The sequence below is a fragment of the Anopheles nili genome, chromosome 2 (assembly GCF_943737925.1).
Source record: "Anopheles nili chromosome 2, idAnoNiliSN_F5_01, whole genome shotgun sequence".
NCBI lineage: Eukaryota > Metazoa > Arthropoda > Insecta > Diptera > Culicidae > Anopheles > Anopheles nili.
This window is the reverse complement of record NC_071291.1, coordinates 7,726,490-7,870,668: the sequence shown is the minus strand read 5'-3', so window position 1 is coordinate 7,870,668 and position 144,179 is coordinate 7,726,490. Positions and strand designations below refer to the sequence as shown.

The 144,179-nt window shown below is 47.8% G+C and overlaps 2 protein-coding genes across 2 annotated transcripts; one reads left to right on the top strand and one right to left on the bottom strand.

Moving 5' to 3' along the window:
* The first annotated feature begins 32,005 nt into the window (after positions 1–32,005).
* On the top strand, positions 32,006–55,415 carry LOC128730475 (galactokinase-like). Its single transcript, XM_053823522.1, has 8 exons — positions 32,006–32,076; positions 43,542–43,725; positions 45,953–46,095; positions 49,380–49,550; positions 49,650–49,775; positions 53,771–53,952; positions 54,050–54,159; positions 54,990–55,415. The coding sequence occupies exons 2-8, from the start codon at positions 43,564–43,566 to the stop codon at positions 55,293–55,295; spliced, it is 1,200 nt and encodes a 399-aa protein (XP_053679497.1). The 5' UTR covers positions 32,006–32,076; positions 43,542–43,563; the 3' UTR covers positions 55,296–55,415.
* Positions 55,416–58,386: 2,971 nt separating this feature from the next.
* On the bottom strand, positions 58,387–141,691 carry LOC128721819 (furin-like protease 2). Its single transcript, XM_053815615.1, has 15 exons — positions 141,167–141,691; positions 103,841–103,945; positions 103,568–103,759; positions 95,729–95,863; positions 79,822–79,981; positions 76,340–76,643; positions 75,078–76,259; positions 74,791–74,978; positions 72,136–72,292; positions 65,420–65,694; positions 62,609–62,885; positions 62,331–62,530; positions 61,873–62,151; positions 61,530–61,789; positions 58,387–58,818 (listed from the first exon to the last, which is right to left on the bottom strand). Exons 1-15 carry the CDS (start codon positions 141,689–141,691, stop codon positions 58,387–58,389), a joined length of 4,671 nt encoding a protein of 1,556 aa, XP_053671590.1.
* Positions 141,692–144,179: the final 2,488 nt, after the last annotated feature.

The following is a 144,179-nucleotide window of genomic DNA, read 5'->3' as shown; positions in this document are numbered from 1 at the left end:
GCAACGATGCGCACGAGCTAGTAATTTTTTTTTGAGGACCACCACCAAAGAAAGCGATTCTGACCCGTTGAAAAAGAGGCTGCAGCTGCTTGGGTAAGGGGTAAAGTTTTTCCCTCCAGCTATTCATCATGCACACATTGCCGCACAGCTTTTTTTTGGGTGTGTGCGCGCGGGTGTTGCTGAAAATCCTCCGTCCGGAACCACAGATTCTAGCCATGCCGCGGCTCGTTTAAAATAAAGCACCGACCGTTTACTACGGTTACATATGCGGAAAAGGTGTACAGCGGCTGTTGGTAAATGAATAGGAAAAACATCTGCTCCGGAACGGGCCGCGCGAGACGGAGGTCGAAGAGGCACGGATGTTTGTGGGTTAATGGGTAGTGTTTTCATTAAATTTTCCCCGTACGTCACTGGCACACAGGTGAGGCTGAAATTGCCCGACGTCTTACACCGAATTCACCCTCCCGAGGTCTACCGAGTGGGAGCTTCCGGTGTCGGGTTTTAGTTGGAATGTTAGTGTATGCTGGAAGCGAAAATAGCCACCGTTTGACGGGAAAGCGTCGGCGTGGCTTGACGAACCGGTGGCAAACTACCTTCACGAGCAGTAGCTCGGTTTGACCTTTCTGGAGTTTCCACAAGATGTGGCTCGTCTTCGGGGGAAATTTACAAAGTATATCGAAGTTCTTCGGTCGGAGCGGTTGCTTGAAGAATGGTTTCGTCTGAGCGTTAGAAGTGAAGACATGTCGGTTGGTCGAAAGAGGAAAAAAAAACATGGAAACAATTGTCGTGGGAATAGGGTTTGTGCCGCTGAAAGGTAAGACACGGGTCTGTCCCGCCGTCAACGAGGGATAATCGACAACCGACTTATTAGTTGGCAAACTTGCTAGCCCTGCTGCATCACCGGACGAAAAGGACGTCGGTTTATTGACTTCGCTTTGTGTGGATGGTGTTGATAGCGCGCGAAGACCCCATTTCACGTCGGCAGAAGATAGTGAAACAGAAGATTTGCTCAAATTACTGACCCGCTGACAAGCTGCCACTCATCACGGACGTCCAGTTCACGTGAAAGGAGACGATCGTTGCTTGTAGAATAGCAAAATTGCATAAACGAGCCGTAAATGACCTCGAACTGCTTGCTGCGGATCGGCGGTTGAACTTCTCGCAAAAGGGGATGAGGCTTCTCCGTGCCACAGTGCATCTTTCTTGATCACGATCGATAGTGTTCCGACTGATAAGGCTGCCTGTTGCTTCCCCGTGCGATTGCTACACAGATTAATCTGTCGCATGATTGCATTCCCAGCGAACTGTAGGCCTTGGTTTTCGTACGAAAACAAGCAACCTCTGTAGCACGCTTATTATATTAAAAGAGCTTTCGAAATAGATCGCCTTTCGTGGCGAGGTGGCAATTAAATTTGTCCACCGCGTTTTGCGATAAAAATTGGAGCTATCTCATTTTTGAGCTAGATTACGTTAAATTTATTCCCTATCGCGCAATTTATTGGCCGGCTCGATTACGTGTGGCTTAAGGAGAACCGCCTAAGGTTTCCCGCCTATGGGTGAACTATCACTCATGGATAGTAATCGCCACCTGACGGTTCAGAGATTTGGTGTTTTAAGCCTCAAGATAAAACATAAATCAATAGCTTAACTCGGGACTCGAACGGTTGTGGGCTACCGGTGCACTGACTCAACCACCAAAGCTCGATCCGCAAATCAATCATCGAGTATTACGAGCTGCGACGTAGAAGATCCGTGACCGGCTTCGTGAGATAACGTCCAGTAATCGCAAGGGTGACATTCATCCGAGGTAGTCGAAGTGGTTGTAACTCAATTATTTATTGCTTTTAGACACGTCGCATCGATCGTTGCAGTAAATGCAACGTGGTTATAAATTAAACCTATTTACCAGTGCGGGCGTATGCAATGCTGATACTACATCTATTACACCATTCCCTTTCGCATTGAAATCAAAAGCAACAGGAAACCAAATTGTGATCATTGATCGAAAACAACATCGCTGAACTGAATTTGGCCGCAAATAAACATACGTGTCCATTGTCGTAACAGTAACATATAACTTTATCCCATTCAGGCGATAAGCGAAACATTGGCGACATATTGTGCGGCACGGATCTACGGGCCGCTTTTATCGTGCCTCTTTGAAATTTGATACGGTTGCTGATTACCAGGTTTCGTGTTGCGTTTTATCTCCAGACAACACAACACTTCACCAGTTGGTTCCGCTAACTCTTGCTTACCCCTAGGACGTGGTGTTCCCTCGTTTAAACAACAAGCGTTTGAATGAAGCCCGAATGGAACGTATTTATCACGACGTTGTTGCGTTTTTTTTTGCAGATTAACCTTTGATTTAAGCCCGGAACAAACTGCTACCGTGAAACAAACGACCATTGAACGTGTTTTAACGCACTCCACTCCGCTTTCGCTTCCGACAACGACTCGGCCGTTTGACCCATATTTTTTAGGCTTCCCTAGATTTCCCACCAACACCCGGGCCACGTTCGTCGTCCCCAAAAGTGACACCACTTCGCTTAATAAATGCGCTCCCCATCCAGGCCGATTGCGCAGCCGATTGCGAAGCCGGTACCGCTTTTTTTTTCATTTCCCGCTCCACCGAAAGCTTCCCGGACGGAGTGACATTCAATTATGAGTCTGAAAGTTACGCTTTACCTGAAAACCTGCGAAACACCGGTGATGCCACATCCCAGGTTACGGGAGGCTATCGCGGACAGATGAGCTGGGGTTGGTAAGATTTTTCCCACCGGTAGCGACCGTCACCGGCGGCGTAATGCTTTTTTCCAGGTCAGGTTGGGGCCATGTTTGCGGTCGAGCGTTTTCCAGACGTAATCGTTCGCTTAATTTCGTACGTCTGCCGCAACGCAAGGTGTAAAAGTGCCGCACATCACCGCCATTCTCTCGTTTGATCGTTGGCTGGACTCATTTTTGTTGTTGTGTGTGCGTTAATTTCCGTTCTTTTTCTACGGTGCGTCCCACCCGCGGTCTGGTGTGCTTGTTGTTTTCAATTTTCGGCCCCATTGCTTCGTTAATCGGGCACGGGCGCAGGTATCTTGTGCGACAGCCCTTAGTATTCGGGCGCCGGTTTGGAGCACGATTCGCGTGGGCCACTTTTGGTGCCCTCGCGTGGCCGCCCGGAAGAGAATGGGTCGTTTTTCATGGTGTGGTTTTTCTAAAAAATGAAAAACCGTCCCTCATTCGTTGGTCACCTTGTCGGGTGCGAAAAGAAAAGCCGTCCGTTAGTCGTTTGCGCACACGCACAGAGCACAAGATGCCTCTCGCGTGGCCGGTCTCATTATCACCGTTTTCATCAAGGCTGAGAGGGCCGCCGGTTGCAATCAGCATCTTTCAACGCCTTCGGGGTTCCGACGCGTGACCCCGAAATTGGAAATAGAACAGGTGCATAAACGATGCTCAAACCAAAACACAAAACCACACAAGTGTAGCGTGATCTTTTTGTGATCTAACGAGGCCGATGCGTACCTAAACAATGCCAACATTACCGTGCTTAAGGCCGGAATCGCCGGGAAATGAATGAGAATGAGAATTCAGGTGGACGGGTCTGCGAGAAAACAAGAGTGACGAAAGTCGCGGAGAGAAAACGCCTCTTTCCCGCTGATGTAAAGTGCGAAATCGACCCAATTATTCCGTCATAATCGCCGTTCGTTGGGTGTGTACCCATTTTTTTTTGCCGAAAAGGCCACTGAAGAAAGTTCGAAGAAAAGCATATCTTTCTCGACGCTCGATCTCGCAGGCACCTGCGATAATTTGTGACCTTATGTGTGGTGGAAAAATAAATTCACGCGAAAATGATAGACGAAGCGAAATGTGCGAGGAAAAAAAACCCACCAGACAGACAGCCACAACACACCAACACCTGATACGGTGGTGGATAATGTGTGCGAAAGAGAGTGCATGGCTCTCCGAAAACGATTTTTCACGTGGAAAATCGAGCGTGGCGCAAATGAAAAAGAAATTTATCTCGAAGCTAGAAAACAAAATGCGTACACACGGAGGGAAAAAGGGAAACGTGGAAAGCTTAGCGAGCGCCTAGGAATGGACGGGAAATTCGCCAAACTCTCCCTCCGGACCCCGAGCCGCCAGCAAATGGGATGGGAGAAAGCGAAACTGCCAACCGGCACGCAAACGGGAACAAAAGGGCCCAGAGAAAAATGTTTCCGATCGGCGCAATGCAATAACGGGCACTGAGGAAATATATTGTCGAATCGAGACACATGAAACCTTGCGATCAAGACGAATGCGAAAACGATGTCGATTGCCGCCCCACCGGATGCGTCCGCGGGGTGACGGTTTCAGTTGGAAATGGAAAAGAAAATCGGGTCCATGAAAAGTGAACCGCGGCAGACAGGAAAAACCCATCGAATGTAGGCGGTGCTGGGTTCAGAAAACGGCACTTCGTATCAGACGGGGAGAGCAATTGGGAGACTGTTTTTACGCCACTTAGCTCGTGGCCAAGGGCACGATAGAAGAAGAAGCGAACTAGCAGATGCTCTTTGCAACGGTTGAAAGCTCCCGAACCGAGTCGAATTGGTTGCGAGACAAACAGACACGTTCCATACAGCGGACGGTGGTTAGAGATTCAGAAACTCGGTCGTTGTGTTATTTTAATTTTCATACTTTCATAGTGAAAGTTGCATTGAATAATGTTCTAGGTCACTAAACATTCGCAATAGTGATCATCTAGAAAAATATCTATCTAAACGATATTATCCTCGGTCTTTGAAGGGATGCTAAAATAAAACATTGCAAAGAGCAAATAATCCACTGGATATAAGTTTACTTTACTGCATACATGCAGGCGTAAGGACTTAACAACCTTTAATCTCCTATATCCGTAACCTAAATCTGACATACACATCTTTAAATGCAAAAACTATTCTTCATTGTTTCCAAGAGCCTTCTAAACTGTCCATAATTGAAAATGAATATTTCGTCGTTGAAATACCGACACTAGTGGTCGAATTGCATCGGGTTTCCTCGCTGGGTTGCGTGCTCGTCTTTTCCTTCCAAACACCGATCGTGGTAAAGCAAAAGAGTTGCATCCACGCAACATGGCAGTTTAGATTACACTCCGGCTGAAGCCGAAAAATAAACGACAAGCTCAGCTGTCGTCATTCATGTTTGCTTTTGTGCGCTGATGCATTTTTCATGCACGCTCGGCTGTCTTGCGGGCGTTTTCCCGCCCGCTTGCTTTTCTTTCCACGACCAACACGTAGAATTTGCCGCATTGTATAAGCGCGGGGTGCGAATTTGATAGTCTGTACCCGCCGGCGCCATGCTATCCCCGTATGGAGTGTGTTTGTTTGGAGAGAAGAAAAGCTGCAAAGTGCAAACGACAAAAAAAAGAACAAAACTGCTCGGTTTCATAAATCAATCAACCGCCAACCGAACGGATTTATGGGGGCTGTCAAGGTGAAGGCCTCGTCCGTACGTTCGCCGGTTCCCAATAACCCATTTGCCATCCAATACTCTCGGTTTCGTTCTTGGTGTCGTCTCTGTCTCGCGTAGAGGCCGACACTAAATGACGGCCAAGTGTTAGCCCTGGTCGCATCGTCCAACTCTACCCGCAGTCATCTCGAACGTCTTCTCGGCTTCTCTAGAGCCCAGACCGGCTTTCACTATCGACGTGTTTTACAACTGCTCCCGTGCGTCCTTCGCCATTCGGCGTGTGGGTTTTCCATGTGTCCGTCTATTGTTTCCAATCTGCCGTTTTTTTTTGTTTCGTTTTACACTGGTGGAATAATGGAAAAGTCCATGAGATAGCGGAGAGGAGGCTGTTTGTCACCTAACCTGAAATATGCTTTCCGCCATCATCCCTGCATCAACGGTTGACGTGGAAGGTCCGATGCAACACAGTGCAAACAGTGCAATTGCACGTCAATTCAAGCCTTTTTTTTTTGAATGACTCTCTGGCAATGACCCGCGAGCTAACAAAATATGGATAAATGTTTGATTTTTGTGCTGTGGTTTGAGCAGATTTGCAATTTTATCACAACTCGTAGCGCGCGGTTTTCGCGGAAATATTGACGCACCACTTCGAGCGGCTGGTGTTCCGGTCATTTTTTTTAAATTCTCCCGCTTTCCGTGCATCGGACGTTTTTGTGGGTTATGCGCTGGGGTTGGTGAACGCTTTGCTGATGCACAACAAAAATGTTGAAAGCAAATAAATTTTATATTTATTTTCAAACTCTTCGAAATCGGCGGCGGTTGTTTATTGGTTAGCGCAAATTTCAATATACATCGCTGCACGCATGCGCTCACGAGATTATTCGTGATCGAAATGTGGTGCATTTGATTTCGTTGGCTTTTTAGCTCGATGAAAAGCACCTGGCTGCTTCTAAAACATGTATTGCAATGCGCGATAGGTGCCAAGAGAAGAGCGAAACCTTCGCTTTATTTTTTCCACCATATATTAATACCCTACGATCCTAGTGCTACTATAAAATTGCTCGAAAAAACATTGATTGTAATTGATTTTTCGCGTTTTACGCTATGCTAGAATTTCGAGATTAGAATAGGGGCCTCGGTTGCGCATATTTGGTTTTGTGTTCGATCGCTTTTTGATTAATTTTTCTCTTTTATTAGTTCAGTCGGGTTTAGTTTCAAGGGCTTGTTGGATTGGTAAAAAAATCTAACTAACTCATGGATAAAAATAAAAAAAACGCTTGCGTTCCTAGCTGAGTGTTATAGACGTATGCATAATATTTCTAATATAAAGTCCATGTACATGATGTGTATGTTCTATCAAACGAGACAAGCTAATCCAATGAAAATTTGCAATTTGCAAATTTATTTCAGCCTTGTGTATTCCTCACATTGCAACATTTCTGCACGCCTTAAATCAAACATAACGCAATTAGCGTTCAAAGAAACCCCATTGAAACTCGCTCAACCCAAATGGGTGCTAGAAAAGTTTAAAGTACTCTCGAAAACCATAACATCCTACAGCCGGTCGAGCAACAGGGGCATCTGGGCGATCAGAAGTATCAAGCACCCTCATACCCATTGCACCCGAAGAGGACAAAGCGAAACGTATCGATGCGAAACATAAACAATCGCAGTACTTTGCGCCAAATCTTCGATGGAAAATGGGCGAAAAGTGCACGAAAGCGACCGCTGGGGCGCGATGTTGAAAGCATGAAACGTCGAAGTTTGGAGTTTATCTCTCGAAAACTCATCGTGCTGCAACCGAGCCGCAGCACCGCCGAGGCTGTAATTAAAAACAAATCTTAGAAGGAAAACGTTTTTGGTGGTGGATCTGTGGAAAGCGTTAAGCCCACTTACGGCCGTTTGCGCTGAACCTTTTTCGAGATACAATTGTCTACAGTTCGCAAAACAAACCACTTAGAAAGCTCCATCCAAGCCGGTCTGCAATACGCATCTCCCACAAGCGAGAGAAAGACGACAAAACAAAAGCAGCCCATTCGGCCCCAAACGGAACAGAAAGGCAACACTTTGCAGGGTGGTTACGAAAGAAATCGCAGCCGGAAATCGGTTGTTTCCGATCGCGAGTAAGGGGAGGGACTGGATTGTTGTATTTCGCCCAGTTTCGATCGACATCGGCCCAAAAAAAAAGAAAGAAACAAGGCGGAAGAAACGATCAACTGCTTCTAAAAGTCGCTCCCGTTGTTTAGTGCTGCGGAGCGAAATCAAGGGTGGGAAGATCAACACCGCTTCGTATCATGCATCTCATTATGCGATCGCGTTACATCTTACGATGTCTGCTGCGAGTGAGAGTAGGGAGTGAAATGTGTCTAGCGAATCGTATCGTCGAAGGGAGGATGCCTTCTTTTTGTTCCGAATCTGTTAAATTAAGATAGAAGGAAGAAATTAAACATCGCCCTTCGAACGTCCACGAAGATGCTGTGGGGAGAAGCCAAAGAGATGGATTCCTTGACCGAACCCCTTCGAAATCGAGGAAGAGAAACCGCCCAGAGTCGGCACGGATGTTTACAAACGGGTTTTCCCGTGCTGATTTGCTGGAGGCTTACAGGCTGTTGTTTAGCGGCTTTGAGGACCCTTACACCCTGGTGGCAAGCCGTCCATTAGCGGCTAGGGCTAGATAACCCATCCAACGAGCTAACCGCGGACGATTTCGATACGAAAAAGCCTTAGTCGATTACACTTACGTAATGTATCGCTTAACTCTTGCACCGACGTCAAACGAGGGAAGAAAAGCGGTGGCTTAATGGTTCAATTACGAATTGTTTTCCAACACCGCCGGCGGCGGCTTCTTCCCGAGAAGAGCCTCTTCCTTTATGTAACGATTATAACTTCATAAACAGAGCGGCACCGGCCACGATTGCAGCGGACGCCGCAAGATGCCGATCATCATTTGTGTGGTGTTGGGAGCGTGTGGTTTTTGGGATGAAACATACCCTCGAGGTCGAGTGGATGAAACATACCCCCAGGGTCCACTCGCTCTAGAATGGCAGAATTTGTTCTCATAGACAACTGCGTATAGCCGCGGCGAAACAACAAAGCGAGACCTTGTTTGATCGTTCATTCGCGAAAATGTTCTTTGTCTTCCTACCGCAAGAAGACAGCGATGGTTACTTTCCGTTCTTCTCCCACACTGCCACCAGTGAACCACGGTTTCGCCATTTTGAGTGGTAAATGTGCCGTTAACTATGAAGTAGTCATTTGTTATACGGCTTTGTATGGCTTTGTTTAATATTCTAGTAGGTTCTATTTCAATATTATTTGCATGCGACTAATGGCAAACCAGCAACATTTTCGTTTGTTCTACGTTTTCTCATTGAATTCATTAGAATTGTTGCAATTTGTTTAGCAAATTTTCTCCGTTTATCTTTTTTGAACTCCGTTATTTCTAAAATCAATTAGTATTTCAAAGTTTTCCAAAAGGAGCATTTTTATAATGACAAGAAAGCACGAAGCCCGGATTGGATAAGACACATTACAGACATTGTGAACAATTTGTCGTGCCTTGTCGTCGTAACACTTTTTTTTGCGCAGTGGTTGTTATTTTACAAATAATGCAACCTTCGCTCGACGATAACGTTCCACACGCTTGTCGTGGGATAATAACCCAGCAGAGATTGTGACATTATCGTTACTAACAGGCCTGCTGTGTGCCTAATAAAGAAACGCCAATAGCCGAATCCACAAACATGCGACCGAGGTTCGAATTTTACAAATTTCGAACCTGCCTCTGTCCCTTCCATCCGCGAGCGTTATGGGGCTAAAAAGCTACAGCACAACAAAAAAAAAATGGAATGTAAATGGTAAACCAACGCCGAATGTACCGGGTGCGGTTTATTACGCCGAAAAACCGCAACATTCGGCCCCCGATTAGGCGGTTAGCGAGAGAACCTCTATGGCTACGTGCGCTCGTCGAACAACGCCGAAATGGCCACAAAAACATCATTCGCGGTTGGAGGGATTTGAAAATTTGATCAATTAATTGAACACTTTTCTCCGGTGTTGCACGGTGGGGCGCGAAAATTGGAATACCCGGCCGTGGCATCATTTCGCGGTGGTAGTTTTTGTTGTTTGTGTTTTGCGTGCGTGCAGCTGGCGGCACAGGGAAATGGGGTTGTTTTTCGCGGATCGTGCGTGCGTCACCGGAAAAAGCACCTTTGCCACGGTGATCGGGTTTTGAGCGATCTAATATCCGCCGCCGATGCCGACCTTGAGGAATTGAGGTTCGCATACAAGGGCATTTATTGACGGCCTTCTTAATATGGATCATGGGAAGAAAGCATACACAGCTTCTGCCCACAAAGCAAAACAGATGCTGTAAAGGCTCAACCATTTGCCAAAAAAAGGCTTTAATTGCTTCTACGGGTTTTCTCAGCTAAGTTTACTCACATGCGTTTTCATGTCAGTTAGATTTGTGTCGCTCAAACAAACAACCAACATAAAACCCCGATGTTCAGACACTTTTAGGGACGTCAGAAACAATTTCACGCACACTTTATTCTCCTTTAGGGGAGGCTTCCGGGCGATGCATACCACACGTGTGGCTCCAGTGGAGGAAAACAATCCCCACAAAACCACGACCAGGGCCGAAAATTAGGTTCACGTGTGCTGGCAAGCGTATCTCGCTAGCGCCGCACCATCTCTCGCACCCGGGGGTACCTGTTCGCAGCGGGAAATGATGGTCCGGTTCGATCGCGTGTCGTCTTTCCTAAGCTAACTAATAAACGGTACCCCTCTGCCGGTTCCAGACCGAGGGCTTCTTTGCATCCGCGCGTTTCTGGTGCGCTTTCCCTCGTGACACGTGACATGTGCCCGTGCGCTCTGTTTCATTTGATAGAATTGTGTGGTACGGGGCCCGGGCGAGCAAACCAGGCGTTCCGAATCGAACAGTTCAAGGTTACCGCGTCACGCACGATGTCACATCTCGGTGAAGCACGCCTTCCAGCACTGACATCGACAATGGATGCCGCTGATAAAAGTTGCCCGCTACAGCCACAAAACGCTTTGGGTTATTTTTTTTTCGCCTCCTCTGATGGAGCGTTTTTATGTTGAGGAGATTTTTGGTTGGTTTTTTTTTTGCTTGAGTCGCTCTCTCATCCCGGGGCTGGGGATGCAGAGAAGCAACGTGTTTGAGCTTACGTCAGTGTCAAATGGTGCGTAACGTGGCTCGCCCGTCCACCGAGTGACACTCTGCCGTCAATGTAAACAGCGCCCGTGCAGCACGTAATCGGATGATGCATTGGGGTTGAGTGGATTGAATCGTGTTTGTGACGTTTCGTTTGAATGCATGCACCACCTCCTCCATATTGGCGACATTTGCGAAGCCATACTTGGGGAATTCGAGGTGGCAATGGACATACTTACAACTCTCCGGTGTTGGGTGTTGGAAAAAGCAGCATCCGTGGGGAAATTTGAGCAGCGTCTAAAAACAACGACAACAAAAAAAGACAAACATTTTAATGCGCGGAATAAGATAATTCAACGCAAGGCGTTTCCACGCTAGGCGGCTTTTTCTGTCCTATAAAAGTTTAACACTCTTCCCGGCCGAGCTAACTCACTACGCTCATTGAAGGGACGCGCCTCCAGACGACGTTTGTTAATTGGGGAGCACTTTGTCTTGATGTCAATGGTGCCCATGACAGCGGTCTCAAGTGCTTAATGGTCGCACTGTAGCTGCTGCTGAACACCCTCTAGCATCGTCTCGGTTAACTAACCTAGCAGACGAATAATTACGTTACATATGTACCGTCGGTGGTCGAACCCAAAAAAGGAGCGAAAAATAAAATAGCCTTTCCAATCTGGCGAACATTATTCTTGCAGGGGTGGGGTTTTACTTGCATATCCTGCCCAAAGGGCGTCCGGGATCCCGAACCACACTAATTGAATCCTTGCGTGACGCAGTCAATTGCGCACGGTTTGTTGCGCCTCAAGCGCCTCAAATCAAATACACCTTCCCGCTCACGTCTGGTCTGGGCACAATCAAATTTACTTCCGAATCTATCGCACCCGCAGAACAGTGGTGGCCACAAATTTCGCGAGTTAGATGCCAATATTGACACAATCAACCCCGTCAGTGCGCTCGGTGGTTCCTCTTCCGGAATCTGCACGCCTTCCCGCGTCCGCACCGGTTGCCACTTCCGCTCCGGAATGTCATTAGCGTCCGTTGGGGACACACTAGGACGTTCTCGGCTGCCGAATAAACAATAACGCGTCCCTCGGCGGCCACAATTCTCCCATTGGTTCGTCCGCAGGGTTTGTCAGGAGACAAGGGCCAGAAATCCGCGAGCGGTATGGTTGAATAATCAATCCCCGCGGTTCGATTCGCTCGCCACGGCTCACGGCACAACCGGATTCTCATGTCCACACGTCCCGGTGGAGCCAATTCCGGTGGCTTGGAGGCCCTATCTGACCCGGTGGAGGCATGACGAACGTGATGATCGCGACGATGCGACCAGCGGTCACGATGGGGGGGGGGGGGGGATGGGGCGCGGGTGTGGTAGCATCAAATCCTCTCGAGATCCCAAATCCTCGCAACCATCGCTCGGTCACGCACGGCACGCCGGGACCAATGCGCCCGGGCTCGGTGTCAACCGCGGAAGTGCTACACCGGAAACGGCTAATTAAGAGCTAGTTGAAGCAGAGATTGGCCTGCTCCCGTGTGCGCTGCGCTGGTCGCTGGTCAGTTCGCTTGCCGTTGATTGCATTAGCTGGTTCCCGTGAGCCTGGGGGTGGATTGTTGGGTGGGTTTGGGTGAGTTTGGGAGTCGCTTCAACATCATAACACGCCAAAGCTGACCCCAAACATCCATAACTAGGGGATAGGATTGCGATTTGTTTGCAGTTCGTTTGCTAACTTTATCATACCTCCTCTCTCGTTCGCTCTTTTTCTCTCGCTCACGCTGACACGTTCGCCCACAAAAACCAAGCCTCTGTTTCATTCAGCCCGCCTAGAATAGAGTCAGGCTTTGCGAGGCCCTAGCCCGAGCGCATGGTGCGGAATATTTTTCCGCTAATTCGCGTATCGTTCGCGCATCGCTCTGGGGAAGTTTTCGCGAGCGAACGCCATGATATGGGGGTTGCTTGCACGGGAAAGAAGTCATTTCCCGATTCGGAGCTGGCAAAATAATTGGATTTTCATGATTGATTGAGTTGGGCACACGGGTAGGAGAGGTCTGCCGGTGGCGGTTCATGGGGCCCGTTTTTGTGCTGACGTACGTGTGACGCTTGTTCCTGGCTCGAGAGCAATACCAACCGGCCCCCGGGTCTACAATGTACACCATTATTTGGAGCGAACGGGTTTTTAACGTCGAATAGCTCGCTGACCGCAAAATGATTTTCCCTCAAAATGTTGCAGTTAAAGTAGCACTTGCATTAACATGTGTTGCAAATCGTTAAAAGTAGTTGAAAGTTTGTTTAATATTTAAGTTTTACCTTTGAGTGTACCTCTCGTTTTGAAGTTTCGTTTCGTTTCATTTGCTTGCTGAACAATACTGTGACAACAAAGCACCAATAAAAGTGAAGAAATACAAACGAATAATTTAAATGTTTCTGAACTAGACTCCGACTTCGACGCTATGCATAATGGGAAAAGCTAAGCTAAAACAGCACGATCTTGTGCACACAAGAAAGCGATAAACAGAACCGTCTCGTGGGCAATGCAATAGAAACGAACGAACGGATGATGCCGGATGAAGAAAACTACGCAAAAACGCATGCAAACCCCACCCCACCATCCGAAGGACGCACTCGTAAGACGATTCGCGCACGAGATATGTTCTCCACTCGCGGAAGTGGGTCGCGGTTCGTCGAAGATTTTTATTGCAACCACTTGCTACCGACCGAACAATACAGCTGCATGGTACTGGCCTGCATTTGCATTCCGGTGCCGTACGCTCGCGCTCTACCCTTCAGCGGACTATTTTTAACCGGCACACGCCCTAGGTCGCCCGAGTCAGACGTCAAATGTGTATCGTTACAAGCGCGTTTACCTAGCGCTGGGGTGGTTGTTTTGCGCTTGTGTTTACCGTGCATAGAGATAAACAAACAGCGCAACGAGTAGTTCCAGTTCCGGTTTGCTGGGCTGGGACTGTGTGCGTGATCCTCTGTTGAAGGTGTTGGTGGTGTTGACCGATCGCGAACTCTCCCAGCGAAATACAAGCAACCAAGCCGGCCCTAAATGATATGCAAACGATTTTTATTCATTGCAACCGGTTTCTAATATTTCCTGCTGCACTTTGCGTCCTTTGTGGCTGTTTCTCGTCGGCCCGTGTTTGGGAATGATATTTAAAAAATGCAGTAATCGTGGAGGGGATGAGGGTTATTGCTTCGTCCCTAAGGTGATAAGTATACTCGATTCCACCCGCTTGGTTGAGTAAATCCAACTGGTTATCATTAAATACGGCTGGTTGCTTGTGTTTGGTTTCAACCACACGAGTTTTGTAACCGCATGCAAATATGCGCTCTTAATAAATCGGTTTCGTGTTATGATCAATTCAGCAAATTCCCAACCCACGCTCAGGCACGGTGTTGCTAAGGAACCGATACTGCCAGCGGAAAGAATATCATTTTCCCAATGTCACCTGTGCTAAAGGAATTATTCACGTCAATCGGTATGGCGCACTTATTCTTCTGGTGTCGTTTGTATCGTTCTCATCTCCGTCTCATGGCTCTTCTGTTTTTTTTTTCGTGAATATTTTACTCTATTCACCTAAGCGCCCCCATCTTGGCGGCATTGACTTAAATCACACTCTCAAATCGGTGCGACGTGACTGGATTGGAATAGTAATAAATCGGCCCCAGAGAGCGGGAAGTGACCGCCCGACAGTGCGGCGGCGGTGGCATAAATCGTCCCAAATGTCGATCATGTCGATTTGTTCCCAGGCAGCAACGTGAAAAAAACACATAAAGACGCTGCTGGTGAATATGCAAACGCCGATAGGAATTGCTGATGCGCGACCATATGGTAGCGAACTCAAATAAAATGCAAACTCACGACCAGCCCAGCCGGATAATCCGCGCGAGGAATTCGGGCATCGAATCGTTCGATTGTTAGCAGGCCATTTAGCGTGGCTGGCAGCTGGGAGACATCGCACGTCTTCCTTACCGGGACACTTACCAGAAGCAGAACAAAAAAGGGCTCTTCTCCGTCGCTCAGTGAGATGGAACGGGCGCACACTAATGAGACAGCAAAATGGCCGAATGGTAGAATGGAATGTCCCATTCCAGAATGCACTTCCGGTCACGGCCCTTTGATTGCATTAATGAACCTTCACTCCGGGTAACGCTTGCGCTTTGTTACAATTTCAACATCTCCCTCCGGGTGAGCGTTCTATCGCGAAAGCAAACGTTCGCGTTCGCTGGTTCGGGAATTGAATTGAAACTCTCCCACCACCGGTGGCCTCCTTCCACCAAGGCCACATCCTAAAGTGCGTGAGAAAGGTCTTAAATTAGATTAAAGCGATCTCGTGTTACGCCCGGCCCCCCAGCGGTGACAACACTTTCGCTCGAATTCAATAAGCTTCTAAGGGCGAACGATGGAAGCGCCTGACGCAACAATGGTTCAGCTTCGCTTCCTGCCGATGGTGGTCGCGCGGGCATCCTCCTAAGGGCTTGCCACAATTAATTACCTCCCACACGCGCGGTGGAGGGCTTTTCGAAAAACTATCGTTCAATTTCACTCCGGTCAGGCCCATGGGGTAGCGGTGACGTCTGCGGTTGCCGAGCTCTTGCGCCATCCTCATTTGCACCGTGCCATTAAGAAGCATTGGCAATTAATCAAACGCCGACAATTACGCCGGTGTGTGTGTGTGGCGCACCACATTGGAGCGTTCGCTCCAGGGCTAATTAAGGCGTCCTCCCCTTTGATTCCGCGACCCATCGAGGGTGGCAGTTAAGCGCGGCCCGTTAAACTGCGCAACCATTCGCTTAATGCATGGCTTCCGACGCGTCCCGGGAGCTTGGATTGCTTCGAATTATTAAAACACACATCGTTTGTGCTGCACGGGAATGCCGGGTAGAGCCACCGGTCATCCATATTTCATGTTTGGCCGCAATTGAAAGGAACCCGTGGGAAAGAGCCCATCCAGAGCACCCCCATGGCGGCCCCAATCATTTAGCGTTCGATAGCCACGAGCCGTTCGGGAGGGCCTTCTTATTCACCTTAGCTGAATTTAGAAGAGCCTAGCGTGGCGTGGCGGACACTGATGAACTCCCGAATGGATCGCGGGGCTCTTGTTTGACTTCGAATCATCATTTCCCGTGTTTCGATTACAGTGTAAAGCGCAACGGGAATTTTCCACCAGCACTCCACCGGATCGGGCAGATTTTGTGCCGGCTTGCTGAAGCTGTTTCCGCTTCCCACCGGTGGGAGGTGTTCGTTGAGCGTTGACCATTGTTAGGGGGGCTTGGAATCGAATTTACCGCTTGCTTAAATATATGCAATCAAAACCCGAACTTGCCACCCACGGCAGCAAAGCCTCTCCGTGTCATTTTGCACGCCCGGTTCCGGTTTCATAGAAACGGCTCCCACGTCCGAAAACCGTGTGGTCCGGTAGCGCAAAGTTCTGCTTCAAACACCACCCCAAGTCGTTACGTAAAGCACAGTGACAGCCACAACCTTGTCACCAACAGGACGTTCTGTTCGGCAATTGAGCTGATTTGCATGCTGCACGCGACACAGTGGCGGTGCATCGCAGTGCACCGCGTGGAAGATACACGATTAGGCGGCGGATGAATTGGGCTGCGTTTGTTCGTTATGGTTATTAAGCCGTATCAGTTCGGTCCGGCAGACCAGTCGCACGCAAACACTCACACACGCACACACTCGAAGGCGTGCTCGTGCGTCAATGCTTGTTCCATCCGAGTGGCCGGTAACGTGACGTGCGACGCATTTTCCGGCGTGGAAATGATCGGACGACGCGATGGGACGCATCCTTCTATCGACGCTCCATCCGGCTGCTGGAGCGGTGTTAGATGGATTGCGCAGCATGAGTTCCGGTCTGGTTGTGGCACAATTTTCCAACGAAAATCCCCACGACTCGGGCCCAAAGGGCGGTTCCCAGGAGTCCGCATTTTCACACCCACACACGCTCAAAGTTGAGCAAAGCGCGGGAGGTCGGCGTCCATGCTGAAACTCGCCTGCCAGCGACGGCTACTGATTTGCTGTAATAATAAACATATTTATTTTCGCCAACTCTCGCCGGAACCGCCGGAACACGGTGCAACACGAGCGTCCCTTAAGGGAAGGCATAGTTTCCTTCGCTCACCACCGTTCGCTAATATGTTTCGCGCACACAGCTGTGTGTGGATGATGATAAGGCAAACTCGCTCCCACCGACGAGCTGGCAAAAGGAGCGCCTTTCTCCCGGCCTTCCGTGTGGGGAATGGGTGATGCGGACGAACAAAGTGCATTATGATGGACATTTTATCTATCGCGCTGCAGATTGCAGCGCAGTGGTGGCATTGGCGTTGGTTGCCGGGACCACCGTATGCGTGTTCGCTCGGGCTGATTAATTATATCGTTGTTGTAGTAACATTGCACCATGTAACACGCTCCCGGCTGGACGCGTCATTAAGGAGCGGGGATAGAGGGCGTAAATCCGGCCCTCAGTGCACGTCCTTTTGCTCAGGACGAAACTCAAAACCACGCCACTGGAAGGTGGCATGATAAGGGCCATTTTTCACGCGCCAATGTAACAGTCAGCGAAAGGCGGCATTTCTGGTGGGCATGCGGCACTGTCCGACGCCTGGTGTTTGCTGCTGTAATGCGAGAACGTTGAGAATTCCATTCGGGGGTCTTAGAAGGGACGACAAGTTCTATCAAGAGCACCACTTAAAACTGCGCCTTAATAACGAGCGCCCGTAGGCTAGCAGATTGGTGTCCTCTTGAAATGGTAGGAAAACAGCAGCAAAAAAGAACGTTGCCAGTCGAGTGCACGCCTCAGTGCCGATCTCGATACGTATCAGCGATAGAACTCGCCACTCCGGCTAATGACCGTTCCGTGTTGAGCGGTGACTCGATTTCGGTTCGCCCTGGGCCACGATGGGCACGGAAACTAGAAAAATCCTACCCCACGTAGAACGTTATCTCTCACAGACGATTGTGATGAAATCGCGCCCAGAGCGATTGAAATCGGAACGCCAACTGGCGGTCTGCGTTTTTTTTAACGTTGTCATTGCAAAGTGCACAAAAAAAAATTGCGCTAACCCAAACGAAAAAGATTTTCCCACCCCTTGTCCGTGGGATTAGTGGTAAAGGGAGGCGCACGGTCCTCTCGAATGGGCAGCCAGTGTCGATTCAATTGAAATATTGGGTAAATTCAAATCAACCCTCGTCCCTCGCTCTCTCTCTCAGTCCCACCCGACTGGGGAATATCAATTTGCCACGGGTTGAAGAAAAGTGCTGTCCCTCGTCCTCCCTTGGCTAACGATTCGAGTAGACGGTTCTGGGTTGTTGCTTTGGATTTTTGCAATGACACGGATTTTAGGTGCCTCCGGCGTTCTGACATCGGATCACGGGCGTTCGTGCTCGTTCCGTTGCGTCGGGAGGGTTTTGGGATCGATGTTCGAAAAGAACACCCCGAGGGGCACCAACGTCTGTTCACCGCCGAGCAAAACGCGTCTTGATTTCAATGATTTCGATTTGTTCTGTTTAACTTTTTTTTTCTACTGTCAGTGCAAATCATAGTCCTTGGGGGGTAAAATGTACGCGTGGCGTTTCAGGGATCAGATGGTTTCGGATAGCTCTTTTCTGTGGCACGTTTAACCGCGTTCTTGAATTAGGGTAATGTGACAGAAAGGAAAGAAATAAAGTGGCTAGAAAATGGTTCAAGGAAACATATTGCCGCTGGCGTTAGCGAGAATGTATGGCTTGAATATTTCGCGATGCAGAATAATGGACAATAAAATAGCTATTTTGAAAGTGATCATTTTATTTTGGATCTAAAATATAGTATTACATCAATATCACGCAATCAAATGTTGCATGTGAAGCTTAAATTCAGTATTTAAATCCCTGCCCTTCAAAAAAAAGCTTATTTTTAAAAGCCTGCCCGAAAGTTTGCGAAGATCTTCCGGTGGTGCCACTTGAAATCCAACACAACTCGAAAGCACCTCAGCCCGATAGCGAGATACAGCGCACCAGCGTGTACCATTTATTGACTCTGATTTTGGGGCAAAAATCAGACAAAACCCCCCTTTCGAGCGCGGAACAGGTTTTTGGAGGCTAATTTACATCAGGCAGCAAAAAATAAATACACACACTTGCATGGCTTCGTTTGGGTCTTTTCTCGTCAACATTAACATCTTGTGGCGACCGTCCTCGAAGGTCTATCTTCACGCGAATCGAGATAGTGCGATCGAGTGAGAGGCAGAAAAACCCCCGCGCGATGGCAAACACAAATCCGAATGAATCCCAAACATCGCGCACCATTCGTTTTGCGATTGGATGTCTTCCGTCCAGCGCACTCATGGGACACCGCTGCGAACAGGCTGGCGCGATCGTGAATGTAGTTTTCGAACCTCTTCGAAACGCGAAACCACGGCCTGCCTAGGGGGAGAGATCAGGCGGATCATTCAATTTTCATATCGCGAGCAAGGCCTCACCACCGACACCCGACACGCGCTTCATGGTGGTGGGCCAGATCGAACGAAGGAAAGCAGCAATGCTCCACATTACTTTATCCGTCCATCTGTTGCAATTGTTGCTCGCGTACACACGCGTGCCAGAGGCAGGCGAGCGCGCGGGTTAAAAGATCCCATTTTGTGTTTTGTTCGCTTCGGATGCACGCGGCGAAAGAAAACCTTGCCCCCGTCTCGGCATCATCACGCGGTGAGGCCAAGCGCCGAAACCGCACCAGGCAAAACGTGTGCGTGATGTGTTTTTTTCCATCCCCTTGCGTCCGACCGGCGTCCGTACGCGTGGGCAATAAATCACAAAAATTCACATCGCCATCGGCATGATGTTGGGAAAGTTTGTGAAGGCGTTTGTGGACGGCGGCGGGAAATCGATCGCGTCGCCAGCGTTATAAATATGTCGGGGGCCACAGTGAGTGAGAGGGAGGCATAAAAAAAAGCGATGCTTTAAATTATCGCACAAGCCGCAAACGTGGTGTTTGAGAAGACTCATGCAGGCAGAGAGAGGTACTGTAGCTGGCACACACTAGCGAGGGATAGTAAATTCTATGGCTCTTCGCCGTGCAAAGATAGTTTGGACGTAATCTGTAGTTTGTGTGCGGAGAAGAGCATTATGTTTTAGTACTATTTTCCAGCGACGGGCATTACTTTTTTTTACTCCCAACTCGTCATGGTTGCATCAGGTTTATTTTGACCCATCATTTCTTACACAAACGCGGCTTTCTGCAAGACAAAATGTGAGCAAACATGGCAAAGATCAATATTAAGGTTTCGGGTTTTGAAGTTTGAAACCAATCATCGAAAACAATCATCAAAATCGCTGCTAATGCACCCGTTGGGTGTAAAATTCTTATCCCATTGTGTTTGGATGGAAATAAAAAGGGTTTTCATGGTGGCGATCTTAATTAGGCGATTTTAATGGGGTTCTTCATAATCCTTCATCGAGACCCCAAAAAAGGCAACCAATACATTTTCCCGTCTTAAACCCCAATGCCACCCAAATGGATGGGGCGCCATCTTCGGCTGGGGGTCAAGAGCCGATCGGCACCCAAAAGCTTCTTCTCCCTGCCTTCTTTCAACCCTCTTTCATCGCGCCTAGAGAGAGTGGGGGAGTGCGCCGAAAATCTCTACCAGGTAGCCGCCCCATAAAACCCATGACGTAAAAGTAAAAGTGATGAAGAAGGGGCATCGTAAAACGAAGAAGCCGAATAAAACTCCACCGCTGGTAGCGCAAAGGCCAACCGCGGCGGTGATGGGCTTCGCTCATGGGCAGCATGGAATTATGGCAGTTTGAAAAATGTTCGGAATCAAGCTGGTAAAAAAAGGCACGACGGAAGTGCCGTCATGAGGAGGTATTCCGAGGGGCACGTTCAGGTGGGCAAAAATGCTCTTTTCAACCGAGGCCGATTAGGCGGTTCAGCTGGCGACGTTACTCGCGTGAGGAGTAGCAGAAGCAGGAGTTCATTGGCAAGAAGAAAGAAAGTGCACCACGAGCGCGGTGGTACGTAAAATAATGAATCCCAAATCTGAATCCCGAGAGCCACACGGTGCGGGCCGAAACTTCTTTACGATGATGACGCACATTCTGCTTTTTCTTCCAAAACGGCCTTATCGCGCTTCACGAAAATATATATATATATGTTGCGGAAGCGGCAAGAAGTTTGTGAAAAACTGTACACTTAAGCCGAAATTAAAAGTGCAGAGCATTAGGGAGCGCGTGCAGGCGGTCGTAAAATCGCATCGTTCGCTTTAGGATGCAAATCCGCTAGGCATTCGCGCTGATACTGGATTAAAAGTTGGTTTTCACCATTACTGGCACGCCCGTGTTGGCACCTATGAGAGAGGCATTATGAAAATTTATGCTAGCTCGATTCGAAAAATATGTTCCGCAGCGCAGGGAAAGGGTCTTAAAGTTAAGGGGTTTCAGTGTAAACGGAAATCTTACAGAAATGTACATCGTACGTTAAAGCGTTGCCACGAAGACAAAGTCACGTATTTGGAGCATGATATGAACTTGATAGCTTCTGGGTTTACCTACGGGTCGATGATATTTTCCTGTGTTATCGATTGGTAGCAAGGGCAACTGCCACGAAATAACATTAATCAAGATGTATTTAATACATCGACCCGCTTTTCGATTACGATGGTGTGTGTGTTTATGGTATTCGCCAACGTTAAACTGATAAAGCAAAATCTGAAGTAATAGCGATACTCCGAAAATATGTCATTCCTTTCGCCTTCTCGTGAATCGTACGATCTTTCGATTGTACTTTTTATTTCTCACCATAAATAGTGCTTCCATTCCATGCATTCCACTTTAAAGTTTCTTTACCTTGCAGAAACTATTAATGAATTATCGGCAGGCTAGTCAGAAGACCCGTCACGCGATATTGGTTCTCTGGCATTTGTATGCGGCCGAACGAATGAAACGTTGGCAAAAGTCAGCTACAAACCGTGCTTCATCCACTTCGACGAGCAGCCAGGGAGTGTACTTCATGAATATTAGCGCCGACTGCTTAGCGAAAAAAAAAAAAGGAGGACGCATAGCAAATCAAACAATCGATTCTCAAGAACGTTTCGAGCCGGGAAATCGTGCCTCACCGGCATTAGTAGCGGCAATCGTTTCTGTTTCTATCAGGCCGGCTCGGTTCGTTGGGAAAACTGGAAAACCCTTCGCATCCGATTGACTTGGGGTTTCCACGGGATTCAGGGGGAGAGCGACACCCCTTGAAATGCATCGAGCCAAGTAAGAAAAAAAAACAACAAATCAGGCATGGAAAAAATGCCGCTTAGTGAGTGCATCGCAGTTCGTGGCGAAGAGATCGGTTTTGTTTTTGTTTTGGATCATTTTTCCACCCTTTTAGCCCGCTAGCTGCCGCCAATGGTAGACAACCCCTGTCGCTCAACGTAACCACTTTGCTCGCCACCATTCCCTCCCAACCCTCAAACCATTTGTTTCTGACGGACCTCACGGACACTGACCGCGATCGCGCTCGAATGCACATGAATGCACTTTTCACGCTATTCTCGGTGCCGCAGCGCGCGCACATGAATGCACATGGTGTGGGAGCTTTTTCGAGCGGTGAATCGCAGCTGCCAAGTTGCAGGTCGCGCTTTTCGGGGACTGTGGGTCAGTGGGTTTCGTTTGATGCGGCTCACGAGCAGGCGATGCACTTTACAGCCCAGGGTCTGGCCCGTGCCGACCAAAGGGAGGTCAGTCACGAGGCGGCCGATGCGCATCTAGCCAGAGGAAAAAAGCAAACCGTCTGCGATGTCGACGTTGACAATGGTTAGGAAATGGTTGCATTCCTTTTGCGCTGGCCTACTTTCATCTGCGGTTTTTTATCCGCTGCATCTTTTGCTGCAACAGTTATCCTCGTGAACATGAAGAGATGAGAAAGTGAACTAGCCAGTTGGGTTGGGACGAAGAAAACCGATCGATCATCCCGATTGGAAGTGGGCATCTTGCTTGCGAGACAATTGAAGCGCGATCGATGTCACTCAACACAATCAATGTAAATTGAAGTAAATTTAGACCGGGATGTCAAACGTCAGCGTACAAGTCGGCGCCAGGCGATCACAGCATCGTTTTGGGGTGTTTAGGGGTCAGCAAATGTGATGCAGCCGGCAGCTAAACTGAGTTGCATGGTGCATTTGGATTTTCCTTTTCGAGACGTTCGCTTTCGCGTGTCAGCGTAGATCTGGGCGAGCTGGCACGAGGTTGTAAAAGTTTTCACATCTCACTCGGTGCAGCTCACCAGCGTTGCTTTCTCTCGGTGTCTGGCTTGTCTAGGCAAATGGAGCTCTGTTAATTCATAGCACAATGCAACGGCGGGTTCGATTCGAGTCGGAATGTGCTGCATGCCGGCGCACCGGAACGGAACGGTGGGACGATTGGAAGGCAGCACAAACAAAAAGTGAAAAGGTTTGCCCATAAGTCTCACATGCCAGTGAGAAGCACATCTTCTCACTGAGAACCGGATTTCAGCTCACTATCGCAGCTTCCCTGTCGGCTGTGATGCTGGGCGAAATCACATTTTGCTCTCACTTCTCACGCAGACAAACAGGTTTCCGTGCGATGGCACGGGCCGTGAGATGAGATAGCGATAGCGGGCGCATGGCTTTGGTGCCTGAGCGAGAGAGCAGGCGCCATTAGTGAGCTGCTCGTGAGATGTGGTGTTAATGATGCGCTCGCCATACTCGCACGGTGGGCTGATGCATGGATCAAATGTTTTGCTTATTAACGAACAGCGATGTGAGTGGCATCACTCGAATTCAGTCATTTTTGTGCGGCATTCGTTACACAATATATGCTTCAAAAGGTCGCTTTGCAACGAAGAACTAAAGTATGGTGAAAAAAACGATGTTTGCTACAAAACACAAATGTCCACCGATGCTCGTACTGTGCGCGGTGTACCGTTGTTTCGAAATGACACAAAATCGATAAACCTGCTCACCTTTTCCTCCTCAGCCAGCAAACCCGTACACTGATGCGCGTTGTATATGAATGAAACTTTTCCCTTCTTGCACGTTTTCCAGCACCGGGCGCATCGGCAAGGGTTTCGCCGTCACGCCACACGAAGAAAATACGCCTCCGCGCCGCCGTTTGTGACCCCAAAAACGTACGACCTTCCCGGGAGATTCCCAGAACACTTCCGACGAGACGACGGTTTCGATTTTCGCGTCGCGAGTAAACGTCAAAACAATGCGCACCCGCTACCAACACAACAATGGAGCTCTCTCACGGACGGGCCTGTGGGATGATGCGATCTGCAGCGGGTGTTGATAGTGAATTTCTTAAACAAATCACTGTTTCACGGCGCCAAGCTGGATTGGCGCTGAAATAAGAAGGAACCAACCGCAACGTGCACTGCGTCGTGCGCACACCGTGCCCGAATGACGTGCGACCGCGGGGTGGGTTGTTTACATCGGAATTTTCTGCCCGACACCAGCAGTAGTAGGCACTGACAGCGGTTCGATCGCCGTGGGTCGGGAATATATTCACTGGAATGTTATGCGTAGCAGCGGCATGATGGTGGCCGTTGAATGGCACCACAACTTCTCACATGAAGATGCACCATCGAGGCCACTGTTAGCGCAGGGTGATAACACACACAGCACGCACTACGACTGATAGCTGGCCAGCCAGAAGCACGTACATACACTCACGCTTTCGGGTGGATTTGCGCACGCCAAGCGACTGTTGTCGGTCCACTGGGAACACAGCAATTGGTCGAGTATGAATTTGGGGTTGTACGCACAGTAACGGGGACACAAATTCGCGTTTTATGACGTTTTAATGGGACAAAAACACACACGGATCTCGTCTGCGGGGCGCAGCACGGTCAACAAAACAAACGAGTGAAACAACGGTTCTCCGCGTAAGGCCCGTACCGCGCACGCATGTAGCGGATGACGGGGCAAAATACATCTCTCGCGTAGGTTTGAATCTATGTCTCTCTCGAAAATACGATTTGAATATACCAAGGATATTCCATGTTCGCATTTACGTGTTTAAGATCCTTGTTTGATATACTCGTCGATATGAGTAATAAAAATTTAGATCCTTTTGCAATCATTTATAATAAATTTAGACATTAATATTGCTGATATTGATTAAAAAAGCACCTTAAAAACTACGATAAAGGCGTTGTTGAACTATAATGCCTTTCGACATACACAGTATATTGTTGGGAATGCCCAAAAACTGTATAAACAATGAACTATATGTACGTTTTCTTGATCAATAGTCTTGTGAACAGCGAACGAGCGTATAAGGCCCCTGAATCCCTTATGCTCGTAGTGCCCGCCTGCACGAGAGTGAGTGAGCGAGAACAAGTCACGACTCTCACGCGTGAGAGAGCAACTCCTCGCTTACTCGTACGAGTGAAAAGGATAGTAGTAGTGATCTTATGAGAGCGCCTCTCTCATCGAAGCGCACTGGAAAGCGATGTGAACAGAGAAGGGATGTTTGAATGTTTGAAATCGTGCACTTAACTTTTACGTTTTCTGATGCTTAAAAATGCATTAAAAACCTTTGGGTCCGCGCGAAATTTCTTGCACGGCTTCGCGGTGACAGCCGTTCCACCATGCTGGGGGATTCTGCTCGGCAAACGGTCCAGACTTGGGCTAAATGTCAACGAGATGCAAAACGGCTGTCGATAATAGTGCGGGTTTAATGACGGGATGACCCGCGCAACCAATCATCTGTTTAGTGCCGCCGTTGTATAACGGGGAGAAATGCGCCTTAACGATGATGGGGAAGACGAACGAAAGAAGTACGAGCTGCAGCTAGTTGGATGATGGTAAACTCCAACTTTTGCACTCCTTCCGGCACGTGGAACATTGCACGATACCGCTGGAAAAGTTTCTCACCCTCTATGCCATAACGGGCACTTCATGGCGTTCTGATACGTGGGAAGTAATGATCTTACTCCACGCAGTTTCTGGTTCTATTCCGCTTTTTGCCGGAGCTCTGCTATGCAGCTGCATCTTTAATAATGAAGCCAGATCGTGACTACGCTTTTTCTCTCCTTTTGTCCGGAAAATACCTCTTCCGGGCCCGAGAACGTCGACGATAAGCTTTTTTTTTCTTCCTTTTACGCTCTACGCGAGGTGTATGCAAATAGCGAATCCCGGTGGCAAGAAGATAATGCACCTGTCACTCTTAGTTCTTCTGTCGGACGCCAGGAGAGCAAAGCAAACTCCGATCCAGCGGGAAGAACCGTCACGCTCAGCCGGTGGAAGGTGCTTCAGCAAAATACGCCTTTTTTCCTGGAAAAGCACCTCATTTTCTTGCCGGTTGGGTTCTTGAAGCTCCTTCGGATGCACTATTTTCTTCCTGTCATGGCACACGAATCCGGCAGATTGTTGTGGGTCGCTAAGAAGCTGAACGTTCTGCCCACTATCCTCTTCTAGCTTCTTCTCGTCCTACCTCGCTTGACATCTTCACCTTTCATCTTGTGGAGTAGTAGTTTCAATCATGGCACTTCTTCCATCTACTACAGTCTTCTTTGTGTTTTTTCCCCTTCTGACGACGACGACAACGACGATGACTTAACTCATCTCGCTCAATTGCTGCACATCAAGTTCTTCTTCTCGCGATGTCCAGTGCTAGTGCCTGTCCAGACAGGCCTCAAGATTTGCCGTTGGTGTGAGTGCGAATGGTTCGCGAAATGGACGACGCGCATTCCTCATTGAAGCAATAACAATTTCCTGTGCAAATTTAAATTAAATCGTCCGACCTGCAAGTGGAACGAAGCGTTCAGACGTGCGGCTAGATTGTTTTTTTTTGGAGTCTCGTTTATTTTTGCTCTTTTTCTCCCAGGGACCAGTCGTGCAAGTTACATGCTTTGATCATGCCGCCGGTGATCAACGTTAGTTTGTGCAGCCGTTTTCAAGGGTTTCCCCTGAAATCTTGAACCGAATAGGCACTAGTAGCGATGCAGGAAGTAATGAACGTGAGCTGGACACATTCTTTATGAAATTCTCGTAAACTAACGATGATAAAGACGGACGAAAGCTCGCGCACAACGGAGAGTAGTTGTGAGAATTATGTTCAAAATCTCGACGAAGTATCTCCTTACATTCCTGGAACTTTCATCTAACATTGTCATTCTCTAGATCGCCGTCTAGATAATCTTAATTTGGAATAAAGTTTCAATTAATTAGTCGTAATTATGCTTCATCATTTTGACGAAAGCATAATAAATCAAAGCTTATGGTAAAGAATTACCTAATTTTTTTACGTCATATGATCCACATTAAATATAATGTAAAGAGCATGTTTTCCCATGATAGTCGTAATATTTTGCCGAATTGGTTTCTTCACGTGTTTCCCAAACCAGGCAGTTTTCTCTCGATAGTCACGCATCACCGCTCAGCGAGCTATCGAACTAGCGTGCATACATTACTGCAACACTCATCACATTCACTCGAGCTGAATAATCCTTCTCGCGAGTGAAATGTATTCGCGTTTAAAAATTCATCTTGAAATCGAATCGTAGAGCGCCGATCAATTTGCGCGGAATTTATTACTATCGCTGAGGGGGTTGTGAAGCGTTAAATTTTTCCTCTTTTCAATTTTTTGCCCCCTCTCGCACGATAGATATCCACACGCACAAAACACGAACGCTTTGCGATCGTGGCAGTGAAAGCTCACCTCCAAAGTGACCCAAATTGCAAGGCATTCCCCCACAGAACCCATGTGGAAATGTGTCAGGTTTTCCCCATTTTCATGCACCGCGATCTGAAACGATCACTTTCTGTTCGCTAGCAGCGCATCGAACCAAGGGATGCCTTGTGCCTGTTTTTGCACAACAAATTATGGTAAAATATTGGCCCTTTTATTCGTCACGTCATCAGCCGCCAGCACGTGTACGATCGCTATCTCAAAGCGGTGCGCTGCCTGCGTGTGTTTGGAAGCTCCCGCTGGGATGGAGAAAAATGTTTCTCTCGCCATAAGCGGTGATTCTTTTTGTCGAGCTTTAGCTAAATGATCGCTTTTGAGCAAATTAAATTAACATTTACTTTGCACGCCTTTGCATCCGGTGTTCGAATATGTCTTCTTTGTGTATGTACGTTTTGTTTTCGCATAAATTTAAAACTAGAGGGTGGATATAATCGTTGGCTATGAATGCAATATATTATCTGTTAATTTGGTTTTGCTCTAATTTAAGTTGTTGCTAGATTTTTTTTAATAGCACAGAATGGAACATCCTTGTGATGTTTGTATTGCTATCATAATTCTGCATAATTTCACTAACGAATTGCCTGTGCTTATACCAATATCTAAACGACGAGAGCACCAATTATCACGTCGCTGATAGCTGGCATCTGAAAATGAAGGGCTCTGCCAATTAACAACCCCCGACACCATCTGACACGGGTGTTTGCCGGCTAGAATGCGGCTTCTCTCAAGGAATCGGTCTAGGACGGTGGCGATGAACGAGTGCTAACCCTGGCACTCTGGTGCCCGTTCGCGAAATGCTGCATTAGCTTCGCTGCCACAAAACCGACACTCCTGCTAGCCGCCGGTCGGTTGCTTATTATTTTCTCGCAGCCGTACCGCGGTGTGCGTTGTGCGGTGTCTTCGAAATTATGCATCTTGCGAAACAATTCACCTTTCGTGTGCGCCTTCACAGGCCCCTCGCGATCTCGCGGGGCCAGACCGCCTGAGCGGCGCTGCGGGACATGCTGCGCGAAAATGGGCGATCTTCCTTCACCGAGGCCCACCCTGCTGCCGTGGTCTCTCGTAAGATGAAGGCACAACACGACCCAACACCAGCGCGACGGTCGGGTCAAACAGTGTAGCGAACAGAACGGAGCATAAAATTGTGGGAACGTTGCATAAGCCGTGCGGGTTTTCCTCCCCATCCGAAGGAGAAGGGAGATCGTTGGAACAATTCGTGCACTCGTTTGGGCCCCTAGCGCACGGGGTGGTGGGAAGCTTTGCTCTTGTTCGCGTGCTACGCCAACCAACCACCAATACCAGCAACAGCAGCATTGGTTTGGGGTTCGTGAATCTCCCGAAAACCACCCCACCAGCCAACGGTCGTTTCGCGAGAGTGACCAAAAGCGCAAAGTTCAGCGGGCATGCGGTGGCGATGGGAGATGAATCAAATGGCTGAGGCTGAGAACAGCGAAGGGTGTGACTGCTGGTGGAGAGGAGTTAAAAAAAAGGGTGTTCGGATGGTTGGTTAAATTTAATTAGAAACCGGCAACACCCCGGGCGAACGATATGGTCTCACGCAGAAATCTTCTCTCGCTCGATCGTCCTGAGAAGCGCAGGGGACGTTTGATGCCGGTCGGGGTTTTGAGCTTCTCCTGTCTCAGGTGATCGTGCTGGAAGCGGGCAGATCTGTGAACTACGCTTTCGATTTCAGCTAGTCGGCTGTTGGAAGCATAACACTCATTGTTTTACGCGTTACGATGTGACACGCGATCTTATGGGAGCTTGATTTTTTATGCGGATAAAATGGCTATATTGCCCCACTGTTTGGCTACTGACGCAATGGAGTAGTTTTTTTTCCCTCATTTAATGTGAAAACGTTCGCAAGACGAAGACGCTTTTGTGTTTGACGATTTTACTGGGTCGATAGAACGAGCGGTTTTTTTACTGCACTTATTGGGGGGTATGGAATATGGTATGAAATATTGGGTTTTTTCAAACAACTGATTCCTGTCCTTCCTTAAATTTTTTTCAAAAAACACCTTATTTGTACCAATGTAATGTTGTGAATAACGGTGAATCAAATGTGGTCGTTCATTTAAATAGAATCCAATTTAATAAGCCATTTTGGATGAGAACATTGTTTGTGAGCATTTTATCCGTTGCATGTGGTGCATCTATTGCACACAAAGAACGTGCTCGTATCGATAAATGTGCATTGAAAATCATCGAATGTAAGTAACAGTTACAAATTGTAAATAAAGCATCACAAAAGCATCACTGATGCATAGTTACACCTATCTCGTTACAGCATGTGACTAGAAATGCGTGTGGACGCAAACGATTTTTTGCTGCTTAGCACAAATTTATGACAAACTTCCATAATTGTCCATCAATATGTCGACCATCATGGCGACCATTCACGTGGCCCTCGCCGCTGTGATTGATGTTTCCAATCAATAAGGGCGCCCGTTTGTTTGCGCTTTTTGTTTTCCCTTTTGTAAAATGTAACTTTTTCGTTGGATTGAATGCCGTTCTGACAATCGATCAACCAAATGGCCAGCTGCATGGGATGCTCGAACCAATCTAAATTCCGTCAAATCGCTGCCGCTATAGCGGATAGTGCAACCGGTAAAATCGCTGGTCTATTGCACTCCGCGTTGCACCGTGCAACAGTGGCATTTTATGCACCCCTTGTGCCCACACGGTTTCTGTTGGAAATCCTAGAGTGTGTGGTTTTACGACGAAGCTAAAGTGCTCGGTCGCTCCAGCAAACACCCTTCTGTTTCATTAGGGCAAGTGCAAGCATACGTGCATCATTTCCATTCCTACCTCGCCGGGGTGCTCGATGGCTTGGCATGGCTCACCCTTTCCGTCGGTTGGAGTCTCGTTTATGAAACTGTTCCGTGCACGAGTGTCGAGATTCGAGCAATCAAACCTAATTCCTATTTGTCTCTTCGTGGGTCTCCCCTATGCCCTCTCGTTTTGAGTCCGGAAAGCGTTCCATTCCCAATCGCAACCCAATGCGGTTGTTTCTTGTTGTTCCTGTGTTACATTTTGTCATCGTGTGCTACCGGAAAAGGAAGAGTTTTGATTTTTGGGACACTCATTCCGGTGTGCATTTACTATATTACACTCTCGCTTTGTTTGATAATTACTTCAAAGTGCTTTGCGCCTTATTTTCCGCCACGATTGATAAGTATCTTTTATGGATTAGAACACTGGTGTGAAAAAGGCATGGTTTGATAAAAAAAATCGACAAACATTACATTGCATTTGCGTTCGGCCAGACGAGCCCTTGGTTTGCTTCGTCATTGTCTTAGACCAACTGAAAGCTTCTGATGTCGCTACCCATTGACGTACTCATAGTCTCGCGAATGAAGGAACCGTATCATTCCGTTCGCAAAACAAACAATCCCTCTCGGGGCGGTTGTCGAGTGTCGATGACGAGTGCCTCAACCATGGTGCAGTACGGATTGCGATGCACTTCCGGCAGCAGCGGTTTAGGAGGTGACGCAGACACAAGGGCTTACACAAATTACAGCAGAAATTGACTGGGGAAAGTTTATAATTTAATATGATTAAAAGTCCTGCTATACCAGACGGTAGTCTATCCAAAGCACGCCGCACACATGTTCGCGTTGGAACGCCCGAAAAGTTGTGCTTGAAGTGGCAGCTTTTGTAATGTTGCATTTCAATTTCATGTGTATGCTAGCAGGCATATAGGCAGTTCTTATCTGCTGCTTTGAACTGCGCATGTCGGTCATGTCGCTAGAATTGAGTGCACTTGCAACGGAATTTGTCCCAAAGAAGCATATGGTTAGCTATTTGCATGTCGCTTATATTAGCAAAACATGCAATGCAGATTTATTCGTGAGCTTCGCAATGCAGTTGCTTATCAATCAAGGTATGTGTTTTTGTTTCATAGATTATCGAATAGATCTACAAATTGGCTTTTTGCGGGAATAAGGTCAGCGCAACTACCATCCGAGATGGATCGGATTTATGAACAGCCCTGCCAAGTAATCGTGTGCTTCGAACCGTCGAGCTCGAGGATTGAACTGATAACTTCTGCCCTCGACTCGGCACCATACGGGCAAATAAACAACGCGCAAGCGTCCACGCGCGATCTCTCGGGCGCAGGCCAGTCAGGCAGGCTGGTTTGATAAGAGGATCGAGTACCGGTAATGATGGTGATGATGATGATGATGATGATGGAGGTGGCCATCGATGGTAGCTACTGGAGCCTTATGTCGAGGTCGATCGGTTGGTTTACATTCGCCTCACTGTTTTCCTTTCCATCTTGCTCCCCAACACATGCGCCAGTGAGTTTTGTCTGTCTCTGCCTGGGGCTTTGGCGTCTTGTCTGCCTGCCTGGAGGGACCTTCTACGCTCCGGAGTGTATGCTTGGCGGTGTGTGACATCCGGACGGGCGTACGCAACTATCACCGGCCAATAATCAGTTCAGTTGCGCCCGCGTTACGTTCCGGTGGGTGCGCTTTCGCGTTCGTTTCGGGCACTAGCCGGTGGGTTAAGTGATTGCTTGGTATCCAGAGCACGCGGCCAGGTTCTTCGAAAATTGTGTGACGAATTTTTCGCTCCAGTGACACACCTGGGTGAGCTTTTCCGCGCGTGTGGTGTGGTTGAGTTGGCAGAGCAAACAAACAAAACGGCGAATCAGTGTCATCAATTGCTGTGGAGATAACTGCTGAAACTAGCTGAAATAGAGGTCCCTCGACGGTGCGATTTGTTTGCGCGTTTGACATTATACTTCCAGAGGTGGGCTAAGATTTCTCTTCTTTTCCGTTTCCAACGCGTATGCATGCCATCACCTTCCAATTGGTGTACGAATATCAGTGCGGGAAAGCTCCAAACTATGAGCAATAGTCGTGTATCTTCTCGAGAGGATCTTCGCTTTGCTCCATGGATCATTCCCCATGTCAAACCAAACAAAGGTCGAGAGAAATGGTCGGAGCTTACTTTCCAAACTTTGAACGCATATCGTTCGCAGCGGATTTGGGTGGGCCGGAAGGCTGTTAGTTCAGTACCGTGACCTTTTTTTCTTATTTTGCGCGCACGCGTATGCATCTGAGCTATGGTCCGACGGGTGAAGTCCGACAACAATAAAACAGCCAACCCCATTTATAGCCCACCGCTTGGTGTAATTCAATATTCGAACGAGATGGTGGAGAAAAAAATGTAATACATCTACATAAACGCGGTACGGAAGAAAGGCAACACTCCGGCGGTCGTCCAACCGTGACAGAATAATGTTGGACCGCTTTCTTCGCACGTGGTGGCCCTAAAAGCAACCCCCTGGTGGTGCGTCCGGGAAAAAAAGATGTTCCCTTGGCCGTTCCTTCTTGCTGCCGCGCGTGGAACACGTACCGATTATTGCTTTTGTGTGATTTTTGTTAGAATCGAACCTAACGGCACAGGAAACCGCATCCCGATGCCAGCGCTCGATTTTGGGAGAAGATTTTGGTTTGACGGGTTTGGAAAAAAGTTTTTTTTGTCGGTTGCCGTTGTGTTTGCTCTTCCACACGTAACGGGCTCGATTGAAACGTAATGCAATCAGCATCGTATTGTTTTGCCTGATGATTTACCGTGGGCCAAGTAGTGCTGCTTGCGTTTTGAAGAGTATTTTTTACGATTAGATTGCGGCTATTGGGATCGTAAAAAACATTTCATCGGCCTCACCGTGGCATTAATCAACGCCGTTCCGCAATTCTAGATGGAGTTCTTTGCTCTCCGAGCTCGGTTAGAGTGCGGATACGTAACTATACGCTTTATTGTGTTCTTATTTCCTCGTGATGCTGAAAAATGTGATGCACACTGCGTTTGCACGACGGGTACCATTGGAAACTGTACTCGAGCACGAGCTTAAAAGAACGTCACAAGTTCTGCACCGGGAGACAACGAGTACCGATGTAAAACAAAACAGATGCAAATGAATAATTTACGGAATGGGAAAAATTGAAATTGCTCAGCAAACGGTGGGAACGTCGAGTTGTGTTGAAGTTTTGCGTTACAGAATGCAAAAATAAAACAACAACAAGAAACTATAGAACCCCAAAAGCATCCACTACGAAACTTACGGCCGAGCGCGCGGTACTGTTTGCTGTGCATCCGCCGGGTGCTTGAAAGTAGTGCCAACTGGTTACAAATTAGGAAGAGCAGCGTGCCTAAAGAAGGGCTCGTTTTTATCATGTCGGTAGCTTTTAATTATTCTTCGTCAAGTGCTTTCTGCAAGCTCATTCCGCCCGGTGCAAAGTGCGCCCAATCTCCCGGCGTCCAAGCAGAGTGACATTTTCAGTTACGGATGTTCCGTTCGTATATCATTATTTATTACTATGAATATTCAGCACGCTCTTGTGTCAAGTTGTTGGTGGAAGCTAGGCACCGGTTGGTGGAGTAAAAATGCCAAATGGAATCGTGAGAGTGTGTAGTGGAAAAGACAGGCGCGTCCTGCCTGCGTTATATTATTTAATCTTTTCGGAGATGAGAGCTCTTTTTTTACAATTTCTTTTAGGCTGTTGAGAGCAGGCACAAGTCTCGTAACTGGAATGAATTTGCTTGAATTGAAAAGACTTGAGGGTGAAGTTTTTTTTCCCTGCCTTTGCTTTACCATGTACCGAAGATTTACACGTGAAAAGCTTTTCCAGCCGGTGTCACTAAATCCCTGCCGCTAGCATTCTAGTGACTTGTCGCGATAAGCGGTGGACGGGCGTACAAGAACATGGCATAATATCATAATTACAACAAGACACTAATTAAGTGCTCCCGTCAGCAGGGCACCACGGTGCTGTTGCACTCGTTCGAGACGGGCTTAATTGTGACACGGGTGCGTACTGAAAGAACACACCAACGTGCACCGGCAGCAGCACGCCAGGTTTGCCACGCCAGTAGTGGACGTCAGAGAGGGCGAACGAGCGGTCACCGGTGTTCGGGCATGATGGAAAAAATAAACATTTTAATAATGAAGGTACTTGATGATCCGGGACACATGTTGCCCGGTTCTAATTTCTTTGGCTTAAATTACTGCACGCTGCTTTATGCATCGAAATTAATCAACGTCTCGTTACACGAGCCTCATGTCAGGTGAATGGCGGGTTCTTGAGCCTTCCAAAAGCCTCATTAACGGACCTAAACTTTTCTCGATTTAATCAACTTTATGCTCTTACTCAAACGTGCCGGTCGGTTTTTTTCCTTTTCTGAAGAATCATGCTCGAAGCTGCTGGTCCACTTTGGAGAAGAAATTCGCAGTGATTGCTACTTTACTCAACCGCTTAAATGCTTTTCGTCTGTACTTGATATTTTTTCTCTCCTACCTTCGCCATTACAACCCCAATCATCAATGGGGCACATAGCACAAAGGACTGGCAATCACTCGAGAATCGAACGCCTAATGGAGTACACGTGCAATGGCGATCGCTTAGCAACAAATGAACCTAAATTCGCTTCCTACTTCTCATCCTCAGCGTCGCCGGGCCACCGATTAACGTCCTTAATGGGTTTATCTGTTTTACCTGCCCCACCATCGATGGGATTGGAAGAAGCAAGAGATCCGATCGGGCCACCCATTCCCGGGGCGAAATATCGAAGGCGAAATCAGCAATCGCTTCTGCTTCTTTTTTTATATATCGCCCAACCGACAGCTAATTGATATCTATTGACAATCAACAAAAAAGCTCGCCTGGCGCGGTCGGTTCGCGTGAATGGAATTACTTGGCCCTTCCGCGAGCCCTTCGGACGACCATGCTATTACATCTTTTTTCCCTCCACAACATGACGTAGTTCGGTAGAAATGCTGAAGATGCCGCGCTAGGACGCTCTGGTAGCGAGCTTGCGCTTCCGAGCATGCATGATGGGTCCCATGGCGGTCCCGCTTAATGGATTAATAATAGCAATAAAGCTAATTCGCGCTGATTGTATGTTTTCGGCCGCGCCCACCACCGATCGCGGTGGGTGTTTATGTTCCCGCTTCTGCGTTTAGCGTACGCGTGTGTGTGTGTGTTTTTTTTCATTTTCGCCCTCTCCTTTGAAGAGGTCCCTTACGGAGTTCTTAGGTTCTCGAACCACGCAATCTCTGGACGCAACCCGTGCTATGCAAAATGAGACTTCACACTCCTCGTCGCAACAGATTGATAGTGGCGGGTTTATCATTACGTTGTTATGATCGGTTGCCCACTTTAGGGGTGTTAATGGGACAGTTTTTGGGGCGCTCATGAAAACACTCAATCCGATTAGGTTGAATTGGGGAGACGTTGTTGAAAACATAATCATATTGGCATGATAATTTGCACTTCGAAACGAAGAATTTAAACTTGGTAGCGTGGATAGACTTTGAATGATTATTTGTTTTGGAAAATTATTATTGTGTATATTCACAGTGTGCTCTGTATATCGTGTGGGAAAAAATGCTGCTTCTAAATCTAAAAAATAAACATCAGATAACTGTTTTCTTTTAAATTGATAAAATTAAATTAAACTTGGGTTTCCTTCTTTGCAAGATTCATGCACCCAAAGAGCTGCGTGCCGAACGAGAACATGCGTCACCGTGGTTAGGCAGCCAATTTATATTCTGCTGACTCACTAGAATACGTTCCACCATAGTTTCGTCTTTCGGTGAAACTATCTCTCCCCGCTTGGCCGATCCGGTGGGAAAGAATACCGAACAACTGGGGGTTGAACTAACCCCTGCGACCCAATCCTACCCATCGTGCTGCTTTTCCGTTGCACTTGACCGCAAGATTAGTGCTTGCGAAATTCTAAAAACAAAACGGTAAGAAAATAATTTACACCACTCCGCTGCACGCGTGGTGTCGCAATGTTTTGTGCGGCGTGTTTAAAATACCTCACCACGGTGGTGGGGTTATAAACGCTTCTAACGGATGTTCGTTTTTCCCCATCGCTGGGTGAAATGAGCTCTCTCTCTCCCAACCCCAGTTGCACCTGCACCGGGAAATGGTTTGGCGCGTTGCACCGTTGCACCTTGGCAGCGGAACTTCACCGACGTAACGGCAGGTCAATCTCAAAACCCCACTGGCCAACCACTCCACAATGCCCTTTCCACAGTACTCACCCGTGCCCGTGGGGATGCGTTCAACGTGCGTTAATGTGCCGGTGCGATTAAAGTCCACCTTTCGAGCAAGACACGCTGGAGGCAACGTCCAAGTTCTACCGGCGGGGCCTTTCAACACGTTTCGCGGCTTGGCTAGAATTTCCGCCCATCTAGCTCGCTTTTCACTCGCTTTTCACCGACGTGCCGATAAGGGGTGCGCTTCCTTTGTTTGCACGTTTGGCACGTAAGCGCCTCACGGTATACGCGCGCTCGGTTCCACCGAAAGGGAATGATGCGCTTTCCGGCGAACAGGGCAAGATTTCAATTAAGAAATCTCCCAGCGCCTTCTGAGAGCCGTGCGTTCGTGTATGGCGGTTTTCCCGGCACGTCAGGAATCGCTTTGGGAAATGCGTCGGTTGCGTTCCGACGTGGTACGCACGCGTAGCTTTAGCTGCTGCTTTTTGCAGCGATTCACTTGCACTTCATCACGGATTCAGCGGTGAAGACACGTGTTAACAGCACATTGTTTTTTTTTGCCTCCAACGTCCCACTGTCAACTGACAACCGGTTGGCAGATCGGTGAGAGGATGCTTAGATACCACCGGGTCTTGACCGATCACTGGCCTGGGTTGGTACCGCGCTAGACGATCGCGGCTCGCACGGATCGTGATGAATTTACGCAAACTCTCGCATCACGCACACCTCAGCAGTCACAGCTGACGGACGCACACCATGCTTTCGATTGCAGCCCGCCACACGAAGTTTTGTGTCATTTGATCTGACTGACTGCACGCGCCGGTTTGTGTAACGATAAACTCACTACTGTGCACAGCCACGGGAAGCATATTGGCACGGCAACTTTTCCACCGCAAAATTCACACGGTTCGGCACCATTTGCGCACACCGTGTGGGTGATGTGTGCCGACGAAAGGCTCGCGAATTGCCAACTTGCGGCCAAGGAGATGATGAGAAGATAAAACTGTCGGCTTCGCTAGGGGTGTGGGTCGCGAAAATAGTGAAAACGACACCCAACTGCCACGGGGGAGGGCCGTAAATTAATAAGGAAGACGTTACGTGAGAGTGCCGTGCCCCACGTGCACCGAAGCGTGGCGCATTTCGGGTGAGATGGAACGGCGAGTATGTGTGTTGCAAGCTATAATGCCGTGGGATAGCTGCATGCGCAAACGCATCTACGAAAACCGGTAGCAAAAATCACTCCACCTTCTACGAGGTCGCATTAGAATTGCAAGGACAATTGATCCTAAATCGCTGTTACTGTGGTTGAGCATCGTTGTCCTTAATCGAATTCAATCACATTAATTTATGAGCTACATAGGGTGATAAACTGCACCAGCGAAGATTAGATTTTATTGTCAGCTTTCAAGATCACCTGCAATGGCCTTGTGAGGGTGCATCGGATGCATCGCGACCCGCGCACCATTGTTATGCGCGAACATTCATCGCCATCGCACGTGCGACGACTTGAGTGTCTTGTATTAGAGCTAGAATCACTTAATTCGCATTCCATGGAGCGCGATGGTCGTTACTGTCCGAGAAATGACGGCTGGAAACGTGTCCGTGGTGTCGCATATAATTCCTTGATGTTCGGGCAACAGGTTTATATCGAACGGCGAAACGTCCGTTTCGGGACGCTTGATCTTACTTTCGTAGACGGAAGTTGAGAGATGAAAAAATTGACCCCGAATCGCCCAAACGGTGTAGATCGTTGACTTATCTGCCATTTTGAGCGGCGTTGACAAACCCACAATGACAGGCTCGACCCAAGCGGTTGAGGTCATCTAGAGGTCGATGGAAAGTGAGCGAAAAAAAAAACACGGCCACCATCTACTCCGTCACGAGACGCGTCAACAGGCTCGATGATTCCGTTGACAGGTCAAAGATGCGGCGCCATATTGCGATTAAAAATTGCCACCATCGTACCATTATTGTGGTGCCCCATACGCGGTGCAACGTCAACCTCTACTCGCCGATCGCGTACGAGCACGTGGTGAGACCAACCCCTAACATCGCGGATGGGGTGGAGCCACCCGCGAAGGGGTTGTTTTTGACGTTACGCGTGGAAAAGCCGGTCACACGGCCAGTGGCACAGAACGAGAGAAGGCTGACGTGCATATAACGAAGCAGCCGCAGCAGCAGCAGCATTGCATTTGCGTGTGGTAGGACTAGCTTGGTCCAGCAGGGCCCAGTCGAGGTCCAGTTTACCAACACCAGCGTTAGCGCGTGCCCTTGAAGCGGTTGGCTTCCTTCTCTGGGCGGGTGTGGTCCGGTCCGGCCTTTTTATCCCCCTTCTTGAGCGAGTACCGAAGGTTCCAGTGGTACGTCATCATCGCCATTGCCAATGCCAGTGTGGAACGCCGGACCGTGCGGTAGGCATGTTGCTGGTCCGCTTCATTCCGGTACTGGTTTAACCTGTTCCGAGGCGTAACGAATCGGTTCGGCGGAATCGATGCAACCCGTTCGGGTAGTGGGGCGATTGACTAGACACGCTTCTACCATTGCGCGGAACCGGTATTGAACTTCGCCCTAGCGTCAAGGATCAAGCAGTAGAGGTCGTTCGCGGTTCCGGTATCGCTTTCGCCGTCGACGGTCCAGTATTCCTTCCGGTGATAGACGAATGGAGCTCCAGTTTGTCCGCCAAAGTGCCGTTGATGCGTCGTTAGCGGCGCGTCCCTGGAAGGTGGGGTGCATTTTTGGTCTACACACGGATAGTTCCCTTCCCAAGTTGCGGCTAAGTGAAAGGTGATGTGTACTACGGAAGCGGCTAATAGCTTTCGAGCTGCTTGATGGGTTGTTGATTATGGTAGTCAACCATACGCTGCAACGAGGACTAGGGCTCTTATCATCGCTGTTATTATCCTCGTGAATCCATCTTAGTACGAGGTTGGCTCCGGGAATCGTACCGCAGACCACGTTTCTACGCACGTTGGAGAGGTTGTGCTGGTTGATCGTTAAGCACCGGGTGGATTCATTACCTTTAATTTTGTTTTCGACCTTTCCAGTTGGAAAAAGGATATTCAGCGTACTGCTGCTACTACTGATCAATTACTGGGTATTATTGGATTGAAGGAAAAGGACAGCAAAAAGATTACGCAATCTTTGCTTTAATTGGTATGAAAATAACAGAAGCCACTAATGTCAGAGCCATTTGTGTTTAGCTTGTTTAAATAAGATAAAAACATGAAACATAATGCGAAAAGGATTGAATAATTTATATCGCTTTAATTCAAGTTCAAGAACATCCTTCGATTAATCGTACGTGCTGGTAATGCCAGAGTAATTCTATCTACACCGCAATATGTTTGCGTGCTATTGCAAAGCGCGCACGACTGCGATAAGAGGCAAACAGCTTTAGTCACATTCATCTTACCTGTTTGGATGAAACGTACGCGAAGGTAAACAGCATCTCGACCGGAGTGTGCCATCCAGGCGTGCTGTTTTCCGCTGATAAACCCATGGCTAGTTCTCGGAAGTCGCCACTGTGAAAAAGATTAGATAAAAATGATCCTAATGCGAAACAAAGCGGGCAAATATTGTCGAATAATAAATAAATGCCAGCATCAGGCTGTGGCTGCATCGCGTTATTTGCTTCCATTTAGGAAATGTAGGCGTATCACGCGTAGACGATATTTTTCGCCAACAAAAGGTCAAGAGACGTTTCGGAGAAACAAGTTGAGTGCGATGGAAAATTGCATTCATAAGAACACTTTGTAATATGTGCGTGGAACGTGTTTCGTTTGGTGGTTGACAATGAAACAATTCTACCTTTGAAACATCCTTTTGCCGAGCGGCATAATAACTGTCGGCTGGTTGAAAAGTCACGGTTTGCGTTGTCTGGCCTGCCTATCGCTTCCACTGAGCTCAGGCAGTGATCCTTTGATGTAATAACAACCGTGCAATAACCACTGGGAAGTGGGCTTATTCGTCGGAACCCGGACGGCCTCTTCAGGCCCTCATTTCCAGCTTCCCAGCTCCAGTGGCATCGGAAATATGCTCGCTGTTGTTTCCGTGAATATTTTGCCGCTTTTGCCAATTATGTGCCATCACCCGGGTGACGAAAACCAACGCGACAGCGACAAACGGCTTCAAGAGGTGCCCTTTCAGGGATGCCTCTGCGAAACAACCTAACCGTCTAGGCATTGTCAATACTGTCGCGCTATCGCATCGGCATTAGAGCGCTGCCATGGAAAATAAATAAATCATTTTTATGCCAAATACGCACTGAAAATTGGTCGCCAGAAGACGAATAAAAAAAAAGCAGACGACCGGAGCGGGTCTCTCTACTGTTGATGCAAATGGCAAAGAGGAGGGAAAGTGAACGAGACAAAAAAATCCATTCAGGCGCCTGCTGTCCGAAATTGTGGAAAACGAAATTGAATATAAATTACAGGATTTACGACCGGCACGAACGCACGAGCTCTCTCGATGCCGGCCGAGCGGAAGATTAGTGCTTTGCCTTCGCCATTCCCTTTCAAGTTCGCGTGGCTTCACCGAAGGATGAAAAAGGATACGATCGCGGCAGCAAGCGGAGTACGCCCGTCGAGGACAATATTTCTATTTCTGAGCCCAGTGCGCGAACTGGGGCGAAGGATGATTGGTTGTGATTGAATATTTGCGCAAGCGGCTGTCCGAGGGTTGGTCCGTTTGGGGAACAGCTGTCCTTTGGGACCTACGAAAGGCCGTGGAAATCGTTCCAACGAGGCGTGAGCGTCGGTAACGTAACCGTAACGTGGCGCACGTTGGAGAGTGGATCGTCCTTGTTCTGGATGTTTTGCGAATTAGTCCGCGGTTTGCGTACTAGGAACCAGCGCTTGTAATAGGATTTCAATCGTTATGCGCCGTTCCGGTTTCATCGCGTTCCGTTTCGCAGGCAACAGTTGGCTCGATTCGATTGGGTGGAACGTTCGGAGTGATGGTTTTCAGCGATCTTCATAAGATGAGATTGATGCTCGTTTAAATATTGGACGGATTTCACAAATTAGAGATTGAATATGCGAATAATTGCTCCGTGCGAACACATTGTGTTCTCTTTGTTCAGTACTCTTTTCATTCCTTTTTTCATGATTTTTAGCTAGTGAATATGGTTTCAATAACTAACATATTATGGGATGAGGTTGCCAGCATCACACGACTGGTTTTAGGAAAACCAGCTAGACTTAATTTTTTTTAATTGGTTAGTTACATGCAAATGAGGGTGTTATTTTCATTAGAAATATACAATTTATTTTGAATGTTGATTTCATGAAATTGACATGTGGGAATTGAAAAACGTGTTAAGAGCCTAAGTATCCAGTTCGAATTGCAACTCAACCACACGTTACTGGGATTGCATACATTTAGGCGTTTCGTACACGGCAACAGGGCTACTCGACCATTTAATGCTCATCCCCCGGTAATGTTTTTTATTACATCTGCTAATTGACTAGATAGCACCGGAAAACGCACTAACCACTGCCAGAATTGCACCAGCACTTCATCGTCGCCCTCAATAAGCACCCATCGTGCGCATCGTGCACGAACATGTAAACCCATCAAACATACCGCCGACCGATAGAAAAGCCCCATAATCAGCTGTACCGATTCCAGTCCTATCGTTGGGGCAATGATAGCTTACGGCCGCCTGTGTATGTGGCGTTTTATCTCCGTCTAATGCTCCGCGCCATCTGCGGGAAACGATGACAGCACGGTGCGCTAATCGCCGCACGACTATCAGCGTGTTTCGGTAGTGGTTTTGCTCTAATCACCCGCGGCAGAAGTGCGTGTGACACTCTTTTCGCTGGTCGGTCGCGTTGGAGCGTGTTGGTGGCCAGCTGAGCCCAACTTACCGGTTGTGGCGACTGCCTCACATCAACTTAAGCGTTATCCGCGTTTGGTACTACCATCAGTTGATATCGGCCCGCCTAGCATCGCAGCCACAGTGGTTTTGTTTGGTCGGTTTGCACGCGACGAGCGCTACCACGACGACCCTGACAGGGAGCAAATCAAAAACAACAACAAAACAATTGAGCGGTTTACTAGCGGCCACTAGCAGCCAGAACATGTACGTAGCAGTGGTACAAAAGGGCACACAAAACTAGCAACCGGCAGGGCAAACAGAGTGCTCCGGGCATCATCTGAGCTGTATTAAATGGAGCATTTTATTGAATCAATCACCTGCCAATCAGCACGGGTGTGCATGGTTGTTGGTGGCGTGTCCGGTAGAGTGGTAGCGCGCAAATCGGTTCATAAATGTGTTCTAGATTCTGAGAAATGTCCCTTCGGTGCGGTACCGTGACCCACCCACCGAAGGCCGGTAATTAAATGGAGCAAAAATTTAGCCTCCCCGTTCGCTTCGTGTTTGGGGACGATGGCGGTAAAGCAAAACAAAAATCCTCTGCACGAAGTGAGCCGCAACGAAGGGAACAAAAAAGGAAAATCAAATTTAAACCGTGTTTACTTGCCTGATTGATTGTTTTCATTTCCACGTGCTGCGTGCTTTCGTCGGTACCCTTTGGAGTTGTGGGTGTTGCGTTCATAAGTTTTATGATCCTTTTTTTTGTCTCGCCCGTTTGTTTCACAAAATTCAATTAGTACTGCTAAATTTGTTTTGCTAGCGCGTGAGTGCATAGCTGAAAAGGTTCTGTCGTCGGTTGGCGTTGGTTCTGAACGTTTCAGGTGACCATTTGGATGCTCCCACGCGCTCAAATCAACTGCGCCGGTTGCATTCGGTGGTTGCCAGGTTGGGATGGTTGCGTTGGTTAGGCGGAAAAATCTGTTGCTGTCTCTCTGTCCTTTTCCGGGCATTTCGATCCATACAAACAACAACACCCAACACTTGGTGACCTCACTAGTTCACCGTTGCCTAAATATTCATTTAATTAATTTGTCGTCTTTCACCCGTTTATTAAAATGGCGTGTGTGTGCGGGGTTTTTCCTGCCTAAAATGTCCCCAAACCAAATGCCATCTACGTGGGGGTGCTCGTTTCAAGCACAGCACGAAATCAAATCGCATCCCATAAAAAGCATACCGAAGGTATGCCCCTTTCACGGTCCACCGGTCGGAACCGGATCATTAGCGCGGTTGTAATGTAGTTTCCCGTGTCATTCAACCCATCTCTCTCTCTCTCTCTTTCTCTCTGTCGGTACACTCCTGACGCCCCCGCCATTGGCATGTATTTCGCAGGAATCCCGAGGACGACATCGAGATGCTGTCGAGAGTAATTAGTTTTGATGAGGTTGTTAAAACATCAATCGAAACATTCCGCAACACGTTCGGTGCCGAACCGGACCTCGCCGCCTGTGCCCCCGGTCGGGTCAACCTGATCGGTGAGCATGTCGACTACAACGATGGTTTCGTCCTGCCGATGGTAAGTGAGAGCGTGTCGGGGGGCTTACGGGGTTTGGGTACGGTGCATCCCTGCTGGAAAATGGGAGTCATTTTAAGGATTTGTTCACCATTCACTCCCTGCTGACACCACCCGCAGGCATGGGAAGGGATGTAAAACACTAGAAAAACCCGTGTTCCTTCCTGTGCAGGATACGAGGAGCGGCAAAAGGTGACCTTTCCTGCGTGCAAAATCGGTGGGGTATTATTTTTTCCTCCTCGCTTGCCTTGTCAAACCCCACCGAATCCTGACCACCTGGTGATGAGTTGAATGTCATTCGGAATCGGACAGATGCTGACAGTGCGTCAGGAATGGGAGGCGGGCTTTGTGGTGTAGAGGGCTTGGATTGGAGGGGGGGGAAAGCAGAATTTCCGGCCGTACAGGAGATCACGTTTTGTGAATCCAAGTGAAGCTCTAGATTGGTTTTTGCGGCTCAATTATTCGAGCTGGGAGTATCGGGCTCGGGGGTTGGTGCATGATTAAACGCAAATTGGCACCAATCAGCTTAGCGAAAGCAATTATTAGGGTCCTGCCGAGTGGCTGGCTTTTGCTTGGTGACTGTCCCACCATGATTGGAGCTGATTTCCCACGTGGTTGGGAGCATCGTGCGTCAGATGCAAATGGAAGAAAAGAAATGGTGGGTCGCATTAAATATGAGCTTTTTTATCCCTTGTTAGGTGATGTAATTTTAGTCAGGATACCACCTTTTTTCGAATGGTTTATTGTGGAATGTTATTTCAACCTCCACATTAGCTTGAGAAGCTGGTTAAACACAATCGCATCAATATTAACGCTTTCGTTCGACAATCCTGTTCGCAATGGCTTGCTTCCTCACCACCGACAACCCGTCATTTAATCAACCAGCCGCTTGTGTGGCCAAGTCATCAGCCAACACGGTCAGGTGTCAATAAATTTTCCAACTCTCCACCCACGGTGCACCAACCGAGGAAGGCCCCGATGACACGACAACGGCTCGAAAGCCGGAAGTTCTGTCAACAGCGCGAAAACAAACTCAACGCATTGCCACCCACACACGGGGAGGAAAAGTGTGGAAACGAATGAAAATTGAATACACAGCGGCAATAAAACATTCTCCCCCTCCCCCCACAGCCCTGGGCAAATGCAAAGGCCAGCTGGTGGGATGGGGATGGAATGGAATGCGATACGCGAAATGGTGCGAACCATGGCCAAAGGTGCTATTAATGGAGCACTTCATCGCAATCGATTTATCAGCTCAATCCAGTCGCCGGACAGGCACTGGGCGTTATCAGCATGGGTGCCGGGTATTTATCTGCCGCACCAGGCCTCGTTGGTGCGTTTGATGAAAGAATAACACTTGTTGGCATTTTTATCACTAGCGGTACAGGCGCCACTTGCACGGAGAATGGCAGCACCCAGCGGGGCAGCTGTTTCACTCATTCACCAGGTTTCGCTGAACTGGCATTAAAACATAAGCCGTACTCTTAAACCACCCACCCGGGGAGGTTTCGAAACCCTTCGAAAACCAGGCTACAGATTTTATTCTCATCACATTCATCTCTGCACAAGCCCTACAAGCATCTTGATATGGAGTGTTTTGTATCGACGAGAGCTTCGAGGACTCCTGGACTCTCAAGCTCAGCTTTGGGATGGAAATCATTCCTGGAACATCTCCTGCTGAATTGTGTCCTTTTTTCAGCTTGCCCAACCATGGACTGGGGCTTGCGAACGAGAGTCGTTTCTCTAATCGATGCGAGATCATGATCAGTGTTTGCCAATTACTCGACGATCCGAGATGTTGTCGCATGTTGATGTTTCTGGGAACGAGTTAAAACTGTGACCAGCAAAGCCTGACTAAATTCCAATAAGGATAATTTAGATTAAATCCTTTCCAGCTGTACCTTTTGTTGCTTGCGAAGTGGCCATAAACGACGCTCGCTGTTATTGCTAATGTTTGTTTGATTTTAATGTGCTCACATTGCGCAACATTACATCCAGCTTCCTACGTAATGTGTGACTCACGTAAAATTAGCCCACCAATCAAATTTACACGGCTCGAGTCGGTTTTGGAAGCGGATCGTGTAAAAATAAACCACCCCCCAGAACCCCAACCATGGAGCGATGGTAGCGTCCGCTGTGCTAATTGTTTACTCTCATTAATTTCTTCCCGAACGCAACGCCCCCTGGCGGGATGGTGGAAAAACAAAAATGTCCCAACGTCCCACGATAGGCCCTTCAGCTGGGAACGGTGATCGTTGGCCGGCGGAATGGTACCGACTCGACGTGCGACGTGGTCACCTGCTCCGATGGCATCCAGGACGGTTCGAAACGCGCCCAGTTCGACAGCAGCGCCATCACGAAAGGATCGCCCAAGTAAGTCACGGTTCCGGTCACCGCCGGTCGTACCTCGTGGACACGCGGCAGTTAATTAATTAGGCGCCGTTTCGCCGGATTGCGGCCTCTCGCACGCATAATTTGCATTTGCACCCTGTGAGCGCTCGGTGGGGCTTTTCCGAACGCGATTCCCGAACGATGCCGCGAAAGTGATAGCGAACGCCATATATAGAGCCAATCGGCACATGCATGGCATGTGGAGAGTGGCCCGAGTGGCGACGAAACAGGCACAAACACTTGCCACCGGTACATGGTCGGTGCGTGAAATTCCGCACTGCAGCAAGCAACCGCGAATCGGTTGGGCTTGAGTTGGGCTGGCCAGCTGGAAAGGGGCTCGCGTGTTTGCCTCGGTGTACGGAACCGGTGCTCGCGAGGATCAACAACAACACCAGCAACACCACCCTCACGAGTAGGTTGTTGTTGAAGTGTTTTTACACCTCGGCCACCCGGATAAGCCCACGTTTGCGGATCCTTGCTTGTGGTCGCGCTCGTTCGGTTTTTTGTGCGATTTGTCCAAACCTACAAAAGCACCATGGGGGCCATGTTTGCGTTTCCTTTTACGCGGCCTTCCTTGCTCGCAACACAACCCACGTGGGGAAGAAAAATGGCGCGTTCATTTTCATATTCATGTATTTAAATTAAATAATACGACATCAAAACTCGCGGAAAATTCGCGCGCATAATGAATGTGCAAACGTGTGCATAATTCATGCAAACTTTCCATCGCATCCACCTCTCGTGCCTGGCGGAGGATGGGCGGATGGGCGGAGGTAAACATAATCGCGCCGCCGAGATCCCGTCCGAGGATCCTGTGTGTGTGTGCGCCTCATCGGTGTCCTTAGACGTGGTGCCGTGGGGAATTTTTTCGCGCAATGTGTTAGGGTTTTTGTTCATGTTGTTGTTGTTTTGCCGGTGCCGCGGTGGATTTTCTGGTGTTGGTTGGAAGGGAAAAATCCAACAGATCGGCACCGGGAAAAAGCATTCCCTTTTTGTTCCACGCTGCGTCGGGGTACGGTGGGTTTTGCTGGGATTTAGCCGAACACGCAAACAGCGTAACACCGAAAATTGATTAATTTCCCACACGTGTACCACGTCGCCGGCGGTGGGTTTGAGGGGCGTGAACATGGTGGTGATGGCTACCGTGAGAACGAGAAAGCACACATTCGAAAAAGCTTTTACGGGGGTACGTTTTTTTTTTGTTTCGTGTGGTCGTCATTCGCCTCCAGCTTGCATCCGATCGGTGCAAGTGCAGTGCCAATGTTATGCACCGTGGCTCGTGTGGCGGGAAGTTTGCCTGTCTGCCTGCGAAAACATGTGTCATTTGGGGTGCACAACGTTGGAAGATAAAATTTGATTAAGTTCCCGTCCCACCCACGTTCTGGCACACGTAATCCTTGCTGGTCGGCAACAGCTGGCGTTGTGTACACCGACCGTCCCACGTTTGTTGCCAAATTAACCGGGAATTATATCACCCACGCATTGGCCCAGAAAACGCACACGAGGTGTGGGTGGAAAATCGGTACCCGTTCCCCCAAACTATACACACGCTGGCACACAGTAATGGGGAGAAAACTGGGCACGAGATCACCATCGGCCAGTTTGGGTCCCGGGTCCCGGGTGGATTATTAGTGGACACCCGCGGGATCTCTGCGCTCGAAGGCTGGCGATTATCTGTGATTAAGTCGGTGATACATCGCTTATGGGATCTGTTTCGCAATGAGGCAAATATTTTAAGCCGCTTCTCAGCCAGCCACTCGCCTTATTGAATGTGGAAATCGCGCGTGGGTCGCGTAGGGTTTGGAAAACGCGGCTGGTGAATATGCGCCCGTTAATATCGATCGCGTTGTGCCGATTATGTGACGCCACCCGTCGCAGAGGGTGGGTTATTTTATCACCCCCACCCGGGGCCAGCTGGGGCGTATTTTTATGCGCGATTGAATTTTCGATGGGTGAAATATTTTAGAATCGGGTGCGAGGGTGCGCCGGCTTAGCGAATGTGGACGTTTTTTGTTTCGTGTCCGTGTTCGTGTTTTTATTTTTGTAAAAGGAATCATCTCGCTTCATTTCAATGGAAGCAAATAACCCATGTTCGTGGAAAAATGTTTTACGGATGAATAGTGTTTCATTTTTTTTTGCATGCTAAAACCTCTCGTTGTCAGCGTTTTGCGCTCTGGTTGAGGTTTCGCAATTAATTTCCACGAATTATAACACTGTGATGGAAAAATATCGGTTGGGTAAATACTCGAGGTTCGAAAACAGTGACAGATTTTGTACAAAAAAAATCATTAAAAAATTGTTATAAATTCCACTGAAAAATATGATTCATGCATTCATTATGCTGCCATTTAAAGCGTATAGTAAAATTGAACCACCCTCTTTTTCCTCTTAGCTACCCCTGGCCAAAAGGACGAGGGACCCATTTGTTGATCCAGTTTCGTTTCTCACCGCTTCCCTGGCCAGCCAGCCACCCCCAGATTGTCCCAGAGAAATCAGTCGGATTGAACTAATTTGGGTGGCTCGAGTTAATTGCATTTATAATTAGCATGCTTCAACCTGTGGCATGCGGCAGCGAACAGCTGCCCCCAACGCGCTTCCAATTTACCCCACAACCCGCACACTATGTAATCAATGCCCGGGTGCCCCGTGCGAGTGAAACATTTTTGCAAACGTAATCATTATAATTGGCGAGTCGAAACAGCGTTGGGTTAATTCGATTTTTTTGTTGTTGTTTTATTTGTCCATCCCCACCCAGGCCCCGAACTCGAGTGAGGCCGGAAGCAATCGGTCATTCGTGGTGCTAGGGAAAAGCAGTAGTCCTCCCTCTCAGCCATTACAACAACCCCAGCGCAGTCCCGTCGCAAGTAATACGGAGCTGCATCGGAAGCAGAACATTGTTTATCGCTACCGAGAAAAGGGATCAAAAGGGTGGTGTGTTGCGTGTTTGTGAACGGGCAACACGGGCAAAGCTAATTTCCGCATCAGAATGTAATTGAAATCGAGTTGTTAGATTGAAATTTGATGCCTTTGTTCTCGCCCGCTGATGAGCGACTTTGCTGACCGCTTGGTTGCGTTTGATTGGAATCAATCTAGCTGTGAAAAATGTGCCGTTTTCATTTGTGATGGTAATGATGATTCGCATTCCGCAAAGGATGATCCTGTCGCCGCCATTTTATGGTTACATTTTCTCTGGTTACCTCACCTCTTTGTCTGTCAATATTACTCGAGTATGATGATCGAAATTTAATCTTTTTCTGTGCCTCCAGATGGCTGAACTATGTGAAGGGTGTGATGTTTCACTTTCGCCAGCCGGTTCCGGGTTTCAATGCGGTCATCCACACGAACGTTCCCGTTGGCAGTGGTCTGTCCAGTTCGGCTGCTCTCGAAGTGGCAACGTTGACGTTTCTCGAGCAGCTTACTGGCAAAAAGGCTGATAGGTAAGTGATGGCAAGTAATATATTGTCTTTAACTTGTAGCAAGCGCTAATAATACAATTTGTTTTTCTTTTCGTACCTCGAACAACCTCGAATGATTAGCTTTGCTGAGGCGGCAAAGCTTTGCCAACGGGCCGAGCATACGTTCGCGAACGTTCCGTGTGGCATCATGGACCAGCTGATTGCCATCGGTGGTAAGGCGGATCACGCTATGCTTATTGATTGTCGGTGAGTGTTGCAACTATAGTTGACCCATGTGATTATAAATCTTTTTTGATCATCCTGCCAATTCGTCAAATATTCAACCACGTCACGGAAGCGATTCATTTGAAAGATGGCGGCTAGTTGTAGGCTGTAACAGAATTATGTATCAAGGATATATGGAACACGTGGCAAATCGAGCCATATGAATTAGATCTCGCTGCTTCAACGGCTCTTGTGAAAGCGTTTTAACTGCTTTACAAATGACCATGTCGAACAGGACTCTGGCTCCAAAACCACACCTTAAAATGTAATCCTTTCCTACGCCACGATGACTTTCAACAAGCTATTACGAGAGGAAACCCTCCGAAGAGTTGCAGTAATCAGGATTAAAGTCATAGAATGGCGCCCGATTGTACGAGCCGGAGGAGATTCTTCCCACCGATGGATCGTGAGGATGCAGCGCAGCACAGAGCGACATAAGCGAGAGCGCTTAGTTTTGCAATATTATTTCTTTCATCGCGGGGATTTATTTTGTGCCACCCGAAGAATCGAGCACCATCGACGAAGGCTTCCGATCTCGAACCCGGGCGTGGCATTGGCTTATGTTTGGCCTTTCCCCATGCATGCTTCGATTACTGACCATCGTTGAGCAACACGTGCCCGTTGGAAAGACATCACGGGAAGGCATGGGGTGAATTTTGTGATTTTAAAGCATTATCCTCGAGCGTGACGTGCTCGAGACGCATGGTGTGTTGTAGAGGATGCACCAGTGTGTGTGTGTTTGTCCGGTTCGGTGTGAAAATGGCGCGTTTTCAGTATCTCATGTCAGAGCACCAGCGAGTTTAATCCTTTCGCTTATGGGTTGCCCAAGGATACGCCCGCAGCTGGTCATTCTGAGCCGTGCACCCGGACAGGGGTTTCCACTTGACATAATGCTATCTCTTGGTACGGTGGAACGCTCTCCATTCGGTCAACGGCAGCCGAGATGAACCATATCGAGTGTACGTGTCCTTAGACAAACACGGCTCCGGATCAGGCGAAGTTGCACGAGGATAATGGTGCACGCTACCGTACCGCTAGGGATGCATATCTCTTTAATTAAGGTGCACAAATGAACCCTGACAGCCATCCGTCTCTAATCCCAAACTTGCCGGTCTACTATAGTGCACCGGGTGTGTGTGTGTGCCCCCCCCCCGGCAGGACGCTGGACGCAACTGGACCGACTTAATTCCAAGCGGGTAATATATTCGTTGTTGTGCGTCCCAAAGATTGTCTTCCAAAAACCGGCACCACCATCACTCTGCGGGCAAAAAGGGCTGCCCTTCCATTTCACCGGATGTGTGCAGGTTTTGTCGGATGTCCACATCGTTTCCGTAAGCTTCCGGCTTGCTGGCACGGATGCGAGTGGACGTCGTGGTTCGAGCTTGTGGCGCTCTCGACGCTTCAGCGCTCTGCTTTGGTCGATGGAACGCAATAAAACTTGAGACGAGACCGACCGAACCGTCGTCCTAATCCTTTCTCTATCAACGGTTGTGTTCAGGAGTCGTCGCCGCTTTTCTTTCGATCGGGTTCAACAACAAACAGCCGGTTGGGTGGGATTAAATGCCTGTTGCACCGTCAACTGTGCTTACCACCGCGAACAGGGCGTGCATTTAGGCGTTTAGCGTGATTTCTGCGATTCGGTAGGGTTTCAATTACGCTTCACTCGTGGTGGAATAAGCCATTGAAACTACCACCCTCGGTTTGCTTACATTTTACACCATGCAAAATGTGTCACATGTAGAATTATTTAATCTAAACTAACGCTCAACTATTTCCTTTTCCGTGACCGTAGAAGATTATCTCGTGCAGCACTGTGTGTGTGTGTGTGTGTGTATTTTTCCCCGGTATGCAACCCGGCCGTCTTGAAACCGTCCCACCTAATCCGACATGTCAAGACACAATTTGTCATATCGGTCTTATCTTTCTTCCGGTGTACCGAGCGTGCCATGAGCGTGCAGTAGTTGCAGCAGCAGCACCAACATCCGTCGACACGAAAAGGTGTCGTCTAGCGAGGTGGGTCCGATTCCAAATGACCCTAAAACCCCCACCCCAGGGAGTGTAGGACATTTGCTTCGGCTTCCGGTCGAAACCCACACGGGAAGCCATTCATTGCGCCCCGTTGCAGGTCCGGTGGTTCGGAACTGTGAATCGAATGCACCGGAAACGCTGGAGCCATTGCTGGAAACCACAATGTCACCGGAAGCAGTGGGTGAACGGTCCACACGAGGCGCAGGATAGCTTGCATGCATGTCAACATGCGGAAAGCGGAAGTTCGAAACATACCCGCTGGCTTCGTGTGCAACATTTACTTTGTTGTTCCGCCTCCGGTCAAAGCCTTGTACAGGAGTGAGAGAGAGATTCAAATGCAGGCCAGGTTCAGTGCCTGGTGGCTAATCAGCCGCGTGTTGCATTTCGACCGGAATGCATCATTATGCAACCGGAGAAAATGGTGCGTACGCAAGGGTCGAGGACTGAAGCAAAAGAACCGTCCTCTGGCACGGATCAGCAACCATCCGAGCTGAAGAAATTACTGCAGCAGCCAGTACTGAACGTGCGGGACAAATTAGAGGGCAAACCGAGTGGCTTTGGTGCATTCGAGCGCGTTCGGTTCCGGTGACGGTTGCGCATGATGGAGGCGCCCGGTACTTGGTACTTTCACGCGCCGTGTCGATTGTCCGATCGAACGAAGCGTCTCATAGCAGGCGGTGGAATGTGGCGTCGTGTCCTTGCTGGAAGTAACTCGAGTAGCACAGCTTTGTAGTGCGAGTTGTAGCTGGGAATGACGGAATGCGATGGAATCCCGGGGGGGACTTCTCTAGCGAGCTAAGAGCACGAACAGGTCGCATAAATAGCGGATGAAACGTGGAATGTAAAACATATCTTGCAGTCATAGTAACAGCCACTCGAGATTGGGTTCGCAAGCGATCATTCGAAGTATTACGGGAGCTAGAATTTTGTGTTAAGAGTAGCAAATAATAACAAAAATGCATCCATCCTCGCTCAGGCTGCGGTTTTACTGCTCTAAATCGCATACTCCAACGTTCAAAAAGGCCACCGGATAGGTGAGAGAGATTAAATGCTCTGTTTTTGTGTTCCCTCGAACAAACCGCGGCTCATAAATTATGCCCCGTAGTTCGAAACCCTTCCCAAGCGCGTCCTTGCCACTCCGATTTACGTTAATTAAGGCAGCTTAGGCGTATTTGGCTGCGGTGCCTTGGCGTTATAATTCCATTCCGTTTGTAATCCCCGGTTCACGATGAGCTGAAATCGGCCTCAATCTTCACGTCGGTGTGTCGATCTCGCGGTATGCTCGGTGGCGGAACACAGAAGCCTGCTAGATGCAGCTATTCGTTGTCTGGGAAACGTCACACACCACGCTGATGGAGGTTCAGAAGCGTAACCGCAGGCAGTTGAAAGCAGCATGCCATGATTTTGTCGAGTGGTTCGAATTGTGCACCTCTGCTCCGGGTGTGGTTGTTGATGAGACGCTTTTTTTATCAGCTTTCAAAGATATAATAAACATTTTATTACAAAACAGGACACGGAAGAGATTCCTGTTGTTTGGTTGTTAATTCGCAAATTTAGCACAATTTTTCTTAACGATCAAATGCAATCAAAACAATATGCCTGATTCTCGCATATGGCTCAGTCAGCTCATTTTCAAAACCTTACTACAGTAGCAATCACAGTTGAAATTCCTTTTTACTTCACTGAATCTTCGCTCGTTCGCGGGTAGAATCCATGTGCGCTTCTTCCGCCGTAAAATGCACCAATCTTCCAGCTGGCATGTAATGAGTGTCGTAAAATTAACAACTTCCATTCAGCTCCGTGAAAAGCGTTTTCTTTCGCGAGTCAAGCCACGTTCGCGGGTGTGAATTGCCTGGATTTATTTCATTGCTTCCAATGAGCACCCACAGCTTTTGGAGCCGCTTTCATTTGCTTTTTTTTCTTCGCTTTCAAATCCCACCCACCCACAGCAACCTCGCCACCGAACCGATCCCATTCGAGGCCCCCGACCTGGCGGTGTTGATCTGCAACTCGAGCGTAAAGCATGAGCTATCATCGAGCGAATACCCGGTCCGGCGGAAGCAATGCCAGCAAGCGCTCGAACTGATGGGGCTCGCGAGCTATCGTGACGCAACGTTAAACCATCTGAAGGGTGAGTGCCATCAACCAACCACAATCGGCAAAAAACCGACCGATCGGCGGTTTAAATCCGATTGCGTCAAACCTAAGCTTCCGTTTCGATTTTGCAGCGCTCGAGAACGCCGGTGAGGTCCTGATACGCCGAGCCCGGCACGTTATCACCGAGATTCAGCGAACGGAGGCTGCGGCCGAGGCGCTCAAAGCGAAGGACTTTGTGAAGGTAAGCCTTCGCCGTGCCGTGCGTTACATTCCGGGACAGGTGCTATTAATTACGGTGCCGGTCGTGTGGTGGAAAGCCTCAATATGGTGATTCGAGCGGCTCAAATTGCTTCAAAGAATGTGGGGATTTATTATGCATGATTTGGGGATTTTTGGGCTTAGGGAGACCTTTTTTGGGCTCGATTAAGGGTAGGGGAATTGATTGGCAAATTGAACTGCGTACGTTTCGGAGTTCGAAGGGGCACGTTTTTGTTCGTTCATAGCAAAGGGTTGACTTTGATTGGATTGGCCCTTTGCGCATGTTTTAGAATAAATTCGTAATCAATTTCACCATATTTATCACCAAGCATTCAATCAAGGTCATGATTTAATTATTGTCTCATTATTCATTATTTTCCAAATTTAATTTAATTAAATCGCACTAAATACACAAATTTCATCAATACGAATGCTTTTGACCTTTCAAGGGTTAACAATTTCGACCAGAAAAAGTGCTCTCGCTCTCACACCATACACCGCGCAGTAGTGAGCGAGTCAACCATAGTGAGCACCGGTCGCTCTCACGCTATCTCACCGCTCACCCATATGCGCACGCTGAGTGATGCGCGCCCACATCCAACTCACGGTAGTGAGAGCGAGACATCGAGATACCAAGCGATCGGTACCAGCTGTGCGCCGGGTTACCTCCTACGAAGCATGCGACCCTATTAAAAATACGCAATCTGAAATCGAGTTTCGGTGCCGCGAAAAAACAATTTTTGTCGGCGCCGATTCGCCGGCGCTCGCTTGACGTTGATTTCTAACCGATTTCTTTCTCGTTTTCGGGACCAGATGGGCCAATTGATGACGGAATCGCATCGATCGTTGAGTGAAGACTTCGACGTGTCCTGCCACGAGGTGGATATGCTGGTTGAGGGGACATTGGGCGCCCGTGGAGTGCTAGGATCGCGCATGACCGGTGGCGGATTCGGCGGATGCACCGTGACTCTGGTGGAACGCGCGTTTCTGGCCGACGTTGTGAAGGAGATGGACACGATCTATTCGCGCAAAACTGGTGGCAAGTACCGGGCACGGTTCTATCTTGCACAGGCTGGCACCGGAGCTCGTACGCTCGAGCTGGCTGAGTACCTCCGGTAGGACCGTAAGACCGGAAAACCGGAAGTCTGCTGCATGCTGCGTTCGTTCGTTTGTTCGTTTGTACAATCGTTAGAGAAGTAGGTTGAATAAATCCATATGAGGCCGTAGAAAGGCCGTGAAAAGCGAACGACAACTGGTTTTTCATTCTATTTTCTTTCATAACCGTGATGACACACACAGGCAGTTGATTGGGTTTGTTTCCGATTTATTTACCACTTTTTTCCATATCGCCCGTTTGATTCGCTTTCCATTTTTCGTCCTTTTGAATCGTTGTTGCACCCCACGCGCTGTACCAACTACCGACGGATATCTCTCTTTTTTAATCATCAATCTCTAACACCCTCGAACAATTTCATCCCCATGCAATTTTTTCCAAATTTAATTTAATTAAATCGCACTAAATACACAAATTTCATCAATACGCTTGTTCTTGACCATGCAAGGGTTAACAATTTCGACCAGAAAAAGTGCTCTCGCCCTCACACCATACACCGCGCAGTAGTGAGCGAGTCAACCATAGTGAGCACCGGTCGCTCTCACGCTATCTCACCGCTCACCCATATGCGCACGCTGAGTGATGCGCGCCCACATCCAACTCACGGTGGTGAGAGCGAGACATCGAGATACCAAGCGATCGGTACCAGCTGTGCGCCGGGTTACCTCCTACAAATCATGCGACCCTATTAAAAATACGCAATCTGAGATCGAGTTTCGGTGCCGCGAAAAAACAATTTTTGTCGACGCGACGACGATTCGATCGAAACGGCGCGCGCTCGTTTGACGTTGATTTCTAACCGATTTCTTTCTAGTTTTCGGGACCAGATGGGCCAATTGATGACGGAATCGCATCGATCGTTGAGTGGAGACTTTGAAGGCATAGAAAGGCCGTGAAAAGCGAACGCCAAACTGGTTTTTCTTTCCATTTTCTTTCATAACCGTGATGACACACACAGGCAGTAGTTGTTTGGGTTTGTTTCCGATTTATTTACCACTTTTTTTTACAAAAACAATTCGAACACCTCGCACACGCACGCATGTTTTCCTTTTTCCATATCGCCCGTTTGATTCGCTTTCCATTTTTCGTCCTTTTGAATCGTTGTTACATCCCACGCGCTGTTCCTCCTACCGAACGGATATCTCCCGCTTTCTTTTTATCATCACTCTCTCCCACACCCTCGAACAATTTCTTCCACCTGCATCTAACTGAGCCAAAAGAAAAGGGAAAACAATGGGCCTTGCTGCTTACTTCATTTCCTTCATTTTGATTTTTGCCACATTTTTGCGGTGTGCGCGTTTGATTTTCCGTTTTTCCAACTGGCCCACCAGCCAGCTCCTTCTCCTGCGTTATGTTATCCTTCGTAATTTTTGTCTTCCAGCTCACGTTTATTTACCGGTTTTAACTTAGAAAATAGTTATATTTTACCTAGTATAACACCATATCACCCCTGTTTTCTTTTTGTTTTTTTTTCTTCGTCCTACCCCTGCCTCTGTCCCGCCCTTACCCCTTACGATCAAGGGTCGGTCTCTTCCCTTTTTCTTTCTCCTCTTGTTCGTCCTTTTGTTCGTGTTCTCCTCCTTAGGGTTGGAGCGCAAGCGTATCCTTGCGCTTATCTTTACAATGGTTTTAATGGTTCTATACACATGCTCAACGTTGTCGGCCTGGCTGGGGGTAAAAAAGGGGATGCTACTTCCTGTGTTTCCTCACCGTGCCGAAGGGATGGGATTTTCCCTTCCTCGCTTCCCTAGAGCTTAGAGGATCCCGCCGTTCCTTTCCCACAGGCAGGACATACGGGACAATCGTCCTTCGTCCTTCGGTGCCGCCGATCTGCTTTCGACGGACAACATAAAAAAATGTATAGTTCAATATATATCTACTTTAAGTGTAAGTGGGCGTGTGTGTGTATATATATAATATTCCCTAGCTTCAACCCTCCCACGAGCCCAACCATTTACGCCCGCTATGTAGCGATCGCGGTGTAAATTTCACTAAGCGTCCTGACACTCACGCATCCATCCTTTCCACAGATGTTGCACGCTCTCAAAGCCATTGTTAACCGTTAGTCACGAAACACACGCAATCAAACATGCACACACACACTCGATCGATCAGGAGTCCAGACGATTAAAATAATCCAGCAGCAGTTAGTGGTTAGTGCCAACAATCAAACAAAGCAAGACCCAAAGGAACATGAACAGTATGAACGTCACCACGCAGGAGACGATAAAAGAGAGATGAAAAGGAGCAAACAGCAAACGAGAGATAGGAAGGATATCTGGGAAAGAAAAGGGAAGGCATCCTTTCACTAGAAACAAACAGATGATAAGAATTCAAGAGATCCATCGGGAGAGCTTGCCAGGGAGTGGATAAGATAATGAAACAGAAAACGTGGGCATTAAATAGAGCTAGCAAGCGCGGTGTGAAGTTGCTAACCAATTGAAAAAGGCAACGGCATTGTGCGTTAAATAGCAAACGCATTGCATCTTAAACGATAGTGCACAAACAAAATACGCAAAATATCCTTTTTTGCGACAGCCTTACACACGGCTCGTTGCCTAGCAGCGAATTAAGCTGTTTCCCGATGCTGGGATGGTGGCGGCAGAATGTCCTGTCAGTGGGCCGTCAGTTAGCAGCCACCCACGCTCGTCCCCAACCACCCACGTAACACCGCAACCAGCGCAAAAGGGACGGGGGCCACAGGTGTTGGAGCTGTTTCGCATGATTAAATGTCCTTCTGCTGCTCCATAAAATGTCCCCTTTCACGGGGAGGGTGGGACAACCACCCCCCCTCCCCCCCCTTCCCCCAATGCAACAACCCCCGAGGATTACACACACACACGCACACACACACTCACTCGCTCACACACACACATACCACAAACAGGGACATATACGCGACTCCACAACATCATCGCAACATTCGAAACGGCACGTGATCCTGGCGGCTGGCGAGGGTGGCCGGCACGAAGGGGAAGTGTAAAATAATGTCCGTCGGCTTTCTAACTGTTCGCCCCCCCCCTACCCCCCGCCTCCCCCTTTCTTTCACTCCCCTCACCACACCGGTTGGATGGCTTGGAAGCTTCCAGCTTCCGCTTAGGTTCGCGTGGCGTTCGCATAGCGGAACGTCCGTTTCCCTCGGGCATTGGTGGGAGTGGAGGTGGTGGTGGTGGTTGCGGTGGTGGGTGCCATTTCCGCGGTTGACCTCCGGCTGTCAAAACGTCCTCCCCGCCGCTGGTAGTTTCCGCTCTTCTTCTTCATCATCCTTTCGTCCGCTGGCACCTCATCATCCTCGTCCACGTCGTCGTCGTCGTCCTCGAAGGACTGCCGCCCGGTTGGGACGCCCGCGTACTCATCCTCTTCCTCGTCCTCCTCGTCGTCCTCCTCGTCGACGTTATTTACAATTGGTGCCAGTAAATCATCGCCATCGGCCGGTATCGATATCCGGGTGGTTCGTCCGCCGCCCGACGGTGGTTTCTTGCCTAATTTATTATACTTAATTCCAGTGTACATCGTTTGGCTACGCTTCTGCGCTCCCGACATTCCGGTGTGGGTTGCGATTGTTAATCGGTGGTTTCGGTAGATTCCGAGTGAGAGGAGTGTGGAAAGAGAAAAAGAAAAAAAAACAAGAAAATGGAAAAAATCAACATAGAGATTAGTGCGGGTTGGCTAACGAGCGCGTGTGGAAATAGCGAAAAAGAATACAAGGGCATAAAGAGTGACAATATCTTTCGATGAATTCGGATCTCTCCGATATAGCGCGAAGATTCGGTTTCGGATGTGTGGCTAATTCGGCTTTTCGTTCTATTTACTCTACAGATCTAAGGACCAAGCTTCCATACAGCATACAGGAAAAGCGAAACATTTCAATGATATAATTCACGACAGAAAGGGTTTGCATTGACGTTTGTCATTCAGCCACATCTAGTAGCCAAAGCTTTGATTCTAATGCCCAGTTGTCCCTGCATCCTAATGCCAAACGGGCTACCATACCCAATATGGTGAAGTGTTGAAAAAAAAGCCCGTGGTCTTTGAAATGCTCGAATGTTTCTGATGGATTTGGCGATGGATCTCATCCCCTCGAGAAAAGCAGATAAGCATCCGCCTACGGCGGCGCCTGAAGACGCTGTTGAAATTTGATAATATACTTGACAGGGATTTTCCAAAACCGAACGTGACGTTACCCAAGCCGGGAAGCTATCTGCGGGCGAAGCATTCACCGTAGCCGGCGGTGGTGGCTATCAACGGCGTTCGATTAGCTGCTGCCGGCGCAGTAGCCACGCCGGGCATTTCAGGGAACGTGAACAACCGAGACAGCGAGTAAACATTTGAAGCTCTTGCCGCCATCGGGGACGGTAACCGTTTCCGTAACCGGAAGTGACGATGTTGGCTTAAGCGACAAATTGATTTGTGGTTCACCGGAAAGGGTGCCAGCCAAGGTGCGTTCGAAGAAAATGGCGCCCGTGCTTTAGCTTTAAGGATGCCATCCAAAACCGACGCGGCTGTTCGAGCGGCGAATTAGGGGGGGGGGGGTGGTTTTTCCTTTTACTCTCGCGCTCCCTACGGTGGGTTCGTTCGCCTCGTGGGGTCGTCGTAAATCAAAGCCGAAAATTGCGGTCGCTCTCAAGCGGAGGCCCTCGAACCGCCACGTTCCATCGCGGTTCTACTGCGCGAATTTACAATCTCACGGGCGGCGGATTGCGCGATTCCGCTACTCAGCCGTGTGTAAAGCCTTCCTTTGCTTTTCGGTTTGCTGGGTGGGGGGGACGAGAGGACCTATCAGATTTAATCATATTTCCGATTAAACAACCCCGTGGCGGGTTCGAAAAGGGACGTATCCTTGGCGGATAATTGGAATCCCTCTCCCTCCCACACTGAGGGCCACTGCCACCCATGCCGGTCGGTCGGGCGAACCGCAAGCACCCTGTGAAAGGATTCAAGAACCTCGGCGGGTAAGGTTTCGATGGCAGCGATAGGGATTTTCAGGGGTGGGTTTCGAGCGATCTCGAAAGATGTCGAAAGCGAGTTTGCAAGGAGACTGATTTATCGCAAGCTCGGTCAAACCAACCAACCCATGGCGATGGCGGGGTGAAAATCGGTCGGGAAATGGAGGCCACCAGGGGGATGTCGGATATCGATAGCACGCGCGTTTACCAATAGGCCGGATTCCCACGCTGCCGGGTCGGTGGGCTCGAACTTTTGGGAGTGCGTCGCTGCTTTTCAAACGATGGAAATCTATCTGAGACGGAAATTTGCCCCGAAAGCTCAATCTTCGATAACCCTGTTCTTGAAGCTGTTTTCATACCCCACTCAGAAAACACACACACACACACATGCTGCCAGGGATACGCAGTAAGACGCGAATGTGACGCATGTTCGAGATAGCAGAAAGGATCAGACCATGATGGGTGGAAAATTCTAGCACCAAGCGCCATGTGGCACCACTCGTCGGGGCGTACAGCAGCGGGAGAGATTAATTACTGGCATGATAAATATGTGGGGTGGTAAATTGGGTTGTGATTACGCGCTCCAAATAGCAGTTGCCGTTTTAATAAGGCAAAGTTTATTGCCTTTCAATTAATTAATGAACAACGCGTGGCAAACGTGCAACCGAATCGAAGTTTGATATGATTAAGTTTGGTAACGATAGTGCCGGGTACAGCTATGGGGACCCTTTTCATGCAAGTTTTCTGGATTATTGGAAGCGGTTAATTTGAATATCCTTTCTACAGTGAGCAAGCAAAACTGCTCAAATTATGAGCATCATTTCGTCCAGAAACAATGTACCAAAATGCTTTCTCTTGGATGTACTAAAATAATCGAGTCAGCCCGGGATAAGGCTCTCTGCGGCTGTTGGGAGGAAATGCCTTTCAGCTCAAAAAAAAATCATTCAAATCTAAATACGGCCAAACCGTTCTTAAACAAATAACAATAACGATACATTCAAATGAATTCTAAATTTCGATATCACAAACAATGCTGTGAAAAGCCGCTTATCCTTCCGAGCTTAAAATGGCGAACACTTCAACGCTCGTAAAGATAGATATTTCCCGCCAATGCTTGTTTCGAATGTCCTAACTTGCAGTCGGCACTCGAACCGCCTTAATGCCACTTAACCCATGCTCGCATCATGGCGGTTTCACAGTTTCAAGCGCGACCGATAGTGAAATTGGTTTGAAATTATCTACGGATTAACGATTTGTGTGAGCGTTAGCGACAATGGGAACCACCAAACTCACCTGTAAAACGGTAAATATCACTACAAACAGGGTAACAATTAGTAGGCAACCGGACACGGCGACCACCATCAGCGTCGAGGTGGACGTGTCGGATAGGAACTGCTGCCAGGCCCGGTGAGACTGGCCACCACCGGTGCCCTCACCAGGGATGTTCGCCGCCCCGGCACCGGCGGCACCGTTGCTCTCGTCGCCAAACTGCAGCATCTGTTGCTCGGCCCCGATACGCCGTTTCCCGGCTGGCGATGCGTTAATGCAGCCACCTGTGAACGTTTGCGGAAACAAAATACCATTTATACCATGAGAAACGGACACTAAGCGCGGCCAGGTACAGGGTTTCGCTTACCGGTCGCTTTGTCGCAGTGGCAGCAGCTCTGATCGTCGGGCGATGCGTCCGCCGCACAACAAGGCACACATTGATGGTTGAGTCGATCGAGGTGCAGCGGGAAGGGGCAGGTCAGGCAGGAGAACTGGCCGGGACCGCTGCACGTGCGACAGGACTCGTGGCACGTTTTGCACGTCTGCGTCGGCGGATCGTAGTACTGCGATGCGAGGCAATCGATACACAGTCCGTTCTGCAGCATGCTGTGGGCTGGACAGGACGTGCAGGCCAAGGGGCCGGCTCCTGTGAAAGAGCGAGAAACAACAACGGTGAGAAATTGTTGAAAATGCACTAATAAATGCATCGCAAACGTGGGACGGAATCGAGATCCAAATGCAGTTTTGCGTATTCGCTTTGCATACTTTTAGGCGTAAATCACGACCAGCCAAATCGCTTGTTTGAAAAGGATCATGCCATCTTACCGTTGCACGTCTTGCAGTAGTGATGACACCGTTGACAGCCGAACTTAGTCTTGAAGAATCCCTCTGGGCACTCGGGGAAACATTCACCACCGGCCAGCTGCCATCCTTCTGGACATTGGACGCACTGGTTCCGGCGAGGTCCGCTGCACGTGTGGCAGCTGAGATAGCACTTGGCACATGTTCCACGATCGCTGTAATATCTGCGAACGGTCCCAAAGAACCATATCCCATTAGAAAGTGCTTGTTTTTTGTGCAACTTCTACTACTGCTGAACTTACCCGTCAGCACAGGTCGTACGGCATTCGCCACTCTGCAGTTGCAATCCCTTCATACAAGCTGTACAGTTCATGCGCGAGACACACTGCGTGCAGGTGTGCAAACATTTGGCACAAACACCGACTTCCATGTAGTAGCCCTCGTCACACACGTTCACGCAACGTTGGCCCTGGAGCAGCAGGTTCGAAGCACACGTCAGGCATTCGTTCTCCGTCGGTCCGGTGCAGGTTTCGCACGTCGAATGACACGGATGACAGTGACCATTTTCATAGTACTCAGCTGGAAAAGAACGAACGAAAAGGGAAAGAAAGAGAGAGAGAGAGTGCGTGAGCGAGAAGTGAATCAAACCAATTAATCAACTCGCTTATCAATAGCCACTTGTTGATTGGAATTTGCACCCGCACTCTTTTCTGATTGATAATTATTGATGCTGCCACCCAGCAGGACGATTGGGAATAATGCACATTTTTGCTTTTACATCCTGCAAATGTACGTTTTTTTTTCCATTGCACAGAGGTATTTAGTACCGTAACACGTCTGCGTTCGTTGATTGTTCGATAGAATTTCCGGGGAAATCAGCTAGCGGTCGGTGCAACGGATGGGAAGATCCACAAAAGGCACCAATTGTCGATAAAATCACTTTGCGAGGTATGTAATTTTTACACGCCACTACAATAACCCCGGAGCGACCTCATTATCACCGGTTTATAATCAACGCGTACCGTAAATACACGTCGCTCAGCACTCTGTGCATGACCGTGGTTACGCATTCCTTTCATTGAATTGATTCTGCCCGTTTCGATAAATTTACCTCTCACTCGCCCAAAGCGGAACCACGGACAAATTTATTGATCCAAAAATGTTCCACTATCGAACGAAAGGGCGAGTAAAGTTTGGGTATGAAGTGTGCAGCTATATATGAATGATAAACGAACCACCTGCAAGCGAATGAGCCTCACGAAGTAGAGTTTCAATCAAAGAAACGTGGACAAAATGTTAGATTAACAGAAGCCATATCTTTCCGCACGGACGCAACCATCGGTTCAAACCAGCACCAATTCCATGCTAACGGTTGAAGTGGAATAGCTTTTGCATTGCAGCTCATCTTGATTGCCGTTTTCGATCCGAAGATCATAAAAACACGGGTCAATGGCAAACCGTTACCATGGCGACACCGCTGCTAGTCGCCTACGCCGAGGGAAGCAAAAGCTCAACGGCGCGTCGCATCGCAAATGACAGTTTTCAATCTGTTTCATGCTTTCTGAGCGCATTTTTGCATTCCCGCTTCGTATTCCCGGTTTGCCAAAGGGGTCACCCATTGGACCGTTTGCAGGATGCGCACCGGTGATGAAGATGCATCGCTTAGGGGAGTTTCTGCAGCCTGGATGGCCAACGCGCTATAACGCTTCAATTACGGTGAAACGCATCGCCGCACCAGGAGCACCGGACGGGCTTGGGTAACGATACGACAATTCGTTTAACAAGCATAAATTTACACTCTGGCGCATTAATCGGAACGCACATTCAAACCCGGCTCCGGTTCGGCTGTTAGCTGTTTGAATCATCATCCCTGGGTGGGTTTTGAGAGCAGTGGTTCAGTGATGATGGGAAAATTAGTAGTTGGTATTAAACAGGGCTGACAGGTTACCGGTAGAGAGAGCCAGAGATAGAGAGAGAGAGATAGAAAAAGAGAGAGAGAGGGAAAGAAGAGTGCAACGATGCATTAGCTGGCCGGTTCCACTGCGGTGTAATGTTATGAATAGGTTCGGGCGCATAATGGAGACGCCTGGTGGCTTATAGCTACCGTGGCTGGAACACGCTTTCATCTGTCATCTGATGCGCATTTACAGCCCTGATCAGCAATGGGTGGGTGGAAAAATCATAAAGCAATTACCGTACGGTTTGCTGCATCCATTCCGTAGGGTAAAGTCGGCATGCGATTATGCTATTGTCTGCTCACAAAATGGCGAAGTAATATGAACAATCTGTATGGGTATTACATCTCAACAAGGCTTTTTGAAAATATGCTCGCATGAATGCGAGAAAGCTGAAAATGTTACATGCAAACTGGCGCTAGCATATGCTACAGTCCGTTACGATAACGATCGTTTGTGTTGATGCGGTTGACGAGTGGATTTGGGAAATAAAACTAATCTTTCTTTTTGCGCATGATAAAACTTTGCATCGGTACGTTTTCGATCAACGACCTTCGTGTGACGATCCTTTTTCTAATTTCTTCTCGTCAAGGCAGTCGGTTCGACCGGTTGTAAAAGAGGACACGGCTCGTTCGCGCTTGATAGAGGCTGCAAAATCTCCCTCGCGCTAAACGAACACTATACGCCAATATGGCAAACGGTGATACCATCACCGGTCTGGATGCAATCGGTTGGTTATGACATTTTCCACCCGAACGAACCGAAGAGATTGCCATTCCGTTTTATCACGTGACATAAAGCGCAATCACACACACCCTGGCCGAGTCTTGTGGGCTTCGATTGGCGTTCCCGATGGGCTTCCATATGCGGGTGGGTTGATGACACCCCCCCCCCCCCCCCCAGGGTGAAAAAGGATTTTTCTCTTAGCCATAAAATCCATTATTGCCTTTCGTTTCGAAGGGCTGCACCGGGGCACGGATTCCATTAGCGATGCATTCCCAGCGCGGAAAGGAAAGTGCGTCATTTCATCGCCTCCATCGGTCTCGCTAAAAAAGGGCCGCCACCGTAACCGTGCAATAATTGCGTAATAATTTGCATCCCAACCAATCGCTTGGGTTGGTTGCGTGCCCGTGCCTCGTCCCACGAGAGTGCACTTACATTCGTCACAGTTGTTGTTGCCATTGGCGATGCATTTCCCCTTCCGGTTCATGGTCCAGTTGTCGTGGCAGGTGAGACAGGCGGCACCGTTGCTGCAGGTGGTGCATCCGTGCGGGCAGGCGATGCACTCGTGGCGCTTTTTGTCCCCATAGTAGCCATCTGGGCAGGCGTTCAGGCAACGTCCTTCATGCGCAAACCGACCCGCTCGGCACAGGATGCACTGGCTCTCGGACGAACCGTTGCACGTGGCGCAGGATGGGTGGCAATCGGCACAGCTGGAACGGAAAAGGGAACAACAGCGATTAGGTGGGAAACGATAATAGGTCAAGAGCGTAGCGGCGAGAATGAATTTTTTGATTGTACGTTCTTTATGTGCGGGCTGGCTGAGCGTATGCATAGGAAGTTATGTTGTTTCATCGTACACGCATGTGGGGTGAAAACGTGCCTGATTCTACCACAATCAGGGAAGGCTTCGTGTAACACATTATTATGCAAAACAACATTCAATTCGTGGCACGCGGAATGCCAATTATGAATCCTAACAAGCGATACCTAATGCACTTTGAAATGATCCTGTGGATCAGTTTGTATGGTAAGCTTTTCTTTCGAACATAATTGGCCATATACATTTCTTTTGTCTTACTCAAACAAATGAATGATAAAAACATCCATTAATCCATGCTTTAATGAACATCCTAAATCAAAAACTTCCACAATCTACGAGGTAATCGATTGATATAAAATACGCTTTCCAACACTTCGACTAAAACGATCATCCTCCTGCCATCACTGGCAATGGTTTGAGTGAACATTTAGCATCACTTCCCGAGAGGGTCGCAAATAGACGCAATACCACGGCCAACAGAAGCATGGAAGCATCGCAGACAGTCGCCAGATGGAGTGGTTGGCGATTTGGACAGCACTTCGGCACTCATCAGGCACTTTTACGATCACCAGATGTGGCAATAAAACTTCACACCGAAACAAAGCACAAATGCACGGGGCGGTAACGCATTTCAGACCACCACAGAGACAGATGCAACGTTCGGGAAAAACCACCCACGAAGGGATGTCTTTTAGCGTTGGTGTAATGCGCTGGCGGCGCGCAAGCAACTAGCCCTGCCGCGAAACCGAGACGAGGACGAAACCGTGCGATGGGAGAAATAAAAACAGTAGGAAGCACTTAAATACAGATAGAATTTTTATGTACACCTCAAGCAGCATAAATTATGCACACACGTTCTCACACACGACGGGTGCATGGAAAAACGACCCGTATGAGTTATGTCTCTGAAAGGCACCAGCACCAGCAGGGGCACCTGAAATTGACTTTTCACCACGCTAGACCACACACGCACACACGCAGGAGCATCGAGTTCCGGCGGAAAGCGTCACACGGAAGGAAACGTGTAGCATGTCTCAGAAAAGTTCCATCGCGCTCTTCGAGCGCTAGCGAGACGCCAACAGAGCTCCTGCTGGTGCTTTCTTCCGTCGACCCATCGGTCCACGTAATTGCCACTTTTGCACCTTTCGCGACATTCGCTTCCTTTTGGGCCGGGGGGCGTTTCGCATGTCACCCGGGATTCCCGGGGTACTCCAGCAACCCACTAGTCGTCGCGCCAAGTTTCGGGCCAAGCATGTGTCATATGATAATGAAATAAGGGAAAATACGAGACCCTAGCCTGTTGGGAGAGCTCGCGAAGAAGGGTTTAGCTGGCGTTGGCGCATTTTATCCGCTCCAAAAGGGAAGGTAGGTGTGTGCGCACCTCCGAAGCCTGACACGTCCGAGCTTCTTGGTGCTTGGGCACAGCATTCAAGCACACGCCCGGTGTGCGCTCGCGACAGCAAATTGCGATAAATAATCGTAAAAAAATATGAAGTGACAGATAATATTTGCGCTGCCACTGTTGCTCTCTGCGCTGCGGTGCTGACCGGAACCGGGTGAGGAGACTCGCTAGCATCAGGCGGAAGACAACGGAAAACCCGGCTGCCGCTGGCTTGGTGGGTGGTGTGAAGCATGAAGCATGAAGCATGAAATTTTATTTTCAATTTTTATGACCCCACGCGTCGCGTGAAGGAGAAGCAACCGAGGCCTGCCTTTCCGGTGACTGCTGGTGGCGTTCCATTAGGAAGCCCCAAGAGCCGAAGGTGCCACAAACCGAGCAAACAAAGCCATGTCCTTTTCTCTCTCTGACTTGGGTGGCATTAGCGACAGCTGCTGCGGTGGTGGAGCATGATTTTAACGAGCGATAGCGTAATGTGCGCAAAAACCACCACCACCACCGAGCGTTAGGGTGCCGGTTGCACATCCGATTTGCACGCCGGGAAGACCCCAACCTGGGCACCAGTAAGTCAGTGGACATTGTTGAGAGCCGCGATGCCGGGTGGCGTGAAGGATGCTGAGTAATGTCGTTACTCCACGACCACGCTCGGTCGGACGATTTTTATCACGATGCAGAGAGTCCATTATATCACTCCACATTCCACATCCAGTGCTCATGCTTTCGTGTCAACCCAGCGCCGGTGGTGAAAACGCATTCATTAAGGCAGCGTATGACCTCGGATGGAGCACCGGCTCATTACACATGGCTTGGCTAACGGAAAGGGGATGCAGTTAAATGAAACCGCTGATCCACGAACCAAACAGGAACGGTCAACGCGAAGACGAGCGGATATTCTGATTGCGTGAGGAGTTTCCCGGGAAGCGCTTCATCCGCCACGACACGACAAGTTGCTCTCGATCGCGCCGGGTCGATTGCTTGCCTTTCCATTTTTTAAATGAAAGCTGCACAAACGAATGCAAACGGATAGACTCACACATACGGTTAACAAAAAAAAAACCTCCCCGATAAAGGTTTCGAACCAGGGGGGTTTCGTTGCAATAATATTGTTTCGTTGGCTTTTATTGCTAGAGGAAGTGGTCTTTTCGGAACCTCGAGCTCCATCGCCAAGGACGATTGGTTATGTGACCGCGGGGGCCTGCAATTGTTTGGACAAACGGAACGGAAGATAAGCGAACCGAAGTGGGAGGAAGTCACAAAAGGGAGATGAAAAAAAAAAAAACCACCCACACAGACATAACAGAAATGCTTCGAATTTTTCCGATGACATTTGGCCCGTTCTGTGGTTCTGCGATCCGGATCGACTAGGGCAAGCGATGCCGCGCAACAATGGTCGGGCAAGGCAGCGAATCAAACGGACAATGGGTTTTGGTGTGCTGGCAAAAGAAAAAGCAAGCGCCCGGAGAAGCAAACCAACAAAAAAAAAACACCCTTGGCACCGTGTCAAGCGCGTTTGGCGTTCGGTTTTTTTTTGTTCGATTTGGTGGCAAAACGCTTTTGTGTCCACTTTGACCCCAGCGATGGACAGATGAAAGACCGTGCGCAGAAGAACCGTGGATCCTGGTGTCTCACTATCTGAGGAAATCGGCTTCGTGGTCGCTTAAGAAAGGAAAAAATCCTTCGCCGATGGTGGTGGTGGAAACGAGTGATAAGAAGAAGAAGAAGAAAACGCGCGAATGGAATTGATCGGCACTACTTACTTTGGCCGGCGCCGGGTGGCCTTCGGGCGACAAATTATGATGGGTTCAATCGGGCACGTAATAATGGAATATCCGAACGGAAATAATCCGCAACCCCTCGGTACGCCTGGAAAACTCGGACGCCCCGATGCAAACGGACCGAAAATGCGAGCCCATGGTGGAAGTGAATGGAATTACGAGAAAAAGGGATCATAATCGAAAATTGGCAGTAAAATGGCTGCTGCCCATTCCGAGCAAGGCGACACGCAATTTAAATACGGCCCGAGCTACGCAACGAAGCCGAGATTCGCTTTTCCAGATCGATGGAATGGATGTAAGCTATTTATCCTTCCGCTTCCATCGCATCTTCGAATAAAGACGCACCAAGACCGCGTGTCCAGCCACAGACAAAGGACACACCGGTGAAGGATGTTTCCGGTGCTGTTCGACGTAAGCCGACGAAGGAGAACGAGTCACCAACACCACCACCGACCGGTGGAGATGAATAAGTAAATTCGGTCCCATCTGCAAAATTACGCAAATCCGTTGCAAAAGGGCAGCGAAATTTTAGGACCAAACACACACACACACACGCACGCATACCTAAAGCTCTCGGTCGGATGCAAACCTCGTCGGGACGTAATCCGATACTGGACAGGATAAGACCGGAGGTTATGGAATTTAAATTAATTTTGTGTTTGCACAAATATACATTTTTTTTGTCGGTTCTAGGAGGTGTGTGAGTGTTTCTCTTCGTGCGATTAGAATTTGATTTTCTCTTCAGCACTTTTTTGCTGTTGGTTTTGGAAAAATCCTTTTCCACCCGCAAAGCCACCCTCCCCCCTCCCATTTCCCGGTCTCTCGACCCGCCCGGCAGCTAATCAATTATGCTCGACGAGAGATTGTTGCCTGTTTTCTTTATTCGTTGTTCTTTCTCGCTTGTTCGAAGCGTTACGCAAATGCATTGGGCGACCGATCTGTCATCGTTCTGGCCACTGTAAAGCAGAGCAGAGAGCGATAGTAACGAAAAGAAAAAAAAACAGCCTCACTTCCGTACGCCTAATCCTACGTCCCGTAGAGAACGACGATCGAAACGAGCATCGATCCTGTGTCGGTAGGACCCACAGTGTTCCTTTTTCTCGTGAAGCGTTTTCGAAAAAAAAAAACGGGCACGTTAAAACGAAACGACGTGCCGTTTATTGTGCTGCATAAGCGTTATTTTTACAATCGTCACTTTAAACCGAGACGACCGTACACGACGCCTCTGGTGGGTGGTATGCTGGGGTGGGGGAGGCGATGGGAGACCCACCGATGGGGACAGGCGGTGAAATGAGGTGCAAAAATACACATACTGGCGTTACACCAGCTCGGGTGCTAGGAAGGACATGGTTTCAGCACGTTTTGTCACTTTCCAGCGAGAACGATGTAATAAAATTTTATTCATAAAATAACCGAAACATTTTCCCCCCAGGACCCATCGATGGGTGAGTGCGTGCGTGCGTGTGTGGGTGTATGTATGTCCTGCCGGTAGTGCCGGTTTTTGCTAGCAAAGAGCGAAAAACACAAGACCAGGAATGGTTCTCTCACGCCCAATGTGGTACACCGATGTGGTAATTCCATGGCATTCCGTTCGAAGGCGGGGCAAAATTTCATCAAAAACAAATTCTCGATTTCATCCCCTCCCCCACCCCACGTGGACGTGGTCTCCCGCTTTCCCGCTTCGGGTCCACGGTTCCTTGAGTGCGCGCCTGCTAATTCTGGCACCAAGGATACGAGTACGCGTGTGTATGGGTGTCTGTCAAGCGACAAGGAGCATCTTAACAAATTCTACTTGTTTTTCCATTTGTGTAGCAAACGCATAAGAAAAAAAGAAAAGAAAAGCAATACAGAAAATGACCCCGGACCCGAGCGCGGTGACGTTCGGGGGCATCTTCAATGGAATATTAAATGATTGCTTATCTTGTTTTCAATTTGCCCATTGCGACGCTGCCCGACGCTGACGACAACGGTACGGATAGTCGGAGAGCGTCCATTGCCAGCACGACACAATGTCGGCCACCTGCCAGAACCGAGCTGGCAGCCGAGCGTGTCCTTCGAGGGCGATTGAAATGTAGATCGACAACTGTCAGCACCAGCAAACCCCCCGGTAAGCGTGTGCAAATTTATAAGAATATCTTTGGTTGCCTTGCCCGTCCGGAAAGCGCTTGCCGCACCGGACTGAAGGAAGCCACTGAGTGCGAGAGTAAGGGCAAGGGAAAGGACAACCTGTTACCGTTTGTTTACAAGAACTTAAGGACCCTGTCCCTTCAGCAGACGATAGAGTGAGTCACACGGCAGGGAAGGAGAAACAATCAATATAGAACGGAATCGATTCCCGTCGAAAAGCTAAGACACAAGCACCTCAAACTGGCGTCGGTGGCAAATCGAATGCTTACTCGAGTAGCACCGGGTGGAAGCAAAATTTGTTGCCCTTTGAAGGAAAGCTGCACCCGGGAAACAAGTGCACCCTGGGAAGTTGGGATTATGGTGGCGTCGGCCGTTTGCCACGTTGCAGCCTGTATTATTCAATCGAGCAACACCGACACGGTGTTGGCTGCGTTTCGTATGCATGTGAACGACACATGGATGCTGGTAATTTTTGTTTACACACAGATAAAGACGTCCCGTTGCGGTCGGCCGGCCGGCAAGCTGCCAGGTGGTCAACACTTCAAGCCACAAGGACGCTCGGTTGGGCATGTTAATGCCCTAAAATAATACTTCTGTATCATAGGTTTTCTTCCCCGGCCGTGGGTGCGTTAGCGCTGGACAGTATGTTTTCCGATGCTTCGTTAAGACCGCTGTCGCCTCGGGCAAAGGGAGTACATACGGCTTGTTCAGAGAGGTACAACCGGGAGGAGAGGCTTAGACGATTACAGCTCTACTTTGGAAGTTCTGCTTTGGGAGGGACTGCCACTCGGACAGGGGGCACTTGGGTTCCGTGCGCTAATATTATCATAGTCACAACGGACCTCTCGGGCACCCGTTGCTTCCACGGTTCGACTCATCCACTTCACAAAGACGGCTTGTTTCCGGAAAGTTTCGCCGACCAGCCGAGCCCAGCGTTGTCCGGTGAACCAACAACATGTGTGTCGCGTGTGATGCCCCGGGCACTGAAGCGAAAGGTGAACCGATGGTGACCAGGAACGATTGTACTTACTTGTAATCCTCCGTTTCGTAGGTGTTTTTCGGGCAGGCGGCGTAGCAGCGGTGCTCATGCATAACTAAATGATGATCACAGCTCGTACAGTAGTCCGGTCGGTCCTGGCAGGATGCACAGTTCGCCTCGCACGGTACACACGTTCGATTATCGTAGTCTAGCCAATGGAAATGAAACAATGGGAGAAAAGGAGAGAGAGTTAAAAAAAAACATAAATAAGTTTGTGGTTGAAATTATTATCTTTTATACAGAAGGATAACAGGGACTGCCTACTTTCAGGCGCAAAGTACGACGCACTGGGCTAGTTAAAGCAAACAGCATTAAATTTAAGTAAATGACTAGCTCCGATCTGTACAGAGCCCATGTCTACAAGTTGAGTTTCGAAAGCGTCGTACGGAATAGGAGCATGAGTTTTGCTTGCGAAAACAAGCAAACAAACATCAGCATGTTTGTTTGGAATTTTTCATCAAAAATATATGCTTACACATCCGGTGTATGGGAATGGCTTGTAATGGAACCGATCACATGGTCCAGGACAGCAGTTTGTGTTTGACCTGGCACGCAATAATGCTACGCGATTGTGACTGAGAGTGGTAGAGACAGAGAGACGACCCGAGAGAGACCGGTTGCTATGTGTACTTAATCTCTACAATCAGATTCTTTCGCAATAGCATCCCCTTCGTACGCAGGTTTGGCAGGACCGGTTAGCAGGGAGATAATTGAATTTGCGTTCGGCCAAACATAAAGGGCTGCAACCATTCGGTGGTACGTTGGACCGGATTTGTTGGTCGGAAACTGGCTTGGCCCACCGCCTCACGCACAGCTCCTGCTCGTTTTGTTGAAAAGGGGCGCCTCTTCTCGCTCAATTTTGGCAAGATCAAAGACAAGTTTCCACAACCCAATTTCCTTCACTGTCATTATCACACATTTGTCAGGTTGTTGGTTGGTTGTGTAATACTGTCTCCCACACGCTGATGTCGTGCAGTTTACCGCAGCAAATTACGGAGGTCGTACAAGGTGGAACGCTCCGTCAGGATTCGCTCACCAATGTGTGCCAGATTAGCGGTATGAAATTGTAGTCGGCGGAAACATTTTCCACCGGAGCACAACATCGCTGACAAACCACACCAAAGCACACCAGGTTCGAGCTTAATGGATATTTGTGGTGGAATTTCGAGGCAAAAACCAGCTCATATTGCCAGCAGTAAATCAAATCAAGATAAAATCTCCAAGGCAGCAATCTGCTTCATTCGAGACCAGTGTCAGGTTTTACAACCGTGGAAGGGAGCGCGCGTTTTCCATTTTTATGTCGCTTCCATACGTGCGGGATTGGACGAGCACGAGGGTAAGGACTGAACATTGGCAGTAATGACCGAACAAAGAGATCAATTAAACTCCCAATCAAGATAGCGGTGCACACCAACGTCGGCTTCTAACAACGCTGAAGCAACAAGTCAAGAAGCGTCGTTTATCGGCAAGAAAAGTAAAGCAAACACAAGCTTTGCAGTCTGCGAGAGGATGTGGTTCCAGCTTTACGCCACATGCCAAACATCCCCGGAGCAATGTTTGTCGAAAGCAATACCTTGAGACTGAACTGGCTTAACACGCTGCTGAGCGGACGAAAATGCGGACGATGCCTCGTGCTGGGGGAGAAGCCAAATGGGGGAGGACAAATAAAAAAAAAAATCTACAAATAACACCGAGCCCGAAAGCATCCTGGGGTGGTCGCGTTCCAATCGACAAACATTGCGAAACGCCGACCAAATAGCCCCCGAAGCCAAACACGGAACGAACAAACAGTATCCGTGGCCGCGACGCAGCAAAACGTGTCCTCCGGTGGGCATTAAAATTAATAATTATAAATGACAAACAAACATAATTAAAACAAATTACAGCAGTGCTCATCCGGGTGATCATCAGCGTCCCGGAATCCGGCGCGCGCGGACGCGATAGTCGTGCGATGGGGAATTACAATTTCACAGCGACACAAGGACTCGTTTGTAATGCCGAACCGCGCGTTGTCCCCCCCAAACGCTCCTCATTCCATTCAATCACGTTCCAGGCGGTAGGCGGCAGGCGAAGAGCATTCTTTACACCACCATCACCCTGCGGACACGGGAATGCCATGGTTCCGAACGACACCGTGGGTCCGGATCCCGGGATCCGAATTGAAAAGCGAAAGATATTGTACCACAAAGTACGGATTAAATTCATACACTCGGTGCGACCTCGAGACGGTCGCCTGAGGCGACAGACTCTCGTGGTGCTGTGTGTGTTTTATGCTAAAACAGCCACACAACCACAAACGGCTAAAGCTTCCGCATGACATTCGAAGCGCGCCTTAGGAAAATGGGAAAATTTGCGAACGCAATGGTCGGGAGCCGGTGGAAACAGCAGCGTGGTTGGAAATTCTTCCGTCACCGCTCTCTCTCTCTCTCTCATGGTGCTGACCCGGTTCCTGCGATTGGTATGCGATTGTTTGGAATCGTTTTCGACACCCGTACTGTCGTAATGCCGAGGGCCCGTTGCGTTGTGGCACATGGGCTCGCGGTAGGAAGCCAAGTTAATAATTAAATCTGTGCCGTGGGAATGGCGGGTTGGATTTGTTGTTTTCGAACTCCTGCAAAGCCACCGCCGGTAGCCGCGCATACTTACTTTCGTAGTATCCTTCGGGGCAGACCTGCATGCACACGGCCAGATCGGTAACGTATAGGTGGGCTGGGGCGCACGTCAGGCAGCTGTCCTGACCGGCGCCGGCACACGTTTCACACGACTCGTGACACGGCCAGCAGACACCGCCCTGGTTCGGGAAGCTCCGTGGTGGACACCGACTAACGCAGGTGCTAGAATGGAGGGAGAAGAAAGCCATGCTCATTAACCACCGTCATCGTCACCAGAAGCATTTCCAGCAGCAGCAGCAGCAACACCACAACAACACTTACTTATCCAATCGGTAGTGTTTGCAGGCGACACACTGCGTGGGGCCCTTGCCATAGCAACCCTGCTGGTCACACTCTGGGTCACAGTCGTGCAGCACCACGAGCTTGTTGTTCGAATCTGCCATTACGTTTTCCCGCTGTGCGGTCGGGATGTTGTGCCCGTTTAGGGTGGCCACCGTTTTGTCGATACCGCTACCGGCCGCACTGAACAGGTTCGGGTAGTTCATGAAGTTGCTGTACAGATCCGACTGATAGAAGCCGGCACCGGCTCCACCGAGCGATCCCGCCTGCTGGTTGATGTCCGTTTCCGTGGGGAAAACGAACGGATTGAGTCCGGAGTAACCGGCTGCGCCCGTACGCGTACCTTCGGACTTTAGCCGGATCGGGTTGGTTTGCGTGCCGTAGAAGATGAGCTGCCATTTGGAGAGAATACCGGCTTGGCTGACGCGCCGTGGCCCACCATTAAGGATCTGCAGTGTCCAGCGACCCTCAGCTCGTTCGCCCCAGAAGTGCACGCTCAAGAACGGCCAATCGTCAAAGTTGGACTTGGTGATGTCACGCGGGCGCTCAAACAACAACGTCGAGGTCGTACCCATCGGTGAGGTGAGAAGAATTCGCAGGTTACCCCGAGGGAAGAATCGCAGCGTGATCTTACACTGCACGTGTTCGAGGAAACGCACCTCATTCACCGTGCCAGCGCATCCATTCACATCCATGTGAGTCTGAAGCGTGTACCCAACGGACACCTCGATCGGACGATCCTCATTGATCTCGCGTGATTTGCAGATATGCTGCGATGGTACAGCGGTCCACTGTTCGGCCAGGCTAACCATCGCTCCTGCATCCATCAGACCGTAGCCAAACTTATGGCTCACCTTGCGCTTGACGCCGTTCAGTATCCAACCCGGTTCCTTTTCGAGGGGTTCCGAGCGTGACGTCAACACCACCAAGTACTGCATATCACGCCAGGTGAGTGCTGGGTTGGCTTCCAGTGCGAGAGCCGCAATACCTGCGGCCAACGGTGCCGACGCTGATGTGCCCGTGTGTTCCACCGTACAGATCCGATCAGGTCGCAACGAACCATCCATATCGACCGTGGCGACGCTCTTATCGTGGCCAGGTGTACCCGAGCTGTACGTCGTTGCCAGAGTCGAAGAGCACTCTTCCAGATACCACGGTTTGTAGCTGTAACGGGATCGGAAAATGGAAAACCACACGTCAATCGAATCGTCAATCGTCAAAGCGACAGCATCACCGTCACTTACCCGCCTTGAGTGGCGCTCGAGATGGACAGCGTGAAGATGGAGTTGGTGTAACCATCGCAGTTGCAGCTGTCCGTGTATCGGCCACCATTACCCGACGCCCAGATGAAGATCGAACCCTTGCCCTGACGTCCGCTCGTGACGCCAAAGATGAAGGCTCGTCGTGCCAGTGGTCCTGGCCCATCCACCGTCGAACCGTCATCTTCCGGACCCCACGAGGCGCTGTAGATGTCGATGTGGTCCGGGTTTAGACCCAGTGCTTTGGCTTCCACCGCGTCATTCACCGTACCATCCAGCATGCGTACTCCTGCGGCAAAGCAACAACAACGAAAAAAAAAGGGATACACAATTTGATAAGACATATTTTGTTCACTTCCCGGAAAACCTTCCCCACAAACACACCACCCACACGTCAATCCTGGGATGGGACGCATTTCTAGAAACGAAGACCCGCGGCGCCAAACCGAACCGAAGTGGATTCTCTTTATCGAACGATCCGGGGGCTAGGCAATGAAGCGATAAAAATAAATTCGTTGCGAGTTATGACATCTTGCTGTCGTCCTGGGTGAGACCTTAGGCAGACCTCAGACCCTGGCGCACCATCATAGTCACACCTTCGCTTCGTCAACAACCCCGGATCGGTGACCGCGCGCGCGTGTGTGTGTGTGTGTGGTGAGGGTTGCACCCTTGGGTTTCATATTTTGGCGACGACGGCGGCAACTGCTGACAAAAGGGAACGATGATAAGATACGGCAGCGTGATCTACGCAGTGAAGGCGGCATTCAAAAGTGGTCCTATCGATGCGCTCGGGAAAGCGAAACCCGTGCACGTTGGTTTGGGACGAATGGCGGTCTCGGTGGGGCGTCGAACAAATTGGAAGAAATATTACGCCCGCTACCGAATGTGGGTGAAAATATGCGCCGCGCTAAAGAGAAATGCGGTACCATAAAATATGTAATCTGCTTCATGGTGAGAGTGGTTCGGTCTTTCAGGGTTCGGTGTAACGTTTTTTATCCCTCTTCCTCTCTCGTTCGTTCGTTTTCCTTCTCGTTTTGATGTCCCTCCCAGAAACGGTGGAACTTTGCACCCTCCTACGCGTTTCCCAAAAGGTTTCCTTGGAATCTGCGTATGCGGTGCCGAAGAGGCGGAGATGGATTTCGTTTTATGAAATGTACCATTCTTTCGGCAGGTGTTGATGGATTTCGGCACAGGCAAAATATTAGTAAGCAATAACGTGCAGCCAAGGGTGGGAAATGGTCGACCGGAGGAGGATAATCTTTTTATGGTTTAATCCCACCTTGGAGAATGATTTTTCTGCACCACCAACGCGGTGAAGCGCCTGGTATTTACGATAAAAATGTAGCCTTCATTTTTATTGTCACTATAATGCGTTACGCACCGAATGGTAATATTTTGTACCACGCCATTGTTTTAATAACAAACTGGGACATTTCAGTTTAAAGGATGCTGTTTCTCTGTTATTGTTTGCACAAAAGAAAAAGAAATATCCAATGATACCTTCCACACCATTGAACAAACTCAAGAGTATAGAAATCCAATCAAATTCATTTAAAATTGATCAATAGTGATTGATACGGTCGATTTGCTGGCCGTATATTTCGGGTTTGTCCTACGGACCGGACGTACAGGTGGTATGGTGGAGAGCAGGAGTGGGTGTGCAGGTTTGGAACCATTTGTTCCAGCTGCTTACATTTAATCTGATCTTAGTGTGATAAATCGTCCGTCCGCTGGGTAACGCAACATTCTTCTCGAACAAATGAGCGAAATTGATAATGGAAAGAAATGAATTGGTGCGGGAGCATTTCATCAAATTTTTTCGTACTACTTCTCTCGTACGCACCGACGTTGACACGTTCCAGGAATGGAGAACAATGGTCCGGTCGCACAATGAGGATGAAACACACACACACGCACGGTTTCCTGCAGAGGTGATTGCGTATCAACAAAAAAGAAACAGAAAAAGAGCAGCTTGCGAACAAAGCAACTGAAAATATTTAATCAAAATGCCGCTTTCAGCGAGGGTTTTCCCGAATAGAAAACAGTCGGACGAATGAAAGGAAACACCTCAACACACGTGTGCCAAAAGTGTACCGAGTAGTCGAGAAAAAAAAAATCACTCAGTCGTGAAAAATAAAGGAACGCAACACTATGCGTTTTTCATCCGAAACGCAGGAGAGGAAATTCTGAGTCAAACTTCCTTATTCAATGATGGATGAGGCGAATGAAAAAAAAAGGCGAATCAGAACGGAAAAAGGGGCTGAATTTTCTCTCCACTTTTACTAGTTAGCTTGCTGCCAGAGCAGACACCGCAGCGATGAAGGCTTAGGACGATCGTCCGCATTGTCGGTGGAACTTGATTATCTACCTTCGTCAAAACTTGGATCATCCTTGCTGTATCGATTTATGTGGCACGATTAGAAAGTGATTGGTTTTTCTTCTTCTTTTTTTCGCCCAAAATTTCGCATGTCCAAATGATGGATGAAAGCTCGATTTGAAGGGAAAAAAAAACTTCAAAAGTCCACCCCTGTGTAATGGCTCAATAAGCACCCTCGACCGGTGCTTCTGTTGATGGATCGATTTCCATTACGTAAACCCGTGCACACACACGCACCTTGAACGAAAGATCAACGAAAGAGAGCTGGTGAGGAGGTGGCGAAACAGATTGAAAATTGTAACGCAACATTGTTTTCCACGTGGGAGTTGTCGGGTAGACATTTTGATCACGTATATCTCTTACACCGAGTGGATTTTCACAGGCGTACATACGTAGGCGAAAATGGGGCAGTTTGGTTTGGCCAGCTGGAGATAGCAGTTGGTTGCTGAACAATGGTTGCTTTAATGCAAACGGCAGACAGCGAGCTGTCAGGTGGCAAAAAAGGTCCGCGCGCGTTACCACGGAAACCATGTTTGATGATGCACACAAATCCCTAACCACTGGCAAGGCGTACCGCTACCAAGGCACCCATCAATTAATCATTAACCGGCGCGCGCGCGCGCGCGTGTGTGTGTGCGTGTCAGGACTCTATCCCATTTATCCTGGTGGGCGCGTTTTCCGGTGGAACGAAAAAAACATGTCAAATTCAGGAAAATCGACCTAGGCCTGGCAAATGGAGCCGGTGCGATACCGCGCACACAAAAGGCTGCCGCGGCGAGGTACGCCATTGTTCCCGCGACAGTTGGCGTGAAAAAGGCCCGATAATGGACAGGGCCATCTGTGGGCCGGACCGGAAGGTGGAAAAAGTGTGTCCTTTTAACCACCTTTTTTGTTACACCCACCTTCTTTTTCCATTAGGCTGTATTTATCGGGAAATTTTACCTTCAACGCAAAATAGAAGCCCCGAGCGATATCTGGGAGGCGTATTATTATTTTTTGCCATTGCGCTGAATGTGGGGCCACCACCTTTTCAGGCCTTAATTTTGAGCAGCAACATCACGAAAACCCATCCCGTTCCACGTAAACTTACCGCCAATGCTCGCGTTGTAGGCCACACCGACTCCGCAGTACTGGTTGAAAGCGACGGCAGCAACCTCGCCGGCACAGCGCGTTCCGTGCTTGTTGTCTCCGTTATCACGTGGCATCGGGTCCGAGTCGTTGCCGTTGATGTCGTACGATGCGTCTGGATCCTGCCGAGTGAGAGGAAACAAACACAAAGCGAATCAAACAGTTAGTTGTAGCCCAAAATGGTCGCCAGGAGGTGCGATAAGTGTTCGACGAACAATTGCTGCGAACTGCGAGAGACAAGCGTTTCGAGCGGGCTGAGATAACAAGACGACACGTGAGGACCGCAACCGAAGTGATTGGCACGAATTGAAGCCACCATCACAATGGCAACACACCCAACAGCAACACAATGGAGGGCTCTCGATCGACCAGCGAAAGGCCCTGGAGAAGGAGCTGCGTGAAATTCAATCGATTGAAATAACAGAACAACAAATCCACGCGCAGATCCTGGGCCTGAATGGAAAGATAACAATCGGATAAGATCTGGGGATTTTCATGGATGAAGCACTTCCCGCTTGAGACCCGTCCAGCAAGGATACCGTGGCGCTGTCTCGCTCACACATCGCATCACGATTTTCGCTCTCTTTTCCCTAGCAGCCATGGGGGGGTTTTTTTCCCCCCCAGCATCAATATGGAATCGCTCAACGGGCGCGTATTGATCAGAAGTCGGAATCATTGGGACAAGCGGCGCAATAGATGTATAGTTAATGCAACGGAATATCAATTCTAGTGATTATTAATGAACACTGGGCGCCCTGGGCGCTGGCGCTGGCGAAAGCGCAGATCGAGAAAGGGATTATGCACGAGAGAAGCAAAGCCGATAAACGAGTTCGCACAGATATGGGCGGAATGTAGCAGAATGGCAAGGATTGCTTTGACTATATCACGTCCAGTATATCGTGTTTCATTTTCCGAGAACTCCGAGTCATGCTTTAAGCTTCGGGGAAGCTTATGGCAACGCTCATACTACGCATACACTTAAATGCTAACAACTTTGCTGAGCAAATATACTTTAACCATGCTGGTTCGGTTTTTTTTTCAACAATCAAACTGTATCTGTGATCATTTTTAATAAAAAAAAGGGTTTTATATTTAACCCAGCATACGGTTGGCTCGATTTGAACGAAGCCGATAACAACAGTGGTACTGGCTTCAAGATAGTTTAAGATAGCTTTCTGATTATACAGTACAGCTTAGGATGGAGTTTCCATTCAGCTACCGCAATGCTAAGTTTTTCCAACTGTATGCCGGAAAGATATCAGCACTACCGGTTCACTATCGAACGATGGTTGCTGACGTCCAAAACAAGTTCCTTGGAAATATGGTTTGAGGTTTCGTGGCTCTTACCTTACCGCGTTCACTCGCTTCTCAGTCGCAAACACCTGCAGGTTCACCTCGAATAGCGATACAAATGACCACCCTTTCCTTGCTTCATGAGGAACGAAAAGCAGGACTTTCTCGCGCCTTGGCCCCTCTCCTCGGTCCTTACGCCGCGGTTCGAGCCTCCGTATCGATAGCTCAACCGAATATTAGTCTCACGAGTGCTATTAATTTTCATAATTACGACCAGCCGGCCGTAAAACGCCCTCAACCTCGGGGATAAGGCCAACACCTACATCTGACCGTGCTGCCCTGGCCTGCGGCCATTTTGTACCGATCTTCCGGTGCTTGATGCGATGATAATAGCGATGTTGGTGCGGTTTCTGAAACATTGTTGGTGAAAATAGCCCTCCCACAAGGGGACCCGGCCGTGGCTGAGAGCTATCGTTTTGTCAATGCTCTGCTTCTCTCCCTACACGGGCCGAACAACGTTCAACGCGACCGACCAGAAGGTGCCTATTAAACGCCATCACTCATCGCCCTGCGACCGATGCCCGGGAACGAACGTCTCGGAAAACCCCGGAAGCCACTGCATCGTTCACATGCGAGTGTTGATTTATGAAACGTAATAATGTATTATTTGATACGCCGTTCGCCAGCGCAACAACACACCCGCGCGGCTCATCAATAGTAAAGTGCATCGGCCGGCAGCAGCAGCTTTCGTTAGCCGTGCCTTGGGAAAGCCGGGAAAACGCCTAAGAATGAAGGCGAGCAACGACGGCTCGTTCCTACGCCCGACCAACGAAACAATATCTAGCGCACAAAGCAATTCAGCCAATTTGTCCCATTCATTTCGGCCTACTTTCAAGCCCTGTGGCTCGGTTTTCGCAAAAGGCAGATTTTCATCCCCAAACCCCAACGAAATCGGAGGATCGGAAAACACGTCCGGTACGGGGAAACGGACGCGATATTGAAAGTGCTCAATATTGCATGTGAATTTTCGTTCACCGAAAGAAGGGGAAAATAAAATTTGCTTCACCGTACGGTCGGAATTCGAAGAAATTCTGTGTCGACGTGCGATGCGGACGAAAGTATGGTGAAAATCTGAATCTTTTCGCCACTGTTGAACCTTCCACCCATCGGCTGCCTCGCGCTTTTACATTGACGCGTTCGTCGTTATGTGTGGGGGAGCAAAAACGAGAGAGAGAAAAAAAAGAAGTTTACACCAATTCGAACGAATCGCGAACGATTGAGCTCGACGACTGATTGTGGGGCTGCGAGAAGACACCAGCGAGCGTGGGTGGTGGTGTTGCTTCAAAATTATATGAACGCGGCCAAAACTTTGCCGCGTGAGGGACGCGTGCAAAAGGTAAGAGAGCCTTTTTTCCGCGTTCCGTCGGGTGGGGTATGTCGATAAAAGCCCAATCACCTGGTGGCCCGCAGCGCGACGGTGAGTGGAAAAATTTGCGCACGATCAAATAACAAAAACCGCGTACCGCTAAAGCTTCAGCTCACGGGCAAACTTTTCACATGTCAAGCGGGATGAATGGGTGTAAATTAAAAAATACTTTTCGTGTTTCGCGCAAATTTCCACCAACATTGTGTGTGTGTGTGTGGTTGTAGCATTTTTTTTGCGCCACCTTTTCCTTGATTTTGTGTGCCTACCCACCAATCGCTTTCATTGATTGTAACGATTGATTTTTATAGTCCACCGTTTCTCGTTTGAATTTCGCGGTAATAAACGGGAACATGATTTGCATACATTTGCGCAAAATTAAACCGTCGAAAGTTGAGCGGTTCGGGAAGGTAAATCGGTGGCGTTTGAGAAGAAAGAAAAAAAAAACCCGAGCGTACTCTGCCGGGGTGAGAAAAGTTGTGAAAAATAAAAATTTAGATTCGACGGCGAATTCCATCAATATTCATCGGAGTTCGTTCCCGCTGGAGTCTGTGAAGCATTCGAATGCAAATACGTCTTGTGAAACCGCGACAAATTATAACAATTACGTTATGTCTCTAGAACTCTTTCTCGCTTAGAGATCAATGCGTTGAAAACCAGTTGCCATCCAATCGCACGGATAGCTTAAGGATGGCGAAGGGGCATGCGAAGGATAATTTATCCAGCAACGCCAGTTGTGATGGCAAAACATGGCATGAAATTATCGCTATATCGAATGTTCCAGGTACTCGTTTGCAACGAAAACATTTGAAAAAGACAGTGTACGACACACAGAGAACGACGTACACTATCCGGGGACCTTATGTTTCCAATAAAAAAGGTAATTAAAATCACGCTCATTCATCAAACAGCGCTCCTTCTGTGGGGCGCAAGAATCGATCGAGAGAAGCGAGAAAAATGAAAACTTTCCGCGCGCGAGCAGCATGGTGGAAAGCTAACGCCAATTTTCACCACCGACAAGGGCCATTGTTTTGCCACTGCAGCTCACCAGCAAAAGGCAGCTGTTGGCAAGTGAACGAAGCAACAAAAAAAGTCCGACTAATAACGACAACTAATAACGGATTGGTTCTAATGCGAATCACTTAGCACACGTCGAGCAGGGTGGTGATGGAAAATGCGACGCTCCGTGACAGGTGAGCCATAGTTCGCGTTTGCCACGGTGAGCTCGGATCAACCCGACGGTGAAGTCTACTACGGGCACATTACACTCCTTCTCTTGGGCGCCATTACGTGCGGCTTATCCTTTCAGCGGAAGGATTACCACCCAGCAGCTGGTCGATCGGAACCGATCCCCCGGATGCAGGATCAAAAGGGCACCGACATCCGGGAGGGAAAAGGAGGTAGAAAAAAAATTGCCCCCGTTAAGTAACGGGGTAAAGGCACACGGACACATGAGGATTGAGCACCGGGCAGTAGTTGTGGAATGAAAAATCCACCAACGCGCCCGGGCGGATGAAACGGCCGCGCGAGTCCGCCGGGGACAGGAAAATAAATTATAAACAATCTATCATACTTTATACACGACACATCCGTTTCAACAAGCGAACCCGGGTCTGTTGCAGGCAAGGACCTCTCTGTGTATGTGTGCCTCCACGCGGACGTTCGTTATTTTTCTCAACCCAGCCGGGCCAGAATGGAAGGAACAAAAAAAAAAAACCCCACGCCAACAACGCAACGGAGAGTCGCAGCCGGTTTTTGCATTTCCAAATGACGGGAACAAATTGAGATGACCAAAAGAGTGCTGTTTGCTTTGCTCGTTACACATACACTCTTTTTCTCGCTCTGTGCTGAGCTGCTGGCCGGACGAAGTGCAGCATTTCCACTGGCTTCTACCGCTGCACCGGCAGGTTGCGAAATTGAAAAGCAAAACCAAAACGCCCGGGCTAAAAAACGAGCAAATTCGCCAGCGCAAGAATATTAATGCTTTTTAAACAAATTATATCGCTCACGTAACTTTGCTCTTCCGGCGAGGTGGATGGTTTTTTTTTCTTGCTGTCTCTCTCCTTCACGACTTTCCACGAGAACACACCCATCGGGCGGTGGTCTGGCAGCAGCAGCATCAGCATCATCACCATCATCACCACCCTTGCACCAGCTGGAGCAAGCATTGTTTCGGACGATGGTCGCTAGCAACATGGAGCGGTGTTGGCAAACGAACAAAAATACCGAAGAAAAAAAAAACGCGAATCTGCTTTTCCACACAACGCCGGAAACGTGGACCGACGGTTCCGTTCCGGTGGCCGATATCGGAATGATAAATCGCACTGCAACAGCCAAACGAAGGTGGCCGTCCTGTGGCCGAATGCTAGGCCGACCCGTGTTTGATGGCGATAGTAATAAAACTGCACCCGGCGGGATGGATGGATTGCTCCAAAAATTAGATACATTGGGCATATTAATTTTCCCAATTAATTTCAATTTGTCCTTCTGGGCAACGGCCATCGCAATGGCGATGGCCAACACATCGTAGACCACACGAGCGACACCGGGCACAACGTGCAACGTCATCTTCAACATTTCGCTGTACAGTTTGAAGCAATCATTTTGCTACCGTTTGCACTTTAATGCCATCGTGTTCCTTTTACCTTTCCCCATTGGGGCCACTGGCGATGGTGGGTGGTGTGGAAAAATATTTTAGAGTACCGTTTAACCCAGTTGAAACCTCTCGGGACGCTCCGGATGTTGCATCATAGCGTGGAAATGTTTTTTCCTCTACACCCAGCGCAAGCACAAAGTGATCCTGCAACGCCTAGGGACGCCTTCCGACTCGTATGCACTCATACAGGCGTACCTGTAGGGCATGTGGGTGGGCGTATGAAGTGAGAGAGAGAAAGAGAGAGAGAGAGCAAGCGCTAGAAAAAAAGCGGAACTGCATGCATTCCGAAGAAAAGGAATGTGCAACCGAGAACCGAGTGGCAGCCCTGGGAAGCCCTGGAGCAAATTTGTAGCCGTGCACGTTGGGTGGAGTTCTTTTGCATAGAATCGACCGTGTGCTGCCATCATCACCGCTACCACCCACCGGAAATGCGGGCCCGAGTACGAGGAAAGTGTTCACACGTCGAAGCACACACAACAGGCACCGGTGCACCGGAACAGGAGGCACCTTAACGCTCGTATTTGATCTTTACGTGCGTCTTAATTCGGTCCCATCGCTTGGGCCGGTAGTAGGTGCGTAGTAGCGAAGGGGCAAGTGTTTAAACTAACCTTATGTTTTCTTCACCGAGAGCAGCACCGAAAGCGAGAGGCACACGGGATCGACTATCTCCACCGAGCGGTAATGATGCTGTGAAGCTACCGCATCTGGCTCGGTTCGGTTTCGAGATGTGCCGGGATGAAATATGCAGCACGATGCAGCTTGCGAGAGAGCACCTCAATAAAAGGTGAATAGGGAGCGCTTTTTTGCGACGGTTGGTTCGTCGGGTTCGTATCATGAGCATGCATCCTCGAGTGTGGGCTAATGGGCGCTTTATAGAGCCAAACCGTGTCTTGTGCAGGTTTGAGGATATGAATCGAATTGACCTTAAATTTGGACGGCTGCTCGGCGGAACACAAGAGGTTGCACTCATGCACAAAAGAAGGATGAACGATGAGAGTTTGGAGCATCACCGGTTTTGGAGCAAACGGTTTCTCGTTTCGTTCCCTTATTCCAGCTTTACCTTAAAATGCAAGCACTCATAACGACATAATTAGAATAACGACAATAACGTCACACTTGGTTGATCCGATAGCACGCCATCTATCGGAAATCATGATTCATGATATGTCACCAATTCCATTCAAGATGGGAATACTTCAAATTCAATGAAAGCAAACGAAGGGCAGCATTTGCATGGGTTATATGCTGTTTTCTTACACTACTCGATCTGCGTTTGCCCGTGCATCGGAACTTACGATGCCAAATTTGGTACTGTTTTCGGAGTTTGTTTGCGAACAACCAGCACAACGCTGGTCGGCTTGCAGTGAGATGCAATTGCTAACGATATGCACCGGCGGGATGCAATTGCCGCACATCGGTGCACTCTAACGAGACGAACCCGAACAAAGAAGTCTGCGGTGCATCCCACACATTGTGTTTTCGGTGAAGGAACGAAAAGGAAAACCCATCCCACTGGGCTCGGGGAAGGCAAACCGATACACTTTATTCGCATCACTGCTAAACGACTCCTCGGGGCAACATTGAGGTTAGATGAGCTTTGCGTCGCCTCGGTGAACCCACCACCAAGTCGGTGTGTAAGCAACGGAAGCAGGCACTTGAATTGAAATAAAACCATGCGAAGAAACGGGAGAGTCGAGAATAAAAAAGAAAAGGTAGGGAAAGCGAACCAAAACCCACCGTAAGGAGTCCTACGTACCACCGCCGCTGCGTGCGTTCGGTTCGAGCTTGTGCCAAAATAACAACAATTCGCAATCAAAGCAAACAAATCCTGCCGCTGATGGGATTCGGTAGGTTCGGGGGCGAGCGAACTAGCTCGAGCTCAACATCCGCTGCATACAGAATCAGGCGAAATCAGTAGCGGCAGTGGGCTACAATAACGTTTCGTTTGCTCACTCGACCCAACCCACGCCATCGGTCGGAATGCGAAGGAGCGGGCCTGAGAAATTGGGTTCAGGCAAATCAAACCCCCCACACCCTGGGATGCGATTCTCACCCGTGGCGCTTCATTTTGGCTAACAATGCAAGGGCATTACCCGGAGGAGTCGAAGAAATTCGTCCTGATTTTCCCCGGGCACTTGCCTTTCGCTCGCGTTCTGTCGGTTGTTGATGATGGATGCCCTTGCGCGATGTACAACTCCGATTGCTACCGATTTGTTGGCAGCAAGCCGGGAAAGGATATCATCATTCGCAGGGTTCCGGTGGAAAACCCGGAAAAGTGCGCCTGTCAACGTGCGCGGCCGGTGGAATAGTTGCTGTTGGGGATGTTTTCACCTCATCTGGATGTGGATAGCCTCTGAATGGCGTAGAACAAGTTTAGGTCAATTTGGGAGCGAGTGCGATCGTTGGAAATAATTTGCCATTGGTTGAAGAGCGAGCGAAAGCTTGATTCGATATGATAAGCAGGCAACGGTGGTACGATAAATCAAACGGATAGGAATTTCAAATATATCCACACTTCTGCGTGAGAGGTTTTTTTCTGTCGTCTCTGAAGTATTCGATGCCGTAAATTATGCCAGTGGATCAGACTTCTGGGGGTTTCTTCAGTAGCGATCGAGAAGAGGGTTTTGTTACTAATGAGCGAGAAAAAAAAATACATGACACATGGCTTTTCCAGCTACAACGGCATGTTAGAATGCATTTCGCATCGACTTGGACTCGCCTCAGCGATTAGCAACACGTGCTGGATGCAGCCAGACCGACGGAAGCAACATTATCGAAACATCGGTCATCGATCATGAGACCACCGGGGCTAGGAACACAGTAGCATTTGAACCAATCGCAGGCAACGACGTTGCGGTTGGCCCGAACTGTCAAACCCACCCGGTGGTAAATGATGAAAGACGGCACGATCCGTATTGTGGTAAAATTTTAGCAAAAACTTTCCCAAAGCCACAGCTCGTGTGCACGTGATCTGGAAAGCCCACAAGCCCGACGGTGCAAGCACATGGTCGACTTGGGCTCGAAAGGACGAAGGAAAGAAAAAGACACGATTGCGTGCATGATTGATACAGGTTAATCGGTTCCCATTGGCCCATCCGGGCTCTGTTCGCAGTCGGAGAGGTTTATTATTCTCCCGGACCCCATCAAACCCATCATAATTCACGAGCTCATCGATGACGGTACGACCAGCTGCGTGTGCGGCCCCGGGAGCATCGTTGTTGACCACATTGTTTTCACCGTTCCAACGAACCGGCGGGCAGCAGGAAATGGATAGATTTAATGAATTCCAAGTATCACTTCGAGCCGTCGACCTTCCGAGCCCTCCAGCGGTTAGGTTGGGTCAAGTGCCGTTCCATCCACCAGTTCGCGCGAGGAATCGTTCCCGCGGGAAAGCACACGGAAAATAGGCAGTACGGGTTTTCTTCACGTTGACCTCCCGTGTGTGCGGTGAAAGACAACCAGCTGCAGCACGTCTGGCAGCTTTTGATGGACCGAGCCTTTCGATGCCGGTTGGCTTGAATTATGATTGATGGTGAGTCGTGTTTTTCCTCCATTTCGTCCGTCAATTCGATTCGTTCGATACGGGATCGGAACCGACCGGAAAATGGATTCAGAAGAAAACACATACACATCTCACCCAGAGGCCGACGGAAAGCGGTGCACAAGGATATGTGAGATATTTCGCAGAAGCGTGGCCAAAGTCGTACGGCAAACAAATAGGACTAACTAGCGCTAACACGTCCGGGCGTCTGCGGGAGGCCCTGTTGAACGTAAAAGCTTGCACGTACGCCGGCAGGCAACTCTCAACCGCGCTCGGTGGTTGGATGGGTAAAGAAAACATCCATCTTGGTCGATCCGAAAACCGGACCCGCTTCTGGCTAACATCCGGCGCGTTCCCAAATGCGTACCCGATCAAAAAAGGTACCCTCGAATCGCTGTCTGTCAAGGTTCGGTTGGCCAGGGGTTTTGCTGAATACGGTACAAGCATACACTTTGGGTGTGTACGTGTGTGTGGGTGTTTTGAAGGAAACAGGCGTGGAGTCGGAAGGATTCCAAGGAGTGCATGATGGCACCGTAGACCCGCGCACATGGACCGCTCATTTCCCAACATGCTTTTGTGCTCAATTTCGTTCCCACCTGGCTTTCCGGCTCTGGGGGTTTTGCCAGGCAGAATCACCGGAAAAGTGCCGGAAAAGCGCCGGAAAAACGTGCGGCCCCGCGAAGGATCGATGGATCGATTGATGGATGGCCATCGGTGGGCCCGTTGGGGGTGAAGCCGGCACAACAGGCTGCTAATTTGATAGTTTCGTTTACAGGACTTTTCGGGCAGTTTCCGTTGATTGGCGTGCACGGGATGATCCGTGGTAATCGAGTGCAGTGCGAGAAGGTGTAAAGGGTCAACCTGCTAACATTCCGAAAGCGGATCCGATCTAGAAGCCATTCGCTAAAAGGGCCAATCACCGTTTGAACGAAGGTTCAAAAGTGCCAAATCAGCAGTTGGCATTAGAACGGATAAGTTCAAAAAGCTTGTTTATGCTGGAAAAGTTGAAACTTTAACTGAAAGTCAACGAGATTCGATGATATGATAACTCATAACTTAGTGGAAACTAATGACCAAAGCGAATTGATGGTCAAAGCTCATTTTTAAATTTACTTATGATTTCATCGCCTAAGCGCTTTTAATGTAAAACTTATGACTATTTGCCTGTCATGAATAGAAAAAAGGAATTTAATTTCAATTTACGACTAAGTGTTGTGTAAAGAAGCTTGAATCTGTTTGACGTGTTTTTGGTTTATATAAACAAAAAACACACAAAACACGAAGAATCGAAAATTCATATGAGATTCCGACTCTACACTTGACACTACACCTGATCAAACAACCATGCAAATGGAAAAAAAAAATCCAAATGAATTCAATATCATCCTTCCTTTGAACCCATCAACGATAACGCTGCGAGATTGCACACTGTACAGGGAGTGGTTTCATTTATCTAAATTTTCATCTACCTTCGGAACTTTCCCCATCGAACGCTCAAGCACGTGTCAACGGCACATTTTCATCATGCTCATGCCACATCGCTTCTCGAGTGGGGGAAAATGTTCATCCACCAACCACGACGTGCGTTTGCGTTCGTTTGCTAACTCATGGTTTTTGCTCACTTTAAATCACCTTGACTTCTTGCAGTAGCAGTCGTGTTCCCTAGCTGCCAACAGCTGTCAACGATGAACAGAAGTAATGAGCACAAATTGAGCGCCCCCTGAATCGATCCTTGTCGTACCTTGTCGCGCGCGTGTGCACGATCCGAAATTAAAGTGGAAGCAAAATCAAACGAAAGCTGTGCGGGATTTTTTGCCTTTCACCGATTCGAAATACGACCCACAGTATGTTTCATCCCGCGGGTTTTGCCATCTCCCTGGCGTGCCAACTTTCTTCGCAAAGTCTTGTAAGCGTCTTTTATCGCCTTTCGTCACACGGTGAAGAAGGTTGCATGGTTTTTAGGAGTTGACGAAGCGTCTACTTTTTTTAGTCTTTTTTTTCTCTCTCGCCATTTTGGCGAACTTCACAACGCCCCGGAATCGAGGTGATGAAGCATGAGGCGAGTATTTTGAAAAGTGAGATTATTTGAGGGAACTTTTCCGTGCGACAAACGGATAAAAGTATCCAATTTCAAAGGAAACCCTTTTCACACAATCGTTGAAAATCGAAAAGAATAGGCTTCTGGTAGCGGGGGATCTCGAGTATCGGTTCATATGCAAAGCGTACGGGGGCGTAGGCTGTAACCCAGAGTTTGGCAAAACCACCGCCGTTTCAGCAGGTGACGGAAAACAACGCCAAAACGAACGGAAGTCGCGTACCGTGTGCTTTCGGCGCAAAAAGCGTGATTTTATTGCCGATGTAATATTTAAAATATCCATGGCGAGTGAGGCTGGCTGCCGTGCGGCTTCTGATAACAATCGTGTGCTTTATTTATCCTTGTTTACTACCTTTGCCACGAGAAACAAAAAAAAACGAGAGTAAAGAACGAAACACAAACACCCATGCCACGTGCTGGAAGCAATGGTGCGATGAGAAGGATATCACAAAACTGCTGCGCTTGTTCGTTCGCTGCTTCTAATCCGATTAGAAGCGGGCCAATAGGTGGGTGGCAGGCAAGCGACGGTCCAATAGGCATTGGAAAACTTTTAGGCAGCAAGATTTTGCTTTTCCACTTGAACTCGTTTGCCGTTTGTGAACGCTGGCTGGTCGATGCGAATTTACATCGCGAAGGTGAAGCATCATCGAAGATATGCTCAACGATGATACCGTAAAAATAGCACAAAGCAGAATTGCGAAGTTTTAAAAGTGCCGTATGCTTTTTAGAGACTGAAATAGGTTAGTAACTAGGACACCAACTGTATGCGCTTGATTGAGATGGATGTAAAAATGCGGCTCTTTTTTGCCAAATTTATGTGAGCAAATGTGAGGCAAAAAAATTACTTACTGATCCCCTCGACGTTGAGCCAAAATAATACGATGGTGAAATAAAAGCAATACTTGCACTATACGCCAAATAGTACTTCTACGACAGCCAAGGTCGGATATTTTGGACTTTACTCCAGGGAGCACTATTGTAGTTTCTAGTGGTGTTGAAATGCGTCCAGTGAAATTTTAAGGCAACGCGTTTCGGTAGTATAATATAGGTAATGAATTTGGCTCATTTTTACCAAGAAAAGGATCATTGAATGTTTGGCCAAATAATGAAATCTATTACTTTTGTAATAAGATTTGATGTTAAGTTTATCAGCAAACCCCTACTTCATCAAAACACTACTAAATTCGAAATGATACACTCGAAGCAAACGCTTCACGAATGAGCTGGCGTAATAAATTATCAGCCTGTTAACGATATCTTCGTAAACTGGTTTCCTCGCGCCATGTGAATCTACCAGTTGCTGCTCGAGTGTCTGCACATCCTTCCCAAACCAAAAATCAATCCGCCCAAAACAAATTCCAAAGTCATTAAAAAGAATTACGACTTAGCGCGGGTGATGCATTACCATCGCACCTAGCCACTGATTTGCACACTGTTACAGCCGCCCCATCGAGCGACAACAAACGGATATCGGCCTTGACAAACAGCGACCATCCGCGGGATCATGCCATTCGCTAATGAAATGGATGCTTCGTTAATCCAATCGATGCCGGTGGTTGTGGTGAGGGAAAGAAGAGAGCCCAACACTCCCCCACGGCACCGAAACCTAAACGTCGATAAATCATCGCTTTATGGGATTTGTTGCGCCGTGCTGAAGTAGAAGGTCTAAATACACGCCTGCGGTGACTTTTCCACTGTCCGCTTTTCCAGCCCACGTTGTTTGAAGCGAACTTTTCAAGACAATTGCCATCGATTTGTTCCCAAAATGGGAGACCAGAAAAAATGGAAGCAAATTTAACGGTGCCAGCTGACGGCACGGTGGCAACGAATGTTGCCGGAGATTTTGTAATTTAATGTCCTTACAAACGACTGGCTTCCACAATCCCGTGGAAATGCTTTCCACCTCTAGCGCCGTTGCTGAGGTGAAGCGAAAGCAAAAACCATTATGAGGCATTGGAATAAATTTCGATTTCGCTGGCGGCTGATTTGACCGATTTGCAGCGTTATCTGTCGGAGCGTACGATTGAGAAGCTGCTACCGCATTCGAGCCTGCCGAAGAAGAGTCGGATGAGTGTCGGTTTTCATCAACTCGAAGTTCGCTTCGAAACGGGCCGCGCGAAAGGCGCGATGTTGGTGCTTTCTCATTTTGAAACCATTTATCCTCGCCCCCAAGCGAATGCCACCTTCCATTGAGGATGACTTCAAAGCGGGTCAAACCCACAGTCACATTCGAACGGGAAATGCCGCCAATACCCGCAACCAGTGGAAAATGAACCATTTCCCAGGGACTTAATGTGACAAGAGCCGAGCGTGAACGTGAAACGCGGCGATGGTCGCATTTCAAACAGGCCACGTTTCAGCGAACGCAAGGGGCTTTAGGGTCTTGTGGTAATGCTGGAAGGTTAATTTGAATAATGAGTTTTAGGGCTTTTATCGAATTTGATGCCTACCCCGGCATTGAGGGAATGGAGTGAATTTGTAACATACTCGGAACCGGAACTGGTAGCTGATCAATGATGTTTGGTATGGTCGTGATTCTCCGGTTCGTGGCATGGTGATTGAGCGGAAAAGGGTCAAAGCATCGAACAGCAATGCGTTCTATGCACAGTGTAATCTGATTAACATCACTCAATAGCGGTGGTCTTATTTTACACCGTAACGTTAATTAGCTAAGTGATATGGTTATAGCGCTCATAACGACGAAGGTCGATTCATTTGAACATTCTAGTCTCTATGCGACGAAAAACACCGACTAAAATATTGTAAAAATAAACAAAATTATAAAATATGTTTGATTCAAATATTATCAACAGTGCGCTGCAAAAGTTATCGACATTGTATCACATCAACATCAAATTTCATCCACACCGCTTTCCATTGTAGAAGGAAAATAAATAAAAGAAAAACGAGAGCTACCGCCACCGCAATAAGCGCCTGTCGGTATGCAGCAAGCGAAGCGGAAATTGATTCGATCTAACGTGTTCATGTTGCCGTGCGCTCGTACCGGTAGCGCGATGCATATCTAATATTGCAGAAACACAATCAATTGAAAACCTGGATGCCTTCCATCCGGTAATACTGATTGCACGATGCGGCGACGAATGAAGGATTGATTAGTATCGATTTCATCATTTTATATGCCAACCTGCTATGCGGTCTGTGTTGAAGCGTTGCTGTACGATTCAACGTACACTGAAAAGCGATGTGAGCGATCTAACGAACGGCACTCGCAGAGCACTCGCAGTTTATCGCACCATTGACCGAGGGCTCGTTCCCGAGGAAGTGCGACTTCCGGTGCGTTTTAATAGAGGCTCCACGCTGACGGAAGCGACCGACCGGTGGTACCGCACAACTAAGGTACTTCATTTTCATAATTAACTCAAACATAGCCAGCGAAACGTCATCGACACACGCGAAGGGCAGAAAGCACAGGATGCAGGACATTCGCATGGATGCATTCCTTTAAATAAACCACACAAGCGAGCGCCTGCCAGGAATAAGGCAATGTGGCTTTCATTCAATGAATCGAGCACGCGGAAGTAGTTCAGGCATTCGTTGTCAGCGAATGCCAGTGTGGCACGATGTTTCCTACGCGAAACACGAGTTCGTTAAGCAAATGGTTTAGTTTTTTTTATGATACACGAATACTATGATATTCGAGAAGAAGTTAAAAACAAGGTGCATGTGTGATGTTTCTCGCTGCAGCCTCGCATCACAGGGGATATCTTTTGCAAAATATTTTCATTCCAACTGACCGAATGGACTTTTGCAATCGAACGGCCTGAAAATAGCGACATGGGAGGCTTCAGCTTTCGCGGATGCGAAATATTCATTGCCATCCCTGGCGTTCAACGCTCGTATCGAGTGATCGAGTGATCCGAGGAATTTGAGAACATTTGTCACAAAATCAGAAGCTTCTCGCTTGGTATTATGGAATACGGGTGGTACAAAAAAAAAACTTTCCTACTCATAACTCGTGCTCCGTCGTTTGTGATCAGGTTCCGCATCATCATTTCATCACGCTAAATGAAACATGTCCTGTCGGATGCTTCGTCACTTACGGGCGGGCAACATGGCGATCATTCCATGCTACACAAAAACCGAGCGAAGCCCCGGATTCCTCGAAATCCCAAAGTCGTGCAGATTCGCCATCCGAGCAATGGCTCGTTGCAGGCGTGTTTTGAATGGTCAGCATCAGGCGCGTAACGGTGACGGCCATTCCGGACCATTCCCCGGTGCAGCTGCACGTGACGATTAACCGAGCGCGAAGCTTTCTGGAGCATATTTGCCAACCCCGCCCATTCGTGAGAGCGAGTATGTGTGCTGATTATGATAGGAATATTGTGCAGGATATGTCCGTCGTGTCGACTGTTTGTTTACGACGCCGGCCTAGTGTGTCTCTATGACGGATATCCGAACGTGCACCGTTGCCCGGAACCAAAACGATGCCACCCACATATCGTGTCCGAAATCGATCTGACAATCAGATCCACGACTTTGCTTTTGGGAATAGGCGCACGAGATTGATTTCACACGGTGGATTTAAAATTCAGTCCCAGCGCAATCTCGCAATGGTGGGCAGAAGTTTGGCTGCAGCGAAACGATGCGTGTTTGGCATTGGAGACGGGTCCGTTTTGGAACCGATCGGTCAAACCGGAAGCCGTACGCCGTTGAAGGGAATATATTACCAGCGTCGCCACGACAGGGCGGAATGTTTTTAACGAGAGCGGCCGTAGCATAAACGGATGATTAAGCCCGAACCCGAACGGTCCGTCGAGGGAAATGTTATTTCGACGCGCTGGAAAGTGAAGCTTGGAAAATGCAAATGCGCCGGGGTAGGGGTGAGAATCGTTTTACTTACGTAGTTGAGGGCCAGATCCGGATGGTTGCGCTGGATGCCATCGTCGAGGATGGACACGACGACGCCCTTGCCCGTGTAGCCCTTCTGCCAGGCCGGTCCAACGTTCATGTCCGGCCCATCCTTGGCGCCACCGTTCTGCAATGTCACGAGGGAGAGAGAGAGAGAGAGAGAAAGAAAAGAAGAGTGTGTATGTAGAAAGCTGTTGACCATCGTCCCGTTGGGGAATTAAGGAGCGTAGCGAGGGTTCACAATCGGACGCTTAAGTTGTCATTAGCTAAAAGAAGCCCGTCCGGAACACAAATTTCCCACTAGCGGCCGGATGGCCAAACAAGCGTCCTAGTGTACCGGGAAGGGGATGAGTTCCGAGGAAAGAAGATGTGGCGAAGCTAGAGGCGGCGTTGAAAAGTGGTCTTGTTGGTATGAATTAACAGTAGAGTAACGGCAGGATATTGAGGACAAAACAATTCCGTACCGTATCCGGTCTCGTAGGCCGGTGGGTTATCTGCATCAGCAGCAGCAGCACTAGCAGCGATTTTCCTAAGCTAGGCTTATCTGAAAGGGTCAACGGGGTGACCGCTCATGTGAATGCGTAATGTGAGGGCCGTTACATTTTAATTTAGTTAAAAAACACACACACACACACGCATGCACATGGGCACATTCACACGCTTACTTCCGGGCTTGGAGGCAAAAGCCCAAGCAAGCTGCTAAAGCGCTTCCGACCCCAGTATCAAAGGCAAGCGTCCACGTTTTGCTGTGGCCGGCGAGGCAAGGAGTGACCGTGGAGACTGAAACCATTGTCTCGGCTTCGTATCCTGATTAAATCTGTCGACAAGTACATGCGCCGGTTGAGGGGTGTCTGGTTGGATGGTTAAATATGTCTACCCCACCATCAAATCAGAACCGAAAAGAAAATGACCCCCTCTCGGTAGGCGAATAATTTACGCAATGAATTTGCATTATCCTTAAGGGCAATCTAATGGAAATTTCATGACGCTGTTCAGCTGCTGCTGGGAGCGAGGATAGTTAAGTGTGCGCAGATACAGCCATGCCGTTATTACTTAAGCGATAAGGATTAGTTTACGGTTCATGGCGACCGGAAGCTTTTCGCTTTCATATCGCCTGTATTATGGGGAAAATAAATAATCTATCACAAGTTTTCAGCCCCAAGTCATATACGACCAATTGAATGGCCGTGTCAATTCGCCGAGACGTTGAAATGCATGGCGCAAACAATATGTCAATAACAAAATAAACAAAGAAAAACAAAACTAGAATCCAAAATTTCGCAACATCTTTGTATAGGAAAAATACTTCAGGCGTATTTCAGCGCATGAAGCTAAAGTATAATTCTCGTTTCACAAACCCTCTGCAAAAAAGGTCATAAAATCCGTCGTATTATTACCATCCTTGTTCACGCTTTGATTGTCAAACGATCGTTTACTGTGAGTGCTTTTTTTTTTCGACCAAAACTGTTTCACATTTAATTCCCACCCACTAGAGTACGATTGCGGCGGCACATCTTCTCACCGCAGCTTAAAATATTAACCAACCGCTGCTCGGCTCGCAATCATTACTGGTAATGGTAGAGAAAACAACGAAAATCTAACTACCGAAGCGTCGCCGTTGACTCGCGCACTGCCTTGGCAAACAAAACACGCCGGTGTCGAGCACACATTGAGTGCCATAATTTTTGTGGTACGTAGACGCCAAAGAACGTCCTTGTTTCGGGACCCCACCACAACTGGATCGAAAATAAGAACGCAGCGACGATTCGGGACGCCGTGGCACGGGCTTATCTGGATGTCGTCATTTTCACCCAACTCCGGATAGGCGTTCCGCAACCCTTTCGTCCATTTCTTCACGACACCACCCCATCCATGTGGGTGGGTTGTGCTTTTCGCTAATCGGCTTTCCACCACTGTTGTTCTTATTTTACTGCAAACAATTTCTCCCGCACGGTACGTGCACACTCGCGGAGCGAACATAAAGTGGCGCATTTTAGTGATGACTTTTCACCGCGATAGTCATCGTCTTGGGCTGGGTTTCGGGATTGTTCGCTGGTGTGTGGCGGAAGCGCCACAAGGCGCGGGAAAGAAAATCCGGTCGGTGGCTCCCGCCGGTTGTTAGCGAATTCCGTATGCAAATGCTGAAGCGCGGAGGGAAGCAAATTCCATTTCGTAGCGCCGGAATCGCACACGAACTCAACCCAAGCTGCTGCTGCTGTGTGTGACAGGAGCAACTTTTTTCTTCTGCCTCCCACGTGCCCGCACGGCACACCGGCAGTGCAAACACAGCGCCAGCAACAGCTTATGAATGTTGCAACGACGCTCGTGTCGGTGCTGATAGTTTGGAAATCAAGTTTATGCTCATGAATGTACAAATTTTCCTTCGCCAGTCACGACCCACGGATGGAAGGCGCGGATGCTGGGACAAAGTTTTACACGGAGCCAACGGGGTTGACACACAGTTGGGAAAACAATTTCACTTATGAATCTTCCGCGCGGAGGTTGGCCACGGGTGGCATGTAAGAGAGAATGTCACTGCTCGCGCGCACCCAGAGTCCGTTTTGTTCGGTTGTGCAATTTATGCGCCGCGCGAGCGATTGCACTGTACATTTTTCATTAGGCTTATGAATTGCATATACACATACACACACACACACTAAAAAAATGGCATCTTATGATGAATTTATTTTCCCCACAGCAAACAGGAGCCAGCGTTGGGAAAGTTATGGGCGAAGTTGCTTAATGAGTTTTCAGGATCACATTTTAAAGCTATAAATCACACCCATTCGGCGTCGAAAACTTCCCTCACTGGACGGGCAAGAGAGAGAGAGAGCAAATAGAAGATGAAAAAGGAAGAAGAAAAAAAACACCAACTAGATAAAATGAACGCATTTTGGCACGGCATTTTCTTCCCCGTGCAAGTTTGCCAATTTTTCCAATTTTTCCAATGCCAGTCGCCCTTTTGCGGTGTTTGGTGCGGTTGTTATAGTTCGCGTAATTATTTTTCACTAGCTGGCGTTTTTTTTTGTTTAACAAAAACCACAATCCTCTCCAGCGGCCAGTTGTTCGTGCGAAAGTCACGTACAAATGTGAGGCGAATGCGCCTTCAAAAAAAAGCAGCATGAAAAGCCCAGCGCCAACCAACGGACGAAAGACCGCCAGCGTACGCCGGCTCTGAGGACGCGACTTCCAGCGTGCGCCCGCACACCACGGAAGCTAATTACCGTTTATGGGTGGGGCGCGAATGAAAAATGAATTAATTGAGAATGTCAGCGAAATGCATGTTTAATAAATTTATTGAGCCACTACACGAAACGCAGAGCGATCATCAACCGCACGCACGACACGCCACACGCGAGCTGGTCGGTGGAAAACGGACGTTTTCCTCACTGCTTCACTACGGAAAAGGACGAAGCCGCATGGCTGTGCGGCTGACACGGATTCTGTGGTTGTGTTGATTTAAGGGAGAACAATTTACCTCTCGCGTCGTACCAACTCGGTCAGGACGATAAATTGAAGGACCTACGGTCGGTGGCAGTGGGTCCTTCCGGTTCAACCCAGGCGATCGATCAACGACCGGAAGAGCACGAACGCGCATCGTTTGATGTTGCAGGTGGCGATGTAGACGGCTTGCACGAGTGCGGAGCCGGAATAAATTTCACATTAATTATGTACGAAATCGAACGAACCACCACTTTCGCCCTCCCCAAAAGGGGTTGACCGGGACATTCTGCGCCATCAGCACCACTTATGAGAGAGCACATTATTTTGCAATTATAACGCAGTTCGTTTGCCATTCAACTGGTATGGGGTAAAGGGATTTTCTTACCACCACCAACACCATTCCCGATGTCCCCGGGGTGCATCTGCAGCGTTGGACAAAACATGCTGCTCGCCCCACGGAACACTCCAACAACGCCCCCGAGCGCCGAGTGGAAATGAAGATAATTTATGTTCCATGTAAATCGATCTTGCAACATTGACTTCGGATTGATGTGCGGGGAATGTCCAGGCAGGCAAAGGACCCATTATGGGTGCTTTTTAATCCCACCAAGCGACCATCAGCAGTTGGTCGACAATGGGTAGCTTGTCACGCGTTGTCGAACAACGACCACCCGGTCGGTTGGAGACATCCTTCCAAACGACAGTTGCCCATGGTTACACCGCACATCTAAGGACACAGAATCCCGTTGATAAATCGTCGGAATTAATGGGTTTATTGTCGGTGCTATTAGATTTGATCCATCTTTCGGTGTGGGAGGGCGAATTGAGGCGCAAATCCCAACCCACACACACACACACACACACACATGCTGCATCGGACTCATGCATCCCCTAAGCTCGTTCCGTTGCCAAGCGGTGGGTAATCGTGTCTTGGTGGTCGCTTGTCGGGTGAGATTTTAATAAATCATCCAACCGAAACCGGCCGATTTGTGTCGCGATTGAATACGCTTGCGGCCACGGACACGGTTACCGCGGTTAATGTATTGCTTTCCGATGATAATTGTCGTCGCTCGAGGGAACCTGGCGCAATGGACGGAGTCGCTCCCTTAAGCAGGCTTTTGGACTGAACGTTAAGTTGTAAATTTCATTGCACATAATTAGTGGCCCGATGGTTCGGTGCGTAAATGTGTTAGCACTCCCCGCAGGCGGTTGTTAAACACAAGCACCGGTTATTTGGCCGAGATTGCAACATCGATATCAACCGCCTCCGAGGCAACACTTGGCCAAATATGATGTATGGAAATCTCTAGGAAACGGCCTTGAAGATACGCTCAAACCAGCTCCATCGTAAGCTGGTGTGAAAAGCATGAAAAACACCATTTTTTTTGTTGAAGCGTTTAAAAGCAACCGGAAGCGCGACGGAAACCGTCGTTTGGCATCAGATATTTAATTCACGATAAATCAAGCTGCCGTCCGGAGAAGCGATCGTAAAGTAGATGAAAATTGCAACGAATATAGTACAAATAGAACCGGAATTGACACCGACGGCTGCTTTTCGGTCCGGTCTTTGACGGGGGTGGCAAAAAAAACATACCCCGAAGCGATGTCTTAATGTAACGTTCTGTAAATTTATTGATGTGTGAATGAGGATGATGACGGTGGCGGCCGAGGCGTTTCCGCGTCGGAAGCAAACGGAAACAGCCACATTCGGTGGCCGCGTAAGGATTGAGAGCCAATGCGCGAGAAAACCGGCGGCATGGTGGCTGGTAAACTGGGTGGAAAATTTATGTTACTTTTTGCTCCCGGTTCATGGTCGGCAATCGCTTTCAAGGAGTTTTTGGGAACGCGCCACGAAACGGGACGCGGGCTGTTGATGACACTTTCGAACAAGCGAGTTATCTCTCGCTGCCAATTTCGCCAGCCAGTCGAATAGCAGCAACAAAAAAAAAAACAGCCACCGGCAGTGAGCTCAACTTTTCTTCGTTTCGTTTTCGGGTGCTAATATTTACGACCCTTCGCCGCACGATTACTTCACCACGCGAGGGTGGCAAGGTGGTGTGAAGAGGCTGGCAAACGGAGGCACGCCACCGGAATGAAGAGCGAGAAGATATTTATGATGTACGACGACGACTGAAATGGGACACCGAAAGAGCTGGCACCACGAGAACGAAGGAAAAAGGATTCCAACGCTTCCGCGAACCGTTTAACGCTTTTCCAACTTCGCACGCGGTGTTGGGAAAGCAGGAAAACAAATAAGGAAAACCTATCGATAACGAGCGGGCCTATTTTTGCTATCTCTGTGTATCTTTGACACCCTCGGGTCGGGTGGAAGAAAGGAATCCACTGCGACACCGGAAGGAACCGAGAAACGAGCCGAAAGCGACGCAAACTGTCGGTGGCATGCAGATGGTGGTGCGTTTGTGTGAGTTGTGTGAATGGGATGATGGTCGGCACCGGTACCGGAAGGCGGCATGTTTGCCGTGGAAAGTTGACTGCGAAAAATCTCGTTTTCGAAAAGTAATTAAATTCAAACCATTCCCACGTCCGCTGCGTGTGGCGAACCGTTGGGTTTACCAACACCCTAACCCATTGCGTTGGGAAGTTGGAAGCGGCTCTTGCTTCGAAATTGCCTGTGACGCAGTGCGAGGAAAAACGCAGCCTGTGGAAAACTGTGGCTAGGAAAAATTATTTTCTCGCATTATGTTCCGAGCCGTCGTACCGAGTGCTCCCGGTCATTAGTCGGTCGAATTTTACCAAACCGTGTATCGTGGTGGATGCTTTGCCCTCGTGAAGTACTGCGCGTATTCCGGATTTCCGCGCAATACATTCACATTTGCGCGTGAACCTCACAAGGCGTTTTCCAGAGCGAGCCGAGCGTAAAGCACAGAACCGGAACGCGAAACATAAAAATCGCACCAGTTAAGTTGCGCAAACGAACGCGGACAAGAAAGGATATCATATTTCCAGCCAGCGTGCTCCTTGTTTCAGGAAAGTCCCGTCACCGTGCCGGCAAGCCGGTGAAAAAGCGAGGGAAAGTGTAGGAAAATACATAAATCAAAAACGCTCTCAAGCAAAAGTCAAACAAGGCTACAATTTCGAAAGGATTAGCGGAGGTCGCTCGAGCGTTCGGCCCACTCTGTCCCGTCGAATCTGACTTTTTTTACGGGCCATTTTCCCGCTGCCAACCAGCCTGTCGGTGTGGAGCGGAGTTTTAGAAACAAAATAAAACGCTAGCACGCCCCGCATTCGTACACTCAACATAACATACACACATACGGGCTCGATTTTGGGATTGGAAGCGCGAACCGATGCAGAACACCCACTCCGACTCTGTCCGGAGGGAGTGCTTTCGTAGGAGAGGGCGCCTTTTTTTTCTCTGTTATGAAAAGCTTTGACGGCGCAAAGCAGCAGCAGCAGCAGAAATTGAAATGTACACAAACACACGAGCGGATGCCGAAAAGCCGAGCACTTCCCCCGTTGCGGGAGGGCGGGTGTGCTTTCAAAAGAACAATATTTGAGGTGAATTTCTATATGATTAAATTTTCGCCCTGTCTGTGAGCCGAGAAACACAAGATACACTGGGGAGAAAAAATGCCATGGAAAAATACGCCATGTGCAAATCGGCACACATGCCAGCGACACGAATAAAACGCGATACGAAACGGTTTTTTTGCGCATTCCAGGGCGCCCTTTTTTTTCGCGGAGGGATTTTCTCAAGCAAGCTTCCTCGTCACCTTCCAGCAACGTTGTTTGTGTGTGTGTTTGTGTTTGCTTTGATACGCACACGGAACCCGTTGCCTTCCGGGTGATGAGGTGGATAATGGGAAAACAAATTATTTCGCAACATGCGCCTATGCGCCGTGGGGATGATAAGGCCCAACCGTTACGAGCGGGAAATTAAATTAGAATTAAAGTTGAGAAATTGATACCGAAACAATGGTGACGTTGCACCTGGGCGAAAAGCAAACGAACGGATTAAATATGCAACAACTCGCTCGCTTTCTTCTCGACGTTACACACACCCACACACATGTTCCTTCGATATGACATCAAACCTTAGATGTTAATATTTTAAACGCTTTTCCAGTTAATGCGAGGCGGGGAACCATTTTAACGACAATCAGTATCAAGCAGCTCCTAACTGTGTTGCTTATAAAATATGAATTGCGCCCCAAAACCCGCTCTCCGTAAAGGTGCATGCATAATTAAATGTCACCAAAAGCGAGCACCAAATGGTGCCGCTACAAGTGGATGAATGAGTGGAAAATCGTAAAGGTAGTGTATTAATCTATGCGCTGCGAAGAAGTCACGCATGCCGCATACGGTGGGTGAGAGTGTAAGCATTGGGATGGGTCAGGAACGTGAACAGATGTAGAAGAACACATACGCTACTCACCAGGTACCACTGTTCCTTGAATAGTGGGTCGGGAAAGATGTTGTGCGTGCTCGTGTCGCGGTAGGCCATCCGGGTGCCGGAAACCAGCGAACGGAAGCCGGGAAATCGTACAAAGTCCTGATCGAACGTGCTGTAGTCTCGCTTGTGGCGAGGCTTTTCGTGCTGCTGCTGCACCCATCGGACCTGTGCGCAGGAGAAACGAACAGAATTTCGACGTTCTGAGGAGATCCGGATCCATGATGAAAGCTGCTAGAAGAAACTTACCTCTGGTTCGGTGTTGAGCGCATTATGATGCACCTCGCTGCGATCGAGCGACCGTTTGCGCACGTGGTTGTGATGGAACAGATAGTATCCTTTTAGGGGACCGATCTGAAACAAAAGAACGGCACATATGAATAACACGCTCACTCGCCCACTCATATTGCTCGTCATTCAAAGTTTCCCGTACCGCAATTGTATGGCTTCGATCGATACATTGTAAGACTAGCTTCCGGTGCCTTGGGGAGAAATGAATTTCCTTTGAGTACGGCTAATGAAATGAAATGATGCTTTTTTTTCGAGCATGAAATTGTTTAACTTCCTGTGGGTTTCGACTTTCAGCCCAGCCAGTTCCTGATAATCTTATAAGTGAAGCATTTCAACCCGTGAAGCACGTACGAGAAACACGTGCCGCAAGCACCGTTCGGAAGCTGACGCCTGCTGCCAAGCCGGGACCATCGTTGACGAAGATGCACCGTGTGAAACTAGTAGCACCAGTGGCAGCATCAGCACGGATAGCCCATGGATGTGAAAGGTTGGTGTTGCTGGGCTGCGGGAACCGAAACCACCCGAGAGGATCAACCACACTTCATGCGTCCTATCGATGCAAGCCACCGAAGGGATACCAATCTCTTGGCGAACACTCAGAGTAGCATCTTGGGAAATAATATACACACACACGCACACGCTACAGTGCAACGGAGCATGGAACCCAAGATGACCGTTGTGTGAAGCGGTTTGCGAACGGATTTTCGCTTGCTCTTGGACCGAGCTGGCGAAAACGCAAAGAGAAGGAAAATAAGACAACCGTGTCGGGGCGGAAATCTCGAGCTATTTGATTTATTTTCCAATATATCAAGTAATTTAAACGATGCACGTCCCTGCATGAACCAATATTTATGGTAGCGGAGAAGATTGCTACAGTTTGCCCGTTCGAATCTTTCCCTTTGGGGAAGGCGTTCGTTTCGTCTTAACCGCACTCTGGATGCAACCGGGCGAGGTTGTGGCCGGTGCTTATTAGCAAATCAAGTGCACTTCCGGGTTCCGTTGATCGGTTCGAAAAGGGTGTGCGGATGTGCTGTGGTAAACGAGCTGAATCCATTCATAACTGACACCTTGGGTGCTGCGTCCAAGAAGTTTGCTGAAGCTAAAAAGGTGACGGAAGAAGGCACGGTGCCCTACCCTGGTGCAGAAGGCCAAAGAACGCGTGTCTCAAGGATGCAGAAATGAATGAAGGAGGTTAAGTTACCGGCCACCGTGGGTGTTGATGAAATAATTGAGCAATGAATGGCCAGAGCGAAAGATGATCTTATGTTCCCGTCCTACTAGCCCCGAGACACTAGAAGGTAACATTAAATGTCTGACTTTGGTCGGGAGAGCTTAAGTAGTTACATTAGCATACAAAAGGTCTAATCAATGTGATAAAAGTACGATAGTATTAAAAGACGAGTCAGAAAAGAAAGTGTTTGTGGCATAATAAATTCTACTTCAAATACGTATGTTACCAATGTTTACTTCGATCGTCTGTTCTATTTGAAGTTTTCACTTTCGGAACCAAACGGTCTGTTTGGTGCAGTTCAAAGGCAATGAATGTCGTGTTGGGTGCAGATTAAACATTTACTAACTATTACTTTAGCTGCCCATGGACGCATACTTTCGTGTGGAGCCAACTCGTTATTTAACACTGCGCCAAGCAGCACACCGGTTCGCATGCGGTGCATTTGGTGCAACCAGCATCGAACGGCCAGATCATGTTCCAGTCGCGCTTGCAGCAACTTTCAGTTTCAAATCGATGAAAAAAACCGGTTCACTAGACGTTCCCCTATCAAGGCAACTCTCTCCGCGCACTGCAAGCGGAGAAAGGAACGCTGCAGAGGAACGAAAAGGTTCGAACACGTGTTATAACGCAGTCTCGTGCACATACGCAAACACGTAATAACGGTCAAAGTAGGTGGAAGTGGACTGGCGAGAATTCATAAGAAAATGGGTTGAAATGTTCTTGAGTTCGATAGTGAAGAATTACCTTAGGTGCGATGTTTGAAAGGATCATTTAGATTTTATCGTACGAATGTTAAGGCAAATGCGGAATCAAATAATTCCAATATTTCTTTTCAATAAGCTGCAGAGAACAATCATATTATCTCTATTTTTTACCAAACCATTATTGTATTGAGCGAATCTTTGCGTTCAACAAATATAATACATAATCAACAGCTTCCGTGGGTTGATTTGATGAATAATCGTTACGACATCAACCACGGATGGCACGATTTACTGAATAGTGGACAATAATGCAACCAGGTTCGAGCAGCGAACAACAGGTCCTACAAGCTTCCTCCAGCATCCGTGATATCTTGCTGCCTGAAGGGCTTCGAAGGAAACCAGTTTTTTGTTTCACTGCGAACAGGTCGCTTCACGGTAGGTTAGCGAAGACAACCTTCAATCGAGTTGCGACTACGAAGGGAACGATAAAGTAAGACAGACAATTAGTTCCGGTGTACCGGCGTGATAGTATGCGTGTGACTTTAAAACGGCCTTGGACCGGAAGCGCATCGAAGCCACCATTCGTTTCAGTTATGGTTGCGGAAGCTGACAAAACAAAAAAAAAACCGGCTACATTCGTCGGTGGAAGTGTAACACCATTTGATAGCGCGATGCCACGGATCACGGAAGTGACGCGCACAGAGGACCCGTTTTCCTATCGCCGTTGCTCTGTGTTCGCATTTCCAACGAGCTAACGATTTTCCTGCATTCGTTTTCTCGCTGTTTACTGGTTTTGTGTGTCAAGACAAAAAAAAACAACTCAACTCTTTCACAACTAGTCTTGGGAAACCGCAACGCCGAAGGGCAAGAACCAAGCATCAGTTCACTCGCGCCGATTATTTATGATTGCGGGAGAAAGGTCGACAATCAAAGTGCAATATTTCAACCGAAGACTTTGGGTGTACTTTGCGCTGTTTTCCAAAGCGGAAAAAAACACGCGAATCTGCTCCACATGATAAATTCGCTAGCGATCTTGCCGGGCAGCAAATTGGGGATATTTTTCGAACCGAAAGGGACACTGGCGGATTATTAATATTTGCGCGCTATTTGCTGAGAGTTTTATGTCATGCTTTAATACCTGCCATGCCACCAAACGATTTGCAGCCTTTCGTGAAACGAAACAACGAACAAAAAGTGGACAGCCTACAGCCAACAGGACAGTGTCCGAAGGGTGAGAAATTGGCACTATCTGCACCGGGTGGCTGTTTGATATTTTTATTCCATAAAAACTTCTATAAATCAGTGCCAGAGTGCGTTTCTCACCGTCCGTTTCATAAATTGGATCTCCAAAACAAAAAGGGAGCAAAAATTGCAAAAAACCACACGGAAAATAAAAAAAAAACGGTACGAACACAGCAAACACGATGGAGCGGCAACTCGAACCGTTCCGACCGAAGCTGTAAAAAAGCTAAAGCGCGAAGCGAAGGAACGTAGGATCAATGCGTTGGGAAGGATGAACGATACAAAAAAAGGACACACTCTCGAAATGGTGGACCTGGAGTTGAAAATACGCAATCGAAGACTCGAAATCGCCCCGATCGGGTGTAAGTGCGAGCGAGGTCTCGGTCGTAAATTGTGGATTAATTTAATGATGGATTGCTCCACGTTTGTGTTTGTGTACCCCAAGGGACGCTGGCTCGAAAAAGGAAGATCAAATAGAGGGAAAAATCCCGAAACATGCTGCACGGTTCGGTCGGAACGTCGAAACTGAAAAAGAACGAGCCCGATGAATACAAGCATGCCAAGCGGCCAATACGATTCACGCACATGCATTCGCCATACGTATCGCCGTTGGAAACCCAACAAATTATTACCAGTCGCGAGTGGTTCGCTGTAATCCGTTGATAAGACGCCATTTTAATCTATTTTTCAGTGAGCTTTCCTGCGTGTTAGTGCGGCAGCAGTATTCAAATGAACTGTAAAAAAAAACTCTCTCCAAAATGAGTTCATTTTTTGCTACGTTAAAAACTACGGTTTTGCCACCGGCACGAGTGATCGTAAATTGTGGAAACAGATTTTTCATCCGGCGGCTTCCTAGGATTAGCTCTGTTGAGAGATTTGCAGTGCTTTTGTGTCGTCGGGTAGAATTTATAGGCGGGATGCAGCGTGCACATCGGACACGATGTCATATTTGCTAAGAGAACTTATCATGAAGTATATCCCTCTCACTAATCTATTGGCATGGCAACCAAAACATCAAACTGAATTTATTTAATACCATGAAAATGTCGAAGAGATTCATCAGAGTGTGATGATATTTGCAAAAAAAAGGTAGACGTTTAGGATAGCATAATGGTTTTGGAGAAAATAACACATGAAAGGAATTTTAATTAGCTCCATAATTTGCCTTATGTCACACGCGTCAACGGAGGAAAGAATATAGACATCACCCGTTTCTTCTATCACAGCCATTAATTGAGGCTCTATCGATAGTTCCATAAACTTAGCTCATCATAACGGTTGGAGTGAAATTCAATTAAAAAGTTTTCCAGCAATGCTAGCGTAAGCGCGATGGCCGCTCTTCGTGAGAAATCCATCCCTTTTCTTTCGCATTTTCTTTGGCTTCAGCAGCAGCCTTGTCCGCCGATTAAAGGGGGTTCTTGGAAGAACAAAAACACCAAACTGTCATGACTGCGATAATATTAAGATATCAATATCTCGGGATCTTCCTACTGATAACCAAGCCGAGAAGACCCTTCAGCGTTGTTGACGGTTTTTTTCACCTTTTTTTCGCTTTGGTCACGGCCGTGGCGTTGAGCAATGCAGGCATAGAAGGTCTCGACTTCACCGTCAGGGCAGCGTCTTCGCGCTAAGTGAACGGCTGAACGCGGTATACAAGAAAATGTAATAACGATCCGACAAAAGAAACCGGATCCATCCGATTGGCCTCGGGTGGTAGAAGGATTCGACCGGGGCGCGCGGCATCTCCGGCAGCCATTTTGCCTCCCAGGCCGCCTACAAACCAGCCAGCAAACAATAAGCAGCAAAAGAGCGATAGCTCATCCTCACCAGCACCGGGTGGTCGGATGGAGCGGTGAAGAAAACGCAAAAAAAGATGGAGCAAACTTTATTGTCTTCGCTCGAGACCAGCGTCAAGCAAGGACGCGGACAATTTTACGCAACTCGCACCAGAGGCCTGGTGCCATCGCTCGCATCCTTTTGCTTGCTGGGCCTTCTCGGGCGTTAGCATGTCAATTCGTGAAGGCTCTGGGGTGGAAAGTGAAAAGCTGCGTGCACCCTAAAGGACGGGGACGCTTAACGGTTGGATGAATTTGAAGAAAATTATTTCCCGCTCATCGTTAGCGATGTCTGGTGCGGCTGCGAATGGCGAATGGTTTGTCGCAACAGTTGTTGCTGACGTATTTCTCCCGTTGCGCGTGGATCCTTTGCCTAGCTTTTCGTTTATTTGCTTCATGCCCGATGGCGGAGTTATTAGACCGTAGTTGATCACGTGCAGCGTTTGCGAAAGCGAAGACCAGGAAGCAGGCATTTTCTTGGCTCGCGGGTTTTTTACCACTTCTGCCAACGGCATTGCAGAAGACGATGTCTAATTTTTCAGCTAGTATTGCGTAGTGCAAAATAAACAGCAGGAATTAAACGATACTCCGCGACTATACCAGGAATCCTGTATCCTATTCAAAATCAAATATCGTGTATTTTGCGCCCGATCGATTCATCTTTAGCGTATTGATAGCTTTATTGTGCTTTAGGACCAACGGAAACAGTCGATAGTACAATAATTACCCACTATACAAATAGATTCGAGAACGATTTCTAACAGCTAATAAGCGATGTTAACTACATGAAACGAGCTTTTCAAAGGGTGAAATTACATACCATAATTCGTGAAACGGTGAATAAAGGCATCAAGAGTGTGTTACTGCTACATCAGAAATTCGCCTCTGGCAGTAATTATAGCTGACATATTCGGAAAGTAGCGCAAACAATGACGCAACGAAATCAATCGAGTCTATTGTTCCTGCAGAAAAGATTACCGCATGGCAGATGATTTGTCATAATCATCCTACAAGTATTGAATCGGCGACAAAATGAGCTATCATCTGCGTTGAAAACAAGCAGGCTACTCGAAACAATTCAAACGAACATCACTATGTCTGTGAGTAAACGATCGAATCGAATTACATTCGTTTCAGAAAATGTAATAGCAAAAAAGGATGTAACGCTGCGAACGCTGTAAATGTTGGAGTGGTATCGTCTCGCTTTCAGAAATCATTAATGAGCACGATAATGTTGATAGAATATCACTAACCTATCATTCATTAGTGAGCGCATAGCAAAGCCAGCCGCCAAGAACGCTAATTACAATCGCAACTGCATTCATGCATTTTCAATAGGTTCAAGCTTCATGCGGTTTGTAAGATTCTGGCGAAACGACACGATTCCGAGCCCATTCGTGTGAAAGCATCTTCTTCGAGGCACCATTTAGAGGCCGGTTCTGTGTTCCACAGCATGATAAAACCCACACGAGCCCTTGCCTGGTACGCCACCCTAACCACGTGGCAAAGGCATTGATAAACTCGACGCAAGATCCTCATCAGCGCATGCACCGCATCAGATTTACGATCATCATTACCACGCTCGTAAAACATCGGTGTATACTGCCTGGAGTGGCACTTTCGCCCGGTGCGCGATGCGAATTATGACTTCTAATTAAAACCGCAAACATTTCCGCGATGTTCAACATCCCATTCAACATCGCCCCCTATACCTGCGGGAACCCGTGCGGCACTCCACGGATCTGCACTCTGTTAGGCATGGAAAAAGCGAAACAAAACAAAATGGAACACATCGTCTAAAATCCTCGAGCCACCGCACCCCGGTACTTGGCGATGGCGGTGACATGGCATTACCGGAGCGTGCTTGCTATATCTCGTCTTAATTATCCGCCGATACGGCGACGAAAACGCAAGACTCGGGAATAAAGACGCCTGGCGGTCGAGCGTGCGTGTGCCCCTCGTTTAGAGCCGCGGCAAACAGCAACAGTCCCGACGATAGTGAACGCAGATCGGAAGGATGTCACAGGGATGTCTATGTAGCCTGTCACAACTAACGTCAAGGTAGCGTCATATAATTAGACGTAATTTCCATCACCCACGCGCGCGGGTGGTCGATGAGAGTCGGATGGTGTAGAGACAAAAACCGAAACACGACACTCGCGTGTAAGAACCGGGACGCGAGTAAACTTTCCACTGGCAAATAGCGTCCTTTGTGCCTGCCGCCTTAATACGGAAGCCCCGCGTGTTGGGCGCCACATATGTTTGCGCGTGTCCTTCATCTGCTTTTCATACCAGGCGAGCACCGTCGGCAACATGAAGTCATGCCACTAGACCACGCGAAGAAGACGCTTTAGTTTTTGCGTGACTCTGCCACTCTCTGCCTTAGCCTCACCAACCGCGCCGGATTGAGCCGTGGTCGGAAGGCAAACTTACAGCCGTCGCGGCATATTGCAGCGCGTCGTCGATGTGTGCCACGGAGCGTAATGATTTGCCGTCGGATTTAAAATGCAAATTAATGTAATACATTTTATCGTCTGTCGGTACGTGGAAGACGACGCTTCGACATGGCAACATGGGGCGAAGAATTTCCCAAGCCCTGTAGCGTGGGCTGAACGCCTCACAAAAGGGCATGAGGTTCTTCGGGAACAACAGTTTTTCCCGCATCCTGTCTCCGGTGGCTGGGAGGTTTTCCGGTACGCCAGCAGCAGCGAATGCAAATCAGAGCTAATTCGCAAACAATTGCCGAGCAGCAAACGGTTGCTCGAAACTGCGATGAATCATAGCTTGTTTCGGTGGTTGACAACAAGCAGCTGATGATGGTGGCTGGGCATTAGATGGTAGAAAATGTGAGCGAAACTAAACGGAAAATGTTCCGTTACATTACATCCTTCTATAATGTGCAAGCGTTGACGGTGCACCGTTCGAGATTTGCAAAGGAAAAAAGGGTGACATAGAAGAAAAATTAGTAATAACGTTTAAAAAGCACGCTCAGCCCTTAACCTGTGACCCACGATTGCGCCAAAACTGGCGCAATTTCACTAAACTGTTCTCTTTGACCAACCTTTTTTTCTCATGACCAGCCTGAAAACGCGTAGAATAGCTCAAAGCGGCGCACCGTGAATTTGCCTCGAAATGTCACCTCGTTTGTGGTCGCTGCTTGGTGCGCCACGAAGGGTGGTTTGCAGCACGTTTCCTCCCCGTTTGGGGGGTGGTTGAAGAAAAGTGCATTCTTGTCGTCCGTGCGCGCACCTGCATGCCATACCCGAGAGAGAGAGAGAGAGAGAGAGGGGGGGTCGCATGCAAAAACGAGTGTAAAAGGATTCCAGCACCGCGAACACCGACCTCAGGATGGCATGCACGGGAGCCACTTAAGTGGGTGGTCGGAGGTTGCGGGATCAGTTGAAAATCTTGAAGAATGTTACGCAGGGACGCTTTTGGTCGAACGGGACGGAAAACATGCTGGTGTAGGAGCGAATTCCTTCCCTTTTCGTACATCCAGTGGAAACATTTTCCCTCCGGGCAAGGTACGAGGTGCCACGGCAGTTTTGCTTCAGTACGGACGGTTGTATCTATACCTGAGCAGGGTGAGTTCCTACAGTGTAACTCTAGCCCCGGGAGGTGGTTTATCCTTCCTCGGTAAACCATTAAAATATGGCAGATAAGAAGTGCATCTTAAGCGAAAGCGCTTACACTCCACGGGCAGTTGCGACTGTTTCGTGAGGGTTCGAAATGGAAGCTGCAAGAGGACGAATGCTGCGGTGCAGGTAGCTTTTTGGAAAACACCCAGAGCTGCTCTAGAGGGCACTAGAATAAATGGAATCTAACTGAAATCTAGCTAACCGAGAGTTGACGTTATTAGAGCATCGTCAAGCGCTCCATGATTCCCAGGTCATTAAGAGAGATTTCATTAGTTTCAACGAAGCCGACTCTTGCCTGTGTATGGGGATCATATACGTCAAGTTACTGAAGTACAGTTCCCCCCGATGGCAAGATAGGAGAAACTCAATATAAAATATCATAATCGGACATATGACTTACAGTTATTATATCAAAATGTTCCGAGAATAAACCAAAGAATGGTATCTTTTAAAATGCAAAACAACATCAAATATTAGAAACCGTATAAGATCCCATCAAAATTACTTTGATTTTTTGATAAATGTGTATTTGTGCTTGACAATATATGCTTAATCTGTTAAGATGGTTCCATTATTCAACTCTGTTGTAGCTGCTAATGGTTCTGAATTTAAACGTCTTATGAATATGTGGCGAAATGCACTGCATTGTACCCTAGCGTTACCTTAACGGTTTGCTTGCGATGATAAATAAATGTGAGTTTTCCGGCTTGGAGCACCCACGGAAGTGGCGACCGACGATGTGCCCTTAATGGGTGGCACGTGGTCGCGTGGTTTCGATTCAACACCCCTCGCTCATTCAAATGGCCGGTTCCGTAGCCCAAGATTAATGTGACTGTCTCGCGAACTCACGCCGTATCTTAAATTGCTGCTCATAATCGTACCACCGATGGTGTGCGAATCTCCATCCGTCTCGGCTATTGTCATTTCGGCCGGAATGCCGGGAGCCTTCGAATTATCCCACCACCGGCACCGTGCACGAGTGATAAATGGTTGTGGCAAGCCGCGAATGATGTTTGATGGACGTGTTTCGGGTAAATGGATGTCGAAGAATGTCAATCGGTGGATCATTTATTATGAATCCAGCGACTGGTAGGTCGCCATTTGCTGCCGGCTGATCTCGCGAGTCGTCCTTGGAAACATACCGAAATAAAAAGAAATCCCAGAAAACAACGAACGAACAACGGAACAAAGAGAGAAATCTTAATCGTCGGCGATAATGCGCATGAGTTTACAACAAACACATTTATTTTTACTGCACGTTCCCGATAAGGCGTGATGTAACTCGAGCACTAAAGGTTATGCTCACGGCAATAAACCATCTTTTCTGTTTCTGTGCGTACCAGATTGACCCATAACGATCAACAACACCCGCTGCGACATCCTGCAAGCCGCTTAAGCGACAACAGAGAAGAGAAACATAGCAACGTCGTCCTGGCGCGCCAGCTCATTCGAGCTGAGCCGCTCATTAGTCTCAATTTGGCCGCTCGTAATCGGTCGTAATGATCGAAACGTCACTTTTTTCCAATTGTCCCACCGAGCGGATCTATTATGGGGCTTCCGGCACATTTAGGGACCCGTCGCTTATTAGCCCAGCGAATAACAACCCCACCCGGCCACTGGGCCACCCTTTTATTGTTGTTTAAACCTCACGTGACCATAATTGCCGGATGTTTTGTTTTGTTTCGGCGCCTCGGGAGAAAGCAATAAGACCCTGGTAGGCTCCGGAAGAAGTGGACCCGACGCAGCCTCGAAAGTAGCCTCGGGAATGATAATCCTATTTGTGGAGGCTCTATGGCCGACCGGGCGCCATCCTTGGTTGCTGTGATCGAGCCCATTTCTAATCCCCACCCAACAAAGGGTCACACACCGGTAGGGGTTTAATATTTTGCCGGCTTTCTCTCGCCAACCGGCAGGAAAGGTCAGCTCGGCGACCGGAAGCGTACGATGCCCTTTGGACACCCGATTCGATCCCTCCGCACCACTCTATACCGAACGCCTGCACGGTCTATCCTTTTCTGTTCATTTCATTATCCCTTTTCGTACAAAAATGCGAACAAACTAGCGCGGCATTAGCGAGGAAAATGTGCCGGCCGATCGGGCGACCGGAAACAGCCGTTAAGATGGTGTCATTGTCGCATCATTCGCCGCGCCCGTGCCCGAGGGCACTGTTCGTGGTCGACATTTTCTTCCTTTGGCTAAATCACGCCACCTCGAAGGATGACGGCAAAGGACAACGTAATCACGAGCGATGAACAGACATTCCTTCTGCTTTCTTCGCCACCGTCCTGGACTTATAATGAGGCAGGCGGAACGTTCGAAGGCGAGCAAAAGCAAGCCAAAGAACCACTTCAATGTCCTCTTTCGATGCCGAGCGAAATGGGCTGATCCTGAGCGGAGAATTGAATTTCTTTTCCCGTTCGAGCCGATGGTGTGCTATGAGCAAAACGGTGCACTTTCCTTCTATGTTTCTTTCCTTTTTGGTCGGGCGATAAAAATGAAATGACAATAGCAACAAAAAATCATATAAACAGGCTGAAAGTCTGCTAGAAAAAATGAAGACGAAAAAAAACATCCGCGACCGAAATGAGTAAGATCCTTCAAGCGCCGTGACCAGCTGGGTATCAAGACCCCACTACCACCGAGGGTGCGGAAGCTTAGCCGGGACATTCCATAAAAGTGAATGCGTAAGATGCAATTTAGCAAGGACATTAGCAAACGGATAATGTTATTAATAAGTGAAAGCAACGGCGTTGGCCGTGCCGATCCAAGAAGGAGGATGGAAACAGGTCAAACCACGACACCGAAAATCCCCGGCTACGAATGGAAGTCTCAAATATGCGAGAGATGAGCATAATAACAATAATGAATATTGCTTTCAAGCTGTTCAAAGCTGCGGGAGCTTCCGTTTGACCCGCTTATTTCTTAGCGACTTCTTGGTATTCGAGAAGCTCGAGAAAAAAGATGAACAGCATAAGACGGGCGAAGTTATTAGCTTTGAGCATTTTTTGTTTCTCGAGCGATGACCATTTTTATTCTGGGATTTGTCCACCCTGCGCGATGTTGTGTTTTGGGAATGTTACAAATTACAAGTCGTTGTGCATTACTTTTCCTAAAAAGTTACTAGACAGATCAAACGCAAATTACGTTTTTGTTAACTTATTATTTCGAATACGACGTGCATGCAAACGGATGGACGGTTGATGCGCATTAGTAAGTGCCTCTGTTCTAGTGCAAAACTATACAAACAGTTTGCCTTTCCGTATTAGAATAACGAATGAAAACCCGTCTGATTGGAGCATAACAAGCCACTTAGATCACAATGGTCATCCGTCGACGTTTCGATCGAAAGCATGATTATCCCAACGTTGCCACGTTCTACCCAAACCACGACCATTCCCTGGCAGCAGCGAACGATTTCGCTAGGCCGTGCACGTGTTTCCACTCAATTGAGGGAATTTCGTTCGACTCGAGCGCCATTCCCAGTTTTCGGGCACTCGCTGCTTGCGAGGGTACGAAATTGACCGAAAAAAGAAAAGAAAGGCGTATGAAAAGAACACCCTTTTCGGTGTTAATAGGATTCTAACGCACCATCAACCGGGCCCGGCCAGGGACGAAATAGGGAAATTGAAAATTGAATGTTCTCTTGCAGGGCTCGGCCCTCGGCACCACCCAGGCCAGGCGTCGCGCATGGCCCCGATTTCCTCAAAATGGCACAATGTGTGAATGTGTGAGTATGTGTGGTTGGCGGATCGGGACGCCGACGGAAGTAGCCAGCCAGGAGGGAAAGGACGATGTGCAAGAGGACGTTGTTCAGTTTCACTAACTCACTTACCGCATATCCTGCAGGCGTCCGGCGGTAGAAATATCCTGCTTAAGGACCTACCGCTCCACTCGATACCCTCACGGCCCCATTCTCACTATTGGATTAGCGAAGGAAAGTGTTGTCACTGGACGAATCAACGGCGACCGCTTTAATGCGCAAACACACTCTCACACACATCGAAAGAGAGCGAGTGTGTGTGTGTGTGTTTCACCCACCGAGGAAAGGATATAATCCACCAAACTAGGACACGGGGAGCTCATGGATGCAAGGACACCGTGAGATTCACGGGCAGAAACAGAGTCTAAAACACGAGCATGAAATGAAAGCGGAACACTATCGCTCGCCATCCCTGTCCAATTCGAGCGCAGTAGTTTTGTGCAAGGACGAAACACTTGGTAGCGGGTCGAAGTGGGCGCAGCACGCGCAGTAGTATCGCCAAATCGTCATCGTATGGCGGTCGAGTTGGGGAAGGGATTTCCACTTCCGCCACACTGTGCCCTTCGAGAGATTCTCGCTCAAAAGCAACCGGCGTCGGTGGCCACCACCATCAACCGATCCAGTGCTGTGCCATCTAAACCCACCCTAAAATCTACCAGGGCGAGATCCAAAGCGAAACCCGCGCGTCGTGTTGCCTAAAACCGGGCGAATCGCTCGCACCCGTTCGCTTCGCTTGAGGGATAATGCGATTTTTGTCGAAATTGGATTTTGGAGAAGTTCTCTTATTATCCTGTTCCTCGCCATCGGCCCGGAGGAAGCCACCACTGCCGCCGCATTACCAGTGGTATCCCTTTTTTTTGTATATGCCGCTGCCTTTTTCCTGGCTCTGCCATGACGGCGGCGGCTACGAGCCCGATGGCTGCGAGATGATGATGATCCGGAAATGAGGAGGTTTGCAGCGAAATTTGTTTCACTTCCTTCCGCCGAACCGCACGCGTTCGTTCGTTCGTTCCGTCCGTGTTCCCGGTCGTGGTGGGTCGGTTTTGCTGTCCTGACTGGTACGACTGGCATGCCAAAGGCGACCGTCCCATCTTGCTTCACCGTGGCTTACCGCGTGTCGTGGGAGGGCTGCCCTTTTCGGCCATCATCCATTTTCACACTTCGTTTGCTGCCAATAGTTTGCTCTGTTCACCCGAGCTTTCCGAAGAAAGAGGTTGCATAAAAATTTAAATGAGGCTAAATAGAGTCTGATCCGCCGGGGTTTGGGTTGAATGGCGTACCCGGTAGCTATGGTTCATTGAATTGTATTTAATCTCATCGACTGTTTACCGAGTCTTGCGAGAGATAAAAAAAAAACCAGGCACGAAAGAAAATGGCTCGAGGACACCCGGCAGTCTGGTCCTACACACTTTGTGCCTGAAGCGAAATGCCACAGCAAGCTATTCCGCCTCGAAGGTGGCCCGAAATTGCAAAGGAGCCAATAATCGATGGAATGGATTTACTCTGCTTGCCGGGGGACTTTTCAACCACCGTTGGATCCTTCCTGCTTCGTCTGCGTGATGTTTTGGGGACTTCTCTTTTTTTTTTGAAGCTCAAATGCGTTCGATTACGACCCAAAGTAACCGAGAAAAAGCAGCAATGAGCAGTTTAATTTGATTGTTGACACTGATTAAAGCTTTACATGACCACAAAACGTAATGACCGTAAAAGGAAGTGGCAGCAAACCGATGCCGTTACGGTTAGAGGTTTGCCTTTGAATCGGATTAGGGAAAGTATCCATGTTAGTTAGATGATAGTCAGTGTAAAAAATGGCTTTTTGTAAAGATATGCTAAGATTATAGGCATACGAAGAAAAAGCTTTAAAGTTTATATTAATGTGAATGAATAACGATCCAAGCTTAAAGCAATGATTGATATATAGCCTTATTCAATTTTTTATTGTTCAAATGTATTTTTTGGTTTGATGAAAGCAACAGAAGATTATTTGCCAAATTCACGCAAATTCCACACTCCAAACGATGAGATATTTGATGATGGGAGCTGCCGCTTCCCAAACAAGGGCAATAGAAAGCTGTGTTTTTCGTTGCTCACAGCCTGCGACTCAGGAAGTGCAGAAATATCGCACCACTAACGACACCCGATTCGGGTGTGTATGTGAGTAATTACGAGACGACAGTGTCTACATAGTTCGCTTTGCTTCCACAATCTGCTGTCCTTTGGGGCGAACATTTATTCTTCCCTTTTACCCCGACGTGTAGCCGTAGACAGCATTTAAATCATCTTTATCGCACTGCCCCTTTTTTTAGGAGAGGTTCGCACAGAAGGTTAGATAGTTTGTCGTTTTTCCTTGCACCCGTTCGGTGTTGAAGCACCACGCCGCACAATAGCCACGTGGCTCGTTATACCACAGCGAGGATCTTGGAATCGCTCCACGGTTGGCGCTTCCGGTAGTGCCTTTCCAGCGCCCATTAATCAAGCGGCAACATTAATGTTTCATGGCCCTAGTACGCTAATACACACTGGCGCAACTTTGCCTATGGAAGCTTCGGCTTGGGCGATGAACCGAAGACCGACGGAACGGTTGGGAAAGTTCGAGGCAAATTGTTGCTTCCCGTTGGCGCTGGGTAATGCGCTAATTAATTCATTAGTTTGCTCGTTCTGCCACCATAAGGTTCGCGTTTGTTTTTTTTTTCATGGCTTTCATGCCTTTCATGCCGTACAGCTTCTGAACAGTGTCAGGTGCACATTAAAGTACGCTAAGTTTTTTTTGAAATTCCAGTTGTTAAAAAGTTTGATAATACTAGCTTAGATAAAGTTAAAATGTGGTTGACTAATCTGTATTATTTTATAAACCCTCAAAGCAAACATTTTACCAAGCTCTCTAGGGGTTCTCTACAACATTTGAGAGTCTTCGATAATCATCCCTCACGAAACGCTTCGAGAGCAGTGACTTCATTAGTGTCAGCTAGTGGCGTTTATTGAGATTTACTTGCAGTGCCCGTTCGAGTATCAAACGTAGGCACTGAGTTGCCAAAGTATACTAACGATTGCATTACTCAGCCCTTGTCAGTCTCCTTACAGGTCTCCCATGCGCCGAAACGAAAACTGATTGGATATCCATCTACCGACACTTCCGTCACGATTGTTTTTATGACATTACGGCGGCATTGGGTTAAATCTAATCATGAAACTGCAATCAATGGAAAAACGCTTACATCGGCGGTAAGTGAGAATGCATCCCCGCACACCGCCCGAATACTCGAAGAGACAAAATCGTAGTACTACGATGATTGCCAACGCTAGTGCAACTTGCAGCAAACAACTTCTTACTCACACGAACGCACACCACGTCGAAGGTGCTTCTTTCGCGCTGCGGTAACGCAATCAGGAAGCGCTCGTCGCAAACCACATTACGGCGAATTGGGAGTGGCGCGAAAAAATTCTGCTTACCCGGTGCATTTTCTATGCCACTCTTTTCCAGCTCCGTGTGCTGGAGGCTTCTGGGATTTTCCCGCCATGATCCCAACTACCCGCAACCTCGGCAACGCGCCAGCTTCAAACCCATCGATTGCGAATAATTTTCTCTGCTTGCTTTGTTTATCACTTTTTTGGTCTCGTATTTCACGCGCCCGTGGCGGTATATCGAAGCCCCAGTGGGGACACACCTACACTGGAGTATCGCAACACAACGGAAGTCCCCCCCAAGGGTTGTCTGTCGCCAACGCGCTTCGATGCTCGAAGGGGGTTTTTGCGAGAGAGAGAGCCGGGAAAAGCTGCGAAAATGGCTTTGTCTCAAGAATGCCGAGCATGTGCCTCGGGCCTGCTTTCATCGCCTTATCCCGGAAGCCTTTCCGGTGAGCGAGCGCGCGAGTGAGATGAACGATGCCATTTCCCGAAGTCGTCACATGCTGTTATGATTATAGGGAATACCAAGATAAACCTCATCCTGTTTGCCGGTCGTATTTTTCTGGCCCCCAAACCACGCTTCCTTGCTGACGGCGTGCGGAAACGCTGCCTTCCGAGCGGTGACTTGTGACGGGTGTAGCAAGTGGCACATTTGCTTGTGGCACAAACCGGCGGTGGTAGTGGTTGAGTTTGTTCGCAACTTTCTTCGCTCGCCTCTTGGCGGTATGCGACGTTGCCACCGTAACTGACTGGGAAGACTACCGACCCGGTAACCGAACCGGAAACCATCGACGGGAAGCCGTCGAAAATCATTGCACCGAAGACGGTCTGATGCTTTTCCGGCATGGAACCAACCAGCGGTGGGAGAGAGTCCTCGTTGTGGATCGAAACTAAACGAGTAACAAGCACGACAGCTCTTGCTCGCCTTGTGTGTTCTCTTTCGCTCGCACTGCTGCTAATTTCATCGTCTCGCGTCGTCACACCCTTCAAATATTGTGAGAATTGGGAAGAACGAATGGAACAAGAGGATAACACGGTATGGCATGGCAAAAGAAAAGGATGCGCGTAAGAACGAACGGAATGGGGCTAAATTGCTGAGGGTATAAAATTCCGATCACGTTTTTATTGTCTTCGCATTTTCGTATGACCTAAACTATTAGGAGCGAAGAGATTTTCTCACCCCACGAAGGCGAGAGCTAAGATAGAAAAATCTACGCCGAAGATTTGCGGTCATGCGATCGGCACCGGTGCCATTCCTGCTATACTAACCAGCCAGCTAGCTGGGAGATGGGAGGCCAATCTCGTTTCTTATATCGCTTCGGTTTGTCTACCCTTCGAGCGAGGGCGTTATTGGTTGCATAACAGCCCGTTATGCCATCGTGCGATCGTTCAACTGGCCAGCGCGTACGGACGAATGTCACATTCACACTCGCCTGTGTTCACCGCTTCTGTTTTTTTGCGCTCGTTTCCTGGTTTTGTCATCGAAAAAAAATATTACCGAGAGGAAGGAAACTAGCATCCACCGGGGCAATGAAACGGTCCAATGAATAGCTCATTTCGGTAAATGAAGATATAAATAATAAACATAGGGAACCGGGTAGGGCTCTCATCTCGAAACCAACGGTTCGGTGGTGGGCCTCATAATGTCGCGAATGGATAAAATCATTACTTTCTGCCTCATTGGCCTTTAAAGCAGCAGCTGTACGAAAAACATGATGCTGCGAAGCATGTACTATTAAAGGCGTTAACCGAAAAATCGATAGGGCACCATAACCTAAAAGCATTTTTATGACTTTAAATTATCACTCATAATGATAAGAAAATAGATATTAAACCGTGCTCATTTTCTGGCAACCTATTAAGATTTCTGTGCAAAGAAGAGCGTTTTATTATTACCAACAAAATTTACATTGACGATGGCATTCAACCAAACATTGTTCTAAATAATGTTTTGGTTAGTGGAGAAAACTTTCTCTAATAACATAAATTAAACATATTGAAATGAAAAAAAATAAACGCAATAATAATTCACTTATATAACAAGTAACCTATATTGCAAGGAATTGTCAATGCATACATTTGTAAACTTTTTTTTCTCACGGGTATTTAGACCTAGTATTTTGATCTCTCTTTTTGTTCTCATATTCTTTTATGAACTTATTTTCCTTTCCTACAAGCCTACTTCAACTTGTATGATATCAACGAAAAGAACAGGAGGATTAATATGGTTTTCTTTTTTCCGAATGGAGACGCCTGGTCATTTGTACCGATGGAGGCGCCTGGTGCTTCACGCGTTATCGTATGAAGACCAGCGAGTCTATTGGCAAAATGAACTGTGCCTATTCATTCACTGTCAAAGATCGTTCACATTTAGCTCAAACAACTGCAATAGATATTCTCACGACTCACTGTTTTTTTTTCGATTCAAGAATACTCATAAAACTCTTCGTTGAATGACATTTACGAATTGTTGTTGTTTATTTTCTAATTGTTGCAAAAAAACCTCCTTGACCACTAATTTACATCTACCAATACAAATTTAAATGCTATATGTATGTTTCATAGCATATATTTAAAAATACTTTGATGCTTGTAATGTTTTCATATTCAACAAAAACCAACATTCAACTTTCCATACTTGATACGAACACGATTCATCTAACAATAATGTTTTGTTGAATAAAATGATCAACTTTATTACATTGTGTTGAATTCAATAAATTTTAATCAATCTATTGAAAATGTATTGAGATAGAGAGTGATACATAATTCGTACGATAAATCACGATTCTCGTGCTACTATATAATTCAGTTGTGCTAATAGAGCAGTGCAAAAGTAATGTGCAAGTGACACAATGCAGAAGCAAACTTAATTATACTTCACATGACGATTTTTTCCATACCTCCAGGGCGATTGTACGTGACAAAATATATACCAGCAACTACGTATCGATACAAATATGGTGATTAATTTACGAGCTTCATTCCGGAAATTGAACATGATCAAAGAATTTAACTGTTCACTCCGACCTCTGCATACCCGTGATTCTTTCTGTTCAGTCTACTCAGGCGAATTTTATAAATAGTATACGCAATATGGATTGATGCACTGAGCATAAAAATGATTATTCAAAGTACCACCTTTGCAGCAAAAGTTGATAATTGGTCCAGCATGTAACTCATTTAAACACAAGTGGGGTTTTTGTGAAAAATCAGTGCTAAAAATAAACCGGTGAAATAGACGGACTTCCGGTTCAAATACAAATTTAACTCTGATTTGATAAAAAGAGAAACAACAAAAATCGAAAGCGAGAAAAATGCAAAAAGATGGATGATTCGCAATTGAAAAAAAGATTACGAGATGAAAATGTTAAATCTTTGACACCTTTTTCGCACCCACGCGTGCTGAATCTGACCACCGGGCGTCATGCTTTGTCGCTCACGGTAGCCATGCGAACATTGGGCTTTGGTGAACTTTAATGTTGGAAATGACGTAGGCAATACGTGGAACGCCCGCATGATTCTGATAAGTTTTTTGTTTCCAAAAGGGAAACTCATGTTATCCTTCTTATTTTTTTAATTCAACATTCATTGTTCTCTTTCAATCAGGGAATATATAGGGAATTTTATATAGGAGAACATACTCTAGGGGACCCAATGAAACCATTCGGGTTCTATTTTTAAAATAAATAATAAACGGAATGAAGAAACAAAAACGTATCATTTAGAATACAATTCTTGCTAAAACGTATCGGATTTAAATTTAAGCGAAAGTATATACTTAGCTGAGCTTTTTTACGGAAATAATTGTTTGATGTAACGTTTGTTATTTACCTGTAATGAGAAAAAAAAAAACAAAATATACATTACTTTACAATAAACAAAAGTTTTAAAAAGTATGCAATAAAAGAATAACTCGAAGACAGCTATAAATATACCTTCTTGTACAATGCTATCTGTATCTTAAATCTTTCGAACCATTGTTTAAACGTTCCAAATAGGTATAAACCTAAAGTAACATAAAATAATCATTAAATACACTAACCCGACAAACGATTCATTCATGGTTTCCATCAGCAATATGAAAAAAGATGCAAAGAACTTTTATACAAAATATTTCAAAATGGTGTCTTCAAAAGTTTCCACATAAAATAGCCATTAAAGCCTGCGTAACGTTGTAGCCACGACTACGGCATGAGCATCGTTTTGAGAAGTTCCTCTTAAAGAAGGCATTATATTCAATCGTGACGCACTTGGTATAACAGGTGAGTCTGACCAAGCCACTCCACTTTTGTGGAGGGTTTCCTTTGGCATAACGGCCAGCTATTTGTTCGCCAAAGTTTGAAATCCATAAAACGATGGTGAAGAATAAATGGCCAGAGGAAGATTGAAAAAAGAAGCGACACAAAACAAAGCATATTTTATCCTAAAGATGGCCTTTTTCCAGGAAAATGTTACCAAAGCGTTGATGATGTTGCAGATAAGGTTGACATGGCACCCAACGAGTGAGCATTTATTTGCTATTTTCAGAAAAAAATAGGCGCTTTAAATTTTAAGAAACAATGGAAGGAGCACCAGAAAAAAGTAAATGTTTGTGCGGATGTACAATTTAACTCTGAAACGCTTCGTTTACTAACTAATAATCGAACAATTTCGATAAAGGGACATAACTGTAGCTTCATTGCTTCACGTTCTTTCCGACTCAAAAGAAGAATTTTAAGTTAAAAAATTAAACGATGTGAGCAATAGAAAAGCAACTAGCAAAAATTAAAACTCTGGTTATAAATGAAAAGAGATCTTATTATCAATACAAGCACTCTCAGGAAACCAACGATCGTATTATTCAGCGTTGTATCCGACATAAACTGTTGAGACAAACATCAAGCACAAACAACAACGCGATGATCTCAGTCGACAGATCAACAACACTAACTTGGTTGCTACCGCGGACCAGCGGTCTTTATTTCATTTCGTCGATAACACAACCGGAAACCAGATGTGTGGGAAGAAAATAAAGCGATGCAAGCCTCCGAAAATGGGAATGATTCCGTGTGCGGCTGCGAGGAAGCGACATCCGCGGGAAAATAATGACATGTTCGTGACCGTTGTCGACGACCAAAAATAAAGCAACCGAGGATCTTAACGGGAGCTCGAGACAGGACTCGCTCAGTACACTGCGACCCCTTCGGAGACGGTGGGATAATCAACGGCGGTGGTGGTCGTTAGCTACGGTTTCACAAACATTCGAAACCAAACCCCCGTACTTGCCAGACCCCGGAAAGGCATGACGCGAGTGCGAAGCTCTAATGGAAGGGGCAAAGAAAAAGAAAGGTCTACCATTCGACGCCCGCTCCGACACAGTAAAGCCGGGGTGGATCGGATATCGCCGTTGTAATAGCAAGAATAACTCGAAGGATAATAATGAACTGTCATAAAAGACTTTTCATACACTCTCTTTCGCTCCGCACACTGGCATAAACTTTGCCCATCCGAAACCCTTGTCAGCGTGTGCACAAGGGCGCTGCTCACGAGCACATGCACAGCCTCAGCGAAGCTGCTGGAAGTTTTCCATTCGGTGCACGGGGAAAAAACCCGCACCAAAAGGCTTCTTTCTTTTGCTCAGGCCCTCGGGACCCATTGTACGCCCCCGGAAGACAGCCACCGGCACGAACAACGATGAACGTAGACGCGATGGGCGAGAAATGGAGACGCGAGCGTTATATCTCGTTGGCTTTGAGCAAGCAGCCGAGGTCATGCGGATGAAGGGCATTATGCCTTGGTCTTTGATTTTCTGCGTCCCTTCTCGGGTGAGGGAGCTCATCTTTTTTTCAACCGTAGCGCGAAACAATGCCGACAACAGGGATCATCAATGACGGGTGCTGGAACCCGTTTTTACCCGTCATCTGGTTCGAAAAGGTAAGAAAAAGTACCGCACCGAAGGATCTGCTTTCGGAGGATAGTCGAAGGAAAGCTAACCTCTCTGTAATTTCAACATGTATCGTAACAACATACGAGAAGCAAATGATAGAGCCATCAGTGACCAAAGCATGCATCAGTGCTAGTGCTAGCGTGAATTTTTCACAACGAACCATTATTTTATATCATTCATGTGGCGCTCCATTGAAAGGGTAGGAAAGTAAAACACAAGTTGTTTGATAAATGGTTTAATAGAAAAGGCCATATAAAAAAAGCTTACAATAAAGCACAAAAGATCGGAAAATGTATGTATATGCAGTTCGAATATTATTATTTCATTTTAATTTTAGAACTTTTGAAACATTTTAAAACCATTAAAACCTCAACTATTTCTAAACAAAGCAATTAGGAAACATTGAGTAAAGATGGAATACAAATTTCGAAACTTCGTAAACCTGTTAAAAGGAATGCTTTCGTAGAAACTGGGACGCGATAAGTAGGTTGTTTAAAAGTAGCCAATCGAAAACTGAAGTACAAAATCCATAAATCAAACTTAAAAAAACCTCCTACGCCCTACGGTCACGCAACTTCTGAAGCAACTAGTGCAAAAACAAACACTTATGGCTATGCCACCTTCTCACGATGGAGTCAAGCAGAGCCAGATCATCCTTTCATGCACCGTTGAGCGAACAAAGTTTCCCGACCAACTTCGGTCAATTCCTTCGGCCAGCGCGGTCAAAGTAATCGGAACACACTAATAGGATGTTGGACATCTTGCCGTAATGGTGTTTGCAGGTCGTGTTCGATCGTTTTTAGAGGAATTTGTAAGGATGAAAGTTTTCCCCTAGCTCGGAAAGAAATATTATCACTGCACAGTAATCAACGAAGCAAATCTTGACGCTCTACCGCATGTGCGGTTTAGAATGAGAGCATCCACTCAGACGACATCGAATTACCCAAGCCTATGGTGCTTTGCTTGTTGTCTAAAAAAAAACTAAATCAAAACTTGTCCAGTACTGAGCAAAAGTTATCGACCTAGTATCTGTACGTGTGCCACTCATTCGATCAATATCCTGCAATTAGTTCTTTAAGCCAATCTCACCATAGCCCATACCGAGCTGACGATAAGCTTAACGAAGTTTCACCAAACTCTTAAACATTCCTGCGGGAAAGAAAAGGGAAGGTCGCATGCGATACATCAACTGAAAAAGTTTGATAAGATCTTTTGATTGAATTATTAATCATGTTTTATTAGATTGAAGAATGGTTAAGGTCGATCGGCATCCAACCCAGCTTCGCGACGCTGCGTCGCCTGCCGTTTTGACCCACAAGTAAAATGTAGTCCACAACGAAGGTTAAAAAGTAACGGCTACGTGCTCGACAAGGGCCCGATACGAGGATTTTATCCGAGGGCGATCCGTGGAAAACTTTTTCGTCACGTCTATAAGGAAGTGAGTGTGTGCGTGGGTGCGTTTTAGTGAGATTGTAAAAGAGAAAGTAGACTTTTTACTTTCACTTCCAACCGTCGGTAACTCTTCAGGGACGATCTCTCCCTCACATTCACGAAGCTAACGAATTGCCGTGAAAACTTTGAGTGACTTCCAATCGCCAGATTGTCGCCTTCGGAAGGATTTAAAGATTGCCAAGAGGATTTTGGTCGCATTTTTTGTACAGGGCGTGAAGAAAAAAATATCATAAGCGTGAGTTTTTTTCGTCCTCTCTTCGCCCTTCCAGTGTGAAAGGATCTTGATTGGGGTGATGACTTTTTAATTGATTTATTGGTTTCCCGCAAAAAAGTCCCACGACCCCCGGGTGGCAAAGGGGCGGATCTTCGGGCGATAAACGAAAAACTCCCGCATGAGAATGGAAGCCTAGGGGATTATAAGTTTATCGGGTTCATAATGTGTAAATTTGATAATGTCATCACAGGGGCTAAGCGACCATATTCAAACAAAAAGGGGTCTACTTGAAATCTCTGCTTAATAATACGGTGATAAATTGTCTAACGAAGCGCAAATTTATTACACCGATTTACACAATTTACTTGCGGCTTCTTATTATTTGCCGAAGGCGTTGATCAAATTGTACACATGATCTTTTGTTGATTGATGTAGGTGATGGAGGTGTATTGTGCAATTCGCTTTGCTCATTTGTGCACAACAGAACCCTGTTCTCTATCAACACAAATCTGCATTACAAATATTTCCTTGTATTTCAAACATGTAGCTTAGTTCAAACTTAACAAACTGCTGAAAATGTATTACAAAAATTAACAATAATACAAGCGACTGTAAGCGCTCTCTTACCCGGTGCGTTCAAATAGTTCTTCCAGCGTACGTCACGCTGTTGAAGCTACGTGTAAAAAAGACACTTAGAAATACAGTCAGGTGGGAAACAGAAATCCACCGCAGCAGCTGTGCCACCAAAATGATTAATTATCTTTGGGCGCAGTCGATGGTTTGGCTTTGTGACGTTCCCCATCACTAGGGCTGAGCTCTCAGACAGAGAAACACCATACCTTTGCATGAGCCATTGTGTATCTAGGAATCGTGGTCATTCATCCACCAACGCCAACACGATTGCTTGTTGAACCAAAACTTGTTGCCCACGCTCACGGAACCGCTACGCACCGCCTAAAGCGGTATGTTTTTTTTATTGCTCTTTCGTTTTGCTCTGCTTCGTCTACGCAAACTGCTGCCGTTAATTAATGCGACATTATGCAAGCAAAAACAAATGTGGCCTCAAAAAAGCAGGAGCGGTTTTACAAAGACATGCTAATATTTTTTTTTAGTTTCAGGTGCCGTCACCAAGACGAAATCACCCGGTTGTCCCTGAACAAGCGGAGTTTTAACATACGGAATCGAGACAGCTGCTGGCCTTGATCTGGAAATATCACTGACCCACAGAAAGTTCAGTCAAAATGTGAAAAAGCCACATATGTTGATCACTTACATTTCGATATTTTTGTTGTGTAAAAATGGTTGTGCCTTGGGAATTTTGTTGTGTGTGTGTGCATCACGGACAAACAAAATAAACTGATGTGAAAATAAACCAAGCTCCAGCTGATCTATTTATCATCGAAAATAGTGTGTTATGTACCTACAGACATTTCAGAGATAACCCAGAAGCTCTCAGGAGCAATGGTTTCCCAATGCCTTGGCAGAGCTCATCAGCGCCATGTCCACCATAGGAAAGGACGATACGCTGGAATGAGGAGCTTAGGAACGATAGAAAGGAACCGATTTTACGAGTCACACAGGCGACATTCGCTGAAACGATCTGCTATCTTTCGAATGTATTCTTATCCGAGTATATCACCACGAACTTCGGACCGGCGGACCAACGAACGCAGAACTTCACAACCGAAGGCAGTAAAACGCGTTTGTGTCAGGATTTTCATACGAAAAAATTCGAGAAAAAAAAAACGCAAACGAGAAAAAAGGCAACATTTCTTTATCTCCGCCTCTGAAAAGTGGCATGCATTTTCCATCTCCAGGGGGCAAAGTCCGGATTGGATGGCTGGTGCTCCCGATATCCGGATCATTAATAAACATGTGCCGTTTTTCGCCCGACTACTTCTTTCGCTCTATCTATCTCTCACACACTCATTAGCTTTCTCTTTCTCTATCCTTCTCCGGCCGATGTGATCATCAATCGCTTAGACACCAAAAGGCGGCGCCCGGTCGAGGCCATATCGTTGCCATTTTCTCGATTTTCCCCAAAACCGTAGGCTCCCCAGCTTAACGCACGATAAATCTGACGATGACCTCCTTTCGCAACCCGGCACAAGGAGTAAGGTACGGCGATGAGGCAACACGGCCTGCCTCTAGGACCGCGAGACAGATGTGTCTTTAAGAATTTGGGTGTACCGTGTTGTTTCTTTTTTTCACTCAATTGTGTCTGGGTTCGGTTTTCCGAGGACCAGGAAAAGGCCTATCGAGCGAACACACGAACGAACGAACACGCTGGCGAAACACAAACGCGTCGCTGATGAAAGATGATTGTGATGAAAACGGTCATCAGTTTTCGATTACGCTCCGATGTTTACCGGAGGGGTACAGAAAGGAGGAAAGCAACGTCTAAACGGCAAAGCAAAGTTTCGGGAAATATCTGAAACGGAGAACAAATCACGTTTGGTAACACTCCATCGCGACCGATCGCAAAAAACAGTTTAATGATATTGAGAACATTTTTGAACGGATATATTGGTTTGCCTTTGCACTTGCATAAGCCCAAGCTTTATGAGGTTCTTCAAGCTAGCATATCCCCAATGTTTCGTAACCGAAAAAAGTGGGCTCATCATTTGGTGCTCGTTTTTCCTACGATAAGAATTTATCTACACCTTGATGCAGCCGTCACTGGGGAAAATAATAGTTATTTTAGAATTCTCAACTGACACATCCATTTCTTGAAACACCGGCGCAGAAACAGCCGCTTGTACGTTCCTTGTCTGCAGCAGCCATCAATCACCTAGCGTCTCGGGAGCCGGTAGTCGATGGGAACTTCATCGCGTCTGGCATTCCGTCCTGGTTTCGACAGCTAGGATGCGGATGGATTGCAACAATCTGCAACTTTGCCGCCTACTGCCCTTGTACCGTTTCCTTTCTCTCAGAGTTTATGTGTTTTCAATTCCACTATCACTCATGACATCATTCAATCCGTTCGACACCTGACATCTGCTTGCGATTTATTCCACCGTGCTTTACTTCCCGCTTGCGGTCCTTGTGAAGCTGATATGTACACATACACACACACACACACACACACGTCCGGGTCGCTGTTTGTTGAGTCACTCCAAATGTGGCCACCTTCTTCCTGCGAAGAGCAAACCAAACAGAGTTTTTTTCCCCGTCTCGAATATGTTTGTTTTCTCCAAGCACCCGGGAGTATTCATTTTCTCTGCCATTCAGCGTTTCTCGGTACCTTCTTTTTCAGCCCAGAAGATTCCCAATCGGTTATTGATGTGCCGTTCGGGATTGATTTCGTTCGTGCTACGGATCACGTTCGCACCAATGGAAAACGGTCCGCTGCCAAGAAGGATCTGAGGAAAAGCCAGTGACATCCCGCAGCTAATAGTCCTCGACCGGAGATGATGTCAACGGCAAGAACGTGTGCCTCCTATGCGGTATTCTCTTGAGAATATTTTATTTTATTTTACATTATCGCGCATATTTTTTTTTCTCTCTTTCATCTGACAAGTTTCGTGTGATTCAATGTCGAAAATAACGCACGGGATGATGCATGTCAACTCTCAGCGGATTCTTGCGACTCAGCGTAAGCGAAGCACGAAAGACAACCATCGTTCACTGTCAGGAAACACTGACGGATGGCGAACAACATTCTTTTCTCGAGCAACTTTGAGCATTCATTCCATGAGAGCGACCGTCCTAGTGAAGATTTTCCAAATGCATTTACATTTATTATCTCGTTTTTACTTCCCGAAGTCGCAAGTGAAGAATACCGCGTTCCTCTCCGGATTGCTTTAAAACGTCAAACAGAATTCGTTGCACAGGAACAAACACCTTAGTCAAGTATTGTACTGCTGTGTGTATCACGCTATCATACGCTTGGTGCAAGCAATGAGAGTAGCGTATACTATATCAAGGCAGGGAACAAACGCACGTCTGCCGATGTACCAAATGCTTTCAGATACACTTTTGTGGTCAATAATACTACCATAACATTCAAAGAACCATCGTCGAGGCCTCGAAATTCTTTTTTTACTCATAAGAACGATCCAATTCTTTGACATCTTCTTTTCCATATCTACTACCTAACCCGTGTAAGATGAGCATAATCGAGCAGAAGAAAAACCAACATGCCACGTCGCCTTTGGTTATTCTTACAGCCTTGAAGCGCGCTTCTTTTCCTTGAGTTTTTTGTCACCCCTTCACCATGAACGATGATGTCAAAGACCTACGCAATCTTGGCAACGGGTAACGGCAAAGTCACAACTGCTTCCCAAGGTCGATGTGTATCATGCAGCTCAAACATCACTTATCAATCAAAAACAAATTTCACCCACCATCGGCATAAGGCGTAACTGATGCAGGCAAGTAGCGACTGGAAGATTACCTTTTCCTCTCTACGGCTACCTCGCGTTTCATTTCCGCCAATGCTTCGTCATCGAATGCCACGCGTGGAAAATCCGACCAAACACGCAAATAACACGATCATATGATGCTGCATGAGCGGTACCATCGCGATGTGAACCAAACGTCTTGCTTGGAGGCGAAGATGTTTTCCCTCTTTTGTTGCCGTCAATGGTGCGAGTATACTCTGCGGAAAATATTTCAGTTGACGTAGAATGAACGGCGGGAGTCTGATGCGAATGCGAAAAGAATTCTTTACTCGAGCAGAAAATGTTGTTCGCTATGTTTATGGACGAATGTAAATTCAACCATAGCTAAACCTAGTAGAATTGCATTTATTTCGTACAGAAAAGGTACAGAAAACCATCCAGAAAAACAATATAGATTACACTTTTTTTAAGGTTGCCGAGATTGATTTTCCAAGGCAAAATTAGTTTTGGTTATTGCGAATCATATAATTCGCATCGTCGGTATATTTACAAACAACGTTTGGTTAAAATAATTTGATTAATCGTTGAACAAAGGATACCGTTCAAATTGAGCAAAATTTTCGAATGAAAACTTTTCTTCGTTTAAACGAAACAAAATCCATAAATAACTCCTAAGGATCGTGTGAGTTTCGCTTGAGCGAACCAACAACTCGACCAAACTCATCGAAAGCGCATAATCCTATGAATATCATTACGGCTTGAGTTTGCCCACAAACCCAAACCGTCACCGGTATAAACTCGTCGAAAATATTACACCCAATAATTACAGTGAAAAATACGTATGCAAGTTTTGGTCTGATTGCTGCAGAAAAGCTAGCTTTGATAGCTTCACAATGGCGATTTAAGAAAAGCTACCCAGCACCAGTGTGGGATACGATACGCTCGTTCGGGTCGAGTCGTCTTCAGCGACGCCGTTCTTTGTTCTTTTGAAATCGTATCAGCGCATCCGTCGGCGAGACCCCGTATGGCGGATGATGCCTCCCGTGCAAAGTATTCCTATCACATAAAGCAAATATAGTATGCTGATATACAACACCATCAGATTAGATTGGGATTTTGGTTTTTTTTTCTGTGTGCGCAAATTTCCATTCCGCGAAGCATCAGACCCGACACTTGCTGGCTTAAAATCTAAAGCAAAAAAAAAATGCGGGAAAAAATCAAGCTCGAACGAAGCAGTTGCCAAAAATAATGGTAGGAAAAAAAAGTGGAGTCTCGTACATTCCACGAGGCGGCATAATTCCCACGAAATGAAGCAAACCAAAAAAAGACATCTTACGCGATGTTGCAAAACAAAAAAAAGACAAAGTAAACCAAGTGGATCATGACGCTCACCGTGACCCGATCGTTGCTCAAAAGCCAACCGAAATAACCAACAGTGCGGGCACGGAATAGAAAAAAAAACCTTCAGATGACCTGAACTACCTCCGGGAAGCGATGTCGTGAGAACGTGCGCAACGGGCGAGCAACTCCCGAATTGCCCGAAGGAACCGCACCGCGTAAAACGAAGGATAAGACTCCCTTAATCTATGACCACCGGGCGAGCACCATTGTCCTCGTGCCCTGCGCCGCCGGCAAGGTCGAAGGGTGGTGAACAATCCGCGCAAAACAGGAAAAGCACCGTCATCCACGCCAGTGTCGGCAGCGAACCGACAACGGGGGAATACGATGCCGCCGGAAGCGCGCAAGGCTTCGGTGTTTGCCGGGCGAGCGATGATGACGGTGTAGTCCAGGACTATTAATTTTGCGCCATGTATTGATCATAATTTTCCACGACTCGCCGCAGCCGCCGGACGGGCGCTTCTGGCGCAGGATTCGGTAAATTCGCCTCCACAAGCAAGCTTCGGCTTTTTGTTGGCTTGTTTCAGTTCCTCCCGACGGAGAAGGACACGGTAGCTACAGCATACAGCAGCGGATAGGATGAATTTGGTTTTTGTGCTTACTTTTATGATTATGTGTACGTGCACGTAGGTGTGGGGGTGGACTGTGGGAGAGTACCAGCGTGTTTGTGTGCCGCTTCCTCGCCATCAATCCATTTGGATGGCTGACGAGGCAAAAACGAAAAAGCTTGCACATCCACAGGCCAGCACCTTCGATACCTTCCGCAAATAGCTTTGCTGGAACAAAGCGAAAAACGCCGCACGCTTGGAGGCAGCAACTGGAAACACAATTACTTTGTTTTATGTTGACTTGCTTCCTGCTTTACCGCCAGTCAGCCGCCCTCACTAAGCCGCCCTAACCTACGGTAGCGCATCTCGCGGGAATAATTCGTCCGTCGTCCGGTTCCGTCGGTAAGCTGATCTACGGTGGAGCAAAACTGATTAGAACAGACATACCCGAGCGGGTTTTCCTGGGGCATTGGAACCGATCTGAGGCCACGTTGGACATCGGCCTGAGCTCGATTGTTCCACGGAGGCACACGGAATGCACACCGTGGACAAGTGAGCCATGTGCTGACAATATGTTTCATTACTACCGCGACCCGGCTCAAGTGATCCTGCTCTCGTTGGTTGGGTTCCCCTTTTGCTAGCGTCCTCATCTACCATCAGCAACTTTGAGCGAGGAACCGAGGGAAGCCACAAAAAACCTCTCACTTCGACTTTTGCTAGTAAAGCCATATCCCTCCGGCGAGAAGGGCAACTTCACATCAGCAGTTCTTGTCTCCCAATGCGCTCGAAACGCCCCACACCGTGGAGCCTACACCATTATCGGCCATAAAGCGATTGATTGATGACCGTGTCCGTTTTATGCGCCATTACGACACGCTGGAGTGCCAACGAATTTCCATCTTGCCTCTTTCAATTTCCCGCCCAAACGGACGCCAACGCGCACTGTAGTTTGCCGGAGACCATCATTTCCGTCTTCGCTACGACAGAAACACAAAAAAGAAGAACACATCTACGTATGGTGGAGCAGCTTCATGAGTAAAGAACGTGCTATCACGCAAGCGTGACCGATGATAACGTCAACGAATTTATTGCATGCAACGCCAACAATCTGCATACATTATTTATATTCTACAGAACGATGTGCGATGAACCTTTTCCACTTGACTAGGTTATGCATTCAGACCAATTGGAAGGAGAGAAAAAATAAATTGACACAACAAACGCTGATTCTAAATACTCCGATGCTTAAATTGAGTATTCATTGTCAAAGCAAACACACCGCAGCTGACCAGAAATAAAGAAACCAAAAGCACTAATTGCTATTTCGAAAGCGCACCAGGGATAGAAGGTTTATTATGAGGCGTCCCAAGCGCGCCCGAGTCACTTCCATTTTAATACCGTCCTTATCTTCCTATTCACCTCGCTGTCCGTTATCTCGCTCGTTTAACTACATAAATCATCACTTCGAGAAGGAAGTGCCCTCCGGAAAAGGACCGGTCTTCTCGGGCTCGGGGATGCAAGCACAAGTTTTTACGATAAGTTATTAATCCCAAGCCATGCGGGAGAAGTGCTCTGGTGCACCATATTGGTACGCCGTAATCAACCGACTAGGTAGCGAAAGTTAAACGATATGCACACGATATCGCACAACGTGCCGCCATCTAGGGGGGTGTATTTTGATCAAGTGGTGCTAAGCTAGCTTCTTCTATAAGCCTACGGAAAAAGCAAAAAAATGATCCAAAATTACCCCTGGGCCTGCATAGTGAATCACATTTGATCATGCACTAGGATAGGCAGCAGCATAACATGCATTTTAGATGCCGGAACACATTGGTCGAGCGAAGATGAAGTACACTTGCTTGTGTAGATATGGAAGCTAGCTATCAGAACGGATCAATTATTGCTGTGGGAAACACTGTAGATTACTGAATTTGAACTACGGAAATAGAATATTCTACCTTTTCACGAGCTGAAAGTGAATGCGAATGTTAATTGCTAGCACAGAAGCACGTAATTTAAAAATAAAGCTCGTCTAGGAAATTTCGTTTCAATGCAATGTTTCAATGTTTTGAGTACTAAATAAATTTCGGACTAAATTTTGTATTTGGTTTTTTGCAACAAGACTTCTTGATCTAGTTTTTTTAGATATTTCAACTACAGCTTCCCATCTCCTACATTATTAGCCGTTTCTCCATAAACGGACGAATAGTCTATTCGCATTGGACTGAAAGCAATCTAAAGCACGCGAAAATAAATTAAAAAGTAAGACCCTTTGCAAAACGCTCCATTACAACACAGAGGATGGACGATTTTAGCCAAGTAAAAGGCGAAAATTCTCCATTTCCACATTCCAAACGATTGGTTGACCCATCGAACCGGATGTGGTCGCAATGAGTTCGGATGAAAAATATAGTAGATAAAATTGGAAAACCACATGACAACGGTACTTTAAATCGGTACGTCTATCTCGATGCAGAACACAAAAAGAAGCAGCAGTCTAATGCAATCGCTGGGTGGCTTTTGCCATGATACTTTTTGCATTTCACATGGGAATGAATCCCACAGAAGGAAAATTAGAACGAAACTATGCGCTGCGGGAACACATGCAGCATGCGAGAGGGTGCTTTTAATTTTCCTCAAGCGAGTTGTATGCAATTTCCGCTCGATGTGGATGCGGTGGCGAACTCATCTGGGAAAGGAAGGACGCTTGTCGGGATGATTCAGGATAAGGGTTAAAACGAAATGTACCACGGTGATAGCCGCGGTGAACCTTTTGGGAATTCACCGGTACCAGCAGTAAGCGTTTGTTGACGGTGAGAACTTAAATTACGTTTACATTAGAATGCTTTTAGCATCCTTTTTTCTTTCTTTTGGCATCCACCAGCTACGATTAGTGCTTGCGTTTTTTTATTTCCATCGCCTTTAAAAAACCACAAACCCACAACCACCACCAGTAATGGGTCAACGGATAGCGAAGGTATTCGTTCCGGTGAGAAAATTCTTAAAGTGCACGTTTTCTTGCGAAAAAAAAGTGTCAAGACCATCCCTATACTGGATCGTGTAGACCAGCTTCGAACGTACGGCATGATGATGAGTATGACTCTGGTGTTGTGAGTTCGTGAGGGTGAAACGCCTCGGTTCAAGACTCTAGAAAACACTCTGAAAAGGCACCATAAAATGTCTTTATGTGTGTCTTTATGTATTTTAAATTGGCATATAATTTCGTTGTTATTCTACCCGGTCTCTAGTGCGTGCGTGGCTCTACATTGCTTAGGTGGGAGCGAATATTACATGGGTGCTCGAGTGTGTTGGTGGGGTCTGAAATAAACAGCACGTTTGGAAGGTATCCAGCTGTACGCGCGCGGTTGATATTTCTTTTCGATACCTTCCGGTGTCACACTTGCCGAAGTTGAAACGTGCTCATATTCCCGTCCCGAAACTTTGGCAGAACGTTCAGCGGACATCAACAGGAGAGATATGCTCAGGACGTCCGAAAGATGAGCAAAAAAAAAAACTAACACCGTTTGATCCACCTTTGAACGAAGAAGACACACTAAAAACGTACCACAGCCAGGAGAGAAGATACCCGTGGCGACAGGACGAATTTCGAACGACGTCATGCCAACATCCCGTGACAAGATCTTCCGGGCATATGATCGAGTAATTTCCAGACCAAACCCACACGACCCCATCGGGGCAATCGTTCGTTGTTGGGTCGGGCTGGCGACGACGTCAAAAGGGCCCGAAAAGTGACTCTAATTTGAATAAATTTATTTGCCTGTTTTTATGCCGCTCGAGTCACGTAATCGTGCCAACATATTCGTTCACCCTGTCGGTGCGCTCACACACACACGAACCACAACCACACGCGACGCTCCGAACGTCGAAACGGACCCCTTTTTCCCAACGTATTCGAGAGACGCGGCACGTACGGTACACGGCATCGACGTCGAGCGCCATCGGAGAGCACAACTTCCGGTGAAACACACAACCGGAAACGCGCGCAAGATTGTTGGGCTCAGTCACGAGTGCGGTCGTGGTGGGTTAGAGGGAAGAAATTTTTTAGTTATGATGGTTATGGCGCTGGGTAGCCACCGGGCGACAACAAGCATCCTTAGAAAGGGATGGCATTTTAGTGGGTTCGTAAGGGTTAAACGGTAACGGCGCCATTTATGCACGACACCGGGCGATGCGCTGCAGGCTCTACGGAACCCAGAGTTTCAGCGAGTCCTGGAGAGTCCTCCTTACCACCAGTGGTGGTGGTGTGATGAATTTACTTACGACCTGTACCGCCGTTTAACGTGTTTAGATACGGTACTTAAGCATGCTCCGGCCGATCGCCGGACTTGGATGTTTTTCGAGTGCTGCCAAGCGGTTGGGTTTGATTTTTACAGCCCTTGGTTTGGCCGCGTGAAAGCGTCTGACGGCGTGACGTCCCTTTTTAGCCCCGGGTGGGTTTTATGAAAAGATTATGAGCGGGGCGTTTTATGAAATGGTTTAATAAACGTAAATAATCTGTAAAGCTTTCTCCCGCCGGTGAACACCTCGAAGGCAGACGGATGCTGGATGCTAAAACAGAGGCGCTGTATTCATAAAGAAAATAATTTAAGATACCATTTTGCTTTGCTTCATTCCGATTTCCTCAGGCTACAATGACGATGTTTGAAAATAACTTTTACCTAAAAAAACTGCGTTAAAAGCACCCGGAATCGATACTAATTGAGATCGTGAACTTGAAAAGATACAAAAGCAACTGGAAACCAAATCCACAAAACTGTTGGTTTGGTTGAACGTGCTTTCAGCATTTCCGTCCACTACCCACGGATCGAAGATTGAGTGCAGACTGGGCGGGACTTTCACTCGCCTGAAGGAATTTACTACGTCATGGCGCCACCAGCGATCCTCAATAAAGCTCTCGAGTGGCGCATTTCGTTCACTCGAGTGCGTTGCTATTTTCCAGTGTCAATCTGGCACCGGTAGAGCAACCCTCGAAAACACAAACCCAGCGGAAGCCAACGAGTCAGAGTTGGTTTTCCGCCAAACTGTTTAATTGGTATGGCACAAGTTTTTCGTCATTGCTGAGCGTCTATTGTCTCTACGAACGAGTATCCTTATCGTGATCCCGTTGTAGAAATGTTCACGCAAATGACGCCACTGGAACTCATCTCGAGAGCGCTCGGTTGGGCACAGGAGTGTAAGTGAACTCCTCTTTCATCGATTGTCGTAAACTTTCCATCTTCAGCGGCTTGGGAGCACGCGTTGAATGGCGTTTTCCCATTGAGCGGTTTAGTCAACTTTTGAGTCACCATTCCCTGCCAGCTTTCGAGGCAATCCAATAGCTTTCGTGGGCGCTAAGCCCACAACCCTTGTTTTGAAGGGGCATCCGTAATTAGCAGTCAATCGATTTCGCATGCAAATGAGATTCCGCGAGCCGATCGTTTTAAAATTCATGGCAGCAAGAAAAGGCCGAACCGTTTCCCGAAATTCTCAAAGAAAAGGACATCGCCTCAGAACGGGGTTTAATTCAATCAAATTATTTTTCTTCCTGCGTCCAGCTGCGCGCGCTCATTTCACGCCCGCCGTGTCTGAAAGCTCAAAATATTAATCTTTATCTTCCGAGCCTCCAGCAGACACGGGCGTGGTTTGGGAATCCTTGCTTTTCGCTCGCAAAATGTCTTTCCATCCTTGTCGGTTGGTTTGCATGGCAAAAGTTTTCGGTTTCCTCTGTAAAATGGCAACTGTTACAGCGGATCGTGGCGGTATCGTTCTCCGCAACCGCAACCGTTTGACACGTCTCGCGGGCGGCGGATTGGCGTAACGAGAAAAATAATCAGAGGTGATAGTAATTTGTCACTAATTAAAGGGGGCAGAGCTATGGCTTGCATCAAAGCGGATTAGAGATTCAAACATTATGCAAATTATCCAGCCGGCAGGCTGGTGCCGGGATGGTGTTAAATTTCTTTGGAAAATTAATTTTATGTACATCAGTTAGTTCCATGTACAGTGCAAATTCGAGAACCAATCGATTGGCATTATCTTAAGGTTTGTTTAAAGTACTGAGCTTTAAAGGGGTGTTTATTGGACAATTAAGTTACATTGATGAATCGAATAAATGAACCTTGTCTCCAAATTGAAGTCGAAGTCCAAATCGAACAACAAAATTACTTCCAGTCTTTATGTTGAAAAAAAAACCCCCATATAATCAAACATCATCCAACACAATGGAAGAAAAAGGAAGCGTTGACCGATGCCGAGAAAATTGAAGTACGTGCCAAGTACGGTTCGCTGCAAACGGAAAACCGTGAAACGAACGAAATGGCCCGAGCACACATACAACCATTGGTGTTGGTGTACTCAAGAGTATTGATTGTCGAAGTGCTTTGCAATCGAAGTATTCCCCATGCTCGTCTGCGTAAAAAACGTTCTTCTGTTCCGGGATGGCCATCAAGCTACAAACGCCGCAGAGGGATCCATAATAAAAGGTGAATAGATCCCGAGGGTTGCGTTGAAGTTCTCACAGCGAAAGAAGACAAAAATCATCGTTTCAGTAAAAAAAAACTTCTAAAAGCACACACCCATTGTGGACGGCATGTAAGCTAAGACGTTTTAATAATATCGAAAACGTGTCCTGTTTCAGACAAGATGCCGGAAGATGTTTGTTGTTGATGGAGATCTCTTTGTTTTCGTTGCGAATGTGACATTCTTATAGCCTGCGCAGGCTCTTCGATGGAGTACGGCACAAGACGGAATGGAGAACGTCTTGCTATCACTTAAAATACACATCACATCGGTTCGGATCGTGCACGATTTTGGCTAAATTTAATGCAAACCATGACACAACCATGTCCTTCCTTTTGCTTCTGCGTCCGTTCCATCAGAAGGAAAGCCACGAGTGCGGCTGAATAAATGATAAATCAGTGCCAATTTATCAGCTAACCATCGGCCAACCCGCGGCTGTAGTCGGGCTTTTACTGCGAAATCGATTTATCGCTCGCGACTGGCTCGTTGGGAAACCAAAAACGCGAAGAACACGTGCTCGGGTGGAATTTCATGTCCTTTTTTTTGTTCCTGCCTTACGATTCTTTCCGCCAATCTCGCCGGTTGAGAAAGGGTCCGGAGGTCCGCCGGAATAATATCGCATCCGAAATTGAGGCTCCGGGGCAAATGTTCGCTCTCAATCAAAATCCTATTAAACGATTAGCCCCACTCTAAACGGTTTATGATTATACATTTTAATATTTATTTGCCTGCCGGACGCGGGACCGCCGCATGACAAATCGCGTAGCTTCGTGCACTAATAGCCGGCCAAGCCGCATCCGGGCGAACGGAAGCGAGACTGGCAAATGGATTTTGTGACTCTTTAGCGTACCCATGATGCAGCAAAGTGCATGGCCCTTTCCCAGACCCACTTCCCATTGACCGGCCGCCAATAATGGGCTGTCTAATGGTGCTGTAATTTTGTCACATCCGCATTATTGTCGCATGTCCCATTTTCCGACGCTGGTTGCCCTCTCGCTGACATGTTCGCGGGTGGCTTTTGACCGTCATTTGACCGACTGACGGACGAGAGAGTACGTTTACCTACCTGGCCGAGGTTGCTGAAGCCGTACTTGTGCGCGATGGAATCGGCGACGTGGGCTCCACGCGGAACATACACAGCGAACTCGTTCATATAGATGGCGGCTGGGCGCGGATTGCCGCGCTTCGGTTTGGCTGCGTCCATCGCCGCCAAGGGTAGCGGACCGGCTGCGTACTCGAGCAACCCCTCGTTGATCTCAACCGGCGTAATTAGATCATCGCTACTAACGTTATAATTATGCTGCTTTGCAGCGCTGTAATTATCGCTCCCGACAGTGGCACTGGCTACACCGTGCACCGCGACTGCCACAAGCAAACCCACCAATGTGAGCTGCGTCCAGCGGACGGCCATTTTGTGGCTGATAACAGGAGACCGCGGGTCTGGTGGCGGGACAGCCGGATAGGGCCGCTGCAGCCCACCAAACATAGCGCGGCTGTGAACGATTGAACGGCGCGAACCGAAACGCGTGGCGATCTTCGATGTCGGTGTGTGCGATGCACCGCTGGATCGCTGTCCTGTCGGCATCGCCATTTTGTACGCGTCACACGGAAGCTACCGGCGTCGCAGGACCTAGCTGATGGCAGCGACGACGATAGACCGTTCGCGACGAATAGGCGATGGGCAGTTGTTTACTCGATCGACGCGGACACTTAGCGCGCACATAAACGCTGGGCTTTTTTTCTGTGCTTCACCACACGGATTTCGGACTCACGCAACGCGCGGTCAGGTATCGAAAAAGATGCCGAAATAACGCGCCACGAGTGGGAAACTAACGAATGAAAAGAAATAGGTTGGAAGGAAAAGAAAACGGCGACGTAGAATGACAAAAACGCTGTTTTATGGGGGCGTCGCACTAAGGAGGACACGCGACTAGATATTTTACTGCTTCACTCGAAGCATCACTCGCGCGCGCGATCATCAGACGGAGATGGAGGTTTTAGTTAAATTCATCATTTTCGTAAGACACGTGCACCGTTTTTACGTCGTGGTTGCAACTGGTTTTAGCTGAAAAAGATAAAAAAAAAGAAATCTTTTTAAGTGACATTTACTAGATTTCGGAATACATCACATCATTAGTAAGGAATTGGACATTTCTTTAACCTCAAAATTAAATAACGTAACCGTATTATATCTATCTTAATCTAAAGGATATCTAGTCTCTGATTCATCCCAAGCACAACATCATTATTCAACAGCACTAACAACTACTACACTTTTTGTAGCAACAAACAAAGTAAATCTCTTACCCAATCGCTCGCGATAACGAGCCTTTTTTACTGCCCACTCGCAACGCTGTAACATAAAAATGAAGCTTTTATCACAACGCACACAAATCATTAAACAATGGAAAATGGCAACCCGGGGACGGACACCATCGACCGAAATCCCTTACTTTACGGGTTTTGCTTTAAGCGTGCACACGACAGAACCCATCCACTCGGCCTTCGCAACCGGTTGCAAGACGCGCCACAAAAACGGCCATGTCTTATCAAACAGCGCACCGCCCCAAAACCCCGAGCGCAAGGATAATGGAATGGCCATTAGCGCGCGGCAGATAATCTCACTTTATCAACTAAGTCCATCGGCCGGATGAGGTACGCCAAATTGAGTTGAACCCGTCCCGCAACCATCGCATCGCGTGGTACCCACATAATCTTCTCATTTTCCGGCGAGAAAATGGAAAACTAAGACCCACGCGCCCACCCGTGACATTGTTGCATTTGCCACCGTTGCTACTCACCCCGAAGCGGGATGCAGCCGCCTCTAGTACGGTGGTTAATCAAAATGTAAATCACAGTCGCGCATCGCATTCACACCACCGCGAGGCCACCAGTCGGCCTTGCGGACAGTTAACTAAATGCCCTGCTGTAAGTAACACGCCGCTTCTCTCAATCTGCGCATCTCACGCTGAGAAGGGCGCGTAGAAACTGGCAAAACATCATTACCACCGAAGGCTCTCCTGCAGCGGACACCGGATCGCATTGAAGATCCCGCGGAATCGCAGGACTACTACTGGCGTTCGTTGCTGGAATGCGGTCAATTTTATCTTGCTTGGTTCCTACACTACCACAGGTTTGTGCCACGAGTGGAAAAGCAAGCACGCCTCTCAAGCAGGACGAACAAACAAACCCCGTACAGGCTACATTCTCGGCTGGGTTCGTATGATTACGAGGATACTCAAGACCGTCTACGTTTTGCTATTTCACGCGTGAAGAATCCCTATTTTTCTCTCTCTCTCTCTCTCTCTCTCTCATTGTATATCTCTCGTTTTTCCGCCCCCGATAGCAAAAGGTCAGATTGCATTGGATACGCTCTGTCTAAGGTGTGTTCGTGCGCCGCCATTATGCGCTGTCAGCTACCAGGCCAACCGCTATCCTGAGGCTATCGCTAAAAGTAATAAGATGTAATCAACGTGTCTTCCTCTGTGAGCGTGCCATTTCCACAAGGCTTGCGTCCTACCGTGCCAGGAGTCCGCGATTCATAACCGCATTGTGTCACTCGCCTACACCTGGCGATACCATTTGCACTTTCTTAAGCTTGATCCCGGAGATCTCGAGGGTCTTGCTTCTCTATTTCGTTAAATATGCTATTTCAAGGACGAGCTTCGTCGATGCGCGGTTGACTAGAAAAGTGATCTTTCTAGACAATGGCAATAAACAAGACATTATTGTGTTACAAATAATTAATAAGTATAGCTGAAGGAAAATTCTTCCTTTATCATTTTGCATTGAGTAGAGAACAGTATGCAATACTGTTTATTTAGCTTATCACTTATTCCAATAATAGGACATCTTCGAATACTTAATGCTTTTGAATAGCATTAAGTTAACTACTTGATGTAGATTTCTCAGTCCACGGTACGGTAAACAATATAAAAGAGATATCATGCGTCAGCTCAAGCAAAACGGACTTTCCATTAAAACGAAGCTGAGAATCAGTTCCATTAGCTGCGTTGGCAACACGAGAAGATGTAAATGCTTCGAGTAGCTTTTGAAACGTCAGAAGACCAGAGAGAACA

What these genes read in the sequence shown, in the direction of transcription:
- LOC128730475 (XM_053823522.1), top strand. Translation starts at nt 43,564, where the DNA reads ATGCTGTCGAGAGTAATTAGTTTTGATGAGGTTGTTAAAACATCAATC. An exon ending in ACTGGCAAAAAGGCTGATAG is followed by an intron (nt 49,551 to 49,649) that starts GTAAGTGATGGC and finishes TCGAATGATTAG; the next exon opens with CTTTGCTGAGGCGGCAAAGC. An exon ending in AACGTTAAACCATCTGAAGG is followed by an intron (nt 53,953 to 54,049) that starts GTGAGTGCCATC and finishes TCGATTTTGCAG; the next exon opens with CGCTCGAGAACGCCGGTGAG.
- LOC128721819 (XM_053815615.1), bottom strand. Translation starts at nt 141,691, where the DNA reads ATGGCGATGCCGACAGGACAGCGATCCAGCGGTGCATCGCACACACCG. An exon ending in CGGATCTGGCCCTCAACTAC is followed by an intron (nt 79,982 to 95,728) that starts GTAAGTAAAACG and finishes CTCACTCGGCAG; the next exon opens with GATCCAGACGCATCGTACGA. An exon ending in CTACTGCAAGACGTGCAACG is followed by an intron (nt 62,152 to 62,330) that starts GTAAGATGGCAT and finishes GCTCTTTCACAG; the next exon opens with GAGCCGGCCCCTTGGCCTGC.